Source organism: Callithrix jacchus, chromosome X, assembly GCF_049354715.1.
Source record: "Callithrix jacchus isolate 240 chromosome X, calJac240_pri, whole genome shotgun sequence".
Lineage (NCBI taxonomy): Eukaryota > Metazoa > Chordata > Mammalia > Primates > Cebidae > Callithrix > Callithrix jacchus.
This window is the reverse complement of record NC_133524.1, coordinates 2805967-2924049: the sequence shown is the minus strand read 5'-3', so window position 1 is coordinate 2924049 and position 118083 is coordinate 2805967. Positions and strand designations below refer to the sequence as shown.

Sequence of the window (118083 nt, the reverse complement as noted above, 5' to 3'; positions counted from 1 at the left end):
ACGGCTGGCTGCGTCAGCAGTGGGCGTGTATCTCAGTTGGGGCGGGTTGCCTCGGCAACGGCTGGCTGCGTCAGCAGTGGGCGTGTATATCAGTTGGGGCAGGTTGCCTCCGTAGTGGTGGACGCCCCTCCCCCACAGAGCGTCTCGGACCGTCTGCCCGGGATAGTTTGAAATCGCGGTTTTGTTCGTCCCACTGGGTATCCCAAACGATCTGTCCCTGCAATCCCCTGGGCTGGGCTACTGTGCAAGTCTCGTTCAGTCTCAAGTCCAGCCCTCTCAAGTCTCAGGCTGCCGGTTCAACAAGGTACCCGGACAAGCGCGCCCTGTGGGGATTGCTGGGTAGGGCCGGCCGCCGCCGCCCCAGCTGCCGGCTTCGCCAGGCAGACCTACTGCCTGGCGTCCCGTGTCTTTTTATACTTGGGAGTTTCCCCGTTCTGTGGGCAACAAAGATCAGTCTGGAAATGCAGCACTGACTCACCGTTTGCGGATTCAACGCGGGCTCCAATCCTGGGTTGTTCTCACAGCGCCATCTTGAGTCCCCTCTCTCATTTTTATATTTTTATCAAAAAAATTTTTTTAAATTGAGATGGGGTTCTCACTATGTTGGCCATTTTGGTCTTGAACTCCTGAGCTCAAGCAGTCCTCCCAGCTCAGCCTCCCAAAGTGCTGGGATTACAGGTGTGAGGCACAGCATCTGGCCTATTTTCTTTTTTAATGTTAATAGTAGTAGCTTTATTAAATCTCGAGCTCATGGTTTGTTTTTTTAAATAGACTTACTTTTTAGAGCAGTTTGAGTTTCACAGAAAAATTGAGCATAGATTCAGAGAGTTCCCATATACCCACTGCCCCCACATATGTAACAGCTTCCTCCACTGTCAACACCCAGCAGCAAGACGATACATTATCTGATACCATCAATGAACCTTCATTGAGACGTCATTTTCTCCCAAAGTCCATAGTTTAAATTAGGGGTCACTCTTGGTGTTGTACATTCTGTGCATTTGGACAAAAAGTCCCAGCCTACCATTAAGAGGGTTTAAAGATGAGGACAGGAGAGAATATACTAAAAGATATCTTGGCTAAGAATTTTCAGGATTGAAGACAGACCAAACCCAGTTAAAAAAGTAAAAAATCTCCAGTTAGATCTGGCTCAGTAAAGGGCAACAGTGGAGACAAGGAGACTTGTATAAACACAACCACAGATAACCTAAAACAGGAGGATGACTGGAACGTCAACTGACTTCCCAACAGCCAGAGTGGATGCCTGAAGACCAAGGACCACTGCTTCCAGAGTGCTGAGACAAAAGTCACTCTGAACCCAGACTTCCAACCCCTCTAATGCATCACGGAAGGATGAGAGGGTCATGGGCCATTTGGGAGGTACATGAGCCCAAAAGCTCTTGGTGAGTAAACTAAGGAATATTTTCAGCAAAAGGCAGTTATCTTAGAAAGAAAGGGTAGACAGGCTGAGTACAGTGGCTCATGCCTGTAATCCCAACACTTTGGGAGGCCAAGGCAGCCAGATCACTTGAGGTTGGGAGTTTGAGACCATCCTGGCCAACATAGTGAAACCCCGTGTCTACAAAAATGCAAACATTATCCAGGCATGGTGGCACATGCCTGCAATCCCATCTACTCGAGAGGCTAAGGCAAGAGAATTGCTTGGACCCAGGAGGTGAAGGTTATGGTGAGCTGAGATCACACCACTGCACTCCAGCCTGGGTGACAGAGCAAGACTCCATTGCAAAAATAAATTTAAAAAAGTAAAAATAAAGGGTAGACATAAGAAAAGATGTTGAAAAAAGATAAAACATGTTCATAACACTTTATATGTATTGACAGAAAAAATTATTAATTATAATTATTTTGGAAATGAGTAAAGAATGAACTAAGCAATAATTACATGGAAGAAGAGAGAGGGGAAGGACAGTGGTGTTCAAATGTTCTCCAGTCTTTCTTCAAAAGGAAGCTGGAAATGCAGATTAACCATCATATTTTTAATAAGTTCATAATAATTATGTGAATATGATTAAGGGAAATAGGGGGTGTAGTTTCCAGGCCACTTGAAGGAAGGAGGATGGGCCAATGTATTAGTCTGCTCTCACTCTGCTAATAAAGACATACCTAAGATTGGGTAATTTATAAAAGAAAGAGGTTTAATGGACTCACAGTTCCACATGGCTGGGGAGGCCTCACAATCATGGCAGAAGGCAAAGGTGAAGCAGAGCCACATCTTACATGGAGGCAGGCAAGAGCCTGTGCAGGGGAACTTCCGTTTACAAAACCATCAGATCTCATGAGACTTGTTCACTACCATGAGAATAGTATGGGGGAAACCACCCCCATGATTCAATTATGTCTACCAGGCTCCACCCTTTACACGTGGGGATTATTACAATTCAAGGTGAGATTTGGGTGGGGACACAGCCACACCATATCAGCTAGGAAATAGAGAAACCTTGATATAGCCCATAAAACCCAAGAGGGGCAAAAAGAAAACCACACAACAATCTTGAGAATATAAAACAGTGTGTAAGATGGCAGAAATAAGATCAACTATCTTACTATGTATAACAAATGTGGGTGGGTTTACCTGCCTGTTAAAGAATCCCAAACTCATTTTTTTTTTCCTTTTTCAGACAGAGTCTCGCTCTGTCACCCAGGCTGGAGTGCAGTGTCATGATCTCGGCTCACTGCAATCTCTGCCTCCTGAGTTCAAGTGATTCTCGTGCCTCAGCCTCCTGAGTAGCTGGGACTGCAGCCACATGCCACCACACCAGGCTAGTTTTTGTATTTTTAGTAGAGATGGGGGTTTCACAATGTTGGTCAGGCTGGTCTCGAACTCCTGACCTCGTGATCTGCCCACCTTGGCATCCCAAAGTGCTGGGATTACAGATGTCAGCCACCATGCCCAGCTCCAAACTAGTTTTTAAAAATCTATCATGTGCTTTTCTTAAAGGACACAGCTAAAACCTAATGACAAATAAAACTTGAAACTAAAAAGATGTAAATATCTACGCCAGCCAAGAAGTAATCAAAAGAAACTTGTTGTAGCAATAATAACATCAGCCAGAAGAAAATTACAGCTGAAAAATCATCAATACAGAATGGCAGGGCTATTACAGAATAAGAAAAATGCCAATCCAGAAGGATGATATGAACGTCATACACCAGTGTGAGTTTAGTCGTGGCTTCAAAATCTAGAAAGTAGGCGAGGCACAGCTCATGCCTCTAATTCCACTACTTTGGGAGGCCGAGATGGAAGGATCGCTGGAGTTCAGAAGTTTGAGACCAGCCTGGGCAACATAGTGAGACCCCACCTCTGTAAGAAAGAAAACAAAATTAAATAAACAAAAGACAAAACATAGAAAGCACCGCTTGAATAATCCACAATCACAGAGAACATTTTAAGCACATACTTAACCCACATCCTCCAGGATAGAGGAAGCCTCGACAAAGAACCCTTCTCCCTAGAAGTGGAGGGTGAGGAATGTTTGTGAACTTGCCAACTCACCAGTAGGACAGCAATTGCTTCATGGCTTCTTCTTAGATTATCTAAGGAAGAGAAGAATAAAATAAAAGCAAAGGTTTTCCTCACAGCAAGGCCAATAATGGTCCAAAGACTTAACTAAACTGCTTTTGATGAGCCAGTAAACCCAGGACGTTCTTCCTTTTTTTGAGACAGAGTCTCACTCTATCGCCCAGGCTGCAGTGCAGTGACATGATCTCAACTCACTGCAACCTCCACCTCCCAGATTCAAGCAATTCTCAGGCTTCAGCCACCCAAATAGCTGGGACTACAGGCACATACCACCATGCCCAGCTAATTGTTTGAATTTTCAGTGAAGACAGAGCTTCACCATGTTGCCCAAGCTGGTCTTGAACTCCTGACCTCAAGTGATCCACCCACCTCGGCTTTCCAAAGTGCTATGATTACAGGTGTGAGCCACTACTCCTGGTCAGCCCAGTATATTCTTTAAATCTATTTGCAAATAAGTTATATTTGCTAACAAAGAATAAGGCAACATTTTATGCATGGCCTATGCAGCTCAGGATAATTCTAATGGCAGAGTTACAAGAAATTATGTTGGTATAGCAACAAAAACCTACTATTCCAGTGCCAGTAAAATAAATCAGTGATCAGTGCATGTGTATATATTCAATAACTGTTTGTCTCAGATCTACTTTATATGTGGTACTGTTCTGGAAAGCACTTTGTCTTCATACATAGTGATCAACTGTGCTGTCTACCTACAAGTACACGAGAAACACTGAGGACCCGTGATAGTCAGGGCAGCCAAGCTTGTTTGCTGGAGGAAGACGTGTTTAGCAGCTGTAATTAAGATCGTGTTATAGGAATGCAAGGAGTGCTACAATCTGCTGTTTCCCTGCCTAGAATCCTCAAGTGATTCCAAGTTGGTGAGGCTTTATAGGCTGAGGAACTGCCCCATAAGACAAATAATATATAATAAAGATTAATAGCCCCGCCAGATTGTTCGCAGCGCTTTATAATTCCCCAGGCATTTCCACACACTTGTTACCATTTGATCCTCAAAATAGCTCACCCCACTTGCCTCAAAGAGTTAACCATGACTCCCGTTTTCTAGGAGAGGGAATTGGGGATCACAGAGCTTAAAAGACTTTCACAAGGCTGGTAAATTAGAGAGCTGGGATGCAAAATGAGGACTGATTTTCAGGAGAGAGAGAGAGAGAGAGAGAGTGTGTGTGTGTGTGTGTGTGTGCAAGTAAATTAGCCAATTCCCAAGGCCATCTTCTCAACTTCAGCCCTCCAATAGGCTCGCAAATGTAATATCGCTAGAGACGAACCACCTTGGGGCATTTGGTGAAGCCAGTGTCCTAACCATTCAGTGTGGTCCATTTTCTCTACTGCACAACTTCTGATTAACACCTGTCTGTTAGACTTGCTCACAAAGTGGCATTTAAAAAATATCCCATTCTGGTTTTCATGTCTGCAGCCCCACTGCCTAATATACTACATAGCATTCCCATAAAGTTCATACCAGGAAAATCCAGTTTCCCAACAGTTAGGTGAGAGAAACATGGATGAATTGAGAATGTTGCCTTTTTATTCACCATATTTAGCCATTTCCATCCTCCTTTAGTAAGTATCTCTCCAGAACAAGATTAGTAAGAGTCACCATAAATGGTCCTGGCCACCAGTGCCATGTTTTCTCCAACTAGCAAGGAATAAAGATTATTTGTATTTACTTATTCATTTAGAGGCCGGGTCTCACCCTGCTGCCCAGGCTGGAGTGCAGTGGTGCAATCACGGCCCACTGTAGCCATGATTGTAATGTGAGGCTAAAATAGCAAAGACACGGAATCAACCCAAATAAATGTCCATCAATGATAGACTAGATAAACAAAACGTTGTACGTATACACCATGGAAAACTATGCAGCCATAAAAAAGAAAGAGATCATGTTCTTAGCAGGGACATGGATAGAACTCGAAGCCATTATCCTCGGGGAAGTAACGCAGGAACAGAAAACCAAACATCACATGTTCTCACTTATAAGTGGGAGCTGAACAATGAGAACACATGGACACAGGAGGGGAACATCACACACTGTTGGGGGGTCAGAGCTGGGGGAGGGATAGCATTAGGAAGAACAGCTAATGCATGCTGGGCTTAATACCTAGGTGATGGGTTGATAGGTGCAGCAAACCACCATGGCACACGTTTACCTATGTAATAAACCCACACATCCTGCACATGTACCCCAGAACTTAAAAATAGAATATGAGATTATACACATACATACACATGCACACACATATTTATATATGTAAGAATTCTGACATATTTATATAGCCATTCTGTGTGTTTTTAAATAAATGTGAGATATATAGATATATATGTAATATATATAATAGACACACACACACACACACACACACACACCATGGAATCCTACTCGGCCATAAAAATGGATGAAATCAAGTGCTTAGCAGCAACACGGATGGAACTGGATGGCATAGCTTAAGTGAAATAACTCAGACACAGAAAGCCAAATATTGCACGTTCTCACAAGTGGGGGCTAAACAAAGTGTCCACATGGACATAGAGAGTGAAATAATAGACACCTGAGACTCTGAAGGGTGGGAAGGTGAGGAGGGATGAGAAATCACTCAGTGAGTACAATGTATACTCAAAAATAAATCATCACTGAGCACTGTCTGCACATCATCAACTTGGTTGACACTCTTAAGTGGAGAAAAAAAACCCAGAATCACCGTAATGGGAAAAGAGAGAAGAAAGATTGAAGATCACAGAACCGAATTCTGGGTTCCATTTCAAAACAGTGGACTTGAGCACGGCTGGGCCAAAGCCACAGAGTCAGACAAAGATTGCAAGAGCACAACCATGCTTTAAGAGCAAGAAAGATATGGTTAAAAAAGAAAGCCCTGCTCTAGAAAAGAAGGAAGACAGATGGGAACCCACAGTTGCTAAATGTCAACGCTGGAAGTATCTGAGGAAGCCAGAGAAACACCTATAAGACGAGCAAGAGGTCACCAGCCAGGACACAGGGAATTTGATGATGGTTAATGATGGCTTATTATGAAGTCACCACACAGTTGGGGTCAGCCAACAGCAGTGAATGAAAGAAATCATTTATGTACAAGTCCAGTGAATTAACAGATAACTCAGCGGCTAAGTGCAATGGCTCACGCCTATATCCGAACACTTCGAGAGACCAAGGCAGGAGGACTGCTTGAGCCCACAAGTTAAAGACCAGCCTGGCCAATGCAATGAAACCCCATTTCTACAAAAAAAAGAAAAAAAGAAAGAAAGAGAGAGAGAGAGAGAGAAAGAAAGAAAGAAAGAAAGAAAGAAAGAAAGAAAGAAAGAAAGAAAGAAAGAGAAAGAAAGAAAGAAAAAAGAGCTGTATGTGGTAGCACACCCCTGTAACTGCAGTTACTTGGGAAGCTGAGGCAGGAGAATTGCTTCTTCAGCCCACAAGGTGGAGCTTGCAAGAGCCCAGCTCCCACCACTGCACTCCAGCCTAGGTGACAGAATGAGACCCTGTTACAAAGAGAAGAAAAAAAGAAAGGAAGGAAGGAAGAGGAGGGAGGGAGGAGAGAGAGAAAGAAAAAGAAAGAAAGAAAGAAAGAAAGAAAGAAAGAAAGAAAGAAAGAAAGAAAGAAAGAAAGAAAGAAAGGAAGGAAGGAAGGAAGGAAAAAAGAGACAGAGAGACAAGGAAAGAAGGAAGAAAGGAAGAAAGAAAAGAAAAGAAACAAAGAAACAAAGAAGAAAGAAAGAAAGTCCATCTTATCCTGAGTCATCTGTTTTTTCTCGTTGCTGTGTTTTGTGTGTGTTTTTTTTTTTAATTTTTTATTGGATTTTAGGTTTTGGGGTACATGAGCAGAGCATGCAAGACAGTTGCGTAGGAACACACATGGCAGTGTGCTTTTCTTTCCTTCTCCCCTTCACCCACAATTGGCATTTCTCCCCAGGCTATCCCTCCCTACCTCCCCCTCCCACTGGCCCTCCCTCTTCCCCCCAATAGACCCCAGTGTTTAGTACTCCCCTTTCTGTGTCCATGTGTTCTCATTTTTCATCACCCGCCTATGAGTGAGAATATGCGGTGTTTCATTTTCTGCTCTTGTGTCAGTTTGCTGAGGATGACGTTCTCCAGATTCATCCATGTCCCTACAAACGACACAAACTCATCATTTCTGATTGCTGCATAATATTCCATGGTGTATATGTGCCACATTTTCCCAATCCAGTCTATCATCAATGGGCATTTGGGTTGATTCCAGGTCTTTGCTATTGTAAACAGTGCTGCAATGAACATTCGTGTACATGTGTCCTTGTAGTAGAACGATTTATAGTCTTTTGGATATATACCCAGTAATGGGATTGCTGGGTCAAATGGAATTTCTATTTCTAAGGCCTTGAGGAATCGCCACACTGTCTTCCACAATGGTTGAACTAATTTACACTCCCACCAACAGTGTAAAAGTGTTCCTTTTTCTCCACATCCTCTCCAGCATCTGTTGTCTCCAGATTTTTTAATGATCGCCATTCTAACTGGCGTGAGATGGTATCTCAATGTGGTTTTGATTTGCATCTCTCTGATGACCAGTGACGATGAGCATTTTTTCATATGATTGTTGGCCTCATATATGTCTTCTTTCGTAAAGTATCTGTTCATACCCTTTGCCCACTTTTGAATGGGCTTGTTTGTTTTTTTCCTGTAAATCCGTTTGAGTTCTTTGTAAATTCTGGATATCAGCCCTTTGTCAGATGGGTAAACTGCAAAGATTTTTTCCCATTCTGTTGGTTGCCAATCCACTCTAGTGACTGTTTCTTTTGCCGTGCAGAAGCTGTGGAGTTTGATTAGGTCCCATTTGTCTATTTTGGCTTTTGTTGCCAATGCTTTTGGTGTTTTGTTCATGAAGTCCTTGCCTACTCCTATGTCCTGGATAGTTTTGCCTAGATTTCCTTCTAGGGTTTTTATCATGCCAGGTCTTATGTTTAAGTCTTTAATCCATCTGGAGTTAATTTTAGTGTAAGGTGTCAGGAAGGGGTCCAGTTTCTGCTTTCTGCACATGGCTAGCCAGTTTTCCCAACACCATTTGTTAAACAGGGAATCCTTTCCCACTTGCTTGTTTTTGTCAGGTTTATCAAAGATTGTATAGTTGTATGTATGTTGTGTTGCCTCCGGTGCCTCTGTTTTGTTCCATTGGTCTATATCTCTGTTTTGGTACCAGTACCATGCTGTTTTGATTACTGTAGCCTTGTAGTATAGTTTGAAATCCGGTAGTGTGATGCCCCCCGCTGTGTTCTTTTTGCTTAGAATTGACTTGGCTATGCGGGCTCTCTTTTGGTTCCATATGAAGTTCATGGTGGTTTTTTCCAGTTCTGTGAAGAAAGTCAATGGTAGCTTGATGGGGATAGCATTGATTCTGTAAATTACTTTGGGCAGTATAGCCATTTTCACGATGTTAATTCTTCCTAACCATGAACATGGAATGTTTCTCCATCTGTTTGTGTCCTCTCTGATTTCGTTGAGCAGTGGTTTGTAGTTCTCCTTGAAGAGATCCCTTACGTTCCTTGTGAGTTGTATTCCAAGGTATTTTATTCTTTTTGTAGCAATTGTGAATGGCAGTTCGTTCCCGATTTGGCTTTCTTTAAGTCTGTTATTGGTGTAGAGGAAGGCTTGTGATTTTTGCACATTGATTTTATATCCTGAGACTTTGCTGAAGTTGCTTATCAGTTTCAGGAGATTTTGGGCTGAGGTGATGGGGTCTTCTAAGTATACTATCATGTCGTCTGCAAATAGAGACAATTTGGCTTCCTACTTTCCTATTTGAATACCCTTTATTTCTTTTTCTTGCCTGATTGCTCTGGCTAGAACTTTCAGAACTATATTGAATAGGAGTGGTGAAAGAGGGCATCCTTGTCTAGTGCCGGATTTCAAAGGGAATGCTTCCAGTTTTTGCCCATTCAGTATGATATTGGCTGTTGGTTTGTCGTAAATAGCTTTTATTACTTTGAGATACGTTCCAACGATACCGAGTTTATTGAGAGTTTTTAGCATAAAGGGCTGTTGAATTTTGTCAAATGCCTTCTCTGCATCAATTGAGATAATCATGTGGTTTTTGTTTTTGGTTCTGTTTATGTGGTGAATTACGTTTATAGACTTGCATATGTTGAACCAGCCTTGCATCCCCAGGATGAATCCTACTTGATCATGATGAATAAGTTTTTTGATTTGCTGTTGCAATCGGCTTGCCAATATTTTATTGAATATTTTTGCATCTATGTTCATCATGGATATTGGCCTGAAGTTTTCTTTTCTTGTTGGGTCTCTGCCGGGTTTTGGTATCAGAATGATGTTGGTCTCGTAAAATGATTTGGGAAGTATTCCCTCTTTTTGGATTGTTTGAAATAGTTTTAGAAGAAATGGTACCAGCTCCTCTTTGTGTATCTGGTAGAATTCGGCTGTGAACCCGTCTGGACCTGGGCTTTTTTTGTGTGGTAGGCTCTTAATTGCTGCCTCGACTTCTGACCTTGTTATTGGTCTATTCATAGTTTCAGCTTCCTCCTGGTTTAGGCTTGGGAGGATGCAGGAGTCCAGGAATTTATCCATTTCTTCCAGGTTTACTAGTTTATGTGCATAGAGTTGTTTGTAATATTCTCTGATGATGGTTTGAATTTCTGTGGAATCTGTGGTGATTTCCCCTTTATCATTTTTTATTGCATCTATTTGGTTGTTCTCTCTTTTCTTTTTAATCAATCTGGCTAGTGGTCTGTCTATTTTGTTGATCTTTTCAAAAAACCAGCTCTTGGATTTATTGATTTTTTGAAGGGTTTTTCGTGTCTCAATCTCCTTCAGTTCAGCTCTGATCTTAGTTATTTCTTGTCTTCTGCTGGGTTTTGAGTTTTTTTGATCTTGCTCCTCTAGCTCTTTCAATTTTGACGATAGAGTGTCAATTCTGGATCTCTCCATTCTCCTCATATGGGCACTTATTGCTATATACTTTCCTCTAGAGACTGCTTTAAATGTGTCCCAGAGGTTCTGGCATTTTGTATCTTCGTTCTCATTGGTTTTGAAGAACTTCTTTATTTCTGCCTTCATTTCGTTGTTTACCCAGTCAACATTCAAGAGCCAGTTGTTCAGTTTCCATGAAGCTGTGCGGTTCTGGATTGGTTTCTGTATTCTGAGTTCTAACTTGATTGCACTATGGTCTGAGAGGCTGTTTGTTATGATTTCAGTTGTTTTGCATTTGTTGAGCAGTGCTTTACTTCCAATTATGTGGTCAGTTTTAGAGTAGGTGTGATGTGGTGCTGAGAAGAATGTATATTCTGTGGATTTGGGGTGGAGAGTTCTGTAAATGTCTATCAGCTTTGCTTGCTCCAGGTCTGAGGTCAAGCCCTGGATATCCTTGTTGATTTTCTGTCTGGTTGATCTGTCTAATATTGACAGTGGAGTGTTAAAGTCTCCCACTATTATTGTGTGGGAGTCTAAGTCTCTTTGTAAGTCATTAAGAACTTGCCTTATGTATCTGGGTGCTTCTGCATTGGGTCCATATATGTTTAGGATCGTTAGCTCTTCTTGTTGTATCGATCCTTTTACCATTATGTAATGGCCTTCTTTGTCTCTTTTGATCTTTGTTGCTTTAAAGTCTATTTTATCAGAGATGAGAATTGCAACTCCTGCTTTTTTTTGCTCTCCATTTGCTTGGTAAATCTTCCTCCATCCCTTTATTTTGAGCCTTTGTGTATCCTTGCATGTGAGATGGGTTTCCTGGATACAGCACACTGATGGGTTTTGGATTTTTATCCAATTTGCCAGTCTGTGTCTTTTGATTGGTGCATTTAGTCCATTTACATTTAGGGTTAATATTGTTATGTGTGAATTTGATACTGCCATTTTGATGCTAAGTGGCTGTTTTGCCTGTTAGTTGTTGTAGATTCTTCATTGTGTTGATGCTCTTTAGCATTTAGTGTGATTTTGAAATGGCTGGTACTGGTTGTTCCTTTCTATGTGTAGTGCCTCTTTTAGGAGCTCTTGTAAAGCAGGCCTGGTGGTGACAAAATCTCTGAGTACTTGCTTGTTGGCAAAGGATTTTATTTTTCCTTCACTTCTGAAGCTCAGTTTGGCTGGATATGAAATTCTGGGTTGAAAGTTCTTTTCTTTAAGAATGTTGAATATTGGCCCCCACTCTCTTCTGGCTTGTAGTGTTTCTGCCGAGAGATCTGCTGTGAGTCCGATGGGCTTCCCTTTGTGGGTAACTCGACCTTTCTCTCTGGCTGCCCTTAGTATTTTCTCCTTTATTTCAACCTTGTTGAATCTGACGATTATGTGCCTTGGGGTTGCTCTTCTTGCAGAATATCTTTGTGGTGTTCTCTGTATTTTCTGCATTTGAGTGTTGGCCTGTCTTGCTAGGTGGGGGAAGTTTTCCTGGATGATGTCCTGAAGAGCATTTTCCAGCTTGGATTCATTCTCTTCGTCCCCTTCTGGTACACCTATCAAACGTAGGTTAGGTCTTTTCACATAGTCCCACATTTCTTGGAGACTTTGTTCATTCCTTTTTGTGCTTTTTTCTCTAATCTTGGTTTCTCGTTTTATTTCATTGAGTTGGTCTTCGACTTCAGATATTCTTTCTTCTGCTTGGTCAATTCGGCTATTGAAACTTGTGCATGCTTTGCGAAGTTCTCGTATTGTGTTTTTCAGCTCCTTTAATTCATTCATATTCCTCTCTAAGTTATCCATTCTTGTTATCATTTCCTCATATCTTTTTTTTAAGTTCCTTAGTTTCTTTGCATTGATTTAATACATGTTCTTTTAGCTCACAAAAGTTTCTCATTATCCACCTTCTGAAGTCTAATTCCGTCATTTTGTCACAGTCATTCTCCGTCCAGCTTTGTTCCCTTGCTGGTGAGGAGTTTTGGTCCTTTCTAGGAGGCAAGGTGTTCTGGTTTCGGGTGTTTTCCTCCTTTTATCCCTGGTTTCTTCCCATCTTTGTGGGTTTATCCGTTTGTTGTCTGCGTAGTTGCTGACTTTTCAATTGGGTCTCTGAGTGGACACCCAGATTGTTGATGATGAAGTATTTCTGTTACTTGGTTTTCCTTCTACCAGTCTAGCCCCTTTGCTGTATGACTGCTGAGGTCCACTCCAGGCCCTGCTTGTCTGGGGTGCACCTCTAGCAGCTGTGGCACAGTGAGGGATGCTACCCGTTTCTTTTTCTGCTATCTTTGTCCCAGGATGATGCCTGCCAAATATCAGTCTTTTGGATATAGAGGGGTCAGGGAGCTGCTTGAGGAGACAGTCTGTTCTTTTTAGGAGCTCAATTTCTGAGCTGTGAGCTCTGTTGTTCATTCAGGGCTGTTAGGCTGCTATGTTTGATTCTGCTGCAACAGAGCTCATTAAAAAAAACCTTTTTTTCTCAAATGCTCTGTGTTGGGGGGTTCGGGCTTTATTTTTCGATGTTCATTGAGGTGTCCTGCCCAGCTAGGAGGCAGACTAGCCACTGTTTGCCTGCCAAGTCTCCGCCCTGCTGTTGTGTGATTCGCCCTGTTCCTGGAGGCTCTGCTTTGGTCTCCGCCATGCCCTGCGGTGGAGTCTCTTCGTTGTAGCGTGTTGCCTTGGCAACGGCAGGCTGCGTCAGCAGTGGGCCCTGTATCTCAGTAGGGACAGGTTGCCTCGGCAATGGGAGGCTGCATCAGTAGTGGGCGTGTATCTTAGTAGGGACGGGTTGCCTCGGCAATGGCTGGCTGCGTCAGCAGTGGGCGTGTATCTCAGTTGGGGCAGGTTGCCTCGGTAGTGGTGGACGCCCCTCCCCCACCGAGCATCTCGGACCGTCTGCTCGGGATAGTTTGAAATCACGGTTTTGTTCGTCCCACTGGGTACCCTGAACGCTCTGTCCCTGCAATCCCCTGGGCTGGGCTACTGTCCAAGTCTCGTTCAGTCTCAAGTCCAGCCCTCTCAAGTCTCAGGTTGCCGGTTCAACAGGGCACCCAGACAAGTGCGCCCTGTGGGGATTGCTGGGTAGGGCCGGCCGCCACCGCCCGGGCTGCCGGCTTCACCAGGCAGACTTACTGCCTGGCGTCCCGTGTCTCCCTTACACTTGGGAGTTTCCCCGTTCTGTGGGCAACAAAGATCAGTCTGGAAATGCAACTCCGACTCACCTCTTTGCAGATTCAACGAGAGCTCCAATCCTGGGTTGTTCTCACAGCACCATCTTGAGTCCTCTCCCGTTTTTTTTTTTTTTTTTTTCTTAACACACAGTCTGGCTCTGTCTCCCAAGCTGGAGTGCAGAGGACTTTTTCTTTCTCTCTCTTTTCTATTTCTCTCTCCCCTCCCTTGCCACCTACTTCCCTTCCACCTGTCTGCCTGCCTTTTTCTTTTCTTTTCTTATCTTTTCTTTTCTTTTCTTTTCGTCACAGGGTCTCACTCTGTTACCCAAGTTGGAATGCAGTGGTGGGATCTTGGCTTAATGCAATGTCCTCCTCCTGGGCTCAAGCCATCCTCCTGCCTCAGATTCCCAAGTAACTGGAACCACAGACGCTAGCCACCACATGTGCCACACACTATTTTTTGTAACGCCGAGGTCTTACCATGCAGCCCCAGCTGATCTTGAACTCCTGAACCCAAGCCATCAACCCACCTCATCCTCCCAAAGTGATGGGATTGAGGGTGTGAGCCACTGTGTCTGGGTAGGATAGCACTTTGAAGTAGCTATATTTTAATTCCTCTGATTAAATAAGGGGGTAGCATCTTTTATAGGCTGAATTGTGTCTGCCAAAAAGTCATATGTTGAAATCTTAGCTCCTAGCCCCGAGGATGTGACTGTATTTAAAGACAGGGACTTTAAAGAGTTAATTAAGGTAAAATGAGGTCACTAGGACTGGCCCTAATCCAATCTGACTAATGTCTTAAAAAGAGAGAAGATGAGGTCACAGACACACACAGGAATGGCCCTCTGAGGACACAGGAAGAAGATGGCGCCTCCAAGCCCAGGAGAGAGGCCTCAGGAGGAACTGGCCCTGCTCACACCTGGATCTCAGACCTCCAGTCTCTGGTTCCAGGAGAGAATAACCGTCGTTTTAAGTCACCCACTTTGTGGTATTTTGTTTCAGCAGCCACAAGAAACTAACATAAATAACTGAAAAAGTTTTATAGACCATCAGCAAAGCAAAAATGAGTTATAGGCAAGGAAAAAAATATCTAACATCTTCCCCTTTTTTTTTTTGACACACTGTCTTGCTCTGTCACCTAGGCTGAAGCACAGTGGCTGATAGCTTACTGCAGACCTCTATCTCCTAGGTTGAAGCAATTTTCCTGCCTCAGCCTCCTGAGTAGCTGGGACTATAAGTGTGTACCACCACGCCTGGCAATTTTTTTTTAACTATTTGTAGAGATGGGGTCTCGCTATGTTTTGAAAGCTGGTCTTAAACTCCTTAAGGCCTTAAGTGATCCTCCCACCTCGACCTCTCAAAGTGTGGTAGCCAGGTCTCCCCACCGCAGGCCTCCATGACATCTCTGTCAGCACTGACTGAGTGGCGAAGTTAAATATTAAAAGCTGAGAGAGCCAGCGCCGTACACAAAGGCGGGAATGTAACGAAAGCCCACCAAGAGTTCTGTCCAGGTCTCTCCTGGACCTTGAAGCATGACAAAATAACAAAGGAATTCTGGTTTTTTTTTTTTGGAGAGGGGTGTCTCACCTTATTGCCCAGGCTGGAGTGCAATGATGCAATCTTGACTCACTGCAACCTCTGCCTCCCTGGTTCAAGTGATTCTCCTGCCTCAGCCTCCCAAGTAGTTGAGACCACAGGCACACTCCACCATGCCCAGCTAATTTTGTTTTGTTTCTTTAATAGAGACGGGATTTCACCATGTTGGCCAGACTGGTCTTGAACTCCTGACCTGGTGATCTTCCTGCCTCCACCTCCCAAAGTGCTGAGAATACAGGTATGAGCCACCGCGCCCGGCCACAATTCTTAACAGAACCCATTTAGGATTAAACAAGTTTTACTGGGAGGGGAGCGGGGTGCACTCTGAAGAAACTCCACAGACCTCCACAGGCAAATTTATTGGTGGTCTGAAGGAATTTCCCAAAACTGCATGATTTAGTGGGAGACAAGATAAGGGTAATCATCCCAGCACCTGGACCCAGTTAGAGTAAGTGAATTCACTGAGGATCCAGAGGAAGTCTCCGGAATTCAGACCTTAGAGATTAGAAGTTAATCACTTGTGTCTAGGTGAGTGCACACTTACACACAGACATGTAAGCTCTGAAAGACTTGGTAACTTGGAGTTGGTCTGGCAATAATTGCCACGCCTTCTCCCTGTACTCGGTTACAGAAATAAAAACTCCCTTCTCTCCCAGTTCATCTGCATCTCGTTATCAGACCAGGAGAAGTAGCAGCTGAACCCTTGGTTTGGTCTGGGAACAGAAGAACTATGATTACAGGCACAAGTCACAGCACCTGGCCATATTTTCTATAAATAAATTAGAAAAGAGACAAATTATCAATAGGCATGGAAAATATTTTTAACTTTCCCAGCAACTAGAAAAAGTAAATTTTAAGGATAATGAGATAGAATGTCTCACTATCAAAACACCAAAAACTTTTAAAGTGTAATAATATATGTTTAAGAATAAGTCACGGCAAGTTACCTTCCTACTCCCACTGAAAGTGTTGGTGTTCCTAAGTTGCCACGAAATATCAGGATTTAAGCCAGGACACAGGAAAGCTGTTTAATGCAACGTTGTCTTCAAGTAGAGTCATGTTGAAAAAAACTGGAGTCTCTGCTCTTCGAAGTAGATCGGCTGAGTACATAGTGTGTACTGGTACCACGAGAGTCCACGCATCAGACCAAGAGTAAGATAGTTCTATGTCTAGTAAGCTGAGTACATAGTGTGTACTGGTACCACGAGAGTCCATGCATCAGACCAAGAGTAATACAGTTCTATGTCTAGTAATAGGAGTACATAGTGTGTACTGGTACCACAAGAGTCCACGCATCAGACCAAGAGTAAGATAGTTCTATGTCTAGTAATAGGAGTACATAGTGTGTACTGGTACCACGAGAGTCCACACATCAGACCAAGAGTAATACAGTTCTATGTCTAGTAATAGGAGTAGATTTCCAAGGTACATAGTACAGGACTTTTTTAATTTAAATACGTTTTTAAAAAAGACATACAGTATGATACCTTTTATTTAACACATGCACACATGAAGATTTTCCTTTGCATGAATGTTTATAAAAGTGGGGCAAAAGTCTGAAAGGAAAAGACTCAGGAATTGTAACCCCCAGGTTAAGTCAGGAGCCACAGTGGTGAAGACAGGTTTTGGCCAAGGTGAACTTTACCTATAATAGTCGTTTAAAATTTAACTTAAACAAAAACAGAGATGATGCCTACTTCACATTAATTCACCATATGACTTTTGCAAGCTTCCGTACTGAATCTGGAAAGCTCTTTCCTTTAAAATAGTGAGACTGGGGCCGAGTGTGGTGGCTTACGCTTGTACTCCTAGCACTTAGGGAGGCCAAGGTGGGAGGATCTCTTGAGCTCAGGAGTTTAGGACCAACCTGGGCAACTTAGTGAGACCTTGCCTCTATTTATTTCATTAAACTAAAAGTAGGCCAGGCAAGGTGTCTAACGTCTATAATCCAAGCAATTTGGGAGGCCGAGGTGGGAGAATCACTTGAGCTCAGGAGTTCAGGACCAGTCTGGGCAATGTGGTGAAACACCATCTCTATTATGAAAATAATAATAAGAATAAATTACTAAATAAAATAAAAACAAAAAATAAATAAAATAGGGAGATTATGTAATTTACTGCATATTTCAAAATAGCTAGAAGAAAGAATTATAATGTTTCCAACACAAGGAAAAGATCAATGTGGTGATAAATATCCAAATTTCTCTGATTGGATTGTTACACATTATATACAGGTATAAAAATATTATATGTACCCCCAAAATATGTACAAATATGATTCATCAATTAAAATGTAATTTTTTTTGAGATGGAGTCCAGCTCTTTCACCCAGGCTGGAGTGCTGTGGCACGATCTTGGCTTACTGCAACCTCTGCCTCCAGGTTCAAGTGATTCTCCTGCCTCAGCCTGCCAAATAGCTGGGACTACAGGCGTGCACCACCAAACCTGGCTAATTTTTATATTTTTAGTAGAGATGGGGTTGCACCATGTTGGCCAGGCTGGTCTTGAATGCCTGACCTCAGGTGATCCACCTGCCTCTGCCTCCCAAAGTGCTGGGATTGCAGGTGTGAGCCATGGCACCAGGCCTAAGATGTAAAATTTTAATAATTAAAATAACAAGAGAGATGCCCTCAGTCACTTAGGTAACTTTGATGGTTGAACTGTGTAATTCCACAAGGCATTTCCCAACCACGGGTGAAACCAAAATGATAATTACTTTTATGAGAGGCTTTCATCTCAGGGAATAGCAGCACTACCAGGACATTACCTTCTTAACCTTTGCTGTTCTCAATGAGGAAGGACGGTAGTAGCATCAATAGTCCCAAGTCTATGTAAGTAAATTGGGCTACATGAGCAAAGTGTTGTTTAAGGTCAACTAGTAAACTCCAAAGCAGCCTCTGCATCAATTAAAATACTCCATTGACATTCATGAAGTGAAACTGTACAGGCACTGAAACTACTCTTCAAAGTGCCTATGTTTTCCAGATTAAAAATAATAAGAATGAACTCTTTTCTTCTGTTCTCTATACAGCTGCAAAATGTGCTGTCGTACATGAAACCCGTAGTGAATTTTCACCAAGTGCGTGGTCACCAAGTCATTTTGGTGATAATAATTCATGTTTAGACAAAAAAAGTCTAAGACATAATCACAACCAGGCAAAATTCAGCGGGATTCAGCACTTGGTACCTCAACGTGGAGAAACGTGATCATCACACTTTTCATCCTAATCTCTTCTTCCTTTCTTGGCTCAGAACAGAAACCTGGAGAGGAAGTCTGGAAACCAGCAAGAGCAGAGGAGATTCCTGAGGATCTACACAGAAGCAAAGCTCCACACAGATGGGGGAGGCACAAGGCTGAGAAGTGCTTTGAAGAGCCGGGTAAAATGCACTGGACCAGGGTTTTTCCACCTCGATCCAGCTTGGAGCTGAATGACTTGGTGGCCACGCACTTGGTGAAAATTCACTGTGGGTTCCATGTAGGACTAGACATTTTGCAGGTGTATAGGGAATGGAAGAAAAGAGCGTGTGTTTTTTCTGGAGAAAGCGACAGTCCTGGGCACTGTAGGGTGTTGAGCAGCGTCCCTGGACTACATTTTCCAGGTTCCAGGAGCACCCATGTCCCACCAATTTGACAACAAAAATGTCCCCAGACATGGCCAAGTGTTTCCAAGAGGACAGAATTACTGCCTCTCCACAGTAAAACAGAGTGAAAATAATGGGAATTTATCAACTAGGACTAGTATGATCAAACTAGAATAAAAGGGCTTGCATGGTGGCTCACACCTGTAATCTCAGCACTTCGGAAGGTCCAGGCGGGAGGATTGCTTGAGCCAAGGAACTTAAGACCAGCCTGAGCAACATGGAGAGACCTTGTCGCTACTAAAAAATAGAATTACAAATATATATAGGCAGACGTGGTGGTGTGCACCTGCAGTCCCAGCTACTTGGGAGGCTGAGGCAGGAGGATCATTTAAGTCCCAGAGGTCGAGGCTACAGAAAGCTGCAATCACATTGGTGCACTCCAGGCTGAACCACACAGTGAGACCCTCTTCAGAGAAAAGAATAAAGACACCAAACAGTACTTGCAACTAGAATGGGGAACTTATAAAAAGTGTCTACTTTGATGACATCAAATGCTGCATTGTATATTAAAGAATCAAAATTCTGGCTTTCTCATTGAAAGAGTTATTGATTTGGAAAATAAGCTATGCTATCTGTAGCTGATAGTATCTTATTTTTAAAATGAAAATAGTTTAATAATTAAAATTTAATAGTGCCTTATGCATTTTATTTTACTCATTCACTGCTGGAAGAAACTTATTACTAGATTACTGCTTGGTGGTTTCTCACCTACACGTAGAAGTAATTTTTAAAGATTTCTGCAGAAATTTACACCAATTCCCAAAATTCCTCCAAATGGTCTGATATTCAATAATTCTTGGAATGTTATTATTATAAAGTAGAAAGAAAAGTACTCAGCAGAACAGAAAAATTATAAATAAGTCTGTAACTGAAAGCCTTTCTTTTTCTTTTCTAACCATTAAGTTCTTGCATTGGATGAGACACGTTACCAACTCATTATTTGTTTTTGTCTTTTTTGAGATGGAGTTTCACTGTTGTTACACAGGCTGGAGTGCAATGGCACGATCTCGGCTCACCGTGACCTCCGCCTCCTGGGTTGAGGCAATTCTCCTGCCTCGGCCTCCCCAGTAGCTGGGATTGCAGTTGTGCGCCACCATGCCCAGCTAATTTTTGCATTTTTAGTAGAGACAGAGTTTTACCTCGTTGACCTGGATGGTCTCGATCTCTTGACCTCGTGATCCACCCGCCTAGGCCTCCCAAAGTCCTGAGATTACAGGCGTGAGCCACCGTGCCAGGCTCATTATTTGTTTTTTACTCAGACTCTACCAATAAAAAATAAAGCGAAATAAAATATACCCAGTATGAAAGTAAATATAACACAAGAAAGTCTGGTGGCAAAATCTTTATATTAAGCAACGTAAGTCAACTTTGGATCTTTTTCCAAATGAAGAAAATACAATGCTAGTTTATTCATTGCAATGCTATGAGACGCATAATCCCCTTCAGATGTTATAACAAATACCCTGTTAGAGAATTAAAAACAAAATACAAATCCACTCCGGGACAGCCAGAATCCAGTGAAAGTCAACTCCACGATAACCAGGAATCAGCTATTGACATAGGAACAATATTCATGGTTGTCGGGAGCAGCCACACAGAACACTACATACTTTATATAAAAGTTTATATAAAAGTTAGAAACATGCTAAAAAAAACAGGACAACTACTCACCTCTTCACTGTCAACCCCATTGCTTACCTAAAATTTCAAGTACACCCAGCTACGATGACAGGAAACTTAACATCTTTTACTCACTTGCGACAAGTTGATTCCGCAGCTCCTGCATTTGTGGGCACTGGACCTACGATGCTAAGTTCCTGCTGCAGTCCTTAGTTGCTCTTGTCATTATTATAATTAAATATCTATTAAGTGCTGGGACCGGACACTGCTCCAAGCTACCAATTATTTTTATATTAAGCATACCTTACCGTGACAGCTCTTACATAGTTATTTAAGAAAGGAATAATTTATCTTAGCCTTTCAACCAGCACTCATGCACTCATACATATAGAAAGAAGGGAATTTGATAAAATTCAATATAATTTCCATCAAGGTAATTTTTGTAGAAAACTAAGAGCTACAGTTGGGCTTTAAAGGAAGGGAAGAGGGAAGAGAATTGTAGCAAGGGGCATTTCAGCATTTGAAGTATGACTGCAGACTTTACAGTACAGCTTCCACCTTTGGGTCTAAATGCATCTTATAAGCGGTACATCGTAAGGCCTCAGCGCTCTCCTCTGAGGGGGATGAACAGCATTGCCTGCATTTGTATGTGAAACCATCAAGACGTGTTTACTGTTTCATGCCAGATTAGCTTAGACATTCCTCATGAAGCACCTTCCTCACAAGACGTTTTCTCATGTGTTTTCACCATTGATTAAAGTCTTATGTAAGTGATAACTGTGGCTGGGGAGAGTGGGGGTGTTCTGGGTAAGAGAACAACAAGATGCAGATATGAGAAATTGAGTGAAAAAGGACTCCAGTTAAAAGTTACCAAAAAATGAGCATTTTGTGAGGACACTGTTAGATTTAAGTATACTTGCATTTGCCTTTGTAACAAATAACATGCAAACTATGCAGACATAAGAATAGTTCCTAATGATTATATTTCCTACACCACAACAATATTCTCAGTGACATTTTAGGGATCATAAATGGGAACTTGGAAGAATTCAGCTAGTTTTCTTATTTCTTGCAACAAAGAATTTTAGTGAAAAGTGCCTATATGAGTATTCTACTTCAGTTAAGGAGATGATTCCAGCTTTAGAGGAAGCCAGAAATACTCTTTCTTCAAGAGCAAAGAGCCAAGGTGGAGGCTGGGCATGGTGGCTCATGCCTGTAATTCCAACACCTTGAGAAACTGAGGCAGGAGGATCACTTATGCCCAAGAGTTCAAGATGAGCCTGCCTCTGTAGAAGACAGGGCAATGTAGTGAGACAGCATATCTACAGAAACAAAAGCAAACAAAACAAAGGGCCATCTCATGCCAATCACAACCATTTATATTACAAAGACAGAAAACAACAGGTGCCGACGAGGTTGTGAAGAAAAAGGAACACTTTTACCCTGTTGGTGGGAGTGTAAATTAGTTCAACCATTGTGGAAGATGGTGTGGCAATTCCTCAAGGACCTAGAAATAGAAAGTCCACTTGACCCAGCAATCCCATTACTGGGTATACATCCAAAGGATTATAAATCGTTCTACTATAAGGACACATGCACACGAATGTTCATTGCAGCACTGTTTACAATAGCAAAGACCTGGAACCAACCCAAATGCCCATCGATGATAGACTGGACAGGGAAAATGTGGCACATATACACTATGGAATATTATGCAGCCATCAAAAACGATGAGTTCGTGTCCTTTGTAGGGACATGGATGAACCTGGAGACCATCATTCTCAGCAAACTGACACAAGAACAGAAAATCAAATACTGCATGTTCTCACTCATAGGTGGATGTTGAACAACGAGAACACATAGACACACGGAGGGGAGCACTACACACTGGGGTCTGTTGGGGGGAATAGGGGAGGGACAGTGGGGGTGGGGTGTTGGGGAGAGATAGCATGGGGAGAAATGCCAGATATAGGTGAAGGGGAGGAAGGCAGCAAATCACACTGCCACGTGTGTACCTATGCAACTATCTTGCATGTTCTTCACATGTACCCCAAAACCTAAAATGCAATTAAAAAAAAAAAAGGAAATGTGCTACTTATGCACCATGGAATACTATGCAGCCATCAAAAGGAAGGAAAGCATGTCTTTGCAGGGACCTGAATGAAGCTGGAAACCATTAACCTTAGGAAACTAATGCAGGACCACATGTTCTCACTCATAAGTGGGAGCTGAGGGAATAGAACAATGAACAAGGCGGAAGAACAACACACACTAGAGCCTGTTGGAAGCGGGGATGGGAGCAAGGAAAGCATCAGGAAGAATCGCTAATGGATACTGGGGATACTGGGCTTAATACCTGGCTGATGGGATGACCCACGCAGTAAGTCACCGTGGCACATGTTTACCTACGGAGCAAACCTGCACGTCCTGCACAGGTACCCCAGAACTGAAAATACAAGTTGAAGGAGGCCAAGCACTGTGCCTCATGTCTGTAATCCCAGCAATTGCGTAGGCAGAGGCAGGTGGATCACTTGACGTCAGGAATTCAAGAGCAGGCTGGCCAACATGGCAAAACCTCGTCTTTGCTAAAAATACAAAAGAATTAGCCAGGCCTGGTAGCAGGTGCCTCTAATCCCAGCAACTTGGGAGACTGAGGCAGGAGAATTGCTTGAACCCAGAAGGCAAAGTTTGCAGGGAGCACCACTGCACTCCAGCCTGGGCAACAGAGTGAGACTCTGTCTCAAAAACAAACAAATAAATAGTTGAAGGAAATAAAAACAAACAAACAAACAAACAAATCTACAAAGGACCAAGATCAGGGACTATTTCCAGGCCTCCAGTGGACATGCAGGTTACTATGACTTTGTCCTTGCTTAAGAATGAAAGAAAGGATTAGAAGGGGTAAGTAAAGGTAGCAAATCGGGTACTTTTGTGTCGTGCAGGGCAGTCACTGCAGTCAGGCCTTTTTCCTTTGGGGAGTGTGTCTTGCTTTTAGGGAGGTGACGAGGTCTTTGAGAGATGTGTTCCCTATTGCTGGGGATTGTAAAACCCAACCTGCCCTCTCCTGTGAGGTATAAAAGGAAGTGCAGATTTTAGCTAAGACAATTTCTAAAAGCAACAACTCACCAAAAAGAATTAGCAAAAAAGAAATCACAGAGCGAGGAAGATGGTCCTGTCCTGGCTATGTTAAAAACATGGGGCCGGGCTGGGCGCGGTGGCTCACGCCTGTAATCCCAGCACTTTGGGAGGCTGAGGCGGTGGATCACGAGGTCAGGAGATGAAGACCATCCTGGCCAACTTGGTGAGACCCCATCTCTACTAAAATACAAAAAGTTAACGGGACATGGTGGGGTGTGCCTATAATCCCAGCTACTCAGGAGGCTGAGGCAGGGGAATCGCTTGAACTCAGGAGGTGGAGGTGGCAGTGAGCAGAGATTATACCACTGCACTCCAGCCTGGTGACAGAGTAAGACTCTGTCTCAAAATTAAAAAGAAAGAAAGAAAAAGTAAGATTCCGTAAACACCTGTATCCAAACAAGATTTCAAGCAAGTGTGGTCTCAGATTAACACATACAGGTCAATGGAGCAGAAAGAAGAATTCAAGAATGACACACTCATTTATGGTTAAAGAATTTTTCCAAATAGTTGCCAAAATAAGCAAAAAGGTGGAAAATGTTTTCTAAAACGAATAAAGTGCCAGAACAACTGATGTGAAATTTGACCTTTCTCTCATGCCATAAAAAAAAACCTTCTCCCATTTCCCCCCAACAGACACCAGTGTGTGATGCTCCCCTCCCTGTGTACCTAATGCAACAATCTTGCATGTTCTTCACATGTACCCCAAAACCTAAAATGCGATTTAAAAAAACCCTCAAAATGTATTCAAGATTTAAGTGTAAATCTGAATCTATACAATTTTTAGAAGAAAACGTAGGAATTTCAGCCTTAGGGACTGGTAAACATGACCTAAAAGGACATCAAAAGCACATGCTATTTCTTTTAAAATGATATATTGAACTTCATTGACATTAAAAACTCCTGCTCTTTGAAAGATAGTGTTAAGGAAATGAAAAGGAAAGCAGCAAATTGTTACAATATATTATCAGTTCACATTTGTGTCAAACATGCATCTGATTTCCGGACTAAATAAAGAATTCTTACAATTCAATAATGAAATGAACGACGCAGTCCTTTTTATTTTTATTTTTGAAACAGAGCCTTCCTCTGTTGTGGGAGGTGGCAGTGGTGGGAGAGGTGGAAGAGAATCAGGGGTGGCAGAGGTGGGAGAGAATCAGGGGTGGCAGAGGTGGGAGAGAATCAGGGGTGGCAGAGGTGGGAGAGAATCAGGGGTGGCAGAGGTGGAAGAGAATCAGGGGTGGCAGAGGTGGGAGAATCACTTGAACCCAAGAGGCAGAAGTTGCAGTGAGCTGAGTCACACCACTGGACTTTAGCCTGGGCAGCAGAGCAAGATGAGCTGTGTACAAAATACAAAAACAAAAAAGTCAAACATATACTCCTCATGTGACTCTAAAACTTCACTCTTACATACTTATCCAAGAGAATTGAAAAATGTGTCTGCACACACAAAAAAAATGTTTATAGAAGTGTTATTTATAACTGTCCCCAAACTGGAAACAATACAAATTTCTACAGTTGGGGAAGAACCAATGGATTGATATCTACACAATCTGCTAGTACTTAGCTGTAAAAAGGAACACACTGATAAGGCATGCAACAGGATGAATGAATCCTAAAAATAGTATGGTGACTGAAAGAAGCCAGACGTAAAATAGAAATATTTTATATATTTAATGTGACTCCATGTATGTGAACTCCTAGGACAGGTACACCTACAGTTGATCCTTGAAAAGCTCAGGGGTTAGTGTGCAGTCAGCAAATAGCTTTTGACTACCTCAAAACTTAACGTCTAATAGCCTGCTGTTGACTGGAAGTCTCACTAAAGCACAAACAATTAATGCATATTTTGTATGCTCTGTGTATTATATACTGTATTTTTTAAATTTTTGAGACAGAGTCTTGCTCTGTCACCAGGCTGGAGTACAATGGTGCAATCTCAGCTCATTGCAACCTCTGCACACAGATTCAAGCAATTCTCCTGCCTCAGCCTCCTGAGTAGCTGGGACTACAGGCGTGCACCACCATGCCCAGATTATTTTTATATTTTTAGTAGAGACAGGCTTTCACTATGTTGGCCAGAATGGTCTCAATCTCTTGACCTTGTGATCTGCCTGCCTCAGCCTCCCAAACTGCTGGGATTACAGGTGTGAGACACCACACCTGGCCTATATACTGTATTCTTACAATAAAGATAGAGAAAAAAAAGATGCTATGAAGAAAATCACGGCCGGGCACAGTGTCTTGCACTTGTCATTCCAAGACTTTGGAAGGCCAGGGTGGAAGAATTGTTTGAGGCCGGGAGTTTGAGACCAGCCTGGGCAACATAGTGAGACACCCGTGTCTACAAAAAGTAAAAAAAATTAGCCAGGCATAGTGGCATGTGCCTATAGTCCCACCTGCTCTGGAGGTTGAGGTGAGAGCATTGCTTGAGTCCAGGAGGTTGAGGATGCATGAGCCATGATTGCACCACTGCACTCCAGCCTGGGTGACAGAGTAAGAGCTTGTCTCAAAAAAAGAAAAAGAAAAAAGAAAGGAAAGAAAGAAAAGAGAGAGAGGGAAGGAAGGAAGAAAGGGAGGGGGGAAGGAAGGAAGAAAGGGAGGGAGGAAGGAAGGAAAGAAGGAAATCATAAGGAAGAGAAAATATGTGTACTGTTCATTAAGTGGAAGTGGATTATCATAAAGGTTTTCATCCTCGTTGGCTTCATGTTGAGGAGGCTAAGGAGGAGGAGGAAAAGGAGTTGGTCTTGTATCAGGGTGGCAGAGGTGGAAGAAAATCCTTGTATTGAAGAGGGAGACCCAGGCATCTCAGACCAACTTTCCCTTTTTCCTAAGACTGTAAACATCCCCTTTTCATTCCTAAAACTGTAAACCGAAGCCCTTTTCATATGTAATTTCTGAGACTGTAAACTGAGACCCTTTGCATGTTAAGCTATAAGCCTAAAATTCTTCCACGTGTAACATCTAAAGTATAAGCCCATATAAAGATGGAAACTTCCTTTGTTAGGGGAGCTTGGCTGTTAGGCAACTATGCCACCTTGCTCCCGGGTGAATAAACTCCTTCCTCCTGTATTTGGTGTCCGAGAGATCCGTTTCCCATGGCCGCTCCTGCTACAGTATAAGTGGACACATGCAGTTCAGACCTGCGTTGTTCGATGGTCAACTGTGATCGACGGTCAAGTGTGATCTATAATGATGGAAAAATGATCAGCAGCAGTCAGGAAGTGAGGAATTGGGAGATGCAGTGAAATAGCTTTTGACCACCAAGGAGCATGAAGGAATATTTTGGGTGTCTAGGAACATTTCCTAGACCTCATTTGTGGCTGTGGTAACTTCGGTGTATACATTAGTTGAACGTTATTGAATTGTGTGCTTAAAACTGACACTTTTATTGTATGCAAAGTACTGATCAATAAAGTCGATTGGTTTAAAATATAAACTAAAATAAAAATAAGACTCCAGGCAGCTCTAAATATTTTTTTGAGACCATCCAGTGCTCCCAGCTAAATTAAGAAAATCTCTCAGTGACTTTCTCAAGCTTACTGAAGAATATGTGTGTTTATATGTGTATATATATGTGTATGTGCATATGTATATGTCTATGTGCATGTCAACATGCATGTGTCTATATTTATGTATATGGTGTATATATGCATGTATGTGTATATATGCATGTGTGTATAGGCATACATGTGTAGTACATGCATGTACATGTACATGCATATATGGTATGGTATATGCATGCACATGGATATGGTATATGCATGCACATGCATATATGTATGTGAATGGTATGCACACATATATAAGTATGTGTGCATTACATGTGTATATATGCATATATATGCATATGTTTATGTGTATATGGTATATAAATGTGGGTATGTGTGTATATGGTACATGTTTGTGCATGTATGTGCCTCTTTATAGGTAAGTGTTTAGATATATGTTTAGATATAAGTTTTTATATATGTATATGTGGGTATGCATGTATATGATACATATGTTTATATCTATGTGCTTGTGTGAATGTGTACGTTTCTGCATATGTGTATAGCATGTGCATTATATAATTATTGAGTGCAGAGGCTGACACCTGTAAACCCAGCACTTTGGAAGGCCTAGTATAGAAGATCACTTAAGGACAGGAGTTCGAGAATGGTCTTGGCACCATATCAAGACCTCATCTATACAAAAAAATTTTTAATATACATATAAATTACTATGTGTATATGTATGGTGTATGTATACATGTGTGTATGTGTACATATATGTATATGAGTATTTATGTGTTATGTGCATATATATGCATATAGTGTATATATCTGGTATGTATATGTGTATATGTATATATGGTGTGTATGTGTATGCACCTCTATATGTACACGTGTAGGTATATGTGCATGGTATGTGTATGTATATATGTATACAGGTGTTGTATATATGAATATCTATGTGTATACATGTGTGTATCATATATAAATATGTGTGTATCTATGTGTTTCTGTATGATTATGTAAATATTTATGCACATGTGTATGGTATATGTATGCATATATGTGTACGTGAGTGCATGTTTATTCATAGGTATAAGTGTATGGTGTGTCTATGTACACATATGTGTGTGTGCGTGTGTATATATGTATGTGTATATGCGTGCATGGTTTATATAAGTGTATCTTTATAAGTGTGTGAATGTGTACATATTTATGCATCTGTGTATGGTAAGTGCATGTATATATGTCTGTATGTGTGTACACACATGTGTGTGCATGTGCATATGTATAAATATGTGTGTAATTCTGAAAAAAGTGCTCTTTTGCAGAATTATACATATATTTATACATATTTAAAAGAAAAAGCTAAATTAGAGCTGAATGCTGTGAAGCATTCACAATTGTGGTTGGGTACAATCAACTAGAAAGGCTTTTTTAAAAACAATACTGCATCGAGTCCAAACCTAAAAGCCCTGGGAAGCTTTTAGATAGAAAGGAGGATTGAAACCCACAATTTGAAAAACCGCCTAAGGCAATTCTGGTACAGAGCCAACCTCTAGAAATTCTGACTTACAGGTTTTTTGGATCTTTTTTTTTCTTTTCCTCTCTCTCTCTCTTTTTTTTTTGAGACAGCATCTCACTCTCTCACCCAGGCTGGAGTGAAGTGGAATGATCTTGTCTCACTGCAGCATCAAACTCCTGGGCCCCGAGATTCTCCTTCCTCAGCCTCCTGTGTAGCTTGGATTACAGGTGTGAACCTCCATACCTGGCTAATTTTTGTATTTTTAGTAGAGAAGAGGTTTCACCATGCTGTCCAGCTGGTCTCCAAATCCCGGACTTAGGCAATCCTTCCACCTCAGCCTCCCAAAGTGTTGGGAGTATATTAACAAGATACAGATCAATTTTTTTAAAAATAGCAAAATTAATCTCTATGCTGGGGAAAAAAAATTGATTCTCGCAACCCATGTAAATCCTTTTATTGTAGTCATAAGGCAAAGATATACCTCTTCTTCATGGTCTGGGAGTTCCTGGGGCCAGGCCATCTCAGCCATCCCCTTACCTAGTGACAAATCACCACCAAGACCCCCCCTGAAGGTTCTCTGCATGTTTTTTGCTGTTCTCCCAACGAAGCATGCCCCAAAGGACCACCAAACTCAAAGGATCAGGTCTTTTCTCTCCACGAGAGTTTTTCTTTCTCACAAACATGCCTTAGGAGACATTTTCTCCTCTCCATTTTCCACTTTGATAAAGACAAAGACAGGATAGGCTGGAGATGAGATGAAAAGCACACACCAAGGAAGACTTCACTGTATATTTTACCACTTATGTCTCCTTTTCTACTCTTTTTGGACCCAAGCACTTTTCTCTCTCAGTTTCGTGTAACCTTTTTCTCTATTTTATTTTATTTTATTTTATTTTATTTTATTTTTATTTTATGTCTATTTGATACAGAATGGCTGGGCTCCTGGGTAAACTCCACCCTCAAGCCTGGAACCTTGGACCGAAGTGAAAGCAGCTGACCCTGGTTTTCCACCCAAATAGTTGCTTTTTCGGCCTGCTCCGCCCACTGTCCTGTGCCCATAAAAACCAGACTTCCGTTGGCAGAGCAACACAATCAGTTGATGCAAGTGGTTGGGGATACAAGCTGCTGAAGGTTGGGGATAGAAGTGGCTCAGCATGGGAGACTACAGATAGACGCACCTAACTTCAGATAGTGCAGCTTCCGAGGGGAGCCTGGCCATAGATGGCCATCTTTCCATACCATCCCCTTTTCAACTCCCCATTCCACTGACAGCCATATCCATCACCCAATAAAATCCTCCGCATACACTACCCTTTAATCTGCCCATGTTACCAGGTTTTTCCTGGATGCTGAACAAGAACTCAGGTGCCAAGAAGGCAGGTACCAGAGGCTGTCACCCTGACCCTTCACTGGGCTGTTAACATTTAGTCGTCCAGGAACAGCGGGCTGAGTGAAACGAGCCACTCCAGTTCCTGCCTATGAAGTGAGTCAAGAGAACAATCCCATCTCTTTTGGGGGCTCATCCAGGATGCAAAAATGGTGAGTGAAAATGCAGAATTGTTGGATCTGTCTCTTTTCTGAGACCCACCCGCCACCTCTCTCTTTCCTTCAGGTAAAAGGAATGTTGTTTCTGTTTCCCTTCATGAAAGTCTAGCTAATCTGAACCAGGGGAGGGATACAGTGACTAAAGGAATCCATTTCCACAGAGCAAGAGGTTCTTTCCCCAGGTTCCCTGACAACCATGCACTTTAAGTTGCTTTTCTTCTTTTCTAAGTGAGAGAGTTCTTTTTCTACGTCAACACTCTGCTTATGACAGGGAAACAACAGAGGAGCATCCCCTGCGGCTGTTAGCTGTAAATGTGCCAAGGTCTGTTTGGGACTTAATCTAAATAAATCTACGCATTCTCTTAAATACTTTTTTCTTCTTTGTCTCAAACTTGATTGCAATCTTCAGGTTGAGGCCCTAGAAAGGAAAACCAGATCTGAGCCAGGCAACAGGCATTGTGTAAATAAGCAGGACCATTTCCTGTCAATTAAACCCCGGCTTTATGGAAGAAGGCCATAACTTCATGGCATAAACGAGGCCCAGTAACTCAAAGGTAATTGACAGTAGGGGAGGTAGAGGCATAGGTGAGTGCAGATAATTTTTATTCTCTATGTCTTCCCTGCTTCACGGGTGCAAGCTGCATTGACAGCCATGGGTGGCAGCTGCCAAGGTAGCTGGGACTTGGGGATGAAAAGATGGAAGATAAACTGGGCACGGTGGCTGATGCCTGTAATCCTAGCACTGTGGGAGGCTGAAGCAGGCGGATCACCTGAGGTCAGGAGTTCAAGACCAGCCTGACCAATATGGTGAAACCCTGTCTTTAAAAAAAAAAAAAGAAAAAAGAAAGAAAAGATGGAAGAGGAAAGAGGAACACCCACTTCCTCTCTCCCTCATACCCCAGGTTATCAATGAAAGAAGAAAGAGAACTGAGGGATGTGTAACTCCCTGTCTTTCAGAATGGGCAATCAACACACTTTACCACCTCCAGTTTATACTCAGAAATGGACCCTGGGACCACAGAGTACTTTAGAGGACATCCTGAAAATGATCACCTTGGTCTTTTAGACACAAGAAAGAGGCAGAAGCTTTACTGGCTGCCATGCAAGCTCATAAACCCCAGAATTCCTAAGGTTCACCTGCTAACTCCTACAGATGTGGCCAAAGCAGTTATCTGTCTCGTAAAGTTTAACTGCGCCCATGCAGGGTCTAATTTCTTCCACCAGCGTGAGACAGCTTGGGGTACAACGTTGTTAGCATGTTTTACGTCTTGTTTCTGAGATGTTTGGCACTAGATTCTTTCTTTGGATAATACACGTTTGATCCATGCTACTTAACCTTGTAAACCTTGTTTACTGTTTCACCTAGAGACCATCAAGGCTCCAAACGGGCAGGCAGCTAGAACCTCAGATGATGGCTCCCTTTTGCTGGGAATCCTTGGGTGAACCTCTGGGAGGAATCTGACCGCCATTTCCTCAAATAACATTCTCTTTCAGCAGGAAGTAGCTAAGATTGGTCACCATCCATTTTCTAATGGCAGTTAGATGTGCCTCTTCAAAGTGAGGAAATGATACAGAATGGCTGGGCCCCCAGCTAAACTCCACCTTCAGCCTGGAACCTTGGCCTAAATGAAAACAGCTAACCCCATTTTTCAACCCAAATGATTGCCATTTTGGCCTGCCACACCCACTGTCTTGTACCCATGAAAACCAGACTTCCGCTGGCAGAGCAACACAAGCAGTTTTTGCAAGCAGTCAGGGATGCAAGCTGCTGAGCGCTGGGGATGCAGATGGCTGAGTGTTGGAGACTACAAATAGACACTAACTTCAGATGGTGCAGCTTCAGAGGAGACCCTGGCCAGAGATGGCTGGGCTTCAGGGAAAGATCACCTTCTTCCCACATGGTCCCATTTCCAACTCCCCATCCCACTGGGAGCCACATCCGTTGCCCAGTAAAATCCTTTGCATACTTTACCCTTCAATCCATTCCTGTGACCACCTGGATGCCGAACAAGAACTTGGGTGTCAGAAAGGGCAGGTGCAGAAGGCTGTCACCCTGACCGTTTGCTGGGTTGTTACCACTTAGCCATCCATGGACTGCAGGCTGAATGAAATAAGCACCACTCCAGTTCCTGCCCATGAAGGGGGTCAAGGGAAAAATCCCATCTCATTTTCTTAAATTAATATTTCATAATTGTACTTTTTTTGTGTGAGAAAGAGCCTCACTCTTTTGCCCAGGCTAAAGTGCAGTGGCGCAATCATTGCTCACTGCAGCCTTGACCTTTCAGTCTTAAGTGACCCTCCTGCCTCAGCCTCATCAGCTGGGACTACAGTTGTGCACCACCATGCCAGGCTGTGTACATATTTTCGGGGTGTGGGCAATCTTTTGAAACATGCATACAATGTGTAATGATCCAATCAGGAAATTTGGGGTGTCGATCACCTGCAACATTCATATTTTCTTAGTGTTTGGGGCATTACAATTCCTTTCTCGCTATTTTGAAACAAAACAAACCATTGTTTCATTTTGTTTTCATTTTCATTTTTGAGACGGGGTCTCACTGCGTCATAGGCTGGACAAATCATTGTTAACTATAATTTCCCTATTGTACTTTCAAATACTAGAACTTATCCCTTCTATACGATGGTATTTATGTGCCTCTCCACTGACTTCTCTTGATTTATGACATTCAATATAAGTTCAACGTAAGAAATGTATCGCTATTTAAAATTAGATGCATACTGACATGCAAATCTTCAGAAATGGATGAGGCATTAGGAGTCCAAAGAGATTAGAAAAGATTTGACACTTATGAAATAAAATAGTAAGAGCAACTTTTTTTTTTTTTTGAGACAGAATCTTGCTCTTCTGCCCAGGCTGGAGTACAGCGGCCTGATCTCAGCTCACTGCAGCCTCTGCCTCCCGGGTTCCAGCAATTCTCCTGCCTCCGCCTCCTGGGTAGCTGGGATTACAGGTGCATGCCACCACACCTCACTTTTTTGTTTTCAGTAGAGACGGTGTTTCTCCATGTTGTCCAGGCTGGTCTAGAACTCTTGACCTCAGGTGATCCACCCGCCTCAGCCTCCCAAAGTGCTGAGATTATAGGCATGAGCCACCCCACCCTGTCAAGAGCAACATTTTGAATAAAAAAAGTTTTTCGATTTAGAGACGAGGTCTCACTATGTTGCCAAGGCTGGTCTTGAACTCCTAGACTCAAGCAATCTTCTCACATCAGCCTCTTAATGTTCTGGGATTACAGGCATTAGCCACTGCACCCAGTCAACTTTTTGTTAAGACAGGTTCTGTTCAAAGTAGATGATGATGGTTGAAATCAAAATAGCTTTTTCAGAGATTTTCTTTAAAACACATCACCATATATAAGACATTTTCTCATGTGGACAAACCATCCATTTTACCCCCATGGGCTTTTCTTTCTCTTCATAATGTGAAAGCTGAAGCAACTACTTTAGAAACATGGATTTCAAAGTTGTCTTCTTGTATGCAACCCACGTGAAAAGTTTAAGTTATGTCTGAATATTTTCAAATAGGACCTGTGCAAGGAATACGGAAAATGGTGGCCAGGCAGAGAAGGAATTCTGCCCCAGAGGAGTGGGTTCTTAGGTCACTCTTTACAGTGACACTTTAAACCACAGCTCAAGATAAATAAATTCCAGCTGGAGTGGCATATGAAGTGGTCGTTTAGGAAACACGGGTGAAACCACCTTGCAATGTAAATAACGAGAGAAAATTGGACATGACTGACTCCGTTTTGTTGCTGTGGTTGTATTTGTTTTGCTTATTCTAGCAAGGTGCCCAAGAGAACGATGAGACCAATTTAATTTGTAGTTAAACTTGGAGTCGAGGGAAACTGAACCCCTGCCTTGTTCAGAGATGAAAGCTGCATGCAGATGACAAGGTAAGGGTTATGGTAGGATCTGAACTTTGCTAAAGAATATGTGCTGTTAGGCTGGGCTCAGCGGCTCATACCTGTAATCCCAGCATTCTGGGAGACTGAGACAGGAGAATTACTTGAAGCCAGGAGTTAGAGGCTAGACAGGGCAATATAGCAAGACCCCATTTTTACCAAAAAATTTTAAAAATGTTCACATGTGGTGGCATGTGCTTGTGGTTCCAGCTACTCAGGAGGCTGAGGTGGGAGGATCATTTGAGTCCAGGAGGTTGAGGCTTCCATGACCGTGATTGTGCCACTGCACTGCAGCCTGGGTAACAGAGTGACCCCCCCTCCAAAAAAAAGTGAGTCTTAAAAAGAACCCAGAGTGAATGAATTTACTAGTTACTTGATGCTAAGAGAGTATTTCTTTTGGGATGCTGGCATTGTAAAAGCAGCTGGCGAGTATGGGTGTGTAACGATCTTGATTCTGCTACCAGCTCTGAAGGATGTGGAAGCCCGAGAAACAAAGTGAAATTGCTCACCCAGCATGATTAGAGTGAAATGTTCTCCAGACAGCTGCAAAATATGTGCTTAACACCAGTGTTTTCACCCACGGTGATTCTGTGCCCCGGGAGACATTGTACCATGGCTGGAGATATTTCTGGTCCTCACAACTGGGGAGAAGGTGGTGGTCACTACCTGCTTCTAGGGAGTGGAGCCCAGGGATGGTTTTCAACATTCTACAATGTACAGGATGGCCCCTACAATAAAGGATCATCCTCCTCAAATGTCAATAGTAGGGTAGTGACGTAATCATGCCTCGTCCCAGAACACAGAAAGGCAGATTGAAGTTCAGGCAACCTGGGAGTTCCAGTTTGGATCCTGGGATCCTGGTTTTATTTCCTTGATGTTCAACTTGTGCAAAAAGTAACTGTGTGAGTGTTGACAGCCTTCCCTCAAGAGCAACATAACTAGTAGGTGTGGCCTAGACTGGTAGGCGTTCCTAAGCCCATCGAGCCCACGCGGCATTCTTTCTCATGTGTTAAACTCATGAAGCATGTGTGCAGCTGCAGATTACTTGGCAAGCAGGAATCTCAAACCAAAACTCTGCAGTGGTCAGGCTGTAGAGACTATAAATGCATTAGGATGACTATTTTAGTGATTCAGCATGTAGAAGAGTGCAGAAAGCTCTTATTTGGCCAAGCACAGTGGTATGGCCTGCACCTGTAATTTCAGCACTTTGAGAGACTGAGGTGGGAGGATCACCTTAGGTCAGGAGTTCAAGATCAGCCTGGCCAATATAGTAAAATCCTGTCTCTACTAAAAGTACAAAAATTATCAGGGCGTGGTGGTGCATGCCTATAGTCCCAGCTACTTGGGAAGCTGAGGCAGTAAAATTGCTTGATCCTTGGAGGCGGAGGTTGCAGTGAGCTGAGGTGGCAACACTGCATTCCAGTTTGGTTAACAGAGCAAGACTCCGTTTCAAAAAAAAAAAAAAAAAAAGAGACAAGCCACAGACTGGGAGAAAATATTGTCAAATCAATAGTGCAACTCAATAATGAGAAAACAAACAGACTGGGTATGGTGGCTCACGAGTAGAATCCCAATGCTTTGGGAGGCTGAGATGGGAGGATCACTCAGCTCTGGAGTTGGAGGCCAGCCTGGGCAATATAGTGTGACCCCATGAATATTTTTCTAATTCAACACCTAGAAGTGTGCACACAGCTCTTATTTGAAAAAAAAAAAAAGTCCTTGAAGTGATTCATTATACATCTAATGCTGCCTGCAAGGTATGTTCTGCCTCAATAAGAAAAAAGAAATGTGATCTCTGACATTGGTGCGTAGAGCTACAGCGAGGTGACAGTGATAAGAGCTAGTAGGTCAGCAGCAATATACATACAGCAATGCTCGCGCTAAGTGCACACAGCCGCAGCTGCAACTGTAACGTGAATTGTTTTCTATCTTGTTTTTATGTTTGTGAAAAATAGCAAAAGGAAAAAAAAGGCATGAAATTTAAGAGCTATGGAGTGATTATGCAAGATGAGTTTACAAGAGAACCACTTTTCCGTTTTGGAAAATGCAGTCTGTCTAGATCAAAACCAGAAGGGATTCCACCTTCCTGCCATTGAAAACTGTGTGTTCAGCACCAGATGTCTGGGCTCCTTCCGTGAGTGTGAGGCTCTGCAAATAGAACAGAAGGTCTTTTGTGGGCGCCTGAAAGAGCCAGCACTACATTCCTTGGGAACTTGTCTGATCTGTTTCTGGGACAACCTAACTTGGTTTCTGCGGAATTCCTGTTTTCACTTTGCAGAGTGAATCAGCTACGCACGCGCCTGAGCAGCCGTTCAGTGCTGCCGCGAGAGCCGGTGAGTGTCTGCCTTCACAAGCAGAAAGGATTTCTTCTGAGGAGCAGCCCCCCTCTCGCCCTGATGGAACTGCATTTCAGGTAACTGGACTTCCTTGGGCTTCTTCTCACAGGCCGGCTTTTGCACGTGCGGAGACGCTCCAGGGCTTATTCTCAACCGAACACTCTTTCGTGCCAAACTGCGTCTTTTCAAACAAGTCCCTGTCAATGTTTGAAAAGCAATTTCCTTTCAAAAAAACAATAATAATAATAATCAGTGAAAATATTAAGTACAGATTTTACGTGGGAGATTCCCAAAGGTAATGCGTAAGAAAAATCAGTGAGGGAAGATGTACCAAATGGCAGGCACTGCATCCACACCAGACTCCGACCTTAGAGATGCTGAAGGCGCACGCGCTGAACGTTCAGGAGCTCCTGGGGGTGAAAGGCGGAATTGGGCTTGGGAACAGGCCCAGGCAAAGCGGCGAAGACAGGCTGGCGGCCCGGGACTGCAGGTCAGGGCGGGAAAGGAGGGGTGCGGTTCCTGCTCCCTGGAAGAGAATTGAAGGCTAAATTGTCAGTCTCGCTTGGATGTTTCCTCGTCTTTTTCTTTTATTTTTCTTTTTATCGTATTGCATTATGTTTTATTGTATTCTATATTTTATTATTTTGTTTTATTTTAAATTGAGACAGGATCTTGCCATGTTGCCCAGGCTGGTCTCAAACTCCTGGCCTCAAGTGATCCATCTCGGCCTCCCAAAGTGTCGGGAAAACAAGTGTGAGCCACTGTACCCAGCCTCTTGAATCTTTCTAGATGTCTTGTATCTTTAAAATAAAAAATATAAAGTTTTCATTCAGTAGCAAAAACTCAATCTGGAGTAAAATGTGTAACATTCTAAGGGTTAAAGTGCGGAGTTCTTTAGAAAAGAAAGCTCTGCTTTTATTGTGTGGCTAAATACATAAATGCATCTCTTCAGAGGCAGGCCACAGGCTTGATGTCATATGACTTTTCAACCATGATTGAAGCTCCTATATTTAGATACCAATATAACCAGCCACATAAACACAACCAGTCACATTCCCAGGCAAGTCAGAAGTACCCCATAATATGCTTTTTCCTTGAAAAATCATGTACATATATATGTTATATGTATGTGTGTTTTATATGTATATATGTACTATACATACATATATAAACATTTTTCTTGAAAAAAGTGCATATATTAATATATGTATAGCTTTACATGTTTTATATGTATGCATATACATTATGTATACATGTGTATATATGTTATATACATGTTATATACATTCATGCATGTATATACATTATATACATGCACATGTAAATGTATATAAACATACATATATGAACACAAACATGTACACATATATGTATGTTTTGTGTTATATGTTTATATTTATATGTGCAAATTATAACATGTATATGTATGTGTATATATGTACACACTTTATATATCTATACATATATGTGCATATATATTTAAAAGTATATATTATTTTTATAAAGAAAATCATGCATACTGAATTTAAAAATTATGATTTATTATATATTTACATACTTTATTATTTTATTTTATTTTATTTTATTTTATTTTATTTTCTAGAGATCGGCTCTCACTTTGTTGCTCAGACTGATCTTGAGCTCATGGACTTAAGCGACCCTCCTGCCTCAGCCTCCCGAAGTGCTGGATTATAGGTGTGAGCCACCGCACCCAGCCTTATTTACACATTTTATGTGATACATTTATATTATGTATGATGTACAAAAGTTATACTATATTGTATATAATAAATATGAATATATAAATTAAAATATAAATGAAAATATTCCTTTACGCCCCCTACAAGGAAATGATTTAAGATTTGTTGCCAAGAATCAGAAAGTAAAAGCAATTACCATTAGGGCACACACCTGTGGCAGGAAACGAGCTCATTTCTGACGCCCTCGTAATACTCCTTTTGAGATTTGCCATCGAAATGGTCTGCTTGTAAAAATGAGTCAGGCCGGAGTGCGCCACCATTTCCGCTCTTCATCCCAGAAGTAGGGCTGTTTTCACACCTACGTAAGGAGGAGGCAGGATCAGGTAGGCTCTGTGACCTCCCGCAGACTCAGCACGTGGCTGCGTACGAAGTTGTGAAGAGACAGCAGGTGGAACTAACTCCAGGAAACCCCTCCTTGCAGGTCAAGGGTGGTTGAATGCTAGGGATCACTGTGTAGAGTGACTCCCAACAGAGCTCACGCCTCACAGGCTGCTGCCGCCTTCTTGCTCTTTTCTTTTCTCTCTCGCTCTGTCGCCCAGGCTGGAGTGCAGTGGTGTGATCTCGGCTCACTGCAACCTCTGCCTCCCGGGTTCAAGCGATTCTCCTACCTCAGTCTCCCAAGTAGCTGGGTTTACAGGCATGTGCCACCACAACCAGGTAATTTTTGTGTTTTTAGTAGAGACGGGGTTTCGTCATGTTGGCCAGGCTAGTCTCGAACTCCTGACCTCAGGAGATCCGCTCCCCTCGGCCTCCCAAAGTGCTGGGATTGCAGGTGTGAATCAGTGCGCCCAACATGTCTTTTCTATTTTTTTTTTAATTAAGCAGTGCTTGAAAATAATCCTTTTTAAAACTTTTTTCTTATTTAAATTTTTTCTTTTTATCTTTATTATTATTATTACTGAGACAGAGCCTCACTCCCTTGACCAAGCTGGAGTGCAATGCTGTGATCTTGGCTCACTGCAACCTCCGACTCCCGGATTCAAGCAGTTCTCCTGCCTCAGCCTCCTGAGTAGCTGGGATTACAGGCATGCGGCACCACGCCTGGCTAGTTTTTGTATTTTTGGTAGATACAGGGTTTCAGCATGTTGGCCAGGCTGGTCTCGAGCTCCTGGGCTCAAGTGATCATGCACCTCATCCTCCCCAAGTGCTGGGATTATAGGCATGAGGCACCGTGCCTGGCCTTTTTACTTCTTTTTGTTGTTAGCTTAAAAAATTAAAAATTTTTTTCTTTTTTATTTTTATCTTATCTTTATTATTTCTTATTTACTTCATTTACCACTGAACAGATAACTTCTTAAAAAAAATTTTTTTTGAGACAGGGTCTTGCTCTGTCACTCAGGCTGGAGTGAAAACTGCAGCTTCAACCTCCCAGGCTCAAATAATCCTCCCACCTCAGCCTCCCGTGGGAGGCACATGCCACCATGCCTGCCTAATTGTTTTATTATTTGTAGAGACAGTGTCTTGCTATGATGGCGGGGCTGGTCTGGAAGTCTTGGGCTCAAGCAGTCCTCCTGCCTCAACCTCCCCAAGTGCTAGGATTACAGGCATGAGCCACAATGACCAGCCTAATTTTTTTATTCTTGTAGAAACGGCATCTCGCTTTGCTGAGTAGGCTGCTCTGAAACTCCTGGCCTCAAAGGATCTTCCTGCCTCGGCCTCCCAAAGCGCTGGGATTACAGGCATGAGCCACCATGCCAGACTGGATATGATCATATTATAGCAAGCACCCTGTGTAGGACAGCATAGGCAATCGCTTAAAAACCTAAGGAGAGTGGCAGAGCGCGGTGGCTCATGCCTGTAATCCCAGGAGCTCGGGAGCCCAAGGATGGGAGATCGCTTGAGCTCAGGACTTCGAGACCAGCCTGGGCAACCTGGGGAAACTCCGTCTCTACAAAAACCAAGAAAGAAAAAAACCTAAGGCGACTCACCACAGGTTTGGTGGATGTAGGCGTGGCTTTGAGATCCCCCATGCTGGGATGTGGGGGGTGCCTGTGCTCCCGATGTCTGCCCTAACTCTGATCTCCTTCTGACCCGGGAAAAGCAGAGCCAATCATCCCCAGCCCAAAGCCTTGTGCGAGCGCTGTCCGCCTTCCCGAGCTTGCTTCCTTTGGGAGAAGCCTTCCTGTTCATGCTGGGGATTCAGGAGGGAAGCCAGGAGCAGAGGTGAATCCTGAGATGTTCCTTTGTGCTGGAATTAGACTCTGTGCCCAGGCGTGAAGTATTGTGGTGAACAGACTTTCCCATTCCCTGTTCGGTCTCGGAATATTGTCCAGTTTGTTTTTATAAAGCAGAAAAGTGCCTGTGACTTACAGGCCTAGGAATGTAGCTCTTTCCTGGAGAAAGGGGATCTATTTTCTAATCTGCAGGAGAGGCTGCGGGCCCTACACTCTGGGTCACTTCAGTGTCACAGTTTCCAAATTTAAACTCATTCAAGGCTTTTATCACCATGTCTTTATTTAAGTTTTTCCTCAAAGAAAAATTAGCCCAGCTCAGTGGCTCACTGTAATCCCAGCACTTCGGGAGGTCGAGGTGGGTGGATCCCTGGAGCCCAGGAGTTTGAGACCAGCCTGAGCAAGAGAGGAAACCCCACCTCTACTTAATAAAAAAACAAAAAACAAACAAACAAAAAACAATAGCCAGGCATAGTGACGTGTGCCTATAGTTTCAGCTACCTGGGAGTCTGAGGTGGGAGGATCTCTTGAGCCCATGAATTTGAGGCTGCAGTGAGATCTGGTTGCACCACCGCTCTCCAGCCTGGGTGACACAGCGAGACCTTATCTCAAAAAAAAAAGGAAAAGAAAAGAAAAAGTGGAAAAAGAACACTTTTCGTAAATCTCCACACCCAGAGATACAGAGGTAGGCCGTTGCTGGGCAGGATGGCTGCCAACCACCTTCGCCTGTCTTGTGGTGGGTTGGGGTTCCGTCATCACAGCTATTTGTACAGTGTTTTGCTTTCAGTCGTTGTTTTCTGAACATTGGCAGCGTGTCATTGTAGTCCAGAAAGCAAAGCTGCCGGTATTGAAATGCTCTCTTTGGCGCTGTCTCCAGGTACAATGTGAAATCAGTCTCTTTCCCAGTGAAGGTGCTGTCAGGTTGGCACAAAAGTAATTCCGTATTTTGCTATTACTTTTATAATATTAGAATTGTGAACACCCTCTAGGGTAAAACAAGCGAACAAACACGAAAAGCTCAGCGCCAGAGTATGTGTGCCTTACCCCTTCCTTCTGTTTTCTAAACGAAGCACAGGCGATATCTGCGGTCTTTTTGTCTTCAACAGACAGAAAATGATTGAAGATGTCGCAATTCGGTGTTATTTCCTACTGTCTTTTAAAAAAGTTTTTAAATCTTTATTTTAAATTGAGATGGGGTATCGAAATGCTGCCCAGCAGGTCTCAAAGTCCTGGGCTCAAGTGACCCGCCTCCCTCAGCCTCCCAGCGTGTTCACAGGCGTGAGCCTCGGGGCTCAGCCTCCTCCTGTCTTATTTAATCAGTTTAGCTGATTTATTCTTACTTTGGAATGTTTGCTGTTGGCATAGAGAGATAAATACTGCTTTTCCGATGTTGATTTTGTATCTGTCAACTTTAGCGAAAGTGTTGATCTGTTCCGATAGCTTTTTTTTCTGGAGTCTCTCGAGTTTTTTCCTAAATGTAAGATCATGTCGCCTGCAAAGATAACTTGACTTCTTCCTTTGCCATTTAGAGTCTTTCATATCTTTCCATGACCTGCCTGCTCTGGCCAGGACTTCTAGTGCTCTGCTGGATAAAAGTGGTGAAACTGGTCATCCTTGTCTTCTTCCAGATCCTAGAGGAAAGGCTTTGAGATTTCCCTGTTCAGTGTGATTAGCTCTGGGTTTGTCGTATGTGTTGGGGTATGTTCCTTCTATACCCAGGTTCTTGAGAGTTTTTATCAGGAAAGGGACGTTGAATTTTATCCAGTGCTTTTCGGTATCTAGCTTATTTGTATTTCTAGAAATATTTCCCTTTGTATTCCTTCTATTTGAGCCATAAACAATTACAATTTGGAAGGTTCTCTCTTGCTCTCTTTCCATCTTTCTTGCCCTCTCTCTGTCTCTGCCTTTGTCTTTCTGGTTCTTTCCTTTTCTGCCTTTCTCTCTCTCTTCGTTTTGCTTTCATTAAAGTCACATGTGTACTAAATCAGTACACGCTCTTTATGTTTTTAGCGTCGTATCTGTTTTAGATCATCACAAGAATGCATTTCCCTTGAAGTTCACTTGGCGTCTGAAGACACCAAATCTCGCTTCCCAGCCCACCACAAATGAATCTCGTGACCCTTTACTTGCTCTTTGCTTTCCCTGTTTGCATAGTGATCGTGGCTTTGTCTTCTTTTATCATGACCTGTGATCAGCATTTTTCACTCTGTTATTGAAGCTGTAAACCCAGAGAAATCTGAGACAGCTCAAGTTAAATTAGAAAGTTGATTTTTGTCAAGGTTGAGGATGCTTCCGCGATGCAGCCACAGGAGGTCGTGACAACTTGCACCCAAGGTGGTCGGGACAAAACTTTGGTTTTATGCATTTTAGGAAGATATGAGACATCAATCAAAATGTGTCAGAAGTACATTGGTTCGCTCTAGAGAAGCGGGATGACTTGAAGCAGGAAGACTCCAAGCCAGGAGGGGGCTTTCAGGTCACAGGCGAGAGAGGAAAACTTGCATTCCTTTGAGTTTCTGATGAGCCTTTCTAAAGGAGGCAGTCGGATTTGCATCTATCTCAGTGGGCTGAGGGGTGACGCTGAATAGAAGTGGGGCAGGTTGGCCCCGAGCAGTTCCCAGCTTGACTTTTCTGGTTAGCTTAGTGATCTGGGGACCCCAAAATTTATTTTCCTTTCACAAAGCTCGTTGTCTTTCTCAGAAGACTGGTTTTGTCCCTGAATCCTGCTAGGAGTAAACGGAAATCTCTCAATCCATCGCTTCTCTCCCAGTCACACCCTGGGGTTCTGCAGCCCTGTGGACCTTGCCCGCCCCTCCTCTCTGCCCTCCCTGCTCCCACACTGGCTGTGTCTGTCCTTGGTCACCTGGACAGCCACCATGGCCACTTGTGCGCTCTCAGTGCCTGCTGGCTTCAGTGTGTCCTCACCTACTGGCTGCTGGGCCCTTCTAAAAAAGTGGCCAGGTCGCTTCCGGGGTTACTGAGAGGCAGAAACCCACCACATCAGCCTGCTCCTGTCTCCTTCTCTTCTACGCTGTCCTTTGTCCTGTTGATGAAAAGAAGTGAACCCTATGGAATATTTGAAGAGATTTATTCTGAGCCAAATGTGAGTGATCATGACCCACGACACCGCCCTCAGGAGGTCCTGAGAACATGTGTCCAAGGTGGACAGGGCACAGCTTGGTTTTATACATTTTAGGGAGGCATGAGACATTAATCAAGTACATTGACGTAATACATTGGTTTGGTCCAGAAAGGTGGGACAACTCTAAGCCAGGGGGCTTCCGGCTTATACGGAGATTTAAACGTTTCCTGGTTGACAATTGGCTAAGTTCACCTAAAGACCTGGGATCCATAGAAAAGAAATGTTCAGGTTAAAATGAAGACTGCGGACACCGTAGGCTGTCCTTAGAGACAGTAGATGACAGATGTTTCCTATTCAGGCCCTTTAAAAGATGCCGGACTCTCAGTTAATCTCTTCAGGATTAGGAAGAAAAAGATCTAGCTGTGTAAATAGAGATCTTCTACAGATGCAAATTTCCCCCCACCCCCAAAGGACGGCTTTGCAGGGCCATTTCAAAATATGGCAAAAAAACATGTTTTGGGTAAAATATTTTGACTTCCTTATTTGTGCCACGTTGTGCCAGAATCAGATTGGAAAGTACGTCACTGTAGACAGGACTGAATGAAACCCATCTGAGGAGAATTTATGGTGTGTAGGGCGTAAGTCTCCAGACCCCTTAGATAGGAGCTTGGGCAAGATAAAAAAAAAAAAAAAAAAATCCAAGCTTTGTCCTCAGTCCCACGCACAGGCACAGCGGGGTGAGACCACGGCAGTGCCCTGAGGGTGGCCTCTTGCTGCTTGGAACTCGAATTGTACGTCATCCATCCCATTCCTTTCCTGCTGTGCACTCTGGGCTCTCCCTCCCTTCTTGAAGAGACTGAGGGTCTGCCCCTCTGTGCTTTGGGGGTCGCCTGTTTCCCTCTGTGGACTGAAGGTTTCCATCCTTCAGTCTGAATGGTCGCACCCTCTCCCTGCGGCACCTTCCCCTAGCAAAGGTGAATGTGTCTCTCCCTCATGCAACACTTCCTTCAGACTGACACTCCCGGTTCTGTTCTCAGATCGCTGTATCGCTGATGTTCATTCCCTCCACTCAGGTTCTTTTGTGTATGATCCAAGCTTTGATCTTTCCCCGCTTCCTGCTTCCAAATCAGGACTCCCTTTGCGTTTCTGGACGTTAGGAATCAGCCCTGCCCCAGGCTCAGGAATCAAAAGACAAAACCCTGTGCTTCTGGACACTGGGATTCTCTCCTCACTTTGCAGTCCTGTGCCCTGACAATGCCACTCACAGGCGACGAAAGCTGGTGAAGGGGATGGAGACCTTCAGACTGCTTTCTTCCTCTTGCTCTGAAGACTCCATCTGGCTGTTTATTGAAACATGGTTTCCATTCTTAACATGGTGTTAATCATTTTTGAAGCTTTTCACTAGGGAAGAGCATTCCTTTATGAGATTTTGGTCATTGTTTTAAGATATTTTTGCTATTGATATCATGAGCAGGAATCAAAGTTCCCCGTTCTAATTACGTACTGTGTCATTTATAGTCAGTTCAATTTCTGCTGTCAGTGTGATTGTGGACATCTTTATGTCTTGCAGGGGTAGAGACAGAGGCGACATGTTACATCTTCAGCATTCTTGGTAAGATAGAATTATATGCACTCATTAATAGTCTTTCTTTCTTTCTTTCTTTCTTTCTTTTTCCTTCTCTTTCTTTCTTTTACTTTCTCTAACTTTCTTCCCTCCCTCCCTTCCTTCTTTCTTTTTTTTTTTCTTATATAGAGACAGGGTCTCACCATGTTGCCCAAGCTGGTCTTGAACTCCTGGGCTTATGCAATCCTCCTCCCTGGCCTCCCAAAATGCTGGGATAACTGGCATGAGCCACCACACCTGACCGTTTCTGCGTCTCTTGACGGTGCTTTCTCAGAATGCACTGATAGTGATTAATCCTGCATCTGGAGAATGAAGCGTGAGACTCGTGATTAATAGATGTGCTCCATGCTCCCTTGATTTGGCGTTGTCCCAGGCAGCCTCAGAAGGAATTTTATTTCATTCTTTGCAAGTCAGGTGGGCATCAACCCCTACCGTGGGCCAGGTGTCTGGTTTTCCAAGGAAAGCTAGAGTTTCCCCTACTGCAAACCTTGGAGATTCGGATCATGTCTTTACTGCGTCTCACTGGGGATTGGAACACTGTGGCCCTGCTGTTTGTGTGCATGCCCAGGGTGGCATCGAGGAGAGAGGTAGCAATGATGTTGTCAGGCTGTATGTCACCAAGCCCTGCGCCAATGCTGCCTCATAGTACGCAACCGCCAGGGCTCTCTCCTCTAGGCTGGGATCTCTCCTCTGTCACCTCCTAACCCACTTGTAATCAGGTACCAGTGGGCTAAAGAAGTCAGTCCTGGGTATTTTCATCTGGGTGCTAGAATGAACAGAGGATTCACATAGACTCAGAGGTAGCGGCTCACTGTGGTTTCACCTTGCCCCAAGCTATGCCTCCTCCTTGCTCTGCTAGGTGGTCCAACCCCTAACCCCAGTCCCCAGTCTGTAAATTCAACACAGTTTGCTTAAGGAAGAACAATGAAGAAGAAGAGGCAACGGAGAAGGGGCATTAGCTGTTCTGGGGACTCAATCCATCCAGCAAAGCATGACTAGGCAGGTTTTCTGTGTGTTTTTGCTTTTTATCGTTGCTGCTGTTGTTTTGAGACAGCCTTGCTCTGTTGTCGTGCAATGGCATGATCTCAGCTCGCTGCAGCCTCAATCTTTCAGGCTCAAGCCATCCTTCCTCCTCAGTCTTCCCAGTAGTTGGGACTACAGCCATGTGCCACTGTGCCCAGCTAATTTGAGATGAGTTTTCATCATGTCATGCAGGCTGGTCTTGAACTCTTGAGCTAAAGCAATCCACGAGCTATGGGCTCAGAAAGTACTGAGATTACAGGCCTGAGCCACTGCAGTCGACCAAGGCTTCCTGTTAGTCAGGAGTTTAATCAGTTAACAACAGACGTTAGAGCTTCCAAAAGAAAATACTTAAAGGCCAAATAAAACCATCCACAGTATCAGTTAACTGTAACCAGAGAAAAACAATCAAATGCCTGAGAGATTTTCTGAAAGCTAGTCTGAAATGTGATGATAATATCTGTACCCCTTAAAATAGCGAGGCCAACTTCCCTCATACACAAGTTCGGCAAGTGAGGTGCACAGGCGCGTGGCACGGTCTCTGACAGCTTGTGCTTCAGGGGCCGGCTGGCTGGGATGCTCAGCGTGCTGCTGAGTTTGGCGCCTTCAGCTTCCAGCGACGTTTCCGCCTCCTGGCCGAACATTCTTCTTCTGATGGCTGACGACCTTGGCATCGGGGACATCGGCTGCTATGGCAACAACACCATGAGGCAAGTGACAGAGAAAGACTTCCCTGGTGCCCCCAATGCAGACACCAGAAGAAATAGAAGCCACTGAAAATGCACATAGCCCTTGATCGTGGCAGTTCACACTGCAGCACTTCTGTGTTTTCTGTCTCTCTCCAATGTTGCTTTCATCCCTTGCCAGCACTAACCCCACTTCAATCCATGTTACATATGACTGCTCATTTCATTTTTATTTTTGTTATTATTATTTTTTCTGAGACACAGTCTCGCTCTGTGGTCCAGCCTGGATTGCACTGGTACAATTACAGCTCACTGCAGCATCAACCTCCTGGGTTCCAGTGATCCTCTGCCCCAGCCTCTTGAGTATCTGGGACTGTGGGTGTCCACCATCGTGCCTGGGTAATTTTTAAATTTCTTGTAAAGGCGGGGTTTTGCTATGTTGCCCAGCCTGCTCCGCAACTTCTGGGCCCAAGTGATCCACATGCCTCAGCCTCCCAAAGTGCTGGTATTGCAGGTGTGAGGCACCATACCCCAGCCTCTTTTCGTTTCTTTCCTTTTTCTTTTCTTTTTTTTTTTTTTTTTTTGAGACAGAGTCTCACTCTTGCCCAGGCTGGAGTGCAGTGATGTGATCTTGGCTCACTGCAACCTCCACCCCCCGGATTCCAGAGATTCTCCTTCCTCAGCCTCCTGAGTAGCTGGGATTACAGCTGCCCACCACTATACCTGGTTAATTTTTATATTTTTGGTAGAGACAGGGTTTCACCATGTTGGCCAGGCTGATCTCGAACTCCTGGCCTCAAGTGATCCACCCACTTCAGCCTCCCAAAGTGCTGGGATTACAGGTGTGAGCTACTGTACCTGGCCTAATTTCATTCTTAAAATATGATTTTTATCCACCCAGTACATGATGCACAATGCTTTAGAAATCTCTGCCATTAATCAGGCATGGTGGTTCATGCCTGTAATCCCAGCTCTTTGGGAAGCTGAGGCAGGAGGACCACTTAAATCCAGGAGTTCAAGACCAGCCTGAGCAACATAGTGAAATCCTGTCTCTACAAAATAGAAACATTAATTTTTAAATTCAAAACAAATTAGCCAGGCATGGTGGCATGCACCTGTAATCCTAGCTATTCAAAAGGGTGAGGTGTGGGAGGACTGCTTGAGCCCAGGAGTTTGAGGTTGCAGTGAGCTGTGATCAGGCCACTGCACTCTGGGCAATGGAATGAGACCCTGTTTCAAAAAGCAAACAGGTCAGGCATGGTGGCTCACACCCATAATCCCAGAACTTTGGGAGGCCAAGGCAGGCAGATCACTGGGAGGTCAGGAGTTGGAGACTAGCCTGGCCAACATAGTCTCTACTAAAAATACAAAAATTAGCTGGATGTGATGAGGGCATCTGTAATCCCAGCTACTTGGGAGGCTGAGGCAGGAGAATCGCTTGAACCTGGGATGTGGAGGTTGTAGTGAGCCTCAGATAGCACCACTGTACTCCAGCCTGGGCAACAGAGTAAGACTCAGTCTCAAAATACAAACAGAAGAAACCAGTGCCATTGCCTGTAAGCAGAACACCAGTATCGATCTCCATCCCACTCCTATCCTATCCAGCTGGCCAAGCCCAGCACTGCGGGATTTCAGTGCTCCCCTGCTGAAAAGCTCTGCTTCAGGCAGACAAGTCCACACCTTCCTAATGCCAAAATATGGCGTGCCCATCTGTCGCGAGCTAGAGCTAGTCCATCCTCCTGTCCCAATCCCAGCCTTTCACCCTCATGTAGCACCTACAGTGTGCTGGTGTCCATGAAGTCAAACCTTCCCATGAACACTGTGAGTCCCGCAGAAGGTGCCCCGGGCTCTCAGTTCTGCATTTTCTGAGGTTGTTCTCTCAGTTCCAATAGTGCCAACAGTGTTGTAATCACAGCTCACTGCAGCCTTCAACTCCTGAGGTCAAGCGATCCTCCTTCCTCAGCCTCCAGAGTAGCTGGTTCTACAGACCTGCGCCACCATGCCTTAACGTTCCTATTTTTGTAAGTTTTTTTTTTTTTTTTGTAGAGACAGTGCCTTGCATGTGGGCCAGGCTGGTCTTGAACTCTTGGCCCCAAACAATCCTCCCATCTTGGCCTTCCAAAGGGCTGGGATTACAGGCATGAGCCACCATGCCCAGGCTCTCCTATTTAAATGAACTGATGTTTCTCTGAAGGTTCAGAAGACGTTAGAAATCCTTGACATTGTCTTTAGGTCATTCCTAAGAACATTTTGAAGCACTCAACGTGACCAGCGGACCTTCTATGAAGTAGCACGTAGCTATGCTTATGAAAAACCTGTCTCATTTTAACAAGTAAAGGTGTTAATTTGTCCCTCCATAGGACTCCAAATATTGACCGCCTTGCAGAGTTCGGCGTGAAGCTGACCCAGCACATCTCGGCCGCATCTTTGTGTACCCCGAGCAGAGCAGCCTTCCTCACGGGCAGGTACCCTGTTCGGTCAGGTTAGTCTCTCTTTTTACAGCTGCACTAGGGTCCAGCCTGGTGTATTAATCAGTTTTTAGTTTTTAAATTTGGATTTTTTAATAGATTTTTTTGATTTAGAGATAAGAGGGCTGTCTCCATCTTGCCCATTGTGGTCTTGAAATGCTGGGCTCAAAAGATCCTCCCTTCTTGACCTCCCAGAGTGCTGGGATTACTGGCGCGAGCCACCGTGCCCAGGCAGGTTTATATTCTGATGTTTGACATCTCAGGGCTTGCTATCTTGGCAGGACTGGCCCTCCCAATGCGGCCAATTCTTAGAGACAGCAAACAAGTCACCTGGGAGTGTAACTTTCATAGGTACAGAGCCCACACCCCCAACTATCACCTTTATGAGATTTTCATGTGTGGGGCCACTCTCTCTTTGCCCTAATGCCCCAGAATCGATTACCAGCTTTCTAAGGACAGCCTCTGCAGACCAAAGCCCGTGGAAATTATACAAACTGGCCAGTCTTAAGTCGGCTTACCCTACTTGCCCATTATTTCCCAAAATAGAAAAAAAAAATAGATAAGAAAAGGTCTTTTCGTGCTTCCCCCTCACTCCCTCTGTCTCCTGACCAACCCTGGAGCTTCCCCATATAATCACAAAGCATGGCTCACCCCAGCTCCTGGTGAACACTGAGTAATAAACTATCAGGAACTGTAAGTAATGAACTATGTGTCCAACGGCAGTCATCTCCTGATCTGTTGGCCTTGTCACAGCTGAATAACGACAAAACCTTAATAATAATAATAATAATGCTTAACACCTACATTTTAAAGCACTTGGGTAGAGGCTGGTCACGATGGCTCATGCCTATAATCCCAGCACTTTGGGAGGCCGAGGCAGGCAGATCACTTGAGGTTAGGAGTTTGACACCAGCCTGGCCAACATGGGGAAACCCCATCTCTACTAAAAATATAAACATTAGATGGGCGTGATGATGAGTGCCTGTAATCCCAGCTACCTGGGAGGCTGAGGCAGGATGATTGCTTGAATATGGAAGGTGGAGGTTGCAGTGAGCTGAGATCACGCCACTGCACTTCAGCCTGAGTGACAGAGCAAGACTCCATCTCAAAACAAACAGATAAAAAACAAGCCAACCAACCCTTGCGTAGAGATTTGGAATGTCTGGAGAGGAGAATAAATTTTATCAGTGCCTACGAACCTTGTCAGTATATTAGAATTATCCAGAGGATCTTCCCACCATCCCAAAGCTCAAGTTCTAGCCAAGACCAATAAAATTAGCACCCCTGGGGTGATAACCAGGCATCAGAATATTTTGAAGCTCCCCACATGATTCCAATGGGCAGACAAGTTTGAGAACCTTTGGATTATATCAAGAGTTGGATGAAATTATAAAATCATTTTTAGGTCAGGCACAATGGCTCATGTCTGTAATCCCAACATTTTAGGAGGCTGAGGTGAAAGGATTTACTTCAGTCTAAGAGTTCAAGACCAGCCTGGGCAACATAGTGAGACCCCATCTCTACAAAAAATGTAAAAATATTAGCTGGGCACAGTGGTGTGCACCTATAGTCCCAGCTAGTCAGGAGGCTGAGGAAGGAGAATTGCTTGAACCCAGGAGGTGGAGGTTGTGGTGAGCAGAGATCGCACCATTGCACTCCAGCCTGGGCAACAAGAGTGAAACTCTGTCTCAAAAAATAAAATAAATAAATAAATAAATAAATAAATAAATAAATAAATAAATAACAGAAAACAAATGTGGAACGGTAACTGTTTTTCCTAATGATTGCTCAAAGGGATGGTTTCCAGCGTTGGTTACCGTGTTCTTCAGTGGACTGGAGCATCTGGAGGTCTTCCGACAAATGAGACAACTTTTGCAAAAATATTGAAAGAGAAAGGCTATGCTACTGGACTCATAGGTATGTATGTTTTTAACAGTGGTAAGCACGTGATTTTTTTTGGTTTTGTTTTTTTGAGACAGAGTTTTGCTCTTGTTACCCAGGCTGAAGTGCAATGGCACGTTCCCGGCTCACCGCAACCTCCGCCTCCTGGGTTCAGGCAATTCTCCTGCCTCAGCCTCCCGAGTAGCTGGGATTACAGGCACGCGCCACGATGCCCAGCTAATTTTTTGTCTTTTTAGTAGAGACGGGGTTTCACCATGTTGACCGGGATGGTCTCGATCTCTTGACCTTGTGATCCACCCGCCTCAGCCTCCCAAGTGCTGGGATTACAGTCGTGAGCCACCGTGCCTGGCCAAGCACGTGACCTTTATCTGGAAAGGACATTCAGCTAAAAACTTTGGAAAGGAAAATGGATAAGGTGCTGTGGGATTTTCCGCTAGACAGAAAGCTGCATGTATCTAGGAACAATGTTACTTTCCAGGTGGGTTGCTGCACAATAGGTATTCCAGAAATAGCAGATCAGGCAAGGTGACTCACGCCTATAACCCCAGCACTTTAAAAGCCAAGGTGGACGGACTGCTTGAGCCCATGAGTTTGAAACCAGCCTGGGCAACATGGCAACGCCCCACTTCTACCAAAAACAATTATAATAAATTTTAAAATAAATAAAATGTGCTCCTGCCTATGGCATACATTCCAAGCTCCACTGCACAACACGTAACCACTTTGTTCTGTGGGATCCTCTCCCACACTTCACGTGGAATTTTTGTCTTAGACATTAATGTCTCAGACTGAACACCTTCAGCTCTGTTACGGTTGGTTTATGGATCAACTTGGCTAGTTTAGTGCTGGAATCTAAATGTTTTATCCCCTCCACACATTCCTATGTTGAAACTCTTACCCCCACAGGTGATAGTGTTAGGAGGTGAAGCCTTTGGGAGGTGATGAGGTTTCAAAAGTGGACCTTCAAATGTGGGACTAGTGCCCTTACCAAAAGAATCCCAGTCGGGCACGGTGGCTCACGCCTGTCATCCCAGCACTTTGGGAAACCTAGGTGGGTGAATTGCTTGAGGCCAGGAGTTTGAGATCAGCCTGGGCAGCATGGCGAAACCCTAACTCTACAAAAAAAAAGGAAAGAAAGAAAAGGAATATAAACTTAATGAAATATTTGACATTTCACACAATGTTCTGGTAGACCATGATAAAAAAAATAAGAAACAATATATTATTTTATCAAAAATGTGTGTCATGCTACCTAGTCTTCCCTTCGGTGTGTATGAAAATGTCTTTACAAGATTTAGTACCTCCCTGTCAGCTTCCGTCACTAACATGCTTATTTTTCTACAAGTTAACAAAGCATGTCATGTATTGGATGAAAAATAAAATGAATGACAATAGTTCCTCGAAGGGAGACCAGGTTCCCATTATGGTTACTGTGTTATAGTGATGATTTTTACCAGTAGTTCAATTTATTGATAACAAACAATATGAATAATAGATACAACGAATATAAAATTTCTAAAAGTTAAAAATCATAAAATGTTTTTTGTTTAATTTTTTACCAAAAAAAAAAAAATTCTGGGGAGATTCAGTCATCGGTGTCAAACGGAGGTGCATTTTTTCCAATACAATAGACTTTATTTTTGAGGCAGGGTCTCATTCTGTGACTCAGGCTGGAGAGCAATGGTACAGTCACGTCTCACTGCAGTCTTGATCTCCCAGGCTCAAGTGATCCTCCCACCTTAGTCGGCCAAGGAGCTGTTACTGCAGGCTTGCACCACCGTGCCCGGTTAATTTTTTCTATTTTTTTTTTTTTGGAGAAACAGGGTCTTCCCATGCTACCCAGGCTGGTCTCAAACTGTTGGGCTCAAGCAATCCTCCCACTTTAGCCTCCCAAAGTGCTGGGATTATAGTTGCAAGCCACCATGCCTGGCCAACTATAATTTTTCTAAGACAGAAGAATCTATCCTTATGGGTTATTCATTGGGAAATCATGAGGTTTTCCAGATGGCAGACAGAATTGGGATGGTAAGAAGACACACACATCTCTTTCTCAACAGTGTAGTAGTGACCGCATAGAAGCAAAGGCTATATTCCTTTGACTGACTTTGAAAGGAATGCATTGCGAAACCCACCATTCACTTCAGCCATGGCCAGTGTCACAGTGGCTTATCAAAGAGAATAATTCCAAAGTCAAGAAGTCTTCTGCCCATGCTGATGGTATCACATGGTGCTTTCTGGCCTTCATCATTGCCCTGCAAAACAAGATGCAATAGACTAAATAATGATCCCCAGAGATGTCAGCCCCTAACCTCTGAATCTAGCAAATATTAGCTTATATGCAAAAAAGACTCTTTGTAAATGTGATTAACAATCTTGAGGTGGGAAGATGATCCTGAATTATACAGCTGGGCCCACTGTGCAAGGACAAGACTTCGTTTAAGATGAAGGTAGAGGAAGATTGGGCCACAGAGAGGAGAAAGCAGTTGTAATTGGAGTGATGTGGCCACAAGCCAAGGGATGCCTGGAGCCCCCAGGAGCTGGGAGAGGCAGGAAGTATCCTCCCCTAGAGCCTCTGGAGAGAGTATGTATATGTCTGTGTTCTTCATATAGGACACAAATTCTATCAGATTAGACCCTGTATTAGTCTGATTGTGTCCTATATCCTCTTCATATAGGACACAAATTCTATCAGATTAGACCCTGTATTAGTCTGTTCTCAGGCTGCTAATAAAGACATACTTGAGACTGGGTAATCATAAAGAAAAGAGGTTTAATGGACTCACAGTTTCACATGGCTGGGGAGGCCTCATCATCATGGTAGAAGGCAAAGGAGGAGCAAAGTCATGTCTTACACGGTGGCAGGCAAGAGAGCATGTGCAGGGGAACGCCCATGTATAAAACCATCAGGTCTTGTGAGACTTATTCTCTACCACGAGAACAGCATGAGGGAAACCACCCCCATGATTCAATTATCTCCACCTGGCCCTGCCCTTCACACATGAGGATTATTACAATTCAAGGTAAGATGTGGGTGGGGACACAGCCACACCATATCAGGGCCCAAACTAATGACATCATTTTACCTTAATTATCTCTTTGAACCCCCTGTCTCCAAATACAGTCACATCCTGAGGTCCTGGGGCTTAGAGCTTCAACCCATGAATTAGAGGCAGGCCAGGATTCAGCTGACAATAAACTCACTGCAGATATAATCAAATAAAGATGCGGCCCCTGTGGTGGGCCTTCCTGCAAGGACTGCTGTCTTTATAAGACAGGAGATTAGATCACAGACACACATAAGAGGACAGTGTCACGGAAACATGGAGGCGGAGACCACAGTGATGCAGCCCCTAGTGCAGGGATGCCTGGAGCCCTCAGGAGCTGGGAGAGGCCGGAAGGAGCCTCCGCTAGAGCCTCCGATTTGAGTCTGGCCCAGAGACCCTTTGATCTCAGACTCCTGGTCTCTAGGACTGGGAGAGGATAAATTTCTGTTGTGTTAAGCAAACAGTTTTACAGTAATTTGTTCCACCTGTGACAGGTAACTCATATTTTGGCTAAAGCTGCCACATGGGGCCAGATTGTGTTGCAAATAACAGCTAATGCTGCCCGCACCTCTCCGTAATCTCCCGGCCCTCCAGTGTCTAACAGAGAATCGAGAATGTGATAAACAGTTGATATCTACATGTCCAGTTATGCTCCGATGCTTGTCACATCAATATCCTTTTTGCCTCTCAGGAAAATGGCATCTGGGTCTCAACTGTGAGTCAGCCGGCGATCATTGCCACCACCCCCTCCACCATGGCTTTGACTATTTCTATGGAATGCCTTTGTCCATGACGGGTGACTGTGCCCACTGGGAACTCTCGGAGAAGCGTGTCGACCTGGAACAAAAACTCAACTTCCTCTTCCAAGTCCTGGCCTTGGTCACGCTCACACTGGCAGCAGGAAAGTTCATGCACCTGATATCCATCTCCTGGATGCCAGTCATCTGGTCAGCCCTCTTGGCGGTCTTCCTCCTCACAACCTCCTATTTTGCGGGTGCTCTAATTGTGCATGCCGATTGCTTTCTGATGCGAAACCACACCATCACGGAGCAGCCCATGCGTTTCCAAAGAGTCACGCCCCTTATTCTGCAGGAGGTCAAGTCCTTTCTCAAAAGGTCAGCAGAAAAGGGTCAGCTTCCTCCAACCACTCGGCTTTGGGATGAAAACAAATCCTAAATAGTCTTCTTCAGTCAAGCTCGGTGGCTCATTCCTGTAATCCCAGCACTTTCAAACGCCAAGGTGGGAGGATTACTTGAGGTCAGCAGTTCAAGACCAGCCTGGCTAACGTGGTGAAACCCCGTCTCTACTCAAAATACAAAATTTAGCCCTATGTGATGAATGCCTGTAATCCCAGCTACTCGGGAGGCTGAGGTGGGAAAATCACTTGAACCCAGGAGGTGAAGGTTGCAGTGAGGTCAGCTCACATCACTGCACTCCAGCCTGGGTGACACAGGGAGACCCTGTATTAAAAAAAGAGAAAAAAAAAAGTCTTCTTTGACTGGGATAGCCATGACCAAAACCATTTTTCGGTAAGATTGGGTCATAGATGAGGGGCAGTGGAGCCCTCTGACTAGCCTTGTGGCAATTAATACACTGTTACGGCTGAGCTGGGCATAGTGGTGCACACCCGTTATCCCAGCTATTCCAGAGACTGAGGCAAGAGGATGATTTGAGGCCCAGAGGCTGCGGCTGTGTGTGAGGCTATGAAGGTAGCCTTGGCGGCAGAGCAAGGCCTTGTCTCAAAGAGAAATTGTTACAGGTCAGCTGGAATTTGCTGCTACTCTGGGGTTTTATTCCCTCAGAACACCACGGACACTATTTTTTTTTTTTTAATTTTTTATTGGATTTTAGGTTTTGGGGTACATGAGCAGAGCATGCAAGACAGTTGCGTAGGAACACACATGGCAGTGTGCTTTGCTTTGCTTCTCCCCTTCACCCACATTTGCCATTTCTCCCCAGGCTATCCCTCCCCACCTCCCCCTCCCACTGGCCCTCCCCTTTTCCCCCCAATAGACCCCAGTGTTTAGTACTCCCCTTTCTGTGTCCATGTGTTCTCATTTTTCATCACCCGCCTATGAGTGAGAATATGCGGTGTTTCATTTTCTGTTCTTGTGTCAGTTTGCTGAGGATGATGTTCTCCAGATTCATCCATGTCCCTACAAACGACACGAACTCATCATTTCTGATTGCTGCATAATATTCCATGGTTTATATGTGCCACATTTTTCCAATCCAGTCTATTATCAAAGGGCATTTGGGTTGATTCCAGGTCTTTGCTATTGTAAACAGTGCTGCAATGAACATTCATGTACATGTGTCCTTATAGTAGAACGATTTATAGTCTTTTGGATATATACCCAGTAATGGGATTGCTGGGTCAAATGGAATTTCTATTTCTAAGGCCCCCATCATCAGAAGTCAGACGTCCTATGGCAGAATTTAGCCTGCAGTAAATTCTATGGCAAGGAAGCTTCCTACGTCAGACCAGGAGAAATAGGACGGAAAAAGGTCTTAATGCTGCACGGGGTTATTTTCATGCTCCCCAAGCGTATTCTAGTAAAGATGGTGACACCATCAAAAGTCAAAAGTCACCTTGCCTGTTGACAATGAGGTTGTCATCATCTCCTACAATTCTGTTTTCTTGTGAGGCAGAATCTTGCTCTGTTGCCAGCCTGGAGTGCAGTGACACGATCTCGGCTCACTGCAACCTACACCTCCCAGCTTCAAGTGATTCTCCTGCCTCAGCCTCCCAAGTAGCTGGGATTATAGGCACGTACCACCACACCCAGCTAATTTTTTTATTTTTAGTAGAGATGGGTTTTACCATGTTGGCCAGGCTGGTCTTGATCTCCTGACCTCATGATCCGCCCACCTCAGCCTCCCAAAGTGCTGGGATTACAGGTGTGAGCCACTACACTTGGCCTCCTACAACATTCTTAGAGAGTTTTTTTTTGTTTGTTTGTTTGTTTTGACAGAATCTTGAGCTGTGGCCCAGGCTGGAGTGCAATGGTGTGATCTTGACTCGCTGCAACCTCAGCCTCCTGGGTGCAAGCAATTCTCCTGCCTCAGCCTCCCGAGTAGCTGAGATTATAGGCGTGCACCACCACATCCAGATAATTTTTGTATTTTTAGTAGAGACAGGTTTCTCCCTATTGGACAAGGCTTGTATTAAACTTGTGACCTCAAGTGATCCACCCACCTCGGCCTCCCAAAGTGCTGGGATTACAGGTGTGAGCTGCCATGCCTGGCCTCCTACAACATTCTTAGAGCGTTCTTTTATTTTTATTTTTTTGAGACCGAGTCTCAATCTGTTGCCCAGGCTGGAATGCAGTGGTGTGATCTCCGCTTCCTGCAAGCTCCACCTCCTAGGTTTAAGTGATTCTTGTGCCTCAGCCACCCAAGTAGCTGAGACTAAAGGCATATGTTTGTATTTTTGGTAGAGGCGAGTTTTCGCCACATTGGCCAGGATGGTCTCGAACTCCTGGCCTCAAGAGAGCCTCCCACCTTGGCCTCCCAAAGTGCTGGGATTACAGGCGTGAGCTACCACAGCCAGTCTCTTAGAGAGTTTTTCATGGAATTACCTAATGTATGACAGAAAGGGCACTGACAGCTTGCAAATTAAAGCAGGTAAGACTGTCGTGTTCTTTTTGTTTTTTAATATGACTGGATCTGGCTATGTTGCCCAGGCTGGTCTTGAACTCCCGGGCTCAAGCGATCCTCCTGCCTCAGCCTCCCAAAGTGCTAAGGTTACAGACATGAGACACCACGCCCAGCCTGATGTGTTCTGATTGAGGCTAACACCTTCACCATTGCTCTTATGCTTTCAGGATCAAGATTAGAGCATGAAGACGAGGTGGAAGGAGGAGGACAAAGCTTTCTAGGAGGACAATTTGAACAATATCAATTGTTTTTAAACAATATTGTCTAAAGTGTCTCCTTTTTAAGTATCTTTTTTCATAAATATTTTATGTCCTACTCCTCACTACGTGATAGCAGTTATAAAGAAAATTGAACAAAATAAAAGTCACGTCAGACAGTAACCTGCTGTTCTTTTAACTTTGCATTGTCTGAAGTACGTAGAGTTAGAACACTGTAATATTCAGGGAAAAAAGATGCATTAAATCAGTTTGGGTTTTTATTTATTTATTTACTATGAGGTAGGATTTCATTCCCTTTGTCCAGGCTGGAGTGCAGTGGCACAACCTCAGCTCACTGCAACCTCCTCCTCCAAGGGTCAAGCAATCCTCCCGTCCAGCCTCCCGAGTAGTCAGAAGTACAGGTGCACGTCACCACACCCTGCTAATTTTTGTATTTTTAGTAGAGATGGGGTCTTGCTATGTTTCCCGTGCTGGTCTCCAACTCCTGGGTTAAAGCAATGCTCCCGCCTCAGCCGCCCAAAATGCTGGAATTGCAGGTGGGAGCCACCACGCTGGGCCCAGTGTGGATTTTTAAAAAGATTTCAGAAGGGAAAAGTCACGATGTTAAAAGAGTGTTAAACAGGACAGGCGTTGCGGCACACGCCTATGATCTCAGCTGCTCAGGAGGCTGAGGCAGGAGAATTGCTTGAGCTGAGATCATGCCACTCCACCCCAGCCTGAGCAACAGAGCCAGAATCTATCTCAAAAAAAAAAAAAAAGAGTCTTAAACAGACCAGGTAGGCATCGTAGCTCATGCCTGTAATCCCAGCACTTTGGAAGGCTGAGATACGCAGGTCACTTGAGCTGAAAAATTTGAGACCACTCTAATCAACATAGTGAGATCCTGTCTCTACCAAAATAAATAAATAAATAAAAGCTGGGCCTGTTAGCACATGCCTGTAGCCCCAGCTACTTGGGTGGCTGAGGTGGGAGGATCACTTGAGCCTGGGAGATTGAGGCTGCAGTGAGCTGCGATTGTGTCACTGCACTCCAGCCTGGGTAACAGAGCATGACGCCATCTCTAAAAAAAGGAAAGACTATTAAGACAGGAGAATCCTCCTAAAAAAGGAATGTTAAACAGAAGAGTATTTTCCTGTTGAAGGGTTTTGAGCATTTCTTTTTAGTGAGCAGAGTTGAGAAGACATGAGCAAGGTTGTGACAAGTGAGATCCGTGTTTCAATATCTGTTGTATTTGTTTTCAGGAATAAGCTTGGGCCTTTCCTCCTCCTTGTTTCCTTTTTGCACGTCCATATCCCTCTTATCACTACGAAGAACTTCCTCGGGAAGAGTGCCCACGGGCTGTACGGGGACAACGTGGAGGAGATGGACTGGATGGTAGGTAAGTGCCCTTCCAGGAGAAAGGAGCTGCTCCCCATCCAGCAACAGAAGCAGGAAAGGAAACAGCGAAAAGGTTAAAGACAGAAGTTGCAGAATCACGATTGCAGTGAGACTGGGTTTTAAGAGTCTGAAATCTTACAGCACGAATCTTCAGTCCATTCGCAGAGGACGAATTCCATAATGTGCATGGGAGGCAATGCGATTTGGCCAAAGAGGTCCACATCTTAATCCCATGTGGCAGAAAGAATGAGAGCCCCAAAGCTGTCCACTCCCTATTCTTCATGTGGAAGACAGAATAATGGCTGCAAAGACGTCCACGTCCTAATCTTGATGTGATAGACAGAAAAATGGCCCCAAAGAGCCACTTTCTGATCCCCATGTGGGAGACAGAATAATGGCCCCAGAGATTTCCACGTCTTAATTCCCAAGTGGCATTCCCAGAATTTTGGCCCCAAAGATGTCCACATCCTAATGCCATGTGGTACACAAATGAAAGAAAGATCAGGTAAGATTTTTCTCAGCTGTAGAGTGCAGTGGCTCCACTGCACTGAAAGTAGGACTAAATTTCCTCCTGTCACCAACAGCCCCGTGACCTGCTGTTGCCCAGATCCTACTCTGACCTCTGCCCTTGTCCTCCCCACCTGCTGCATTCTGGCCACGTGGACGCCACACAGTATCTTTCACATTTGTCCCCTGCACAGGCTTGTAGACCTGCTGTTCCCTCCCCAGATGGTTCCTTAGGCTTCGCTGTCTTCTCTTCAGAGCCTGCCCTGAAGCGCCCTAAAGTGGCGCTGCCCCAATCATCTTCTCTCCCATTCTCCTGAGGTCCCTTTTCTGTTTTGCCTTTGTTTTCCTCCCCCTCCTCCTCTTTCACCTTTCTCCTCCTCCCCTCTTCTTCTTCTTCCTGTTCTTCTTCTCCTCCGCCTCCCCCTCCTCCTCCTCTTCCTCCTCCTCCTCTTCCTCCTCCTCCTCTTCCTCCTCCTCCTCTTCCTCCTCCTCCTCTTCCTCCTCCTCTTCCTCCTCCTCTTCCTCCTCCTCTTCCTCCTCCTCTTCTTCCTCTTCCTCCTCCTCCTCCTCTTCCTCCTCTTCCTCCTCTTCCTCCTCCTCCTCTTCTTCCTCCTCCTCTTCCTCCTCCTCCTCTTCTTCCTCTTCCTCCTCCTCTTCCTCCTCCTCTTCCTCCTCCTCTTCCTCCTCCTCTTCCTCCTCCTCCTCCTCCTCTTCCTCCTCCTCTTCCTCCTCCTCCTCTTCCTCCTCCTCTTCCTCCTCTTCCTCCTCCTCCTCTTCTTCCTCCTCTTCTTCCTCCTCCTCTTCCTCCTCCTCTTCCTCCTCCTCCTCCTCCTCCTCTTCTTCCTCCTCCTCTTCCTCCTCCTCCTCTTCCTCCTCTTCCTCCTCCTCCTCCTCCTCTTCTTCCTCCTCCTCTTCCTCCTCCTCCTCTTCCTCCTCTTCCTCCTCCTCTTCCTCCTCCTCCTCTTCCTCCTCCTCTTCCTCCTCCTCCTCCTCCTCTTCCTCCTCCTCTTCCTCCTCTTCCTCCTCCTCTTCCTCCTCCTCTTCCTCCTCCTCCTCTTCCTCCTCCTCTTCCTCCTCCTCCTCTTCTTCCTCTTCCTCCTCCTCTTCCTCCTCCTCCTCTTCCTCCTCTTCCTCCTCCTTGTCTTCCTCCTCCTCTTCCTCCTCCTCCTCTTCCTCCTCTTCCTCCTCCTCTTCCTCCTCCTCCTCTTCCTCCTCCTCTTCCTCCTCTTCCTCCTCCTCCTCTTCCTCCTACTCTTCCTCCTCCTCCTCCTCTTCCTCCTCCTCTTCCTCCTCCTCCTCCTCCTCTTCCTCCTCCTCCTCTTCTTCATCCTCCTTCTTTGTTTCCTAACACAGTAGCACCATTTTTTTCTCTTCATGACCATGTGTTAGGTAGCTTGATTTTCCATTTTCCCCCAGGAGAATATAAACTCTTGTGGGTCTGGATTGTCTTGTCTCATTCCCTCATTGTATTTCCTGTGTTTAGAACAGAATGGAAGGGGAATAATGCTTGAGTGAGTCGGGGCTGGGTGAGGATATGGGCACAGCACATCCCTGCCTCCCAGAAAAGAACTAAGGAACCCCTGGGTTTAGGTGGTGGTGGGCTGAGAATTCCAGGATGCTCAGAATAATTGCCATCAGAGATTTGGATGAAAGATGTATTTACATTTTTTTTTCTTTGCTCAACAAGCTAGGCATGGAAGGAGAAAAAGTTAATTGTGTGTGTGTGTGACAGGGTCTCCCTCTTACCCAGGCTGGAATCAGTGGTGCAACTGTGCCTCATTGCACCCTGCCTTCCCAGGCTCAAGCCATCCTCCCACCTCAGCCTCCCAAGTAGCTTGGACCACAGGTGCACACTACCACAGCTGGTTAATTTTTTTATTATTTGTAGAGACGAGGTCTCGCTATGTTGCTCAGGCTGGTCTCAAACTCATAGGCTCAATGAGCCTCCCGCCTCAGCCTCCCAAACTGCTGAGATTCCAGGCATGAGCTACTGTGCCCGGCCAACTGTGAGTGACATCAGTTACATGAGTTCCCTTGTGTGTGGCTGCAGGAAGCTCAGTGTCACCACTGGGAACTGGTCTGCATGTTCAGCCTATACATTCTTCTCTGTAACGTTCACATGCCTCACTTTTTTTTTGAGAACGAGAACGAGAGAGCCTCACTCTGTCACCCAGGCTAGAGTGCAATGGAACCATCTTGGCTCCTGGAAACCCACTTCCTGGGTTCAAGTGATTCTCCTGCCTCAGCCTCCCAACTAGCTGGGACTACAGGCATGTGCCACCACTCCCGGCTAATTTTTGTACTTTTAGTAGAGATGTAATTCCACCATGTTGGCCAGGCTGGTCTCCAACTCCTGACCTCAAATGATCCGCCTGCCTCGGCCTCCCAAAGTGCTGTGATTACAGGCGTGAGCCACCACGCCCACCTACATGCCACACTTTTAAGTTTTTGATATTTTGTCCTTGTAGGTTACCTGAAACTCTGACCAAAGGATGGGGTGTGTATAAAGTCATACGTCAATCTACAGCAAAGGACAGCAAAATTATACAACAGCTGGCTCCTGTTACACATTAAAACAGGATTCATTCTTGCGGATGGCCCCCAGATGCTAAAGCACATACTTCATAGCTGCATTTCTGATATTTTTCTATTTCAACGGCCTCAAAAACATCTGTTCTTTGCAGGACAGATCCTTGATGCTTTGGACACAGAAGGTTTGACCAACAGCACCCTCATTTATTTTGCATCAGATCACGGGGGATCCCTGGAGAATCAGTTTGCAAACAGCCAGTATGGCGGCTGGAATGGAATTTATAAAGGTAAGGCTGGGGCACTCCTGGATCCTGACCTTGCAGCTTTATCTCTTCCCTGCAATTCCCAGGAGGGTCAGTATTGTTGCTCATGGATATTGGTTTTTTCTGTCCAGGGTAAAAGTGATAATTCGTCATGCTCTAGGTTGAATTTTCCTTCCCGTACCAAACCAAGGCTTGGGCTGTTTATTCTGGTGGCCCAAAAATGAGATGCGGATGAACTGGGAGAGGAGGGACTTTATTTCTATAACCGGTTACAGGGAGAAGGCCTGGACATTATTGCCAGACCAACTCAAAATTACAAAGTTCTCCTGAGCTTCTCCACCTTCCAATCTGTGTGTGTACGTGTAAGTGTGCACACATCTAAAGACATTAGTCATTAACTTCTAATCTCTAACTAAGGTCTGAGTCCTGAAGACCTTCTCTGGAGCCTCAGTAAATTGACTTAATCTAAGTGGGTTCAGGTGGCCGGGCATCGTGGCTCACGCCTGTAATCCTAGCACTTGGGAGGCTGAGGCGGGCAGACCACTCAGGTGATCACTCAGGTCAGGAATTCGAGACCAACCTGGTCAACATGGTGAAACTCTGTCTCTACTAAAAATACAAAAATTAGCCAGGTGTGGTGGCACATAACAGTAGTCCCAGCTACCCGGGAGGCTGAGGCAGGAGAATCGCTTGAGCCTGGGAGGCAGAGGTTGCAGTGAGCCGAGATCACACTACTTCACTCCAGCCTAAGCAACAGAGAGACACTCCGTCTCAACAACAACAACAAAAATAGATAAATAAATAAATGGGTCCAGGTGCCAAGGCTGATTACCCTTACCATGTCTCTTGCTAAATCACGGAGGTTTGGGAAGGTTTTTCAGACCCCCAATAAAACTTGTTTAATCCTAAACGGGTCCTGTTGAGAATTCCTTCATTACCTTGTCATGCTTCAAGGCCCAGGAGAGGCCTGGGCACAACTCCTGGTGGGCTTTTGTCACATCCCAGCCTTTGTATAAGGGCGCTGGCTCTTTCAGCTTTTAATATTTAACTTCACCACCTGGTCAGGGCTGAAACAGTTGTTACGGAGGCCCGTGTTAGTGAGACGTGGCTGCCACGTTTTTGTGCACAATTAAGGAGTTTTTAGTAGATTATCAGAGTTGTGTAACCATCATCATGTTGATGAAAAGAGCCAAACTCTGTAAAACATTTGAAGAGATTTATTCTGAGCCAAGTATGAGTGACCATGGCCTGTGACACAGTCCTCAGGAGGTCCTGAGAACATGTGCCCAAGGCAGTCGTGGTGTAGCTTGGTTTATACATTTTGGGAAGGCATAAGACATGGATCAAATACATTTAAGGGACACATTCGTTGGGTCTAGAAAGGCGGGACAACTCAAAGCTGGGCGGCTTCCAGCTTATATGGAGATTTAAACATTTCCTGGGATCAATAGAAGGGAATGTCTGGGTTAAGATAAAGGATTTTGGAGGCCAGGAACGGTGGCCCATGCCTGTAATCCCAGCATTTTGGGAGGCCAAGGCAGATGGAATACTTGAGGTCAGGAGTTTGACACCAGCCTGGCCAACATGGTGAAACCCTGTCCCTACTAAAAATACAGAAATTAGCTGGATGTGGTGGTGTATGCCTGTAATCCCAGCTACTAGGGAGGCTGAGGCAGGAGAATTGCTTGAACCTGGGAGGTAAATGTTGCAGTGAGCTGAGATTGTGCCACTGCACTGCAGCCTGGGTGACAGAGTAGGACTCTGGCTCAAAAAAAAAAAAAAAAGAAAGGTAGACATCCAACTGGCCACATGATATTCACACCGGGATTCCATTTTTTAAATCACGCCATCATTTCATGTGCCACAAAGATTCTAAAACGTGCTGCCCAGTGTACATGACTTCGTGTCATCTTCCTGCCTTGAGAGGTTTAGTTTTCATTCACTGAAAGAGACTTTTTGGGCTAATGTTGGCAAATACACCTGTGACGGACGTTTGCTCTCTAGTAGACGTGCACATCAGTCTAGGACACATGTAAAAGTGGAAATATAAATGCCAAGCACATCCATTAATGCCTTCCCAAAATGTCTTCACATTGAGGGCCCGACGCCTCAGAAACCTTCTTTATCTCATTGCCATTGATGTATCCTGTACCCAATCTGGTTCTCTGTACCATGAAGAATGTCAGTACTGTAAACTGGGGGAGCTTTAAACAATAGGAATTTATCCTCTCCTGGTCCTGGAGACCAGGAGTTTGCGATCGAGCTGTGTCAGGGAAATGTTCGCTCCAGAAACTCTAGGGGAGGATCCTCCCAGTCTCTCCCAGCTCCTGGGGCTCCAGCATCCCTGGGCTTCTGGGTGCATCACTGCAGTCTCTGCCTCCACATGGCCTTCTCCTCTGTGTCTGTGTCTCCTCTTCTCTTAGAAGGATGCCTGCCATTGCATTTAGGGCCACCCTAATCCCAGATGATCTCAAAGTCCTTAACTTGATTATATCTGCAAACACCCTATTTCTAAATAAAGTCTCATTTATAGGCTCTGGGGGATATGACAGGAACATGTTTTTGGGTCACCATTCAACACATTGCAGTTGTATCCACTTTCTTCCTGAGGTTCCAGGGGAGGGTCCTTCCTGCCTCTCCCAGCTCCTGGGGCGCCAGGCATCCCTGGCTTGTGGCTGCATCACTCATCTCTGCCTCCGTCTCCATGTGGCCTCCTCCTCTGTGTCTCTACCTCCTCTTATAAGGGCAAGAGTCATTTGCAGTGAAGGACCCAACTTAATCCAATGCACACTAACCAACAACAAGGTTAATAACAAATACGAGATCAATCCTCTGCCAGGAGAACTACATGAGATTGAATGTTGTAATGTCACCAAAACAGAGAGACCGAGAGAGAGAGAGAGAGAGATTGAGAGAGAGAGAGAGAGAGAGAGAGAGAGAGAGAGAGAGAGAGAGAGAGACAGACAGACAGACAGACAGAAAGAAATTGAGAGACTCCGGGAGAGAGAAACGTCCAGACAGGTGAAATCACCCCGGCTGAGCATCTGTTTCTCGGTTTTAACCAGCTTCTTTTGTTTCTGTTCCAACACAGGGGGGAAGGGCATGGGAGGATGGGAAGGTGGAATCCGTGTGCCCGGGATCTTCCGCTGGCCCGGGGTGCTCCCGGCTGGCCGAGTGATCGGCGAGCCCACGAGCCTGATGGACGTGTTTCCTACCGTGGTGCAGCTTGCCGGCGGTGAGGTGCCCCAGGACAGGTACCTAACGATCCAAACAGCTTTCAACAGACACAGCAACACTTACGGCAAATGAAAACGTCACTTCGCCGTTGCAGTAAGGGGTCTATGAAATTGTTCCCGGACGAAACCGAGGGTCGGGCTGCTTTTTCTCATGGCCCAGTAAGGAGATGCAGATGAACTGGGAAATAAATGAGTTTATTTCTGTAAGCGGGTACAGGGAGAAGGTCTGGAAATGATCACTAGACCAACTCAAAATTACCAAGTTTTCCAGAGCTTAATGCCGTCTAACCTGTACATCCATGTGTAAGACTGTGTTCATCTAAAGACATAGTGATTTAACTTCCTTTAATCTGTAACTAAGGTCTGAGTCCTGAGGCCCTTCCTCTGGAGCCTCAGTAAATTCATTTAATCTAGTTGGGTCCAGGTGCTGGGGTGATTACCCTTATCTTGTTTCCTACTAAATCATGGAGGTTTGGGGAGTTTCTTTAGACCCCAAATAAAACTTGTTTTGTTTTGTTCTGTTTTGTTTTTTTTGAGACAGAGTTTCGCTCTTGTTACCCAGGCTGGAGTGCAATGGCGCTATCTCGGCTCACTGCAACTTCTGCCTCCTGGGTTCAGGCAATTCTCCTACCTCAGCCTCCTGAGTAGCTGGGACTACAGGCGTGAGCCACCATGCCCGGCCCATAAAACTTGTTTAATCCTAAACAGGTCCTGTTAAGAACTCCTTCATTATCTTGTCATGCTCAAGGCCTAGGAGAGGCCTGGGAAAAACTCGTGGTGTGCTTTCGTTACATTCCAGCCTTTGTATAAGGGCGCTGGCTATTTCAGCCTTTTTCTTTTCTTTTCTTTTTTGTTTTTTTGAGACAAAATCTCGCTCTGTCTCCCAGGCTGGAGTGCAGTTGTGCAATCTAGGCTCACTGCAGCCTCTGCCTTTTGGGTTCAAGCGATCCTCCTTCCTCAGCCTCCTGAGTAGCTGGGATCACAGGCACCCGCCACCACAGCCAGCTAATTTTTGTATTTTTAGTTGAGACAGGGTTTTACCATGTTGGCCAGGCTGGTCTCGAACTCCTGACCTCAAGTGATCCACCTTCCTTGGCCTCCCAAAGTGCCGGGATGACAGGCGTAAGCCACTGCATCCAGCCAGTTAATTCCTTTTGAGCCAAAGGTGACGTTTGGTAGTGACTGATGTGGGTAGCTGCTGCATGCCGCTTCTAAGTGCGCTAAAACACACACATGCCTTCCATCCGTCCGTGTCCACAGCCGGACCTTCCCTCCACTGATACAACATAAGGAGAGTGCAGCAACTGGGCTGGAGCTGGTGGATGCTGGAGGGACAAATGTCTGAAGTCCCTGTCCCATCCCTGAGCCCCACCATGTTCCTTCCTGCAGAGTGATTGATGGCCGGGACCTTCTGCCTTTGCTCCTGGGAACAGCCCAGCACTCAGACCACGAGTTCCTGATGCATTACTGTGAGAGGTTTCTGCACGCAGCCAGGTGGCATCAACGGGACAGTGAGTAGGGGAGCCTCTTCCTAACACCCTTCAGGGAGGAGTCCCTCAGTGCAGGAAAGCAGCAGGCCTAGAACAGGCTGGAGGAGGACTTGCATTCCAGAGTCCATCTCCAGCTCCATGTCTCACACTTCCGTTTTTCTCCATGAGCTTTTTACATTTAGTTTTTCTCAATATGTGTCCCTCTTATGCCGGCTACATGCCTTCTAAGATCACCTGTCAATCATCTTAAAATGAAGGGAAGGGAGGGAATTGTTAGCTACAGTTTAACCACCATGGATGGGCTTTTTTTCCTTCTTCTGTGCACGATGTGAAGTGCACCTTTTATCATCACACACACATATGTGCATGCACACACACACGCTTGCACACACATGTTCAAGACTTTTCTAGTCTCCCTTTTTCTTATTTTTTGTAATTATTTTTTGGGGAGTAGTCTTTCTTTGTTGGTCAGGCTGGAGTGCAGTGGCATGATCTTGGCTCACTGCAGCCGCAGTCTCCCAGGTTCAAGCAGCCTCCTGAGTAGCTGGGATTATAGGTGCCCACCACCACCCCTGGCTAGTTTCTTGTATTTTTAGTAGAGATGGGGTTTCACCATGTTGGGCAGGCTGGTCTCGAACTCCTGGCCTCAAGTGATCCACCTGCCTCGGCCTCCCAAAGTGCTGGGATTACAGGCGTAAGTCACCACACCTGGCCTCCAATTTTTATTTATTAAATTGAAACAAGGTCTCAGTATGTTGCCCAGGCTGGTCTCAAACTCATGGGCTAAAGCAATCCACCCTGTTGGCCTCCCAAAATGCTGAAATGACAGGTGTGAGCCACCACTCCCAGCCCTTTGTCCTCTATTTGTGCATCTAGATGTGTTTTCAAATGTTTTCACCCTCTGACCTTAACACGATTTCGTCTTCTTTGTAAACAATTACGACTTTGTAACATAAGCAAACACATGCTTACTGAATACTTAAACATGCCTCCCCAAATCTTCTAGGTCTTTTGGTTCTAATGTCCTGTCAAAAGAGCTATGAAATCATTTGCAAGTTTAAAAAAGAAAAATTCCACAGAAATATTAATCATTTTTGCATTTGATGCTTCATTACCTTTATTATACTAGGTCTTCCCACACTGAAATATGCTACCTTTCTCTGCTTAATTAATTCTACTTATTTAAAAATTATTCATTTCATCAAGCACTTGGCCCCTTGCCAAGTAATTGCATTGTCTTTTTTTTTTTTTTTTTTTGAGAGAGGGTTTGCTTTGTTGCCCAGGCTGAAGTGCAGTGTTTCGATCTTGGCTCACTGCAACCTCTGCCTCCTGGGCTCAGGCAATCCTCCCACCTCAGCCTCCCAAGTAGCTGGGACTACAGGTGCATGCTATCACACGCAGAGAGCTTTTTATTTTTTGTAGAGATGGGGGTCTCCCTATGTTGCCCAGGCTGGCATCGAACTTCTGAGCTCTTACAATCCTCTTGCCTCAGCCTGCCAAAGTGTTGTGATTACAGACATGAGCCACTGTGCCTGGCCTTCATTGTCTCTTATTTATTTACTTATTTATTATTTATTATTTTGAGACCGAATCTCCCTCCATCGTCCAGGCTAGAGTGCAGTGGCGTGATCTCAGCTCACTACAACCTCCACTGCCCAGGTTCAAGCGATTCTCCTGTCTCAGCTTCCCGAGTAGTTGGGACTACAGGCACCTGCCGCCACACTCGGCTAATTTTTGTATTTTTAGTAGAGACAGGGTTTCACCTTGTTGGTCAGGCTGGTCTTGAACTACTAACTCAGGTGATCCACCCACCTCGGCCTCCCAAAGTGCTGGCATTACAGGTGTGCACCACCATACCCAGCTAACTTTTGTATTTTTAGTAGAGATAGGGTTTCACCATGTTAGCCGGGCTGGTCTCAAACTCCCAACGAGGCGAGGTGATCCACCCACACATTTCGGCTTCCCAAAGTTCTGGGATTACAGGCGTGAGCCATCGTGGGTGGCATTCATTGTCTTTTAATTGCCTGCATATTTATGGCTATGTTTATCAAGTCTGACAGGGCCTTTCTGCCATGCTCTGTCATTTTTTAAAAATGCAGCCTTTGGATTTACTTAACAATGGTATTCTTTAATTTAATGAATGACTGATTTCTGCTTCTATGTTTGTGTTCAGACTCTTCAGACAGTTCCACCTGTCCGACTTCACCCGCTTCCCTTCTCCTCCTTCATGCTTCTCTTTCTGTGACTTTGCCCTGATGGTTTCCTCTTTCTCGGACTTGCTTGATGGACTTGGCTTTCTTTGCGCCTTTTCCAGCATTTGAGAAGATCTGTAACCTTCTTGTGACTCAGTCAGCTAAAGAGTTCCCAAAGGCATTGTGTAGGTATCCCCGGGTGTCTGAATCGAGACTGAAATTTTTCCTTTTTAAGACAGAATCTTGCTCTGTTGTCCAGGCTGGAGTGCAGTGGTGCAATCTCGGCTCACTGCAACCTCTGCCGCCCGGGTTCAAGCGAGTCTTCTGCCTTAGCCTCCCGAGTACCTGGGATTACAGGCTCCTGACACTGTGCCTGGCTAATTTTTGTAGTTTTAGTAGAGACGGGGTTTCACCATCTTGGCCAGGCTGGTCTTGAACTCCTCACCTCGTGATCTACCTGCCTTGGCCTCCCAAGGTGCTGGGATTACAGGCATGAGCCACCGTGCCGTCCTAATTTTTGTACTTTTAGTAGAGACCAGGTTTCAGCATGTTGGCCAGGCTGGTCTCAAACTCCTGACCTCAGGTGAGCCTCCTGCCTCGGCCTCCCAAAGTGCTGGGATTGCAGGTGTCAGCCACCGTGCCTGGCCGAAAAAAGATTGTTTACAGTCTTTTATTTGAAGGAGTTACAATAGATTTTTTTTTCTTAGTCTCTCTTCCTTTTCGTTTTCTTTGTTAAAATAAGTTGAACTTGAACCACTTGAATGCCCTGAACCTACTGTCTCTTCTTTTCCCTTCTGTTTTTAAAAAATGTTTTTTCTTTTGTGTAGAGGTGGGGTCTCACTATGTTGCCCAGGTTGGTCTCAAACTCCTGGGCTCAATCAGTCCTCCTCCCTCAGCCTCCCAAAGTGCTGAGATTACAGGCCTGAGCCACCCCACCCAGCCTTCTTTCAATTAGTAGTCTAATCTGGAATTATTTTTATTGCTATATTTTTGGTTTTTTATTTACTTTCATTTTTTAAATTTTTGTTATTTATTGAGATGGCATCTCACTGTGTCACCCAGGCTCGGCCTCTTGGGCTTAAGCGATCCACCTGCTTCCGCCTCCCAAAGTATTGAGATTACAGACATGAGTCCTAGAACCTGGCCCACTTTTTGTTATTCATTCATTCAGTCGTTCACTCATTTATTATCTTGAGACAAGAGTCTCGCTCTCACCCAGGCTGGAGTGCAGTGGTGCGATCTCACCTCACTTCAACCTTTGCCTCCAGGGATCAACTGATTTTCATGACTCAGCATCCCTAGTAGCTGGGATTATAGGTGTGAGCCACGACACCAGCCTAATTTCTGTATTTGTAGTAGAGACAGGGTTTCATCATGTCGGCTAGGCTGGTCTCAAACTTCTGACCACAGGTGATCTGCCTGCCTCAGCCTCCACTATTTTTCGATTTTTAAATTACATATTATAGATGTTGCCTTTGAAGTTTTTTCAAACCTTTCCATCAGTAGCACAGCCTGACTTCCCATGGCTTCTGCTCAGCAGCTCAGATCACTGACCCCATCATGGCATCACTCGTCCTTCTCCTCCTGGCTATTGGATAAATTGTTCTGATGGTTGGGAGGTGGAGAGGGCATCCTCCTGCCTGTGTACCCTCAGTGCTGCCCTAGCTGGCCCTCCCCAGTCCACTCCTCACCCCCGGTGATTGCGCCTGCTGAGTGCATCTGCATGAAGGTCACGGCAAGTCTGAATTCCTGCTGGGGAGCTTGGAACACCTTATTTCTGAAGCCAGCCCTGCCCTACCTCTGAAACCTCAGTCCTGATAACCAGAGCTCTGCAATGTCCAAGTTCCAACTGTCCCATACCCAGCGATCTGGGGACAGGCTCATCTTGTTCCTGCCTCAGGCCTTTGCACCAGCAGTTCCAACCACATGGCATGCACTCAGAGGACTGGCCCTCCACATGGCTGGCTCACTGTTGATGTGCCTGCCCTAAGTCAAATGTTACCTTCTCAAACAGGCTTCTGGGACCAAAACCAGTCCCCCGAACTGCACCCACACAGACCTCCACTGTTAACCAGCCGTCAGCAATCGCGCGGACCCGCTGTGCTTAATTCTGAGCACTTACACCTGTCCACGATTTTCTCTCTCTTTTTTTTTTCCTTTAAATAGAGGTGGAGTCTTGCTGTGTTGCTCGGGCTTGTCTCAAACACTCTTGTATTCAGGGAATTCTTCCACCTCGGACTCCCCAAGTGCTGGGGTTACAGGCATGAGCCACTGCGCCTGCCGATTTTCTTGTTTCTGTGTCTGTTTTCCTGTGTGGGTCATCTCCTCTGCTAACAGTTCACCTGTCTTCTCGCTGGCTGCTGGACATGTTCCCTGCAGTATGACGCCACCGCTGACATTTCATGAGGGCTTGCACCAGTGTTCTGTGCCTCTCCTTGCAAAATTATTTCACCTTGATAACTGGCAGACAACCGTGACCAGCCCATTCCACAGGTGAGAAAACAGAGTCACTAGGCAGCAGTGAGCCCCTGTAAGTGCTCACAGGGTGGACACAAGTCATGGAGTTTCATCACTCAGCGAACGTCCACAAATATCAAACCCTAGCGGTGCCATTCCCAGGAGGCAGATCTCAGAGTGGGGTTCTGAAGCCCACCGGCCATGGCAAGGAAGGCAGAGTGTGCTTGTCTGTCTGAGCCCATCTCTTGGGTGTCCACGCCTGCTCGGCTCATGGGGACTGCCAGACGCTTTTGCAGGGAGGAGAGCATGGCAGCACCGAGCCAACCCCTTGCTCTCTTATCCTCATGACTCCCAGACTCACTTTCCAGCAGGACGCAATGGAAGGAACATCACAGACCTGGCTTAAAGCAGCTGAAGCCACACAGCCGAGTCAGTGTGGTGCCCAGTGTCCTAGGGCCCAGCAGGATGCTGCTGTGGGCTCATTCACCATCTCTCCTTCCTCTCTTTCAAAGTGACTCCCTAAGGGTGACTCTGCTCAGCTGCCACCTGCCTTCCACTTACTAGATCTTCCTGGACACTGGGGGTTTTTCCTTACGGATTTTCTGCTTCTTTTTATCTTTTTCCCTCCTCCCTCCCTCCCTCCCTCCCTCTCTCCCTCCCTCTCTCCTCTCCTTCCTTCTCTCTTCCTTTTCCTTTTTTCTGTTTCTTTCTCTCCTTTCTCTTTTCTTTCATCTTTCTTTCTCTTTCTTTTTTCTTTCTTCTTTCTCTTCCTTCTCTCTTCCTTTTCCTTCTTTCTCTTTCTGTTTCTTTCTCCTTTTTCTTTCTTCCTTTCTCTTTTCTTTCTTTCTTTTTCCTTCTTCTTTTCCTTCCTTCCCTCTTCCCTTTCATTTTGTACTTTCGCAATGTTGTGCAACTGCCACATCTATGGCTGCAGAACACTCTCATCACCCCAAAAGAGACACTCCCCATTTCACCCCCAGCAGGCCCTGGAAACCACTACTCTACTTTCTGTCTTTATGTTTCCCTGTCCTTGGCATTCTATGTGAATGGAATCACACTATTTTCCAAGTTCATCGATGCTGAAGCCTGTGTCAGTGCTTCACTCCTTTTCATAGCTGCATAGTATTCCATTGTGCAGAGGTACCATGTTCTCTTTATCTGTTCATCCACTGATGGACGCTTGGGTTATTCCTGCCTTTTAGCCCTTAGGAAGATGTCATTCTCCAGCAATGCACCCTATTTCTCTATGCCAACCCTGTAATTCTTGTCTTTCCACCAGGAGGAACACTATGGAAAGTCCACTTTGTGACCCCAGTGTTCCAACCAGAGGGAGCTGGTGCCTGCTACGGAAGAAAGGTCTGCCCGTGCTCTGGGGAAAAAGTAGTCCACCATGATCCACCTTTGCTCTTTGACCTCTCAAGAGACCCTTCTGAGGCCCATGTCCTCACGCCAGCCTCAGAGCCCTTGTTCTATCATGTGATGGAACGAGTCCAGCAGGCTGTGTGGGAGCACCAGCAGACACTCAGCCCGGTTGCTCTGCAGCTGGACAGCCTGGGCAACCTCTGGAGACCATGGCTGCAGCCCTGCTGTGGCCCGTTCCCCCTCTGCTGGTGCCTTAGGGAAGATGACCCACAATAAATATGTGCAATGAAAAGCTGGAGCCCTGATTCCTAAATTTCATCACTCAAATGCAAACAAACCAGCTGCACATGCTGGCTGTCATGCCAGAACTTTAGGAGGCCACCGCCGGAGGCTCACTTGAGGCCAGGAGTTCAAAACCAACATGATGAAACTCGAGCTCCACAAAAACAAAAATAAAACAATTAGCAGGCATGGTGGCACATGCCTGGAGTCCTAGCTACTCAGGAGGCTAAGGCAGGAGGATCATTTGAGCCCAGGAGTTGGAGGCTGCACTGAGCTATGATGCACCCCTGCACCCCAGCCTGGGCAACAGAGCAAGAGCCTGTCTCCAAAAAGACAGAAAACAAAAAATGAAAGAAACTTCAGCATCATGTTAAGGCATCTACTTGCATAAGGATGAATAGTTTCTCCCTGTCAGAAAACAGAAAGGCAAGAATAAGAGAAATGAGCAATAAACATTGGCCAGGCACACTGGCTCATGCCTATAATCCCAGTACGTTGGGAGGCAGAGTCGGGCGGATCACTTGAGGTCAGGGGTTCAAGATCAGCCTGCAACATGGTGAAACCCTGTCTCTATCAAAAAAAAAAAAATACCCAGGTGTGCTGGTGGGCGCCTGTAATGCCAGCTACTCAGAAGGCTGACAGGAGAATTGCCTGAAGCCAGGAAGCAGAGGTTGCAGTGAGCTGAGATCACACCACTGCACTCCAGCCTGGGCAACAGAGCAAGACTATGTCTCACCAAAAAAATTAAAAAATAAATACATAGATAAACATTAATAATGCAGTGGTGAATGGTCACTCAGGCACCCAAACTGGAGATGCAAAGTATCTCCTGGATGGGGGAGGATTCTATCAATGGACCCCAGCTCTGTCTGGAAGAGGCTGCCTTGTAGCCCCAAACAGTACAAGTTCCAGAGAAGGTGTCTCTGTGACCTACAGATTTGCACATGAACAGAAGATAGGCCCCAAAGATAAAACCTGGCACCGAGTGACTTTGTGGTGCCCGTTTCTAGTGTCTGTTTATCATTTCCATCCACAGGCAGGAAGTGAGCTTTCCACTGGGCTCTTTTCAAGTGCTTTTCCTTTGTGCCAAATGCCCCGGGTGATTGGGGAAAGCTGGAGATTTGGAGGCTGAGCTGTACAGGCGGCATTCTCAGCTCTGGGCTGCAAGGTCACTGCAGAATCAGGCTGTGCCTTTACGTCTGCGATGCTAGAGCAAAAGTACCGTAAACCGGGTATCAACAGGAATATTGATTCTTGCAGTTCCGGAGGCTGGATGTCCAAGACCAGGTGTGGCCGGATCTGTGTGTGGGAGAAGCTGTTTCTGGTTCACAGCTGCCACCTTCTTCCTGTGTCCTCACACGGGCATCCCTCTGTGCCTGTGTCCTCATCTCCAATTCTTTTTTTTTTTTCTTTTTTGAGACACAGTCTTGCTCTGTTGCCCAGGCTGGAGTGCAATGGCTTGATCTTGGCTCACTGCAACCTCCATTTCAGGTTCAAGGAATTCTCCTGTCTTAGCCTCCCGAGTAGCTGGGATTACAGGCGTGTGCCACCATACCCGCAATAATTTTTGTATTTTTTAGTAGAGGCAGGTTTTCAGCAGTTGGCCAGGCTGGTCTGGAACTCCTGACCTCAAGTGATCCACCCACCTTGGCCTCCCAAAGTGCTGGGATTACAGGGGTGAGCCACTATGCCGGCCCTAATCTCCTCTTCTTATAACAATCCCACTCCTATTGGAATAGGGTCCACTCTTGTGACCTCATTTTAATAAAGATGAATAGAAACCTTATTCCCATGAACTTGAGGGCAACACAATTCAGTCCCCAACACATTCTCTCCTGGGAGTCAGGAGGTCTTCCCAACAGTTCTTTCACCTCCACATTCAAGCAACAGGTACCTCCTCCACTCTTTCAAGCCTAGGCATGTAATGAGGCATGCCCCACCTTGTCGCCGCCTCAAGAACGTGTCCTCAAATTATCCAATCCACATCAGCCTCCAAGAATTCCAGCTGTCCATAGAGACCAAAAATGTCAAATCCATCTCCAGCCAATTCTTTTGGTTAAAGACAGAAAGAAATACTAAGCCAGCTGCAATGGTTCACATCTGTAGTCCTAGCACTTTAGGACACCAAGATGGCTTGAAGCCAGGAGTTTCAGACCCGCTGGGGTGACATGGCGAGACCCTGCTCCACATCAAATTTAAATGATTAGGTGTGGTGGCATATGCCTATAGTCCCACCTATCTGGGAGGCTGAGAGGGGAGGATCACTTGAGCCTTTGGCCTCCCAAGGTGTTCAAGGCTGCACTGAACTATGATTGTGCCACTACGCTCTAGCCTGGGTGACAGGGCGAGACCTCGTCTCTAAAAAGAAAGGAAGGAAAAAATGGCAGGAAGGGAGGAAAAAAGAAGGGAGGAAGAGAGAATGAAAGAAAAGGAAGGAAAGGAAAGAAGCAAAAAGAAAAAGAAAGGAGGGGAGGGAGGAAGGGAAGCAGAGCACCCCTGTGGTTTCCCGATAGCCATGGTTATGGAAGAAGACCAGCACGTTGGGTCAGCTGTGCCGGATGTCCCCGGCCCAGAGAGTCACGTTTAAGTTCTTCAGCATCCACTGGGGAGAGGCACCTCCGTCTCCATACCTGTCCACACTCTTCAGCCTGATGGCTTTGAAGCCAAAGTCCCCATGGAGGCTCCACGTGCCTAAAGTCCTGTGAGACCCTCAGGGTCAAGGCTCAGCCACCCTTCCCATCCCCACAGCCTCCCTGAAACATGATTTATGGCAACACCAGCTCCTACTGCCTTCAGGCCCCGTTTCCAAATCGTGAGCACCCAAGTCAGCTCAGAATGTTTAGAGAATTTACCTAAGCACAACCAGGGCTCTTTTCTCAGTAGTTTTCACCCTTGACAGCCTCAGCCTTGGAAGAATGTACTGTTACTTGAAGACTATGGAATTATTTTGCCCCTGATCAGCGGAAGAGGAAAGAAGCATCCCGCTTTGATGGAAAGTGGGTCACCTGGGTTGTGAGCATTTCCTACAAAATATGAACTTATACTTCGAGCAGATCTTGTGTTTTCTGTGGGATGTGAGGGGATGAGGTGAGACGTGAAGGGGCTTGAGAGAATCAGTGACTAGGTTTCAAGAGAGCTGAAGACAAGGCTCACTGCAGCCTCAACTCTCAGCCTTGACCTCTCTAGAGGTCGAAAGAGTTCAAAAGAAAATAAAACAAACAATAAAAAGGGCGCCAAAATACAAAAAAAGAATTACCTGAGAGAGTAATGAACAAAAATGCATCATTCAAAAACAAAACGGTGAGTCACAGAGAAGATGGGGAGGGGTCCAGTGCATGGCGGTTCATCAAAAGGAGTAATTCTAGCAGCAGTCTGATGAACAGAACAAAGATAAACATAGCAATTGGAATTTAGCTGGGCTAGATTCTTGAACCTCTGCCTCCCAGGTTCAAGAGATTCTCTACCTCACCCTCCGAGGAGCCGGGACTACAGGCACCCGCCACCATGCCCAACTAATTTTCTTATTTTTAGTAGAGACGGGGGTTTCGCGATGTTGGCCAGGCTGGTCTCGAACTCCTGATCTCAGATGATCCAGTCGTCTATGCCTCCCAAAGTGCTGGGATTACAGGCGGGAGCAAACGCGGTCGGCCAATCCTAACCGGGTTTGATCAGCACCTGCTTAGCCCCGGCCTCCCCAGGTGACGACAGGAAAACCTGTTTCCACGCGCAGGTCGCAGAGGCTCAGAGCGCCAGGAGGTGACGCGGTGAAGGAGGGGCGGGCGCACGGCCCAGATTCCGCAGCTGCGAGGGCGAGGCCTTGGCACTCGCGGGGCCCGGGCGCGGAGTGCGCGGGGCCAAGTCCTGAGCTCCGGGGCAGCGCTCGGCCATGGGATCCGCCGCGCGGAGGGGACGCGCCGCGCCCGCCGCCAGGTGCCAGGGACCCCGGGACGCGGACCACACGAAGGCCTAGGGTGGGGCCCTGGGGAGGGGGTCGCGAGCACGGGGAGCGGCGCCCCGGGCGAGCCTGGGCCCCCGTAACGGGCGTGGCTGAGTCCGGCGCCTGGGAGTCCCCAAAATGTAGCTGGAGGAGGGTCGGGTGCCCAAGACAGACTCAAGACACCAGAGCCCAGGGGTAGGGGGCGACTGCAGGGACGAGGGGGCGTGGAGAAGACTGAAAGGAAGGGAAGGTGGAAGGGCCGGGAAAGAGAAGGAACGAGGAAGGGAAGGGAAGGGAAGGCGGAGCAAGGCAGGCCGAGGCCAGGGGGAGTGGAAGCTGCGTGGGTCACGCCCCGCCGAGTCCTCCGCCTTCCAGCCACAGAGACACCGCGACCAGAATTCGCCCTTCCCCGGCTCCCTAAGCCCGGACTCGAACCGCACCCCTTTCCGCTCCCGGTCCCGCTCCCCGTCCATTCCCAAGGCTCCATCCACCAAAGCGCAGCCTTGCCCGCCCCACTTCTTAAGACGCGCTTGGCTGGGCGCGGTGGCTCACGGCTTGATCCCAGCACTTTGGGAGGCCGAGAGGGGTGATCACGAGGTCAAGAGATCGAGACCATCCTGGCCAACATGGTGAAACCCCGTCTCTACTAAAAATACAAAAAATTAGCTGGGCATGGTGGCGCTTGCCTGTAATCCCAGCTACTCCGGAGGCTGAGGCAAGACACTTGCCTGAACCCAGGAGGTGGAGGTTGCGGTGAGCCGAGATAGCGCCATTGCACTCCAGCCTGGGTAACAAGAGCGAAACTTCGTCTCAAAAAAAAGAAAAAAGACCCGCCCTCCCGCTCCCCCTGCACCCAGCATGACGCGCCCCGTCACTCCCCAAGGCCCAGTCCTCCCTAGTGCAGCTGTGTTCCCTGCAACACGCTCGGAACACACGGCCATTTCCTCCCTGTGGGCTTCATTGGCCGCTCCCCGACCCCCAAGCACCGCTGTGCCTACCCCCGTCACCCAGTAGGACCCCCTGTCCCGTCCCCATGTCCAGCAGAAGTGCAGCTGTTACTTCCCTCCGGCCCTGCCGCGTCCTGCCCCTGGCCCAGTCCCACCTTCCGGTCCCCACCCTTAGCACCGCTCAGCCCCACTGCGTTTCCTAAGATGCGCCGGGTCCTGCCTTCCCGGCTCCATTGGCGCCCAGTTGTCACCGGGAGAGCGTCGTGACTATACGCTGTCCAGGTTCTCGGGGTTTTGAACAAAGAACTGGACAAAATGAAGCAACAGAAGAAGGAAAGCAGGGATATATTGAAAACGATTGTATCTCAGTAAAGCTTGTGTGTGTGTGTGTGTGTGTATACACACACAAAATATTGGATCGTGATAAGTACTATGGAGAAAAATAAAGTAGGGAGGGAAAAAGAAGAGTTGGGGCTGAGGGTTGGAATTTTAAATAGGGAAATCATGTTAGGCTTCACTGGGAAGGTATCATGTGAACAAAGACTTTCTGGAGGGGTGAGGGGGTCAGGTGGTTATTTAGGGAAAGAGCTTTCTGGGCTACCTGGGTTTGTATCTGGGCTCTATCATTGTTCATATGTATGACCTTGGAAAAGTTATTTAATAATCCTGTACCTGATTTTACTTTATCTGTAAATAATAATAAATAGTATCTATTTCAAAAAAGAAAAGAAAACGAAAGTACACGCCACAGTGTGGGAGCCCACCCAGCAGCGGCCCAGGGGCTCCGATACAGAATCTTCTAGGGCCCAAATAACCCCTAGACGTTTCCCAATGGCCACCTCATACTCACCCCACGTCACTGAAGTGGTGGCCCGCGACCAGTCTGATTGATTGTAGACAGCCAGAGGCTGCAGTGAGCTTACAAAGGTCACACTCTTGTGCAAACATCTCACTGGTTGCACAAAGCAACTTATCAGAGGCTTAGGGTGAAGTCAGAAGTTGCAGGTGAAGACTCGACTCCAGTCAGTCTGGTTTGTTGCAGGCACCACTTTCCCATGTGCCCAGGAGAAAAGCTCAAAGGGAGTAGCCTCTGCTCCTCTTGTTGCCTAGGCGTGGAAAATTAGGATTTTCCTGCTGGGCGCCTGGCTCATGCCTTTAATCCCAGCACTTTGGGAGGCTGAGGCAGGTGGATCACCTGAGGTCAGGAGTTCGAGACCAGCATAGCCAATATCGTGAAATCCCTAAAGAAAATAATTAGCTGGGCCTCTACTAAAAATACAAAAAAATTAGCCGGGCATGGTGGCGTGTGCCTGTAATCCCAACTACTACAGAGGCTGAGACAGGAGAATCGCTTCAACCCAGGAAGCCGAGGTTGCACTGAGCCGAGATCGCAAGCGAGACTCTGTCTAATAAATAAATAAATACAAACAAAAAGGAAAGTTAGGCTTTTCCTTTCAATTTAGTTCTAGCAAGTAGGCGTGAACGCCTTAGGTTCCCCACCTCCGCACCCGACTCTCCTGCCTCCCTCTCGCCACTCTCCAAGACATGTCTCATCCTGTTCCCTTTCGTGCCCACTGTCCTACTGGTCACACCGCGCCCCTCCTCCTGGCCTTATTCCTCCTCTGCCCCACGGTAAAGCCCTGTAGCCCCAAACACCCTGAGACACACCCCTCGTCCACGGTCCCACGATTCCCCAGCACTATGACACCACCCATCTGCTGCAGGACCCTGTCCCCTGCAGCCCCAACCCCGCCTGGTGCTCCCCACTCTAAGACGCAATCCCTCCCGCCGCCAGGCTTGCCCCGTGCTTCCCGGAGCGAAACCCAGATGCCCACACTGTCCGACTGCTGTCGCTCCAGGGCACAGCCCGGGAACCCGCGACCTGCTGGGTTCCTGGACATGCTGGAGATCCAGCCTGGAACGAGCAAGCCACATCCCATCGCGCATCTGTAGGCTCCCCTAGAGCTGGAGCAGCGCGACACTGGAGGAGACAGGAGCTGGGAGGAGGTCGTGGAGCCGGTGTCCCTGATGGCTCTGAGCCGGGAGAGCCCAGGATCTCCTTTCCACATGATGCTGGACTGTCCCTGGCCCTCATTGGTAGCAACTCCTTTCCAAGGCACCCTTTAAATCTTGCAGTTACAGGCCGAGGGCGCTGGCTCACACCTGTAACCCCAGCTCATTGGGTTATAAAGTAAGGATGAGTACTTCCATTAGCTGAGAAGAGGAGCTTGGCTTTGTAGGCAAGAAAGAGCCAAAGAAAGCAGAAAATAAAGAATTAAATCCTGGGCAACACAGTGAGACCCCACCTCTAAAAAAAATACTAGTCAGGCTTAGTGGTGTGCACTACATCTTGCGGTCCCAGCTTCCGGAAGGTGAGGTGGGAGGATTGATTCAAGCAGTTCAGAATCAGGCAGAGGTTGCAGTAAGCCATGATCACGCTGCTACACTCCAGCCTGGGCAACACAGCAAGACCCCACCTCAAAAAAAAAAAAAAAAATTAAAAAGCAGTTTGGTTGTTTCAAAGTTACTTTTCTTACAGGGTTAAAGCACGGGAGACTCTTAGCTCAGGTGAACTAGGCATCTTCTTTTTCCTTGCTGGAATCTTCTGTTTTTTGGAAAACCGGCCTGTTTCCTCGCTCAGCTTGATGATGTGGCAGTTAGCACAAGTGACCGCATTCCAGTTTGTTCCGATATGTGTGGTCTAGTGTGGCAGCCAGGTCTCATGAACGCAGGCCTCCGTAACAACTGTTTCAGCCCTGACCAGGTGGTGAAGTTAAATATTAAAAGCTGAAAGAGCCAGCGCCCTTATACAAAGGCTGGGATGTGACAAAAGCCCACCAGGAGTTGTGCCCAGGCCTCTCCTGGGCCTTGAAGCATGACAAGGTAATGAAGGAATTCTCAACAGGACCCGTTTAGGATTAAACAAGTTTTATTGGGGGTCTGAAGGAACTCCCCAGACCCTCACAAACAAGCTTTATTGGGGACTAAAGGAGCCAAGTTACGGGTAATCACCCCACACCTGGACCCACTGAGATTAAATCAATTCACTGAGGCTCCAAGGAGGGTCCTCAGGACTCAGACCTGAGTTACAGATCAGAGGAAGTGAACCATGATGGCCTTAGTTAAATGCGAACTTACACTTAGACGTATAGCTTAGAAGGATACGAGCTATGGAAAGCTTTGTCATTCTGAGTTGGTCTGGTGATCATTCCCAGGCCTTCCTCCTATAACTGCTCACAGAAATACAAACTCTCCTCTTTCCCAGTTCATCTGCATCTCATTATTGGGCCACAAGAAGAAGCAGCCTGACCCTCGGTTTGGTTCAGGGACACCAGTTCAGGCCAAGACGATAACCTCCCATAAAGTTTAATGCTTAATGTGGTGGTAAAACCTTCGCCCTCTCGGCGAGCTGCCTTGAAATGCCCGCTTCCTGTGCCAAACGGTAAACAGTCATTTCTGTGCTCTGCTTCTCTCTCCAGGGCCTGCGTGCTGCTGCTACTGCTTTTCTGCTCGCTTCTGAAGACCTGTGAACCTAAAGCTGCAAATGCCTTTAAACCAAATATCCTACTGATCATGGCAGACGATCTGGGCATTGGGGATCTCGGTTGCTATGGCAACGAAACGCTGAGGTGCACTTGGTTCTTGTCATTGGTGATGATGTCATGCCGTCTGACTGAATGGTGCCTTTAAAACCTGCCCGAAGAAATTAGGAAAGTCCTTTGGGCCTCAGAACCCAACCCCACAAAAAATTATTTACCAACAGGTGAAAGGGCCCTTTTAATCCACACAGAACTGCCAAGCGGGTGAAAGTATTCTTACCACAAAATGGGTAGCTTAAAACAACAGGAATTTGTTCTCCTAGGTCTGCAGACCAGAAGTCTCAAATCCAGGTGTGGGCAGGGCCGGGCTCCCTCTGGGGGTCCTAGGGCAGGCTCCTTCCTGCCTCTCCCAGCTCCTGGGGGCTCCAGGCGTCCCTGGGCTTGTCAGGTCACATCACTCACTGCAGTCTGCCTCGTCTCCACGTGGCCTCCTCCTCTGTCTGTGTCCTAACCTCCTCGTCTGATAAGGACACCGGTCACTGCAGCAAGGCCCGCCTGCCCTAAGCATCGTCTTCTCTTCATTATGTCTGCAGACACTCTGTTGTGGGCCGAATTCTGGCCTCCTCCAAATGTGTAGGTTGAAGCCAGATGGGGCTGTGACAGTATTCGGAGATGGGTCTTTGTAGAGGTAATTAAGTTAAACTGAAGTCCTTAGGGCGAGCCCTAATCGGATATGGGTTACTAAAAGAGGAGATTAAGACCCAGACAGAGCTCCCTGAGCGGCTCCAGGGGAGGATCCTTCCTTGTCTCCCAGCTCCTGGGGGCTCCAGCTGTCCCTGGGCTTGTGGCCCCACCACTCCAGTTTCTGCCTCCGCCACCATGTGGCCTTCTTCTCTGTCTGCCTCTCCTCTTCTTTCTCTTAGAAGGACACTGGTCATTGCATTTAGGGCCCTCTCTAGACCAGGAGGATCTCGTCTTGGGATACCTAACTAATAACACCTCCAAAGACAGTTTTTCTCAGCAAGGCCCCGCACACAGGTTTGGGGGGTCAGCACGTGGACAGGTCAGTTCACAGACCCCCATTCATCTCACTGCCATGGCACCGGCAGACGCAGACTAGCCTCTATGCCAGCCCTCCCAGCAGAGCGCTTGAGTGGAAAAAAGCTGAGAAACCTCCTTTTTCCATTTGGTGGGCTTTTCTCCTAGAAGGACCACCCAGAACGGAGGCTGCATCTGCTTTTTAATAGCTGCCAACCTCAGGGCCGGCCCCCACAGAGCAGGCCTCCCTTCTTTGCAGTGGACGGTGTAGCGCCTGCAGCAGTCTGCCCCGTGTGGGCAGGGCGTGGTGGCTCCTGCCTCTCATCCCACCACTTCGGAAGACCAAGGTGAGGGATGACTTGAGCACAGGAGTTCTAGACCAGCCTGGGCAACATGACGAAACCCAGTCTCTATGAAAAATACCAAAAAGTAGCCAGGCATGGCGGCACATGCCTGTAGTCCTGGCTACACTGGAGGCTGATGGCTTGAGTCCTGGATGTGGAGCTTATGGTGAGCTGAGATCACGCCACTACACTCTAGCCTGGGCCACAGAGTGAGACCCTATCTCTAAGTCAGTCAATCGATCAGACAGTCAATCAATCTGCCCTCTGTCCAGGGATCCCGTTCAAATAGCCTGAGCATGCCCAGTTATAATTCACAGAACATAATGGTCCATCTGTTTACAGTGCACAGTTCAGGGACTTTTAGTCTATTCACAGAGTTGTGCATCCTTCACCACAAACCATGTTACAGCATTTACAGACTCCCAAAGAAACTGTACCCCCGAGCCATCACCTTCAGCTCGGGACTAATCTGTGTCCCCTAGATTCCTACATTGAAGTCCCAACCCCCAGAACCTCAGACTGTGACTCCATCTGGAGACTGGGTCTTTCCAGAGGTGATCAGGTAAAATGAGGTCACTAGGCTGGTCCCTGATCCAGTAGGACAAGGGTCCTCATAAGAAGAGGACATGAAGACACAGACACACATAGAGCGGTGACCGTGTGAGGACACAGGGTGAAGATGGAGTCCACGAGCCCAGGAGAGAGGTCTCAGGAGGGACCAGCCCTGCCCACGCCTTGATCTCGGACCTCCAGCTCCCAGAAATGCGGGAGAATCAATGTCAGCTGGGTTTGTTTATCTGTTTTGTTTTTTGTGACAGGGTCTCATTCTGTTACCCAGGTTGGAGTCCATCTCCTAAAGCAATCCTCCTGCCTCAGCCTCCCGAGTAGCTGAGACTACAGGCACAGGCCAGCACGCCTAGCTAGTTTTTGTATTTTTTGTAGAGACAGATTTTCACTATGTTGCCAAGGCTAGTCTCGAACTCCTGGCCTCATGTAATCCACCCACCTCGTCCTACCAAACTGCTGGGATGATAGGCATGAGCTGCTGTGCCCAACCATAACTGGTGTTGAAGCTAGCTGGCGTGTAGGACTTCGTCATGGCAGCCCCAGTTAACATTCCTCCAACTCACTCAGCACCCCAACCCCCAGCCTGTGGCAACCACTAACCTGCTTTCCATCTCCACAGGCTCCCTGTTAGGGACATTTCATCTGAATGAAATGATATAACCCGGGGTTTTTCTCTCTTTTTTTTTTGAGACAGAGTTTTGCTCTGTCACCAGGCACCAGGCTGGAGTACAGTGGTACAATCTTGGCTCACTGCAATCTCCACCTCCTGGTTTCAAGCAATTCTCCTGCCTCAGCCTCCCTAGTAGCTGGGACTACATGCACACGCCACCATGCCCAGCTAATTTTTGTATTTTTTTTAGTAGAGACGAGGGTTTCACCATGTTGGCCAGGAAGGTCTCGATCTCTTGACCTCATGATCCACCCGCCTCGGCTTCCCAAATTTCTGGATTACAGGCACTGCACCCGGCTAACCCAGGGTCTTTCAAGTCAGAATGGTTTCACAGAAGACTATGTTTTCAGGGTCCCGCCCTGTGGTGGCAAGCCTCAGACTGTGCCTCACAGCTTGCAGTGGCTGAGGAATATTCCATATATTCCATTCCATGTGTATAGCTCTTCTTGAGGGGGACAGGGTCTCACTCTGTTCTTTCACCCAGGCTGGAGTACAGTGACACCATCTCTGCTCACTGCAACCTCTGCCTCCTGGGCTCAAGCTATCCTCCTGCCTCAGCCTCCCAAGTAGTGGGGATTACAGGTGTGCACCACCTTCCTTGGCTAATTTTTATATTGTTTTTAGTAGAGACGGGGTTTTACCATGTTGGGCAGGCTAGTCTTGAACTCCTGACCTCAAGTGATCGGCCCGCCTTGGCTCCTAAAGTGTTGGGATTACAGGCGTGAGCCACTGCCCCTGGCCTCACTGTTTTTGATATCCGATGCTGAAAGATTTTAGGCCTCACCTCTCCGTGCTCCACATGTGGACAGGCAGGTAAGAATGCACAGGGACTTTATCCTTCGGTGCTGATGGCAGAGTCAGCCCTTAAAAGCCCCCACCCTTGCATGGGAACTCTATCCCAACCTCATACCCTCACCACAACTAAAAAAATAAACGTTCTTTCTCTGCTTCCTTATTTCAAACAAGTTTGGAAGGCCTGCCCTGCTCTCCCTAGAAAGCCTCATTCTATGGGTCATAAATTGTCTCATATGCTGTGTGTGTGTGTGTGTGTGTGTGTGTGTGTGTGTGTGAGACGTCCATCTCAACATCAAAACCAAACTTAGGATAGGGGTCCATCTGCCTCTACAGGAGCACATAATGTGATGAATTCTGAAATCTGGCGAAGTCCTGGCATCTATTCCTGAGCCTTTCAGAGCACGGATCTGCTGAAGCCAAATGCATGTCTCCCAACGATGATTTCTGTGTGCTTTCCCCAGAACGCCAAATATTGACCAGCTTGCAGAGGAAGGCGTGAGGCTCACTCAGCACCTGGCGGCCGCCCCACTGTGCACCCCCAGCCGAGCCGCATTCCTCACGGGGAGACATTCCTTCAGATCAGGTTGGTGTCATGGAGATGACAGAGAAATGGGCACGTCTGTGTCCACTCATTCTACCATCTGTAACAGTTGAGTACTGATGGTGAAGACAGGTGGGAAATGGTACAAAGATTATCTGCAATGCATCGTCTTCCTTGAATTTATGTAAGGAGTATCGTATTGTGTGCGACACATAAAAGCTGTGGCCAGGCACAGTGGTTCACCGTAATCCCAGCACTTTGGGAGGCTGAGGCGGGCGAATCATGAGGTCAGGGGCTTGAGAGCAGCTTGGGCAACATGGCAAAACCCCGTCTCTACTAAAAATACAAAAATAAGCTGGGCATGGTGACTCGTTCCTGTCATCCCAGCTACTAGGGAGACTAAGGCAGGAGAATCGCCCGAACCTGGGAGTCGGAGGTTGCAGTGAGCTGAGATCACGCCATTGCGTTTTAGCCTGGGCTGCAGAGCGAGACTCCATCTCAAAAAAAAAAAAAAAAAAAAAAAAGCTGTGATCACTGGGATGTGAACAGCAAAACCAAAGTCCGTGGAATATTTTAAGGAGGTTTGTTCTCAGCCAGCATGACCGATCGATCACAAGACCAAGTGTCTTTTAGAGAGTAAAGTTCCCCACGTTGAGAATCACTGTGATATGATAAATAGATGGGTAGACAGTGATAGATAATGGATGATTGATAGCTAGATATCCAGATGGTGATGATACAGAGTAACAGACGATAGATAATGACATGATAGATGATTGATAGCTACGTAGATAGATGAGAGATGATTAATAGACAATGACAGATGACAGAACGATAAGAGATGATAGTTAATGTTAGCTGACTGATAGCTAGATGATTAATGATAATGATAGCTGATAGATACATAGATGGATGGATACAGATGATAGATGATGAATACATATTGAGATAGACAGGTGACAGCTAGGCAGACATAGGACAGATCCTATAGAGTCTGTCATTGTAAGGTAAGGTGTCTCTGTTTTGGCACCATGGACACTTGGTGCTAGATGATTTTCTGTGGGGGGCTGTTTTGTGCGCTGGATGTAGGGCTCCACACACCACATCCCACCCTTTCTGAGTTGGGACAACAAAACCATCTCCAGACATTGGCCATTCTCATTATTTTGAGAATAGTGTGATAGATAGATGATAGATAGATAGATAGATAGATAGATAGATAGATAGATAGATAGATACACAGATAGATAGAGGGATAGATGATAGATAGATGATAGATGGATATACAGATAGATAGATACATAGATAGATAGATAGATGATAGATAGATATACAGATAGATAGATAGACAGTTGACAGAAGATAGGTAAATCATTGATAGCTTGATACGTGATAGATGGATGATAGGCAACAGCAGTGTGGCTCGGGTGCACACATCCAGATCTCAGACACCAAAGCTCCCTGGTTGGGAACTACTCCTCTAGAGAAGGGAGAGTAAACTCTTCCTCTTTTCCTGCCCCACAGGCATGGAGGCCAGCAATGGATACCGGGCCCTCCAGTGGAATGCGGGCTCAGGTGGACTTCCCGAGAATGAAACCACTTTTGCAAGAATCCTGCAGCAGCGCGGCTATGCCACCGGCCTCATAGGTGTGGAGATGTGGGAGCCTCATGTTATTCGGTGGTTGAGAAGATCAGTGATCAAAAAGATCCTGGTTTCCTGCAAAGGAAACAATCCCGTGTCCTCTGAATTGGAAGTTGGTGCCTGGTCCAGCTCATGCCTGTTGCACTGTCCCCAGTTTGAGATGAGGCTTTTTCTTTTTTAATTCAAAATCCTAGGAGACTGCCCTCCTTTCCTCTCTGGACCTATCAGTCCTCAGCTTGTCCCCGTTTACTACTCTTCAGACATTATCTTTCTCTACATGGCCTCTCGCCACCTCAGAACCCCCAGAGTTGAGAAACACTGCCTTCCTTTATACAACAAGCCCGGCAGGGTCGGAACACCCTCTTTATAACAGACAACATGTCGGGGGTCTCCAAGACCACTCTTTAAAAGGGAGAGCATGTCAGGGGGCTCCAAGACTACTCTTTAAAAGGGAGAGCATGTTGGGGGTCTCCAAGACTACTCTTTAAAAGGGAGAGCATGTCAGGGGTCTCCAAGACTACTCTTTAAAAGGGAGAGCATGTCAGGGGGCTCCAAGACTACTCTTTAAAAGGGAGAGCATGTCAGGGGGCTCCAAGACTACTCTTTAAAAGGGAGAGCATGTTGGGGGTCTCCAAGACTACTCTTTAAAAGGGAGAGCATGTCAGGGGGCTCCAAGACTACTCTTTAAAAGGGAGAGCAGGTCGGGGGTTGCCAAGACTACTCTTTAAAAGGGAGAGCATGTCAGGGGGCTCCAAGACTACTCTTTAAAAGGGAGAGCATGTCAGGGGGCTCCAAGACTACTCTTTAAAAGGGAGAGCATGTCAGGGGGCTCCAAGACTACTCTTTAAAAGGGAGAGCATGTCAGGGGGCTCCAAGACTACTCTTTAAAAGGGAGAGCAGGTCGGGGGTTGCCAAGACTACTCTTTAAAAGGGAGAGCATGTCAGGGGGCTCCAAGACTACTCTTTAAAAGGGAGAGCATGTTGGGGGTCTCCAAGACTACTCTTTAAAAGGGAGAGCATGTCAGGGGGCTCCAAGACTACTCTTTAAAAGGGAGAGCAGGTCGGGGGTTGCCAAGACTACTCTTTAAAAGGGAGAGCATGTCAGGGGGCTCCAAGACTACTCTTTAAAAGGGAGAGCATGTCAGGGGGCTCCAAGTCCACCCTTTTTAAAAGAAAGCATGTTGAGGGTCTCCAAGACCATCCATAAGTTTAGAAATGTGCTAGGAAGGCTTGGCATGCAATTGTACTCATGGGAGATTTGTGACAGTCAAAGCCATGGGAATCACATGGGGTGAAGCTCGGGGGAGACCAGACCCAAGCTCCCAAGAATCTTCCCCCAGTGAGATCACACAAGATGCACCAAATTCCTCCAGAAATGGGTTTTAACAACACGCATGGAATGCTGTTTGCTAGGGAAGCTCCCAGGAGACTCAGTGCCCAGGGGTTTCTGTTGCGGGCTGGTCCTGCTGGCACTGCCTGGCACTGACCCGAATTGCAGACTCCTAGAACCGAAGGAGGTGCTCCCATGAAGTATGTTGCTTTTCATATGGTGTAGGCACGGTCAGCTTATTATTTTAAGAATAGTGTGAATTCTCCACTGTAAATCCTCAGACACCAGCCACGGGGGAATCTTGCAAGCCGGCCTTTGTAAGGGACACCATCTAGGACCTGCCCCTTAAATCCCTTTCTGCATGGAGAGGAACGGAGGGAGACGTTGATTTATGCCATCAAGCACCAGGCAGTCTGGGGGTTACCTCCTTCGTTCCCTGCCCAGCCTGTGGGTTTAGAGGTGCTGTCACCATCATACACACGAGAACATGGGAGCTCAATGGTGGGGTCGCCCGCCCTGACCTGGTGGTGGGATCTCTGTGCAGGGTCTCCATTTCCTCTCTGTGCACTTCCCACACCCAAAGCCACCGTCGAGTTCACGGGAGCTGCAACACCCCACTTGTTCAAGGCTGTGGTTTGCTTCAGGAGGACAACCGTCATTCTCCTTTTCAAGTTTCCTGCCACTTTTTTTTATTTTCTTAAAAAACTTTTTCTTCTTTTATTTCTTTTTTGTTTTTATTTTTTTGAGATGAAGTCTTGCTCTGCCACCCAGGCTGGAGTGCAGTGGCATGATCTCAGCTCACTGCAGCCTCCACCTCCCGGGGTTAAGTGATTCTCCTGCCTGAGCCTCCCGAGCAGCTGGGACCACAGCCATGTCCCACCATGCTCAGCTAATTTTTTTTGTATTTATAGTAGAGCTGGGATTACAGCATGTTGGCCAGGCTGGTCTCAAACTCCTGAACTCCAGTGATCCACCTACCTCAGCCTCCCAAAGTGCTGGGATGACAAGGCCAGTGCTTTATAGTGAAGAAGTCTCTGTATGTCCTACCCTGAGGGTGGATTTATTCTTTATAGTTTTTTAAAGACAGTCTTGCTCTATCATCCAGGTGGTGTAATATAATATATATTACCTATACTATAAATACATGTATTACACACTTATGTAGATATTTTGTAAATTATTTAATAGTGGAATGGTCTAGGGCTGCAAGCCTGTAAGACCAACATCCTGTAAAGTCTTAAACCTTGGGTCACCTGCCAAAGGTTCCGACATGGATGCATGCGTCCGTCTTCATGGATCAGAATGCGTTCATTTAAACACCGCTATCCATTCATTGCCTTTTGATTTCCGGGTTTGCTCTTTGCAGACTCTTCTTTTCCAGCCACTGCTGAATGATTCCAGGGGTCTCTGTGCAACATTTTGCATTTCTTTTGGGAAAAGGGCACCAGGGAGTGAATTGTGCAGCCCGGGCGGATCACTGCCACCACCCGCTGAAGCACGGATTTGACTATTTCTACGGCATGCCCTTCACGCTCACCAACGACTGTGACCCAGGCAGGCCCCCCGAAGTGGACGCTGGCCTCAGGGCACAGCTCTGGGTTTACACCCAGTGCCTGGCGCTGGGGATTCTCACCGTGGCCGCGGGCAAGACCTGCGGTCTCATCTCTGTCTCCAGGAGAGCAGTCACTGGCATGGCCGGCCTGGTCTTCCTGTTTTTCATCTGCTGGTACTCCAGCTTTGGGTTTGTGCGCCGCTGGAACTGTATCCTGATGAGAAACCATGATGTCACGGAGCAGCCCATGGTTCTGGAGAACACAGCAAGTCTTATGCTAAAGGAAGCCATTTCCTATATTGAGAGGTAAGCAACTGTCGCATCTGAAACAGTAGACGGGGCCGGGTGCGGTGGCTCACGCCTGTGAGGCACATTGGGAGGCCAAGATGGGAGGATCCCCTGAGCCCAGGAGTTTGATACTAGCTTGGGCTACATAAGAAGACTGGTTCTACAATAAATATAATCCTTAGCCAGGCATGGTGGTGTGTGTCAGCAATGCCAGCTACTCAGGAGGCTAAGGTGGGAGGATCACTAAAGCCTGGGTTTTAGAGGCTGCAGAAAGCTATGATCACACCACTGTACATCAGCCTGGGTAACAGAGTGAGGCCTTGTTGCTAAAAACATAAGATTTAATTTTTAAAAAGAGATGGTAACGTCTCAGAACATCTGAGAGTCTGCTTATGATCTCTGGGGTCTCGGACAACAGCCCTAGGAGGAGATGGTTACAGAAGCCAACCTTTTTATAGGGCTGCGTTGCCCGTCTTAGAACCTCGATGTTGAAGGCATGTGATGGCTCAAATAGCATTGACATAGATGCCATTGGACTCTCTACATTATTTTCTTTGACAGTTTTTAAACTTTTTTGCATTCTTTGTACATATGGGTTCTCCTGGGCTCGAACAATCCTCCAGTCTTGGACTCCTAGAGTGCTGGGATTACAGAAGTGAGCCACTGTATCTGGCCTTTTTAAATGTGTCACTTTTTCTTCCTTTTTTTTTGAGACAAAGTCTTACTATATGGCCCAAGCTGGTCTCGAATTCCTGGGCTCAAGCCATCCTCCCACCTCGGCCTTCCAGAGTATTGGGATTACAAGTAGAAGCCACCATGCCTGACCCTTACTTTTTAATTTGTACACATTTATGGTATATGTGTGACATTTTCTTACGTGTATGCACTGAGCGGCAATCAAGTCAGCATACTTAGGGTGTCCATCTCCCTCTGCGCTCAGACATGAAATGTGGCCCTTTAAGGTTACTGTATGTTTGGGCTCTTTAAAACCACTTCTCTTTGTCCTTCACGCGTCCCTGCCTCTGGTCTCTATCACTGTGTTCTCTATCTTCATGTGATCGATTGTTTTAGCTCCCACATAGGAGTGAGAAAATGCAGGATCGGTCTTTCTGTGCCTGGCTTATTTCACTTAACATAATAATCTTCTGTTTTATCTGTGTTGCTGCAAATGACAGGATTCCATTCTTTTTGATGGCTGACTAGTATTCCATTGTGTACATACACCAGACATTCCCTTTTTTTTGAGACAGGGTTGGCTCTGTCACCCATGCTGGAGAACAGTGGCATGATCACGGCTCATGGCAATCTCCGTCTTCCTGGCTCAAGCACTTCTCGTGCCTTAGCCTCTTCAGTGGTGGAATTATAGGTGTCTGCCACCACATTCTGTTAATTTTTTTATTTTTAGTGGAGACGGGGTTTCACCATTTCACCATGTTGGCCAAGCTGGTCTCGAACTCCTGACCTCAACTGATCTGCCCGGCTCAGCCTCCCAAAATGTTGGGATTACAGGCTTGAGCCACCGTGCCCAGCCTCCATCCTTGTTCTATGGCTGAATAGTGTTCCACTGTGGACATACACTATTTATTTATTTGTTTTTTTAGAGACAGGGTCTGACTCTGCCACCCATGCTGGAGGGGAGTGGTGTGATCACGGTTCACTATATGCTCCACCTCCCGGGTTAAAGCCATCCTCCCACCGCAGCCTCCCGAATAGCTGGGACTACAGGCTCAAGATACAACACCCGGCTAATTTTTCTATTTTTTATAGAGACGGCATTTCCCCATGTTGCCCAAGCTGGTCTGGAACTCCTGGCCTCAAGCGATCCTCCCGCCTCAGCCTCTCAAAGTGTTAGGATTACAGGTGTGAGGCACTGCACCCAGCCCCCTATCTATTCTTGATGCATTCATTCACTGATGGACTCAGATGCGGATCCCCTGCCTTGGCTCTCGTGAATAGTGTGGCGTAAACACAAGGGTGCAGGGGTCCCTTTGAGGTACAGTGTATTCTGTGGATTCTCAAGGAGGCTTTCGTCTTTCAGACACAAGCATGGGCCATTTCTCCTCTTCCTGTCTTTGCTCCATGTACACATCCCCCTTGTGACCACGGCAGCATTCCTGGGGAAAAGTCAGCATGGCTTATATGGTGACAATGTGGAGGAGATGGACTGGCTTGTAGGTAAGTCAACATTCCACAGAGCCTCCCTGCACTCTTAGCCTCAGTGTTGTTACCACAGAGCTTCCCTCCACTCTTGGCCTCAGCATTGAACGTAGGGTGTAACAGACTGGCCATCTGAATATGAGCCAGCTTGCAATAAAAAATAAGAGCGGTAGCTCATGCCTATAATCCCAGCACTTTGGGAGGCTGAGGCGGGTGAATCATCCGAGGTCAGGAGTTTGAGACCAGCCTGGGGGATATGATGAAACACTGTCTCTACTAAAAATACAAAAAATTAGCCCAGCTTGGTGGTGTACACCTGTGGTCCCATGAGAATCACTCGAACCCATGAGGCGGAGATTGCAGTGAGCTGAGATCGTGCCACTGCACTCCAGCCTGGGTGACAGATCAAGACTCTGTCTCAAAAAAAAGAAAGAAAGAAAGAAAAAAAGAATAAGGTAACTCTTAGCACTTTGGGAGGCCCAGGTGGGCAGATCGCTTGAGGTCAGGAATTCAAATCCAGCTTGTACAACATAGTGAGACCCCGTCTCTACAAAAAATAAAATGCTTAGCCAGGCATGGTGATACATGCCTGTAGTCCCAGTGTCTCAGGAGGCTGAGGCAGGAGGATCGCTTGAGCCTGGGAAGTCAAGGCTGCAGTGAGCTGAGGTTGCACTGCTGTACTCCAGGCTGGGCAAGAGTGTGAGACCCTATCTCATAAATAATAATAATAATAGTACAAAGAATGGGAGCAGAACATGCTCCAATATCATTTATTTGCTCCTTCAGTATTCTCAGTTACTTAGTCTAATTTTGCACGGAATCAACCTTCTACACAGCCAGTGACTTAATGTCCTCATTAGAAGTTACAGAAAGTGAAGCAATACAGTTAACGTTGAGAACAGTGCAGAGACACTGTCCTCCTTCTGTGGCCTTCAGGAAACCCTGGACAGGACCAGTGAGGCTGCAGATTCTTGAAACAGCATAGACGTTACAATTCTTGCAGAATCTGAATGTGTCTCCTGAGACAAGCATAGTCACAGAGTGGGATTAGTTCACAGTCTTAAAAGTCTGCATTTCCAGGTGGGGCAAGGTGGCTCATGCCTGTAATCCCAGCATTTTGGGAGGCTGAGGCAGGCAGATTGCTTGAGGTCAGGAGTTCAAGACCAGCCTGAGCAACATAGTGAGACCCCCCCCATTTCTACAAAAAATTAAAAAAGTTAGACAGGCATGGTGATATGCACCTGTGGTCCCAGCCACTCCAGAGGTTGAAGTGGGAAGATAATTTGAGCCCGGGAGGTTGAGGCTGCAATGAGCTATAACTGTTGCACCACTGAACTCCAGCCTGGGCAACAGAGTAAGACCCTGTCTCCAAAATCAAAAGAAATAAAAGACAAAGAATAGGGAGAAAAACTTCTCTCATATCATTAATTTGCTCCTTCAGTGTTTTCAAGCTCTTAGTCTAATTTGCACAAAATCAACTGTATTAGTCCATTCTCGCACAGAAATAGCTGAGACTGGGTAATTTATAAAGAAAAGAGGCTGAATTGGCTCACGGGTCTGAAGGCTGTACAGGAAGTACGGCGGCATCTGCTTCTGGGGAGGCCTGGGGAACTTTGGTTGTGGCGGAAGGTGAATGGGGGAGCAGGCGTCTCGTGGCAGGAGCAGGACCAAGAGAGGAGGTGAGGAGCCACACACTTTCAAACAACCAGATCTCGAGAGAACCCAGTCACTCCACAGCACCAAGGAGGGGGATGGTGCTCAACCATTCATGAGAACTCTGCCCCCATCATCCAGTCATCTCCCACCAGGCCGCACCGCCAACACCGAAGATTACAATTCAACAGGGGATTTGGGCAGGGGCACAGATCCAAAGCACATTGTCAGCCTTCCACACAGCCGGTGACTTAATGTCCTCGTTAGAAGGAACAGAAACTAAAGTAATAAAGTTAACATTCAGGATGATGCAGAGACGTCACCTTCCTCCTACAGCCTTGAAGAAACCCTGGAGAGGAGCAGTGAGGCTGCAGATTCTTAAGAGAGTGCAGATAGTAAAATCCTTGCAGAATCTGAACGGATCTCCTGAGACAAGCATAGTGATAGGGCGCGATTGGTTCACAATGTAAACCAAAAATAAAATTCAAAGGCCCCCCACAACCATCTGAATGGATTTCCTCCTTTATCGGGGTACCCTAAAATTTGACCGGAGAGACTGTTTCCGGCCATGATGGAGGAGGGGGTTGGACACCCTTCATTCTACCCTCAGCATGAACACCCACACAGACCTTACGTCTGATAAGAAACATTTAGTCTATTCTCTCTGAAGCCTGCAATGTGCAGGCACCATGCGCACAGTAAAACCTGAGTGTCCACAACCCGTTATCATAACCCAGACATTCCTTTCTGTCGATAACAATTCTTCAATCAATTACCAATCAGAATATGTTTAAACCCCCCATTTCAAGTTGTTCCACCTTCCCAGCTCAAACCAATGCACATTTTACATGTATTCACTGATGTCTCGTCTCCCTAAAGCATACAAAACCAAGCTTTGCCCCAACCACCTTGAACACGCCATCAGGGCCTCCTGAGGCTGTGTCACGGGCGCATCCTTAACCTTGACAAAATAAACTTTCTAAATTGATTGAGACCTGTCTCAGATACTTTCCAGTGCACAGCAGTCTTCAAACTCTGCATTTTTGGAGTTACAGATGACAGTGTGGTTTATATCATCTTGACTTTCAGTGCTTTCAATGACCAGTGGCCTCCAGAGATAAAGCAATTGCTTTGCAGAGTGTCCTCTGCACTTCTGAGTCAGCCTCCAATACGCCATACCCGTCGATGCAGCTTACAGCCCTGCTTCTTCTTGTGTGGACACGGTTCTGTCATCACTGAGTCTCACCATTTCCCTCGCCCCAATGTCTTGATAATGTCACACACACACACACACACACACACACACACACACACACACACGCAGGCACTGTGTTTATAAAAGCATGCCAATTGACAACCTTTTGGCATTGTGTGTTCATTCAGTGTTTTGTATTGGTGGTATATTGAGATCAACCAAAAGAGTCAAACTCTGTAAATATTTGGAGATTTATTATATGAGGAATCAGTGGCCCATGGCACAGCCTCAGGAGGTCCTGAGGACATGTACCCAAGATGTCGGGGTGCAGCTGGTTTTGTAAATGTAGGAAGACATATGGCATCAGTCAATATGTGGAAGACATACCTTGATTCGTTCCAGAAAGGCAAGACCTGCAAGAGGGGCTTCCAGGTCAAAGGCAGAGTTACAGATTCTGATCAGCAGGTGGTTGAAAGGGTTATTATCTGAGAATCAATAGAAGGGAATGTCTGGTTTCCAATAAGAGGCTGTGGAGGCCAAGGTTTTATGATGCCAATGAAGCCTCCAGGTAGCAGGCTTCAGAGACAATACACAGTAAGTGTTTCTTATCAGACTTAAAGAGTCTGTTCTATCACTCTTTTTTTTTAAACAGGGTCTCACTTTGTCGCCCAGGCTGGAGTGCAGTGGTGCCATCTTGACTCATGCAGCTTTGACCTCCCAGGCTCAGGTGATCCTCCCACCTCAGCCTCCTGAGTAGCTGGGACTACATACAAGCATGTGCCACAAAGCCTGGCTAGTTTTTGTATTGCTTGTAGAAATGGGGCTTTGCCGTGTTGCCCAAGCTAGTCTTGAACTTCTGAGCTCAGTCGATCTTCCTGCCTTGGCCTCCTAAAGTGCTGGGATGATAGCCATGAGCCAGTGTGCCTGGCCTTCCCTCAGTCATGAGGTCTCTCTTTGAATGTGAATGCTGGTCAGTTGTACGTGAATTCCAAAGAAAGGAGGGTATCATAATGCATGTCCAACTGCACTCGCCCCTCTCCAGCCACTACTTTTCATCATGGCCTGACCTAGCTTTTTTTTTATTGTTTCTTTTTTGTTTGTTTGTCTGTTTGTTTGTTTGAGACAGTCCCGCTCTGTCACCCAGGCTGCAGTCAGTGGTGCAATCTTAGCTCACTGCAACCTCTGCCTCTTAGGTTCAAGCCATTCTCCCACCTCAGCCTTGGTCCCAAGTAGCTAAGATGACAGTGTGCATGACCACACCTGCCTAATTTTTGTGCCTTTGGTAGAGATGAGGTTTCACCATAATGGCCAGGCTGGTCTTGTACTCCCAGCCTCAGGTGATCCACCCATCTTAGGCTCCCAAAGTGTTGGGATTACAGGTGTGAGCCACCATGCCCAGCCTGACCTACTTTTTCAAGATAACTTTGGAATGGCCTTGGCCAAGGGGAGAGTCTATCAGTCAGTTGTGGGGAGCTTAGAATTTTATTATTGGTTTGCATTGTAAACAGTCCTGTGGTGTCACAATCATTAGCTACATCTTATGCCCTGGGATCTCATTGCAACCGTGGTCTCCAAGGAACTGCGGTCTCTTCTGATGACTTCCTGGCGAGAGGTGTCTTATGCAGAAAGGAAGAACTACGTTGAGCTAGCAGATGCCGCTCTGTTTACTTTGTCCTGAAGCTTTCCATTTTCTGTAAAGGGAAGATTCTTAATGCCATCGAAGACAATGGTTTGAAGAACTCAACTTTCACATATTTCACCTCTGACCATGGAGGACATTTAGAGGCAAGAGATGGACACAGCCAGTTAGGGGGATGGAACGGAATTTACAAAGGTGAGTTGTGGACATTGTGGGCACATATGCATTTGACCAAATAGCTCCCACCACCGAGGGTCCCAGAACAAGTCAAACTGAAAATGAGTTTGCTCACTTCAAAAAGAATGTATGGAGCACCTAATGTAGACCAAGCTCTTCCTAGATGCGCAGGACAGGCAGATACAAAGTCACATCCTCTTCCTTTAAAGGGCTTGCATTTTAGCAGAAGAGAGATACATAAATAAATAATTCAGACAAAATTAAAATTTTCTTTATTCTTAATTTTTGAATATTTAATTAATGTATTACTATTTTAACTTTAATGTTTTAAATGCATCAATTAATATTGATGCATAATATTTAATAAATGTTAAATTGTTGATATTTGACAATCATTTTTGAAGTATGAATATATAAAAATACATATATATATATATTTTTTTTTTTTTTTGAGACGGAGTTTCGTTCTTGTTACCCAGGCTGGAGTGCAATGGCGCGATCTCAGCTCACCGCAACCTCCGCTCCTGGGTTCAGGCAATTCTCCTGCCTCAGCCTCCCGAGTAGCTGGGATTGCAGGCACGCGCCACCATATCCAGCTAATTTTTTGTATTTTTAGTAGAGACGGGGTTTCACCATGTTGGCCAGGATGGTCTCAATCTCTTGACCTCGTGATCCACCCGCCTCGGCCTCCCAAAATGCTGGGATTACAGGCTGAGCCACCACGCCCAGCCTATAAAAAATATTTTAACCATTCTTTTATTCTAAATAAAGGTAGCATAGAGTGACTATAACAGTTGAAGCAGACACAGTGACCCACTGATATTCAAGAGGCTGGGGAGTAGCACAATTCTGAAAATACTGCTGTGGCTGTTTTTGGTGACCTCAGGCTGCCCCAGTGTGCATGTGTGCATGTGGGTGGCTGTGCACAAATACATCCAGGCGTGCATACAAACTGGGCAGTTTCCAGCAAAATCCTAACAGTGTCTTTTACTTACAGGTGGGAAGGGCATGGGAGGATGGGAAGGTGGGATCCGAGTACCTGGGATCTTCCGCTGGCCCGGGGTGCTCCCGGCTGGCAGAGTAATTGATGAGCCCACAAGCCTGATGGACGTGTTCCCCACCGTGGTCCAGCTGGCGGGTGGCGAGGTGCCCCAGGACAGGTACGTGGAGATAAGGTTGCCTGTTCCCTGATTTTTTAAAATTGTTTTTAGTTTTTAGTTTTTATTTATTTTCATTTTAATAGAATTTTGGGGAACGGGTGGTGTGTGGTTACATGAATAAGTTTTTCTTTTCCTTTTTTGAAACGGAGTGTTGGAGTGTCGCCCAGACTGGAGTGCAATGGCAGGATCTCAACTCACTGCAACCTCTACCTCCTATGTTCAAGCAATTCTCCTGTCTCAGTCTCCCAAGTTGCTGGGATTACAGGCACACACCGCCATGCCCAGCTAATCTTTTGACTTTTAGTAGATATGGGGTTTCACCGTGTTGCCCAGGCTGTTCTCAAAGTCCTGAGCTCAGGCAATCCACCTGCCTTGGCCTGCCAAAGTGCGAGGGTTACAGGTGTGAGCCACTGCGGCCAGCCACAAGTAACTTCTTCAGTATTGATTTCTGAGATTTTGGTGCACCCACCACCCAAGCAGTGGACACTGTACCTAATGTCTAGTCCTTCATCCCTCACCCCCTCCCACCCTTTCCCCTGCATCCCCAAAGTCCATTGTATCATTCTTATGCCTTTATATCCTCATAACTAAGCTCCATTTATGAGTGAGAACATACAATGTTTGGTTTTCCATTTCTGAGTGATTCACTCCGAATAATGGTGTCCAATTCCATGGAGGTTACTGCAAATGCCATTATTTAGTTCCTTTTCATGGCTGAATAATATTCCATGGAGTGCATGCGTGTGTGTGTGTGTATACACACATACATATATATTACACTTTTTAAACCCACTGTTTGATTGATGGGCATTTGGGCTGGTTCCATGTTTTTGCAATTGCTAGTTGTGCTGCTATAAGTGTGCGTGTGAAAGCATCCTGTCCTATAACGACTTCTTTTCCCTAGGTAGACACCAGGAGGGGGATTGCTGGTAGTTCCATTTTTAGTTCCTTAAGGAATCTCCACACTGTTTTCCACAGTGGTTGGATTACATTCCCGCCAGCAGTGTAGACGTGTCCCCTGTTCACTGCATCCTCGCCAACACCTGTTATTGTTTGATGCTTTGATGACTGCCATTCTTGGAGGAGTGAGGTAGTATTCCACAGTGGCTTTGACTTACATTTTCCTTATCATTAGTTTCCTCTCATTCCTTTGTATTAGGAGGGATAGAACAACATTGAAACTTTAAGAAAAATTCAATTCCTCCAATTTGGGAACCAGCCTAGTGGAAAATGCCTGTCCCCAGTTATAAAATAACATAAGAACAAAGACAGTGGCCGTAATACTCACTTTCCATCATTTCCATTATTGGCAAATTTTGAACCTCAGCATAAAAAAGAGAAGATTAAATCATTAGAATGCGATCCATGTACAAACATCTTCCTATAATTTCCCCAAATATACATACAATCTTGCCAGTATGTTAGTGAAGCAAGAAAAACTGCTTTAAAGATGGTTTATCACCTTGATATAAGCATATTGCCAGAGTCAACCTTATACAAGAGAAAAAATATTAAGCAAATACTTTGGCAATGATTTTATTTTACTCTAATTAAAGAAACAAATAAATGCTCCTATGTAAGGGATGATCATATGAAGAACCCTATCTCTAACTTCTCATCCCCAAATCCTTTTATTTTTTTAAGAGACAGGGTCTTGCCATGTTGCCCAGGCTGGTCTCTAACTCCTGGGATCAACTGATCTTTGGGAGGTCGAGACAGGCAGATCATCTAAGGTTAGGAGTTTGAGACCAGCCTGGCCAATGTGGTGAAACTCCATCTATACAAAAATACAAAAATTAGCTGGGGGTGGTGGCTTGTACCTGTAGTCCCAGTTACTCAGGAGGCTGAGGCACAAGAAATCACTTGACCAGGAGGCAGAGGTTACATTGAGCTGAGATTGGGTCACTGCAGTGCAGCCTGGGTGACAGAACAAGACTCTGCCTCAAAACACAAAAAGTAAGAAAAGTCAACCTAGGAATGTGTGCTGTCCAGCTGGAACTTGAAGGCTTTGTGTTAACATCCCGGTGGCAGTGCTGGGTGCATAACAAATAACCCCAACAGTTAGAGACCCTGTGTCTTGAAATAACCACATGTATCATGCTCTGCAACCTGCAATCTTAACAGTGACTGGGGAAAGAGCTCATCTCTGCTCCATTTGCTGGGGAGCCTTGCAATCTTAACAGTGACTGGGGAAACAGCTCATGTCTGCTCCATTTGCTGGGGAGCCTTGCAATCTTGGAGGTTTGTTACCAGGTGCAAAAGGCTTCCTGGGAACCCATGGTCTGACTCTGCTCTGTGGTCTCTTCATGGAATCAGGGTGATTGACGGCCACAGCCTGGTGCCCTTGCTGCAGGGAACTGAGACACGCTCGGCACATGAGTTTCTGTTTCATTACTGTGGGCAGCATCTCCATGCAGCACGCTGGCACCAGAAGAACAGTAAGTGAACGCTGCCCACAGCCAGAGTTGTCCAGAGAAACAGCCAATAGGATGTGTGGATATGTGGAAGGATATATGGTTGGATGGATGGATGGATGGATGGATGGATGGATGGATGGATGGATGGATGAATTGACGGGCAGATAGCTATAGAAATAGAGATAAATCAACCAATGAGTAGACTATACATAGGTGATTGGAGAGTAGAGAGAGAGAGATGATGATGGATAGATAAGACATAATGGATAGATAGATAAGATAAATGGATGGATAGATAGATAATGCATAGCTAGATGTAGAGAGATAAGATAGATGATGGATAGATAGGTAAGATACATGATGGATGGATAGATAATGAATAGATAGATAAGATAGATGATTGATAGATAAAGAGATAATGATAGATGACATAGATGGGTAAGATAAATGGATGGATCGATATACAATACGTAGGGATAGATAGATAAGTATCCAATCGTGCTGTTTAAAGTATTATGGCCGTTTCTGTGTAGAAAGGTAGTAGAGGGACGCTGAGCAATTTCAACAAGGGGAAAGGGTAAGAATTAAGGAACCTCCATGATTCTGATTTCTGAAAGCAGCCACAGTGAGTCTCTTTGCCTGGAGCATGCGAAGTAGAAACACAGACGGACACACACATGGGGGCGCACACACACACATACACACATACACTCTGACTTGACACGCTGAAGGCTGCGATTGTGTCAACAGCCTCCCTCCCGTCCCTCCTTTTCATTGAACAGGGAGGGTCATGCTGACTCCACAGAGCTGACACCTGCGCCCAGTGTTCACACTTGTGTGGATTTCTGCCACTCTGACTCCCTTCTTGTCTACATCCAGGTGGAAGCGTCTGGAAGATTCATTACATGACCCCACAGTTCCACCCTGAGGGAGCAGGGGCCTGCTACGGCCGAGGCATCTGCCCGTGCTCAGGGGAGGGCGTGACCCATCACAAACCCCCTTTGCTCTTTGACCTCTCCAGGGACCCCTCCGAGGCACGACCTCTGACCCCTGACTCTGAGCCCCTGTACCACGCCGTGATGGCAAGGGTGGGCGCAGCGGTGTCAGAGCATCGGCAGACCCTGAGGCCTGTGCCCCAGCAGTTTTCCATGAGCAACATCGTGTGGAAGCCATGGCTACAGCCATGCTGCGGAAATTTCCCGTTCTGCTCATGCCGCGAGGATGGGGATGGCAGCCCCCGAATGCCAGCACTGTGAGGGAGGATGCCCTGCCGAAAACAAAGTTCTCCAAGCTTGGTCTTATCTTCAGCTTCCCTTTTGCAAGGAACATGCCCTGGACTGAGAGTGGGTCCCTATTTTCTTTCTTTCTTTCCTTTCTTTTCTTTCTTTCCTTTCTTTCTTTCTTTCTTTCTTTCTTTCTTTCTTTCTTTCTTTCTTTCTTTCTTTCTTTTTCTTTCTTTCTCTTTCTTTTTTTGAGACAGAGTGTTGCTCTGTTGCCCAGGCTGGAGTGGTGCAAAGGCATGATCTCTGCTGACTGCAGCCTCCACCTGCCAGGTTCAAGTGATCCTCCTGCCTCAGCCTCCAGAGTAGCCGGGGTCACAGACACCCATCACCGCGCCTGGCTAAATTTCGTAGTTTTAGTAGAGACAGCGTTTCAACATGTTGGTCAGGCTGGTCTCACACTCCTAACCTCAAGTCATCCACCCGCCTCAGCGTCCCAAAGTGTTAGGATTACATATGATCCACTGCCCCCATCTAGGGACTCCATTTTCTGATCTGTGAAGTAAGTCTATCCCAGCATGCACCCACTAATGCCTCCTCCTCCTCTTCTAAATCTCAGGGCTCATTATTGTGCCAGTGCCCCATGTTTCCACCATCCGTCTTAAAGCATTGTTCCAATTTCAGTACCTAGATGACATAACAGCCTTCTGAAAGGACAGGGCAAAGTGTCTGTTCCTACTCTTTCACATAGCTGAGGAAAGTGAAAGCCTCTCATCTCTGTTCTTGAGGACATATTGATCTCAAAGGGTTGATGCGTTTTTCATGCATTAGAGTCTCTGTTCATGTGTCCTCATGGTATTATTATAGAAATGGCTTCAGGCTGCTGGTAACAGATGTTGGGAAAAAGGAGTGCCTTAAACAAAGCCAGGCATGGTGACTCACACCTGTAATCCCAGCACTTCGGGAGGCCGAGGTCAAAGGATGACTGGAAACCCAGCAGTTCGATACCTACCCAGCCTGAGCAACATGGCGAGACCTCGTCTCTACAAAACCAAATAGCCCAGATGTGGTGGCACACAGCTGTAGTCTCGGCTGCTTAGGAGGCTGAGGTGTGAGGATCGCTTGAGCCTGGGAGGTTGAAACTGCAGTGAGTTATGAGCACCACTGCACTCCAAGCTAGGGAACAGAGTAAGACCCTGCCTTAAAAAAATGCCTAATGGAAAGAACAAGAGAAGAATGTGTTCTCTTCCAAGTAGTGTGCAGCTCAAGAGGAAGCAACCCAACGCTAGCAAGCTCTTGTCAACACCCAGCTCTGCCACTCTTAGCATGGCAGAGAGTTGGCCTCATTATGTCAACATGGCTGCCACAGCGCCAGACATCACATTCCAGGCAGCAGGAAGGAGAATGAACCAAAGGGCATCCCCTTCTCTTGAATCAGTCCCTGTTAGGGGGGATTATCTGGAAGCCCTAACCCAATTTCTGCTTCCAACTATTATCCATAGAAACAACTGGAAATTGAGAAGTGCAGGCTTTTAGGTGGGCACCTGGCTTCCCTGTTTGAAACCAGAATTAGGTTGGTCAGCAGGAAAGCAAGAAAACATTTACTGAGTTGATTGAGGTTTTTGATGCATCTCTTTATTGGGAAATAAAATGACTTTATCTCATTCTGCATTGAATCGTGTACCACAATTGCCTGTCATTGGCAGAAGATCCTCAAATGCACAGAAGATACCCTGATGGAAAGTTTGTCCCTTGGGCAAAGAGACAGCCATGGGAACCTTCAGACATACAGAGAGAAGGAAGCTTCTCTTCCTGCATTCCTCGAATAGCTAAGATTTGACCAGTGTGTTTTCTAAGTCAATTCTAGTATGTTTCATCCTCACCCCTCCCCTGCGGCTTTGACGATGGAAGTGTAGTCCTAACTTACTGCATACCTGGGACCCCTTCCCCCAGATCGCAATACAGGGGGCAGGAGAATTTTACACTATTCCTCTCGGTCCATCTATTGAGGTGTTTGTAGGAAGCATGCTGGGAATTGGAACGAGAGAATAAATGGCATCTAAGACAGGCAGTGTTCACCACCAGGTATTAGGTGAGGATGGGATTCTAGGGAATCCCTTCCTCATTCTCTCTCCTGCCACCCTGTGAAGAAGTGTTTTCTGCCTTGATAGGGAGTTTCCCGAGGGCTTCCCCAGCCATGCAGGACTGAAATTATGGTTGCCGTGAGGAAGATGGTGACAAAAATGAACCAGAAATGAGAAGGAAGAAAACCAAAGAGGAAGAAGCAAAAGGAGAGTGCAAAGAGAGAAACAAAAAGATGTATCTGGATCCAGGCTCCTTCATTTCCCATGGACAAATCTAAATAGCAAGGGGGTCTCAAGGAGATGCTTTGACCTTCTGGAGCTCCTGCAGAAGGGAGATCCACATAAAAACTTTACTGTTTCTGGCTTGTTTCGTTCTTCCTCTGCTCTTAAAAATGGTTATGTGGGGAATTATTAAATGTCACTGTCTTATTTTAAAGAAGAAAAAAAAATGGTCTCAGGAGAGAATGCCTCTCCTGAGGCATTCTCCCAATGGGAGGCCGGGAGCCACCATCAGACCTCGGCATAGAAGCTTCCAGAATCAAGAGCAGGAGGCAGCAGGCTGCCCACAGCAGTGAGAATCATGAGTAGAAGAACCATCACAGCCCTGCTAACCAGGCAGCTGATGCCCCTCTCCCCTGGCTCCCTGTGTCCACATCCTACAGGGGCATCTGTTGATTGAACTCAATCTGAAGCCAGAGAGAAGGCGAGTGGAGAGAGGCAGCACTTGTAGAGCTCAGGTTTCTAAGGCTGGAGAGGGTTCTGGAGGGACACACAGGAGAGACACTCAGAAGAACCGAAAAATCATTCAAAAGAAACGTCTATGGAGCACGGGTCATGGGGATTTGGAGGCAACTAGAAGCCATCTCATCTTTCACCGTATTCAACAAGCCCATTACAACAAGCCTTTTGCTCTCAACCATTCAGACGAACCCAGCCTAAGAATTTCCTGGCATTTGATGAAAACAGCTGTGGGTTTTGCTATCTTCAAGCTCCCTGGGAAGGAGGATATAAGCCCAGCACTGGCAGGCTCTTTCTAACTACCTGATCTTGCATGTAGACTTTGCCTCATGGTCTCAAGAAGGCTGCCACAGCTCCAGATGGCACACAGACGTTCCAGGCAGCAGGAAGAAGGAAGGAGCAGTTAACTGAAGGATGTCAGGGAGCTGGTTAGTCTCCACCTGAAGAAGGCAGTCTTGAGCCAGCTTCAATTGACTATCGGGCTCCGGTGGGTACATCTTTGGACTTTTCTGTAGGTGGAAATCTGGATGTGGTATGTGTCTTAAAGTAGCCACCAACTCTTCCCATTACCTTCCAAGTGAGCCCAATTACAGGTTGGAGCCTCTTCCCTGCCCTTAGATCTGGGATGAGCCTCTGACTTGCATTGACCAACAGAATGCAGTGTAAGTGACACTGACACTACCCTTCCTGCCCTAGACTTGGGGCACATGGCAGCTATATTCTTCCATTCCTTAAGACTTGCAAAAACGGGTCTCAACATGCCTTCCCAGAGCCATGAGGTGTTTCTTCTCCCTTATACTCACTGGGAAGTGGATACAAGGGAGCTAAAATCAGCCTCTGTTCTGTACCGGTTAAGGTAATAGAGTTGCTGCAGTCCCCGGGGCAGGTATCTGTGGATGGCTCTGAATAGGATGGTGGCATTTCTTGGGAATCAAGTGCATCCCTAGGCTGGCAGTGCAGCAGAAACACTGAATAAAATATGACAGCTCTCCCTGGATGGTGTAATTTGTTAGTTTTTATTTCCCATCCACAGTCCTGCTCCTCCACCTCCACCCCTTCAGCCCCCAGCTTTGAAGGAACTAACCTGGCGTTGCTGTTCACTATTTATAGAGAGAGGACTAAACAAACGTCCCCATTCTGAAAAACTTGAGTCACACTCAGAAGTTTACTCCTGTGCTTTTAGTGTTATACAGGGGAGAGAGCAGACTGGGAATAAGAACGCCTTAAACAAGAGAAAGGTGTGTTCTCTCCCAGGTAATGGGAGTCACAGAGGAAGCCATCCAGGGCTGGCAGGTTCTTTCCAGCTTCCTGCTCCTGCACACAGCGTTGCAGGATCCCTGCCACAGCTCCAGGCAGCACGTGGACATTCAAGGCAGCAAAAACGAGGAAGGTGCAGTTAACTGAAGGGTGTCAGGGAGCTGGTTGCTCTCCACCTAAAGGAGGCAGCCCTGAGACAGCTTCGTTGCCTAACTTGGGCTGCTGTTGCACCTTTGGATGTTTCTGTAGGTGGAAATCTGGATGTGGTCCACGCCACGTCCTCCCATTACCTTCCAAATGAGCTCAGCTACAAGTCGAAGCCTTTTTCCTCCCCTTGGATCTGGGATGAGCTTCTGACTTGCACTGACCAAGATTATGCAGCATAAGGGATGCTGATACTGCTCTTGCCGCCCTAGGCTTGGGAGACCTGGCAGCTTCTGACTTCTCTCTTACAGAGTCAGGAGTCCCCATGTAAAGAAAAAGTTCATCTGCCCTTCTGGAGAGAACAGGTGTGGAGAAAGAGAATGAGTGAGAGAGACTGAGAGGAAAAAAAAGGAGAAGGGAAAGAGGAGGAGGAGGAGAAGAAGAAGAAGAAGAGAGAGAGGCGACCTGCGGTTAAAAGACCATTAGAGCAGTGTATGAGTTTGCTATTGCTGCTGTCATAAAATGCCACAAACTTAATTGCCTTAAAATAACACAATTTTTCTGATAGTTCTGGTAATCAGAAGTCCTAAAATTAAAGTGTCTGCAGTCTGGTTCCTTCTGGAGTTTCCAAAAGAAAATCTATTTCCTCGACATCTCCGTCTTCTAGAGGCTGCAGTATTCCTTGGCATGTGACTTCTTCCTCCATCTCCACAGCCAGCAGCACAGCATCCTCTAGTCTCTCTCCTTCTCTGACCTCTGCTTCCCTCTTCACATCTCCCTCTCTAACTTTGACACTTCTAACTCCCTCTTATAAGGACTCCTGTGACTAGTTAGAACCCACCAGGATAATTCAGGAATATCTCTTCATCTCAGGATTCTTAGCACATCATAGCCGCAAAGTCCCTTTTGCCATGTTAGCTAACATTTACGTTTTCTAATGTTTAGGACATTAGATGAGATTTGGGTGGGGACACAAACAATATCACCCATCTTGTACCAATTATTATGGCGAAAGGACTTGGCCATTCCTGGGTTAAACGTCCACCCACAGTTGGAATGAGATTTCCACCCTAGAATCCCACCCTAATCACATGGAATTGGCATGGCCATTCCAGAGAATAGTACGTGTCCAACAGACCAAAGGCAACCCGGGCCCACAGTTAGAACTGAAGCCCTGCCAATGGCTTCATAATGACCCCTCATGCTGTTCAAGATATAGAAATCATAATCTCTGGAACCTATGAATATGTCTGAATTAGTTTTCTATGGTTGCTATAACAAGTTACCACAAACCAGGGACCTTACCCAGTTGAGTCCAGGAGCTGAGATCAAGGTATCTCAGGGCTCTGCTCCCTCAGTAGGTTATAGGAGAGGATCCTCCCTGCCTCTTCCAGTCCCTGGTTGCTCCAGGGGTCCCTGGGATTTTGGCCACATCAGTCCAATGTCTGCCCCCATGGTCTCATGGTGTTCTCCTCTGTGTGTATCTGTGTCCAGATTTCCTCTTTTCATAAAGACACCAGTCATGGAATTACAGCCTATCCTCCTGCATGGTGACCTAAATATTATCTAAAATAAATAAAATAAATATTATCTAAAATAATGACATCTGCAAACATTGCATTTCAAAATAAAGTCACATTCACAGATGGGGGAGTGGGGATAGGTCTTCCATATATGAAGTACAGGGGAAGACGCCATTCAACCCTTAACCACGTCACCTCGTATATTAGTCCATTTTCACACTGCTGATAAAGACATACCCAAGACTGGGCAGTTTAAAAAAGAAAGAAGTTGTAAGAGAAACTGTAGAGGTCAGAGAAAGAGAGAGGCTAGAGGATACTGTGCTGCTGGCTTTGAAGATGGAGGAAGAAGTCATAAGCCAAGGAATCCTGCAGCCTCTAGAAGAGGGAGCTGTCAAGAAAATGGATTTCAACGTGTACTGAGCCTAGATGGCATCCCTGCACCACTGCACCTAGATGGCACCCCTGCACCACTGCACCTAGATGGCACCACTGCACCACTGCACCTGGATGGCACCACTGCACCTAGATGACATCCCTGCAACACTGCACCTAGATGGCACCACTGCACCACTGCACCTAGATGGCACCCCACACCACTGCACCTAGAGGGCACCACTGCACCACTGCACCTGGATGGCACCACTGCACCACTGCACCTAGATGGTACCACTGCACTTAGATGGCACTGGACATCAGAGAGATGCAAATCAAAATCACATTGAGATACCATCTCACGCCAGTTAGAATGGCGATCATTAAAAAATCTGGAGACAACAGATGCTGGAGAGGATGTGGAGAAAAAGGAACACTTTTACACTGTTGGTGGGAGTGTAAATTAGTTCAACCATTGTGGAAGACAGTGTGGCGATTCCTCAAGGACCTAGAAATAGAAATTCCATTTGACCCAGCAATCCCATTACTGGGTATATATCCAAAGGACTATAAATCGTTCTACTATAAGGACACATGCACACGAATGTTCATTGCAGCACTGTTTACAATAGCAGAGACCTGGAATCAACCAAAATGCCCATTGATGATAGACTGGATTGGGAAAATGTGGCACATATACACCATGGAATATTATGCAGCAATCAGAAATGATGAGTTTGTGTCATTTGTAGGGACATGGATCAATCTGGAGAACATCATTCTCAGCAAACTGACACAAGAACAGAAAATGAAACACCGCATATTCTCACTCATAGGCGAGTGATGAAAAATGAGAACACATGGACACAGGGAGGGGAGTACTAAACACTGGGGTCTATTGGGGGGAAAGGGGGAGGGCCAGTGGGAGGGGGAGGTGGGGAGGGATAGCCTGGGGAGAAATGCCGAATGTGGGTGAAGGGGAGAAAGGAAGCAAAACACACTGCCACGTGTGTACCTATGCAACTGTCTTGCATGTTCTGCACATGTACCCCCAAACCTAAAATGCAATAAAAATTTAAAAAAAAAAATCACACTCCCCAGGTCATGGTGAGAACCTGGAATAGAAGAATGACATGTTTTCTTCTTTGTTTTCAGAAACCATAACATTTCCCACCCAGACAGCATGCTCAAATGAAAAAGGATTCAGAAGTGCTCATCTTCTTTCTAATATTCTTTTTAATTAAAAATCTTCAACTTTCCCCCACAGTTACAGGACGAATGACATGAACAGATATGCTTTAAAGGTGGAGGTTCTGACTGGCTTACAAGCAGCCAGGATTTCTGCAGAAAACGCCACTGCGGCTTTTAAAAAACACATTCTTTAAAGCTTTCGTGTATGGCTGTTTGTTTCTGTTTTGGTTTTGGAGACAGGGTTTCAGTCTGTGCTACAATCACAGCTCACTGCAGCCTCCAACTCCCAGGCTTAAGCGATCCTCCAGCCTTAACCTCCAGAGTAGCTGGGACAACAGGCACGTGCCGCCACACCCGACTTATTATTTTTTTATGCATAGAGATGGCATCTCCCTATGTTGCCCAGGCTGGTCTTGAACTCCTGAGCACAAGCGATCCTGTCACTTCAGCCTCCCACAGTGCTGGAATTATGGCTGTTTGAGAATTTGCGTCAAACTGTGGCAGGCCAGGTCTCCATCTGTAGCCAGAGCAACCAGTTTTCCTTTATTATAATTCTGATGAGTGTGTAAGTTAAACATTAAAGAACAGAAGAAAGTGGTTCTGGGAAGGAGGGCCAAAATGCCAACACAAACCTGTTCAGACCTGCCTGAGTTTCCACAGACCCTAAAGTCTGATGAAATAATCAAAGCATTCTTACAGGTTCACCTCAGACCAGGGCTCACTGCAGATGACGACACTTTCCAAGGATCTAGAGAAAGCTTTGCAGACCCCGGACCCTAGTTAAAGATTAGATAGGGACTGAATGACAACTGCTCCTGCTTGTAGGTGCAATCCCACGCGTAGGCATAGAGCTTCAAATGCATATAAACCCTGGAGAAACAACTTTTCACCGGGAGTTGATCTGGTGACTTGATCCAACCTTCTCCCTGTAACCCATGGCAGAAATCAATTCCCTTCTTTCCCAATCTGTCTACACCTCGTTACTGAACCCCAAGAATAAGCAGCCAGCCCTCATTCGTTCGTCCGGGAACAAAACTTTGTTAAAGAAAAAAAAAGTATTCAGTGACATGAGGTTGGTAATCACAGTTACTACTTTTGCATGAACCTCATACTTGTGAAAGCATCACCAAAAAGAGAACGAAAATTGTCCGAATGACCGTGTTAAATACACGGACCACAGCAATGGGGCTTCGCGGTGCAGGAGAGAGACTGAGCTCAACCTCCAATCTGAATACAGCAAGGGCGAGTGGGAATGTACAGGCGAGGGGCAGGCAGGCATGTACAGACAGCAAAGTGCCGAAAGGAAACATCAGAGGTGGATCCTGGCTAAGCCAACCTCACAGGATTCTAGCTAAAGCCAGCCAGGGAGTCAGACATCACCCGGGGGTGGTAGACGATGAGGAACCTGGTATCAAGGGTGGCGGCTTCTTGCCAAAGTGACTTAGCAGGTCCTTTGCTGAAATGTAATTTTATAAGGAAATGCACAGCTGGGCCTGGGAGGGGCTTCAGGAACCTGCAGACGGTTTGGCCAGGCAGGGACTTTCTGTCACATCTCCTTCTCACCCAGAGGAGTCCGTGTTGAGTTCTTGCATCGTTTTCTTTCACCCATTTCCCCAGTCCTGTGTTGCAAACCAAAGCCTGCAAATACAAGTGTGCAGCCGGCCTGTGAGTGCAGGGAGTCAGCCGGGCAGCCTGCAGAGAAGCAGCGGTCTGCAGACCTAGAGGAAGGACGCAGGGCTCTGCTGAGGACGGCCAGCCATGGGGGTGCAGGACAGAGGGGTTACAGCTGCCTTGCAGAGGGCCTGCCTTCATCCCGGGGGGTGCCTGCAAGTCTGGCCTTTGACTGTTGTCCAAGATAAGGGCTGAGATTTATGACACGCTAGTTAAAGTTCAAACCTCCCCTCTGACCCCAGAGCCTGTTTCTTTACTTAAAGTTTGCACGTGTGCAAGTGGCCTATCCAGTTAGACAGGCTGGCGTCACTGAAGTCACTGAATGACAGAATGGCAGCTGTAACCCCCACCTCTTCCATGTCTGCTTTGAGGCCTCCTGAAACCAAGCTTCCTCTTGCTGTCCTTGGTGTGTCAACCCTGAGACAGAACAAAGGAGACCCTGGAAGTTCATGCCCGTGATGTCTCTGAAGCCCCAGCACTGGCTGTGTGCCCTTCTCTCCTTGCACTGTCTTACCATCTTTTTTTTTTTTTAGATGGAGTTTCGCTCTTGTTACCCAGGCTGGAGTGCAATGGTACAATCTCTGCTCACCACAACCTCCGCCTCCTGGGTTCAAGCAATTCTCCTGCCTCAGCCCCCTGAGTAGCTGGGACTACAGGCACGCGCCTCCATGCCCAGCTAATTTTTGTATTTTTAATAGAGACAGTGTTTCACCATGTTGACCAGGATGGTCTCAATCTTGTGACCTCGTGATCCACCCTCCTCGACCTCCCAAAGTGCTGGAATTATAGGCGTGAGCCACCGCGCCCCGCCACTGTCTTACCATCTTAAACGAAAGCTCTGCCTGAGCAAGAGCATGCTGGGTGGAGGCTGGGAAATCCACTTAAACATCCAAACTACAAAACAAGAATTTTCAAATTCAACCACCAGGCGTGGTGGCTCATGCCTGTAATCCCAGCACTTTGGGAGACCAAGGCAGGTGAATTGCTTGAGCTCAGCAGTTCAAGACCCACCCTGGGAAACATGGTGAAATCCAGTCTCTACCAAAAATACAAATATTAGCTGGACATAGTTGCTCACACCTGTGGTCCCAGCTACTCAGGAGGCTGAGATGGAAGGATCGCGAGAGCCTGGGAATTCGAGGCTGCAGTGAGCTGGAATCATACCACTGTACTCCAGCCTGGGTGATGGGGTGAGATCCTGTCTCAAAAAAGCAGAAAAAGGTCGGGTGAGGAGGCTCATGCCTGTAATCCCAGCACTTTGGGAGGCCGAGGCGGGCTGATCACTTGAGGCTAGGAGTTCGAGACCAGCCTGGCCAACATGGGGAGACTCCGTCTCCATGAGAAAAAATACAATAATTAGACAGGCACGGTGGCAGGTGCCTATAGTCCCAGCTACTCAGGAGGCTGAGGCAGGAGAATCACTTGAACCCGGGAGGGGGAGGTTGCAGTGAGCTGAGATCATGCCACTGCACTCCAGCCTGGGTGACAGAGTGAGACCCTGTCTCAAAAAAAAAAAATTGAATCTAGAAATGGCAGGACAAGGACTTAGACCATCAAAAGGAGTTTGTGGTAGACCAATATTCCCTCCAAGATCCAGAAAACACAAATAACACTGTTTTTTTTCTAAGAATATCAGCTTAAGGGCACAGGAGAGACATCAAAGGAATGTTGATTGAAGGTCACTAAAGAGAAACGGAGAATTTCCACCTGGCTCTTTTCCTGTTAGGGCATTTGTCAATTCCAGACACAGAGCACAGGATAAAGAATTGGGGCAGAGAGCTGTTGCTAAGAGACAAAGACCAGGTATCTCTTTCCATCATCTCAGAAGGTTGGGGCTCGGGGCTGCTAAGGCAGCTGTGAATTCTGAGCAAGGCCCTGGAGACAAGGGAGGCAAAGACACAGAAGCCCGACCATGGCGATTTCCTCCTGAAGGCATTTGCTACACACTGAAGCTGCTCAAGCAGAAAGCTCCGAACTTCATAGTGACGTTCTTTTCAGGTGTTACCTGATGCTGAGAAAAAATAGATTGCAAGTCAGGTCTCAACAAAGGGGAAGGACTCTAGAAAACACCTCTTGCCTTTGACCAGAGTCTGAAGTCTGGAGGTGAATGCTTTAGGAAGGAGGACAGACTAGAGAAAGCACACACCTTAAAAAGACCTGTGAACCCAGTGCATCTGAGACAGCTCTCAGTTAATTCAGAAAGTTTATGTTGCCAAGGTTGAGGACGCACCTGTGACGCAGCCTGAGGAAGTCCCGAGGACACGTGCGCGAGGTGGTCGGAGCACAGCTTCGTTTTACACGTGTTAGGGAGACACGAGATATCAGTCAATACATGTAAGAAGCACATGGGTTCAGTCTGGAAAGGCAGGGCAGCTGGAAGCAAGGCAGAAAGACTTGAATAGTAAAACTAAAAAGCTTTTTCAGCGTGTGGACAATTGCAGGACCCCGAGCTCTGCTGGTTGTCACTGAATTAGTCCCTTCCATGCACGCTCAAAAAAAAAGACAAGTTCACTCAAGACACCCTTAAAGTGTCTGCATTCTATGCCAGTCGAGATTTCTGAATCTTGACCCTTGCGTTCATGTCTTCACAACATTTTTCTTGACAGTATGTGAATTATAGCACACATTGAGCACTTTAGCTATTTGCTAAAATTTGTGGGTGACTGTGAAGAAAGGCACGTGTGGTTGCTTGAATTGACAACTGAATTCACTACTTTTTTTTTCTTTCCTTTCTTTCTTTCCCTCCCCGCTTCCTTCCTTATTTCCCTCCCTCCCTCCCTCCCTCCCTCCCTCCCTCCCTCCCTCCCTCCTTCCTTCCTTCCTTCCTTCCTTCCTTCCTTCCTTCCTTCCTTCCTCCCTCTCTCCCTTCCTCTTTCTTTTCTTTTCTTTTTGAGACAGATTCTGGCTCTATTGCCCAGGTGGGAGTGCAGTGGTAGAATCTCAGCTCACTGCATCCTCAGCCTCCTGGGCTGAAGTGATCCTCCCACCTTGGCCTCCAGAGTAGCTGGGACTACAGGCTTGCACCACTGTGCCAGGATAAATTTTTTGGCATTTTTTTTGTAGAGACGGAGTTTCACAATGTTGCCTAGGTTTGTCTAAAACTCTTGGGTTCAATATATCTGCACACCTCAGCCTCTCAAAGTGCTGGGCTGACTGGCGGGAGCCACGATGCCTGGCCTTGCTGCTTCCTTTACACGAAGCACCCTTTTGACTTTACTGATAGGCAAACCATGGCTGTTCAGACTTGCTATTTGGTAAACTATACACAAAAGGAGCACGTTTCTACAAAGTGAACAGGGGACTGCATTTCCTTCCAATGATCAAATCTGAGTTTTTAAGCAGAAAATAAGAGTTCTACACAATTTTTAGGCTGGGCACAGTAGCTTATGCCTGTAACCACAGCATTTTGGGAGGCCAAGGAGGGAGGATCGCTTGAGCCGAGGAGTTTGAGGCTGCAGTGAGCTAGGACCTCCAGCCTGGGCAACAGAGCCAGATCCTGTCTTTAAAAAAAAGTGTTTTGCTCTGTCAACTCGACAGCTTTCTAATCCTTATAGACTTGAGTGAGGAACCATGATGCTGCCAAGTGCTGTAACTTTATATCGTGTCAGAAAATGTGTTGACATTAAAAATATCCACAAAACTCAGTGAACCGATATTTCCCAAATGACCAGGACATTATGGTGTCAAATCATATGTGGGTAAAAGATTATACAACATGCAAAACGTAGACCAATAGGTTTTAATTAAGTATAAAAGAAATATGATACGGTTTCAGGTTCCACACTTGCAATTCACCTCTAAGTAATGAGTTCTCGTTGAGTTGAAAGAAATAAAATTATTCAAGGTTATATGAAAAGGCTGTTACAATACTCTTCCCTTTTGTCTTCATAAAATTGAATCAAAACAGTATATTCTGACAGACTAAATGTAGAAGACAAACACGAGACTCCAGTTGTCTTGCATATACGGCAGACACTAAAGAGACGCAGACAAAGATGAAAACAGTGACACTCTTCTCAATAAACTTTTTTTGATTTGTAGAACAGAACTTTTTTTTCACAGAAATGTCCTACTCGAGTGAACCTGTAATGCATCCATTGTTATTATTTTTAAAATGAATACATGTTTTGGTGTTTCTTGGTTTTAATTACTAATACAGAAAATAACAACAGATACTACTCTCATAAAGCAAGGTTCTTTGGGCCATAACAAATTTTTAAGAATGTAAAACTTTTTGGATTGTTTAGATTCTGGGACCTAAAAATGTTAGGACCAGATCACCTAGAGAATAGAAGACTAGATTAAACTGAGATGTGGAGAAGGGGTCATGGCCATGCCTGTAGTTCCAGTACTTTGGGAGACTGAGATGGCAGGATCACTTGAAGCCAGGAGTTTGAGACCAGCCTCGGCAATATAGCTTGATCTTGTCTGTACAAAAGAAATAACTTAGCTGGGTGTAGTGGTGCATCCCTGTGGTCCCAGCTACTCAGGAGGCTGATGTGGGAGGATCTCTTGAGGTCACAATTTTGAGGCTGCAGTGAGCCATGATCGTGCCACTGCACTGCAGCCTCGGCCACAAAGTGGGACCCTGTCTCTCAAAAAAGAAATAATCATAATAAATTGAGATATGTTTTCATTACTTGAGAGACTGAAAGAAATATTGACCCCCACCCCTTTTTTCCATCATTGGAAATGAAAGCATTGATGTTCTTTTCTGTTTGAATTACTTTTATGTAGATATACTGAAATTAAAAAAAAAAATTACTTTCTGAGGAGAGTAGAGAACTATTGTGAAACTTCAGAAATATGTCAGAAAAATCTTCTGAGCCTCAGACCTCATCGAGCTTTTTAGCACTGCAAATATCTACATTACACACAGCCCTAATCAAGAAGTATTCCTTACTTAAATGTCCCTGAGGAACTGAAGATCCCTTCAATCCAGAAAAAAAAAATAGATAGATGATAATAGATGATTGATTGATAGATAGATAGATAAGATAGATAGATAGATAGCATGATACATAGGGTGGATGGATAGATAGATAATAGATAGAATGGATGGATGGATGGACAGATAAGACAGATAGATTACATAGGTGATAGGTAGATATATAGACAGATAGGATGGATGGATAGATAGATAGGATAGACAGACAGATAGGATAAATGGATGGATGGATGGATGATAGATAGATAGATAGATAGACAGACAGATAGATAGATAGATGGATGTCTTTAGGTTTCAGACGGACCATACAAACACACAGTAGGCTGAACCCGTATGAGACAGGACTCTCATCCACAGTCTGCGGTAATGAGTCCAGGAGCCCAAACGACAACCTTTGTAACGATCAGCCCAGCATGGTCCAAAATTAGTTTCTGCAGTATTCCTGTATTTTGCCCCCAGCTCAAGACCAATTACAGAACCCCAAATACGCCCCTAACCAATCATATTGGTAGCCTCACTTCTAGTGAGCCACCTCTAGTTTTCCCAGGCCAAAGGCTGCCAATCAGGGCTCGCCACAAGCCTTCTCTTTTTCCACTTGCAGGAGAAGAAAAAATAGGTTTTCTTTACTCTTCTAGGTGTGTTTTGTTTTGTTTTTTGAGAGAGAGTCTAGCTCTGTCACCCAGGCTGGATGGAGTGCAGTGGCACCATCTCGGCTCACTGAAGCCTCCGCCTCCCAGGTTCAAACGATTATCCTGACTCACTGAGCCTCCCGAGTAGCTGGGATTACAGGTGTGCACCACCACACCTGGCTATCTGCTAGTTTTTTCGCTGGGCTATGTATTAATTTGACATAAAACATATTAACAGGTGAAACGTAATTTTAATGACAGCACATGCATGAGATTCCCACAAAAAACAAGACTGAAAGAAAGACCAAATGATTGAAGCTTACATATTATCCTGAATTACAGAAAGGAATGGAAATAGCTTCTGTGGGGGCAATGGTGGTGCAGACAGGTTAGTGACGGGTGAAACAGGTATGTACGGTGAAAAAAGGCTGGGTGGTTATTACAAATCCGTCTTTCTGGCGATGAAAGTTGTCTAGGCTGGTTGTGGCGCTCACCTGCAATCCCAGCACTCTGGGGTACTAAGGTGGGGGAATTACTTGAGGCGATGACTTCGAGACCTACCTGGGCAACATAGTGAGATCCTATCGCTACAAAAAATAAATCAATAAAGATTAGCTAGGCATGGTGGCTCATTCCTGTAATTCCCAGCACTTCAGGAGGCTGAGGGGGAGGACTGTTTGAGGCCAGCAGTTCAAGATCAGCCTGGACAACATAGCCACATCTCATCTTTACAAAAAATTTAAAAAATTAGCCAGGTGTTGTGGCACATATCTGTAGTCCCAGCTACTCAGGAGGCTGAGGAAGGTTGATTGCTTGAGCCCAAGAGTTTGAGGCTACAGTGAGTTTGAGGCGATGCCAGTAGAAGAGCGAGATTGCCGAGTGACAGACACAACAAAGTCCATGACCACATTCTCCCTTTCTGACTCTTCAATCTGGTCAGAGTGGGGCTTTGTT

At 45.9% G+C, this 118083-nt stretch overlaps 2 protein-coding genes across 21 annotated transcripts; both read left to right on the top strand.

Moving 5' to 3' along the window:
- The first annotated feature begins 36405 nt into the window (after positions 1-36405).
- Positions 36406-73774, top strand: ARSL (arylsulfatase L). 15 transcript variants are annotated; one of them, XM_035289627.3, is made up of 12 exons: positions 36406-36508; positions 38035-38126; positions 45015-45056; positions 46649-46798; positions 49135-49256; positions 51037-51159; positions 54880-55303; positions 59308-59444; positions 62635-62769; positions 65837-65999; positions 67371-67492; positions 73400-73774. In XM_035289627.3, exons 3-12 carry the CDS (start codon positions 45034-45036, stop codon positions 73756-73758), a joined length of 1758 nt encoding a protein of 585 aa, XP_035145518.1. In that variant the 5' UTR covers positions 36406-36508; positions 38035-38126; positions 45015-45033; the 3' UTR covers positions 73759-73774. The 15 variants fall into 15 exon arrangements, with proteins under 15 accessions (XP_035145518.1, XP_054107184.1, XP_078218559.1 ...); XM_054251209.2 differs by having other exon boundaries at positions 46637-46798; XM_078362433.1 differs by lacking the exon at positions 38035-38126 and having other exon boundaries at positions 46699-46798.
- A 3809-nt stretch (positions 73775-77583) lies between these two features.
- On the top strand, positions 77584-106391 carry ARSD (arylsulfatase D). Of its 6 annotated transcripts, XM_078362426.1 has the most exons (11): positions 77584-77735; positions 82128-82277; positions 86063-86184; positions 87667-87789; positions 90555-90972; positions 92993-93129; positions 96612-96686; positions 97659-97793; positions 98773-98935; positions 101252-101373; positions 102232-106391. In XM_078362426.1, the coding sequence occupies exons 2-11, from the start codon at positions 82222-82224 to the stop codon at positions 102606-102608; spliced, it is 1728 nt and encodes a 575-aa protein (XP_078218552.1). In that variant the 5' UTR covers positions 77584-77735; positions 82128-82221; the 3' UTR covers positions 102609-106391. The 6 variants fall into 6 exon arrangements, with proteins under 6 accessions (XP_078218552.1, XP_078218555.1, XP_078218551.1 ...); XM_078362429.1 differs by lacking the exon at positions 96612-96686 and having other exon boundaries at positions 77584-77694; positions 104744-106391; XM_078362425.1 differs by lacking the exon at positions 96612-96686 and having other exon boundaries at positions 77584-77694.
- Positions 106392-118083: the final 11692 nt, after the last annotated feature.

Bases quoted from the DNA above. Each gene is read 5' to 3' on its own strand.
- ARSL (XM_035289625.3), top strand. The intron at 51,160-54,879 runs GTATGTATGTTT...TTTGCCTCTCAG, and splicing joins CTATGCTACTGGACTCATAG to GAAAATGGCATCTGGGTCTC. The intron at 59,445-62,634 runs GTAAGTGCCCTT...TGTTCTTTGCAG, and splicing joins GGAGATGGACTGGATGGTAG to GACAGATCCTTGATGCTTTG.
- ARSD (XM_078362425.1), top strand. From the start codon at position 77,651: ATGGGATCCGCCGCGCGGAGGGGACGCGCCGCGCCCGCCGCCAG. The intron at 87,790-90,554 runs GTGTGGAGATGT...TTTTGGGAAAAG, and splicing joins CTATGCCACCGGCCTCATAG to GGCACCAGGGAGTGAATTGT. The intron at 93,130-97,658 runs GTAAGTCAACAT...TTTTCTGTAAAG, and splicing joins GGAGATGGACTGGCTTGTAG to GGAAGATTCTTAATGCCATC.